This window comes from Gobio gobio (assembly GCF_949357685.1).
Source record: "Gobio gobio genome assembly, chromosome: 24".
NCBI lineage: Eukaryota > Metazoa > Chordata > Actinopteri > Cypriniformes > Gobionidae > Gobio > Gobio gobio.
The window spans coordinates 31075441-31219619 of record NC_137120.1 but is presented as its reverse complement, the minus strand read 5'-3'; the positions used below and the strand labels follow the sequence as shown (position 1 = coordinate 31219619).

The window sequence follows — 144179 nt, the reverse complement described above, 5'->3', positions numbered from 1 at the left end:
CCAACCTCCCGAATGCACACAGCCATGACTCTTACATGACAGCACATCGTTCATGACCAGAAGGGAAAGTGGGTGGGTGCAAGAGGGGGTGTGTGTGGACATAAAAAGGTCCGTCAGCTGATAAGCTTCACCACCCGTCTCAAAGTGCAAGCGTGTGGAGTGTGCTCCACCTGGGTGTTGGGTTTGTTTCTGGCAAATATTTTCATTTTGTTTTGAACGGATATCACAACACTATGTTCTACCCAGTCTAGCATGGCCTCTCTAAATTTAGCTTCCAGGCAGGGGACAGTCTTGCACCAGAGTTCATTGGAGCTCAGAAGTTTCCATGTAAAGGAACCCACACACACACTACAAGATAAACGGGCTGATTTTGGGCCCAATTCTCCCCTTCTGACAATCCTAGGTAAAGTCATCATTATCTTGATGGTTCTACAGATTATCTTGTCAGATTTTCCTGTAGTGTAATGTGTGTTAAGAGTGATTGAATCTGCTTGTGTGAATGAATGTCTGCGCCACATCGATCTCAAATCATAAATATCCAACATGTTGAATGGGAACCCAGAGGACAAACGTGCACGCACTCTGTAGATTGTCACATGGAATGAAATGATACCCAATCGTAAAGCAAGCTGATGGAAGCATTACACGACTTCATCCAACAGCCAACCCCCCTTCCCAGAACCTTCTCTAAAAAGCAGTCCAAACACTATGGCCCTGTCCCAAATGGCACATTTCATGTGCACTTTCGGTCTTGTGGACTTACAATGGCCGCTGCGCGCGTGTGTCCGTTAAGTCCATGAGACCGCAGGGTGTCCCATTTGTCATTTTAGGTCTCAGAAGGGTTCTCGCGAGTGCCCCCCTTTGAGGTCGATATGCGCCCTCGATGCGCATTTCTGCCGAGCCCGCACTGGTGCGAGCTATGCAGCGGACTTCTTCCCTGCAGTCAAACCGGCATTTCGTCGTAAAAGTGCGGACTCAGAGGAAGATCATGAGGGTTTAGGGTGCCATTTGGTACAGGGCCTATCACCATTTCTTCTTGCCCGTCGTCTGCCATGTTTGTTTACTCTAAAGTCACGTTTGACCACGAGAGATTTTGCGAGGTTTCCCATGTTCACAGTCAGGACTCTGGTTGTTTTTGAATGGAATCTGTTAGTGTGTGGTGTGCTGTCTTGGTCACATCACTTCACACACACAATAGGAACAAATCAGGTTTTTATAGACAAGTTTGTGGTCCAACATTTTGAAAATCTGACAATATTTTGTACAACTACTAAAAAAGGACAAAACATTCAAGCAATATTGCAATAGAAATGTGTCAAGTGGTATAGAAATAAGTATATTGTCGTAGTTATGCAAAACACTGACTAATGGCTGAGAATGAATACTAAATTTTTGCATAAGGGTGTATACGGTGCATAACATAAACCTACTATCGAAGTACCATCTTCTTGTTTTGAGAATATATCAAATATTGAGATGTGATCCATTTAAATTACCCTATAATTGAATTATATAAAACCATATAATAACCATAAAATCAAGCATTCCATTGTACATGGAAAGAGCCCTTAAACTACTAAATAAATGTACAAACACACCAGGAGTGTAGGAGTGTGAGTAAACAAAATTAAAATAAACTTTAAAATAAAAATTGCTTCAAGAAAAACTCGAAAGATGAAAAACGAAAGATGCGGACATGAAAGTCAATGAAGCTTACCGTACAAGAATTCTCTTCAGAATCTGTTGGTCCACCTCAGTGTAACCAGGCCAGTCCTTCTGAACTTCCTTAAACAAACAATCCTTCAATGTGAAGGTGTTGTCCTTACTATTCAGGTTAGCCACCTACACCCAACCAGGGGGAAAAAAACACAGCAAAATGAAACAAGAGGCTTAAGTCTTGGCTTTCTAAAAATAAGAGTACAAGAGCTGTATTTCAACACCAGTGCAGAAAAACAAACACTACAATAGCGTGCTGACAGCCTCTGTGTATTATATGCTTTGGCTTTACGCAGGCCTGAGTGTCTGTCTATGTATTGACAAATGTGTCTAGGTTGAGTCATTATGTCTAAGTAGAGGTCAAGAACATGATTTAGAATGGGCCATACAAACTAAACTAGTCAAACCCAAACCATAACTTTGACAGATGTTCCATACCTGCATACTACTTGTACTATTTTTACAGCATGCAGTATGTATATCGTGTTTTAGTATTTATGTAACTGAAAGTTATCAGTTAGTATCTCTAGTGCTGGTTACGAACCTGTTGCAGGAGGCTGTCCAGTGTCTCCTTGTCCTGAGGAGACAGGCCTTCTTTCGTGAGCCGCACCAGCAGTTCGGGTTTGCGGTAGGGCTTGAGGGCCAGTAAATGCACTAGTCTTTCCCTCAGCGGCCGCGGCGGGCTCTTTTTCTGACTGCTGGAGATGATAACCGGCCGCGAGATCCGCCGCGACGGAGCCACATCGGACACACCCGTTATCGGCTTCCGGATTTGTACACGCTTACCTGAATAGCGAAGGGAAGAAAGTTGGTCAAAATGGACGTTAATCTCTTGAATGAGTATTTATTTCTCATGTGTCAACATTCTTAAATAGCTTATTTTTTTTCCAGAATATTTCAACATTTCGCTAAATATTACGGCCTAATATTAGATACAAAGTATAAGGGTGATGTGTGATGTCTGATTTCTTTTAAGCTTTGATGATAACTACATTTCACAATACAAACACTGCAAATTACTTTTAAACCATCAACAGGCTCTATCAGTTTCTGTATTTTTTTTTTAATTTTTATTAAAACTTATCATTTATAATTAAAATAATTTATATGATTAGAAATGTATTTTTGAAAAAATATATATAATTAATACAATTTATTAGGATTAAGAAAACAATATATTGTCCACATTCAGAAGTAGTTTTAAATACAAATATTTAAAATACATAAATTACTACATTTATATATTTGAAATAAAATCTGAATAAATTAATTGTTTTTTTCCCCAAATATAATAAAACATTTGTAATTCATGGTATCTGCAGGTTTATTAAATTGTAAGTTAAGTATTTTAAAAGACTTTTAAGACCTGCACAAATAAAAGTAATCCCATATAGGCAGGGTAGGGCAAACTGAGGATCAGTAGGAAAGATCTTTGTCATTAAACATCTTTGGTGAAAGCTAGTGTTTGGTAATGATAGTTTTGTGCAAGTTACTAGAGTACCCTGTATAATATTTTTTTAGTGAGCACTGGAACAGACAGCTTCATAAATTATGTAGCACGCTGCAGTTTCAGACTTGTGGCGACGAACTGGCTCTAAATCCCACCCCTTCGCTTCAATCTGTCTGTGCACCATGTGTAAACAGATCGGTTCTTCCGCTCAAGCCTTACAGGAACAGTTGCATGCATCCAAATGTGGCGGCCCAAACCTACCCACGTATCTCCCGCCAGGCTTGATGACGATGGCTCCACGGCTGCGGGTCTCCTCCTCGGCCTGAGCCATGCTTTGCCTGGCTTTCTGGTAGGAGTCGTCTGTGGCGCATACCGTGATTTTGTCCTGGATCCCTCCCAGGCAGTCCAGCTGTATGCTCCCTTCACTGGACAGAAACCAAGCCCGTCAGACACTCCAAATGGCACCGACTACGCCACCTTCTCACCAGTTATCCATATTTCAAATGCGTTGCAATGGCTCATTTACAGCACAGGTGGTTGGATGGGCGTTCTCTAAAAGGGCAACACCTGTAGAGAGGTTCCTTACGAGCGGGCTCATCCACCCTGAAACCCTGCGAACTGCCTTTGATCTGCTTGGCAATATTAAGTCTCAAAACTCGGGATCACAGTTAAGCCACACTATGCCGGAGCAAAACAAGAAATTGTGTTTTCTGAAGCAGTCAAAAGGAAGCCCTGTATAATTTAGCCGTTTTGGGGTAATGTCCACCAGACATATTTTCGGGGCTACATAAGGATATATTTGAGTGAACAAAAAAAAAAACACTGAATATGCATTTGGTCTTGAAATGTTTTGTGTAAGCTAGTAAATTTGTTGCGATGCTTTGATGGCTAGGGCTACAGATACATTTAGAGAACTTCATGGAGAAGGTTTATAGTGTACTGACAATGTTAGTGGGGTTGACTAGATTAGGGCTAGTTTATCTAATTTTTCTGACTTTGTAGGGTTTTCACAAAAGTTTTATTTCAGTTAAAATATCGAATGTGCATAAATATAATTGTAAGTATCAAATTATGGAAACATTAAAGCTAAAATATATATATACTTATACACTCAAATTAAATTAAACTACTGATTGTGGTCAGTAAATTTCTCTTTTTTTTTTGAAAAAAAAATACTTATTCTGAAAGGATGTAATAGATCAAAAGAGAGAGTGTAAAGTTTAATGTTCCAGAAAATTACTATTTTAAATAAATGCGGACCTTTCTATTCAAAGAGGCTTCCTCAAAAATATTAAGCAGCAAAGCAATTTTTTAACATTCATAACAAGAAATGATCACCACATCAGCATATTAAAATGATTAGTAATAAGTAATGATGATGAAAATACAGCTCTGCCATCACAGGAATAAATTACATTTAATATATTACTAGTTTTAATATTTTACGTTTTTTAATTATAAATTATTGGTTACACTATTTTACGGTGTCACTGTTACAGTGTAATTATATATTTAAGTACTAAGTAATATTAATTAATTATGTGTACTTACTATAGGGTTAGGTTAGGGTTTGGTTGAGAGTTAGTTGCATGTAATTATGCATAATTTACTGTTATTACTATGGTAAGTACATGTAACATCTAACAAAGACACTGTAAAATAAAGGGTTACCTAATTATTTCACACCATTACTTGTTTTTTATTGTTTTTACTGTATTTTTGACTAAATGCAGCCTTGGTGCTTCTTTGGCCTTCTTTCAATAAAAATCTTAATGGCCCCAAACTTTGGAACAGTAGTGTATATTTTTCAGGGTCTCTGCAGGTTTTATGAAGGTAAATGTCAGACCTTTTTAAGACCAATTATAGAAAATACAAGGAATAAATTAAAGAGAGCATGACAGTCTCTAAATGTAAATGTCTAAGTGCAAAATGAGTTGTATTAGTGACACTTCACAGTTTGAAAATACAAATTTCCAACAGATCTCCATAACGTTAATTAGGGCTGGGTGATTTTTCAGATTTTTTTTTGATTAGTTCAAATGTAATGTTTTGCCGCAATTTTATTATTTAAAAAAAAAGAAAAAAGAAAAAATGGGAGTTGAACTTTCTTACTTAAGCGCCGCATTTTTAGAATGCCGTTTTATGGGTTAGACGCTGCTAAAGACACGAGACACGAGTGTAACAGACACGTACAAACATCTTGGGAAAATCTTGTGAAAGTGATTTTATGATTAAAACAAGAACAAATATCTGCCAATGTGCTCAAAAATCAACTCAATTCAAATGCAAGTAATGTTTATACCCAATAACAGATATTTGTTCTTTTTTATGCATAAATTGACTTAATTTTGTAAAATTTCTCAGAAAACAAGACTTCATTTCTTCATTTTGCATTTCAAATAAATGTATCTTCATTCAAGGTCATTTTGAATTTGTACTGGAAAACAAAATTCCTGAGGAAGAACAGTTTTTGCAGTGCATGGAATTTAATTTAAGGCCTCATGAAATCTGTTGTATTCATTTAAAATTTCTGGACTGTTTAAATTGTATTTAATCATTATTACCGACTTTCATCTTTGGAACACAAATGAAGATATTTTTAATGAAATCGAAAAGATCGTCTCTCCATTGATTAAAGAGATCCTAAAACTATTCTACGAATCAAGCAGTATTTAAAGCTACACTGTGTAACTTTTTTAGTCTATTCTTAGCTAAAAACACTTAGTTCTTTCAAAAATATATGTGCTCATTAATGTATATTTACTTCTTTCAAGTAATAAAGTATTCTCGTAAGTTTATAATATGCCATTGAAAATACATAAGGTAATGGGATCTAACGGTGGTCGCCATGTTGCCCCTCCATCTTGAAAGTACATTAGCCAAAGAGGGACATACCCGTAAATTCAAGCTTCGCCTTTCGCGTTTTAACCGGTTTTAACACTGTGCGCGTCAACTTGTTCAGACTTGTCTGGTGCATGCGCAGAGAGTTTTCATCTCAGCAGCTCCAGTAACAGAGTTATACGGAGTTTTCCTGGCTTGTTTATTCCTCAAAAGTCTGTTTTTCCTTGTGTGGTATTTCTGTGCGTTAATAACTCCGTAAGTAATAATAGTTATTGTCATTGTGGATGTGTTTTAGAGTGTGTCATCATGTAATTCAGTTGATGTCACATCAGAAGTATTTTTGTGTCAACATACAATAGCGTAATGCTCACCTATTTGAATAGTCATTCAGTTATTAACAATGTTTATTCGTTTATAGAAAATATTTGCTTGTAATGTATGTTGATGGAAATATGTATCAGGTCTGATCGGCATATTAACACTTGTTATACAGAGCTAAACCTGCGCACACACTTTTGTAATCCGACACCGCTTGTTAGCAGCAGCGGCGGCAGCTCCGCTCCTTTTAATGCAGCTGCATTTAGCGCCTATATATGGTACAATAAGCTCTGGTTTACGGTTACATTATACAAATGTAACTTATAAGTAGAGTTATACAGTTCTTAACTGTGTATATTCTGTCATGTCATTATCATGTATATTTACCATCCTAATTTGTTCTCTCACAGAAACCACATTTATGTACATATCCATGCAAACCTGTTTATGCCTTGCAATTGGATGACTGAATAAACATTACTATCATCAAAGTTCACTCTGGATTAGCTGCAGTTCTTTCTAGCCGAATAATTAGGCCAGTTGAGTTCCAACCATCCCACTGCGCACAGAATATCCCACAGGCACCGTGTCGAATGTGGACGAGGTCGAACTGGAAGCCATATTAATCTTGGACTAAATCGGCCACCGTAGGAGTTAAAACGAAATCGGAATTGAACAGAACAGAAACTAAAATTCACTGGATGGTCATATACAAGTTCACCACTAGATGGGGGAAAATATCACACAGTGTAGCTTTAAAAAAGGATAACAGAATTGTCTTTTTTTCAACAGAATTTAAGACCCATGGAAACCCTTATTTATACAATAAAAATTTGTTTTAAAGGTCAACTGGTGAGTATAATTTTTTTTATTTAAATAATTAACTAACAAAGCAAACTAAACTGGCATCTCACACAGGAGTCATGTGATCTAATGGTTAAAGATATAGGCTGGGACTATCCGCTACGTCACCCATCACTGCTTCCTGGTCCAAACGCTCTACCAGATCCACAGAGAAAAGACAAACAGTGCTAATAGACTCATGATGTAATGTAATACTACCGAAAAATTATAATCCTAACCTTTATCTTCATATCGAAATCCCAGATGGCCAGACAGTGATTCATCTTTTATAAATCATTAAAATATTCGAGTCTGGGATGCTGTGAACATGGAGACTATAGTGTACACCAAACGTTTTTTTAAAGGCTTAGCTTAGATGTGTAATATGAATAAATAGTGCTCATAAACGGCTTTTGCGATAATATTCTCAAGTGAAGCGTGTAGAGGCTTGGACCCGGAATGGGCATTCCTTGCATCATGACTTTACAAGTGGATAAGCTCAAACCCCAAAGGGGTGATCCACAATTCAAGGTCTTTGTAATCATTGTACAACGATCTCCAATGCACCTTTGAGCGAGCACTTAACCCCAGGCTGATCCTGGGAGGCCTGTCCTTGTAAAAAAAAGTGCACTTTCATTGGACGAAAGCTACAGCTAAAATGACAAATTACCTAATTATGTGGTGCAACTGGCTGAAGATAGTGAAAAGTTGGACTAATTAGTGGTGCTTGCCTGTAAAGGCGAAGCACACTATTACTATTCTGTGGGCTTATTATAGATTTATATAGTATCTTATTCTTCCGTAGAAATTTCGGCACGCTACTCCTCCCGCACCGTTTGTCACACACCCATGAATGAGGTGTCAAATCGACCGGCTTATTCGGGAATAGTGTGCCATGACTTTTCTAAGGGATCGGGGGTACGATGTTCGCCCCAGGGGCCAAAAAGTAGCCCAAAAAATCCCATGCGCTTTGCATTGGGACGAAATTTGACCCCTCGTAGCTCCAAGCGAGGATTTCGTAGAAACTCATGTGTCACCACATTTGAAGAGGCTGACAGGCCCTGTAAGATGACACATCTCAAAGGGGTGTGAGTTGTACCCCTGGGGCGCTAGAGCTCTCCAAAATTCCTCAAATTTTCCCATTGACTTATAATGGGGAGGGACGTCCCATAAAACTCATGCGTTTCTCTTACTATGGGAAATTGCATAGGGATTTTGTATTGAACATAGCTCTGGCTCACAGTGTCTCAGAGACAAGGGGTTGGGCTCAATTTACTTAGACAGCCAATCACTATCTCAGGATCATTGTGACCCTATGAAGCCACACCCTAGCAACCATTTAGAGCTCCCTAGCAACTGATCCCATAGACTTCCATTGAACAACATCAAAGGGATATCTTTGGATAGAAGTGTCATAGAAACATGAGGGTGGGTTTGTTTGACTCGGGGCATCAACAGCCAATCACAAATCACCTTCAAAAGTTCCTAGCCGTGCCCTAGCAACCATTTTCAAGCACCCTAGCAACCCAAATCCACAGAGGGATATCTTCACATCTGAATGTCATAGAGGCACGGGGGTTGGTTTATATCGTTCATACTGACAAGCAGCCTTTGGATTATTGTCATTGGATGATGCCAAGCTACTCCATAGCAACCAAACAAAGCACCCTAGCAACGGTTTACCAAGACCTATATCTCTGCCTCAGAAAATCATAGAGACATGGGGGTTGGTTTATATCATTCATACTGACAAGCAGCCTTTGGATTATTGTCATTGGATGATGCCAAGCTACTCCATAGCAACCAAAAAGAGTACCCTAGCAACCGTTTACCAAGACCTATATCTCAGCCCCAGAACATCCTACAGACATGTGGCTTGGTTTTTTTGCATTATCCGGGTGGCGAGTTTTGCCACGGCAAGCACCACTCACATTTTCTTCAGGAAATGTACATTCTAGTTATATGAGAAATCCAGTCACAAATCTACAACAAATGGTTTTGAATTGGCCTTCTGTTCTAGATTTGTTGTAGAAAGAGCACTATAATTGTTCAGCTACAACTTAAGATAAAAAAAGACTACTATCAACTGACTGTGATGTCACAATGCTTTAATAAAGCTTGTGGAATGAGAAAGAGAATCAGATAGTTCACAAGAGCATGTAACATCTGAACTTCAGCTGACCCTTTGATCTTATTGGGAACATGGGAGGACATTAACTGCAAGTATGCATTCCCAGTTTCTTCCTCATTTGGTTGGACAATTGGCCAAATTCAATTTATTCTCTCTGTTCTGGTGTTCGTCCAGAGCTGAACAGTAGCGGGAACAGAGAAAGGAACAGATGGCGCTTGTAATGATGCGATCACAGAGTTTTTAACGTTGCCTGACAAACTCAGATGACATCAAATAAACTGTTTTCATGGCAACATTTCCTTTCCAAAGACAAATTAAATTGTTACACTACTTTGAGATGGCAGGAATCTGTCTGAATAAAAGATGTGGTTTATTTTCTTTCTTACCTTGTAATGTACTGCTGAATGCAGTCAAAGCTGCCCTGGGGGTTGTCCTTCCCCACATTGGACAGGTAGAACGTAAACGTTCGCAGCTCATTTGGATTCTCTGACTGCGGTATTGAGATTTTCTGTTGACAGAGGAGAAGAGCAGCCAACATAAGCATTGAGACAGACAAGAGAGAAAACCCTGTTTAAAGCAGCTGGATAGTACAAAATGGATTACACAGATTTACTTCTATAAAAGTAAAGTACTATTTTTACAAATGAAATAAATTAATAAAATACATATACATCATATATATATATATATATATATATACACATATACATACATACATACATACATACATACATACACACACACACACACACACACACACCTAAAGAATTATTAGGAACACCATACTAATACTGTGTTTGACCCCCTTTCGCCTTCAGAACTGCCTTAATTCTACATGGCATTGATTCAACAAGGTGCTGAAAGCATTCTTTAGAAATGTTTGCCCATATTGATAGGATAGCATCTTGCAGTTGATGGAGATTAGTGGGATGCACATCCAGGGCACGAAGCTCCCGTTCCACCACATCCCAAAGATGCTCTATTGGGTTGAGATCTGGTGACTGTGGGGGCCAGTGAACTCATTGTCATGTTCAAGAAACCAATTTGAAATGATTGGAGCTTTGTGACATGGTGCATTATCCTGCTGGAAGTAGCCATCAGAGGATGGGTACATGGTGGTCATAAAGGGATGATCATGGTCAGAAACAATGCTCAGGTAGGCTGTGGCATTTAAACTATGCCCAATTGGCACTAAGGGGCCTAAAGTGTGCCAAGAAAACATCCCCCACACCATTACACCACCACCACCAGCCTGCACAGTGGTAACAAGACATGATGGATCCATGTTCTCATTCTGTTTACGCCAAATTCTGACTCTACCATCTGAATGTCTCAACAGAAATCGAGACATTCAGACCAGGCAACATTTTTCCAGTCTTCAACTGTCCAATTTTGGTGAGCTCGTGCAAATTGTAGCCTCTTTTTCCTATTTGTAGTGGAGATGACCCCACCGGGTACCACTCTTCTGCTGTTGTAGCCCATCCGCCTCAAGGTTGTGCGTGTTGTGGCTTCACAAATGCTTTGCTGCATACCTCGGTTGTAACGAGTGGTTATTTCAGTCAAAGTTGCTCTTCTATGAGCTTGAATCAGTCGGCCCATTCTCCTCTGACCTCTAGCATCAACAAGGCATTTTCACACCATTCTTTGTAAACCCTAGAAATGGTTGTGCGTGAAAATTCCAGTAACTGAGCAGATTGTGAAATACTCAGAACGGCCTGTCTGGCACCAACAACCATGCCACGCTCAAAATTGCTTAAAATCACCTTTCTTTCCCATTCTGACAGAGATTGTCTTGACCAGGACCACACCCCTAAATGCATTGAAGCAACGGCCATGTGATTGGTTGATTAGATAATTGCATTAATGAGAAATTGAACAGATGTTCCTAATAATCCTTTAGGTGAGCATTATATATATATATATATATAATGCTCACCTAAAGGATTATTAGGAACACCTATATGAGAGATCAAACCTGTGTCACCCATGAGTTTCACTTTAGTCAAATTAGTTTTTCTAACTGCAAATGTACTTTGATTCCAAGAGTTGCGCTTAACCTCTTAAAACAATTGAGGTTTGGGGCCCTCGGGGCCTTCTATAATATCCTTAATGTGCAACCATACTGAGCAACCTCCGGCTCCAGCAGCCTTGACACAGGTGTTTGAGCAGAACACCTGAGAAGTGTCTCCTGCTCTTCTGCTGAGAGCCAAATTACACCCATCAACTGAGCAGCAGCAGCTGTCAAACACAGATGCAGTGATGAAAAGCAGGGACAGTAATTTTACAGCAATTTCCAGAGACTTGTTTTGTGTGAGTGGCAACTATGCCTGTCTTGTATTTTATTTTTTAATTTCTTATTTAACAATAGAACTGTATCTCATCCTAAGAGATGCGCAAGAACTTGGACATTTGACATTATGCAATTAATAGGAAATCTCCTTAAACTCTCTAAACAGCTAAATCATAGCTTTAATATGGGGGATGGAGACAAAATGTTTAAATGTATATATTTACACATTTTTATTATTTGTAGAAGTCATTTAAACTGTGGAATTGTATAAATGTAATTTAAAATAAATGAAACGTATTCATTACTTCAATTTAATTTATTAACCTTATTTTGTATAATAACAATAACCAATTTTATATCATTAAAATATTTAAGTATATTATAAGTATTAGTATACTTATTTATTAGTTTTATCAAAATAACTTTAATAGTAGGTTATATAATTTAAATAATTTAAATTGACACTATTTTCATAATTGATTAATCTTAATTTCTTCTATTAAAAATCGATAAAAATACAAAAATTACATTAAAAAAAATGTTTCAGTTAATTTGTTTTAATCCATTAAGTAAATTAGGTATTGATTGTTTTTATAGTTATTAATTAGTTGTCGATTATCGATTAGTATATTCAGCATTATACAATTATCAGTTTTAAATAAAGAGACTTTAAAAAAAATATATATATTTGTATTAAGTATTAACTACATAAAACTAAATTATTAATAAATATTTTAGTTAGATTATATTTTATTTACATTGTGTCTAAATAGAAGTCATTATATATATATATATATATATATATATATATATATATATATATATATATATATATATATATATATATATATATATATATATATATATATATATATATATATATATATATATATATATATATATATATATATATATATATATATATATATATATATATATATATATATATATATATATATATATATATATATATATATATATATATATATATATATGTATATGTATATATATATATATTTTTTTTTTTTTTTTTATATGTGGCGGGTAATTTCAAGCAATAATACATAGCGCCTGATGAAGGATCTGATGGTCGAAATGTTGCATATGTTTATTAATAAATATTTTGAGCAGTAAATTCATGCGTGTACTCAGACGGCAATGGTGGTTGATTACCATAGAAGTCAAAGTGACCTGGCATTAGAGGTAAAGGTGCAGATGGAGCGAGTGGCCATGATTCACATAACGTTTAAGGGGCCCAGGCTAAGAAATGGAGGATCCCTGCAGAGGCTCAGTGAACAATAACGTGACAACGTACGCTGAGCACTGGCTCTGTTTACCCAGGGTTCCTTACACGTGTGTGGCCTGCAGGTGGCCGACTATAAATAACAGCCAGTGTCCGAGGCTCACACAGCCAGCCCGAGGGCTCCCTCGGCTCAACGCTTCACTTCGCTGGCTCACACGCCATTTTTCACACTCCAACATGAGATATTCAACAAGCAAAGACGGCGGGTCCATAAGCTCTGCCACTTACAATCACTCAGTGGTGTCGCTATAAAAGCTGTTGATTTATATTAGCACAGTTGCGGCTTTTATTTTGTTGCGTTCTATTATTGTCTTGGCTGAGACATTGCAGTTTAAGAAATACAAATTGCAATTCATAGCTTCCTCATTCAGAAAACATGACACAGCTGCTAACCTCACTAGACGCGCTGCTCCGTCAATGATAGAGAGGAAAAAACCCACAGAAAAGAGAGGAAATGCTCTCGAAGGAAGAGCTTGCGTCACAAGGCTAAAACATGACGCACTTTAAAGTACAAAATCCAACATGATTAACAGTCAGTGCAAGTAACTTTTTAGTGTAGGGTGGATTACAGAGAAAAGATAGAACACATAGAACAACTACAGCCCGAATCCACTGGAGAAACCATCTGAAATGGTTTGTTTTTCCCAGGATTCAGTTGTTCTGGCCCTTAATGATGAACTGATCTTTCCATCTTAAAAGGTATATAACCCATAATGGGTTGTTGATATTAAAATTAAACAACTTTGTCTTTGTTTAAGTCTTTTAAGCTCACCAAGGCTGCATTTATTTGGTTAATAATACAGTAAAAACAGTTATATTGTGAAATATTAAAATAAAGAAATTTTAAAAACATTTAAAAATGTAATTTAATCCTGTTATGGCAGTCACATGATCCTTCAGAAAGCATTCTAATATGATGATTTGCTGCCTGCAACATGTATTATTAACAATGTTGTAAACTAGGGCTGGGTATTGACACAAATTTCGGGATTCGATTTTGGTTATTTATATCAGGTACAGTACATGACAATTTTTTCAAAGAAAAAAAAAAAATCTCTCAACTAATACTGTAAACTATACATGGAAGTCAGTTGCTATAATATTAACGGATTTGTATACAAACACTTAAATTACACTCTGAAGTTTATATAAGTTATAATACTAACTTTACAATTAAATACTTCTACTTTTTTAAAAATATAAACATTTAAATGGTGGATGTCATAAAAACAATGAAATTAAATATTGTTCTTAAATATTGAAGAATATTAAAATAATGAATATGGTGCACGTATTTAGCAAAACACATTTTTTCTAGATATCTTTCTAACGAGTTTATGATCACTGAATAAAGGTTTTCTGAGGTAAATGTGACGTTATGTGACTTTGTTGACATTCACACACTGTTTTATTGATGCCTTTCATCGGTTGAAACCCTGATTGAGCGATTACGAGTCATGATACTCATTTCGGTAAGTTGTACTGTATCTTAACATTCTTCATGTTTATTTCGTGCTGTAACTGATATTAAAGCGGAGGAGATGATCAGTTGACGCAAGCTTCTGTTGAACTGAGCGATCGGTCAAGCCACATAAAACAGCGCCAAAGCGCTTAATTTTTTTGTAATAAATGGACATAATTTGAAATCTGAGAGTTTCATATAAAAAGTAACAAAGCTTATTGCAATTTATTGAATGGGAGGGGCTCTACAATGTTCTGTTCATTCATCAACTGAAAACAGGATGACTAATCAATATTGGTTCGTAAAAATGAGAATCAATTAAAATTGGGAAATCAATATTTTTTTACCCAGCCCTATTGTAAAGAGTGGTACTGCTTAATATTTGTGTGAAAACCTTGATTTTCTAACCTTTGATTAATAAAATTCAAAAGATCAGCATTTATTCAAAACAATCTTTTGTAACATTATAAATGTCTTGTAATATATTATAATGTCCAATTCTCACTATTAAAGCAGCACTAGGTAACTTTTCAACCTTCATAATATATTTCCAAACCTCTTGTGATAATACGTCGACTTACAATAGGTTGAATGACACGTCTGCCATAGCCTGACGGGGTCTGTATCGTTTTTAATCGTACTTTTAAACTTCGGGCTTCGGGTAGTAACCCGAGAAAAAAAAAAGAACTACAAAATTTGACGGCTTTACGGCATATACGTCACTTCCACCACCACCCCCACTTCCTTAAATTCGGACGTGCGAGCCCGAGCCCAACTATCATTTGTTTGCCGGATGTTAGTCATGGCCGAAGCAGCAAAGAAAAAAAAGAAAGCAAAGGTTTTGTCGGAGGAAAGCAAAAAGAGGAAACGAGAAAGTGATCGGATTAAAGGCAGGACGAGGATCAACATTGGGCCAGCGTTTGCTCGTTGGCGTGATCTGAAGGAGGGGCTGCTACATTCTTGCAAGTAAATACATAAGATGTACAAAATCCTATTTTAGGATACCCAACATGTCTGTGATATTTGTTTATTTGTCTTGCCTCAAGCTATAATGCAAATCGATTTTTCAAATTTGCAGATTCATCTATGGTAGCTTGATATTGTAATACTGACGATGTATGGTTATTACCTCACTCAAGCATTAAATTGAAGTATCATATAGATTCTGTAAAACGATAACCAATAGACTAGGCTACTATAATGACGCTGGCTTGTAAACGTGAGCATCGCGATCATTTGGCGTTTGAAAAAAATAAAACCCATGAAATTATATTCATATGACATGCTGAAACATATGCCACTGTACCTGGGATGAAGACATTTCACACGCGACACAAGCAGAACACCTGCATGTGAACTCCATAGACAGGTGAACTCCTCCTGCAGTGTTATCATGGTTGTCATGTCAACAAATGCACGTGCGATGCATCCACTGATGTAAGATGACAAAAGTTTACGAGAGTAGTAGAGGACAATACTGTTTCCCAACTGTAGGGGGACCCCGACAGCAAAAACTACCTAGTGCTGCTTTAACTAGTTACTTATTATCATGCATATTACTAGGATATTGGCCATTTATTAGTACTCATAAAAGCACATTATTGATATGACCGTATTCTACATCCCTTAAAGCTACACTGTGTAACATTTTTAGTTTATTCTTAGCGAAAAACACTTAGTTCTTTCAAAAATGTGCTCATTAATGTATATTTACTTCTTTCAAGTAATAAAGTATTCTCGTAAGTTTATAATATGCCATTGAAAATACATACGGTAATGGGTTCGAATGCGGGTCGCCATGTTGCCCCTCCATCTTGAAAGTACATCAGCCAAAGAGGGACATACCCGTGAATTCAAGCTTTGCCTTTCGCGTTTTAACACTCGATGGCACCGTGTCGAATGTGGACGAGGTCGAACTGGAAGCCATATTAATCTTGTACTAAATCGGCCACCGTAGGAGTTAAAACGAAATCGGAATTGAGAGGAAGAGAAACTAATATTCACTGGATGGTCATATACCTTTTAACCGCTAGATGGGGGAAAATATCACAGTGTAGCTTTAAATCCTACCCAATACCTACCTAAACTTAGCTATCTTACAAACTATTAATAAGCAGTGAATTTGGAGTTTGAGGCAAAAGTCGTAGATAATAGTGAATACGTGTTCCCCATAATGTGTTACCAAATATCTTCACTTTGGATCAATTTAATGCATCCTTGCTGAATAAAAGTATTCATTTCTTTAACTCTGGACTTGTGGTCACTGAACCATTGCAAAACACTGAACAAACCACTGTCTTTTGGAAAAATCTGCCAAAAGGTTATGAATCAACTCCTCACAAGCAGTGAAAGAGAGTGACGTTACTGGAGTTTCCCCCAGCCTCAACTAAGGTCCACACTAGGAACAAAAAACTTATTTTGGCCATGTGGCGGGCCCTCTGCTCCTCTGAGAGGATGCTGCTCATTCCTGGTCAAGAACTTTGCCTTGCTTTTTCAGAAAGATCAGGCCGTCCACGTAAAGCTCATGGATGCACCTGCCCTTTGAACAAAGGTCAAAATCTGCAGCTGTGCAAATTTCAACCCAGGCAATTAAACATTACCAATGCGAGGCTGATGGGCCTGCAAGACAAACGCATGTTGTGTTGAACATGTGCGACCGCCTCTCCATCCGTTCTGGTGAGCTGCAGCCAAAAAGCATTTAAAGGTTTCTCAAGCTGTCGGTCTGCTCATAATATGCCACAAAAGCTCTGATACAGCTATAAAGCAATACAGCTTTAATCCGGCAAGCAAACAGGCAGTCTTACTCTCATCTCACATGTGTGACGCTGTGAACCGTGGTGGAGTGTGAACGTGCAGTTCCTGATGAGTCAGAGTAAATACACCATGAAGTGAAATCCTATTGATGAAACACTTCTCATGATTTATAGACAAAGACGTCTTGGTTGAACCACTATATATCCACCCTTCAGAATAGCAAGCATCTTTGACATGGGTTTCCGTGGCTGAGCAGCTGCATTCAAGCCTTACATCAAGTGCAATGCAAAGCGTCGGATGCAGTGGTGTTAAGCACGCCGTCACGGGACTCTAGAGCAGTGGAGACGTGTTCTCTGGAGTGACCAATCACGCTTCAGTCTGGGTTTGGCGGTTGCCAGGAGAACGGTACTTGCCTGACTGCATTGTGCTAAGTGTAAAGTTTGGTGGAGATGGGATTATGGTGTGGGGGTTGTTTTTCGGGGGTTGGGCTAGGCCCCTTAGTTCCAGTGAAAGGAACTCTTAATGCTTCAGCAGACCAAGACATTTTGGACAATTTCATGCTCCCAACTTTGTGGGAACAGTTTGGGGACGGCCCCTTTCTGTTCCAACATGACAACACACCAGTAGGGCTGGGCGATATGGCAAAAAAAAAAATGAAATCTTGATTTTTTTTTTCAGAACTATTGACCGATTACCGATTTCGATTTTTTTTTTTATTCTTAACTAGTCGACTTAAACGTAACTACAATATGATTAAAGTTCTATTCTAATTGCACACATCTGAAGTGATCATCATAGTGTAAATGTAAAACACAAATTACTTGCAATTTGTGCATTTTGTGGTATTTTTTTGGTGCGTTTCTTGTAAGAGTAGAGAGTCATGATGCAACAAAATTCTGGGCAGTAAGACATAAGTAAATTTCATAATTTCAATTCACAGAACTAAATACATATTTTATTTTTTATTTTAGAATACATTCTTATTACACATTAAATTGTTGTTGTTATTATTATTAGTATTATTATTTGTAGTAGTAGGTCTGATAACCAATACATTACAGATAAATCATCTGTCACTACTTTTCTGGAATTTTTTCCCCCCAGTTTTTGTATATTATTTTTAGTGCTTTATTTATAATTGTAAAAAAAATAAAGACCAAATTTATACTTGGCGTATTGGTATTGGCCAGAATTATGTAAACGAGCACCCTGTAGATTCTACTAAACTTCTTTTGTGTTCCACTGAAGAAAGTCATATCAGTTTCGAAAGACACAAGGTTGAGTAAATGACAGATTTGTCAGTTTATTGGCTAAAAGTTTGGGAAACATACGGCAATTTAAAGTCACCATAAACTGGAAGTTGTGACTAACTTCACTTCAGTATTGACGTATTTTCCAAATGAAGCGGAATATTCAATGAGAAAATTGGAGGGGTAGCTTGTTTTTCCCTGCTGGGAATTGATTGGACCTAGAAAAGTGGGCGTTCCATTCAGCTTGCTGTCAAAGCTCACAGCAGACTGACGGTTGGAGGGGATGTTCTACCCGAGCCGTCAAACTAACATCAAAGAAGGAAGGCCATTCGAGAGGGGAAGTATGTTTTCAGATTTTAGTCAAAGATTACACAGACAAAAAAAATTGTGAGTCAACTTGCACAGATGATTTGTTCACCACAAGACTAGTATTGGGCATAAAAGTAAATAGGGGTCAATTTTGATTTCATGTCGTCTGAAATCAGTGCGAGGCAGACAAACCACATTCTTCAGCATCAGGGCTCTACGCTAACATTTTTCTTGAGGAGCACTTGTGCTCCTAATTTAAAAAAATTAGGAGCACAGTCCAAAATATAGGAGCACTTTCTGATCAATAACACGCATTCCATTTATAACTTTCCCATTACAGGATAATCTTTGTTCCTTTAAATTAATGTCCAGGGGCATTTTTACCATTATAAGAGCAATGTTTTCTAATCTTATTAAATGTATGCATCATCTTTTGGCAATTTCTTCAATTAAAATAGAAATTTTGTTTTTAAAATGTTAATTTAAACAATAAATTCAGTTAGAGCAATAAGACACAACCAGACTGTTACCAATCAAATTAAATCAGCATCAAAAGATCAATCTTTGCACTGTAGAAGTGCCACAGCAGCTCTATCTGAAGTGCTGTTTAGACACATTTACATAGATTTAATGCAGCTCATGGGTGAATAATGTTGTATGAATGTTTTAAATATAACTTTTTGAATTTAGAAATAGGCTATGTACAAGTTAAACTGAAACTTAGTTAAAAGCTTTATATTTTAAATAAAAAGTCCATGCAAAGTATAAATGAAAATAAAACCGCCAGTAGGTGGCGTCAAGTCTTATGTGCCAGTCGTTCATTCAATCGTTCAAACGCAGATTCATTCGAATCAAACCGCTTGGAGATGCGCAACGTTCTGGTGTAGTTTCCCGAAATAGACAGTATTGTGCCTAAAACGTTGTTAATTAATATCAACTTGTCTATTGGACTTTTGTACAAGATCACGTCAATACTCGGAGCAATAGCTGTCCGTAACTTTATGCGCTCTGGCGCTTAATAAACAGAACTGCACGCGTCTCGCGGAAGAACACTGCAGCCGGATCTACTTCTCTCTGTTTGTGTCTATGGCGAGTCACACAGGGACTGTGCTCCTCCGCAGCGCTGCGACCCAAACTGGAATTGAATAGTCAGAATATAAACACTTATTATATGTGTATCGTAGTGATTCAGGGTAAGATAAAAACACGGTTTGGTAAATGGATTCATGATGTACTCACTCATATGCATCTTGTTGATTGCAGCACGAAACGCAACAGTTGCTCAGTCAGTCAGTGTTGATGCACTTTGGCAGTTGTAGTTTTTATTCCGATTGTATTATACATCTATTCATGAGAATTGATCGGGTCACTCGCACCGGTGCGCCTAAATAAAACCGCCAGTAGGTGGCGTCAAGTCTTATGTGCCAGTCGTTCATTCAATCGTTCAAACGCAGATTCATTCGAATCAAACCGCTTGGAGATGCGCAACGTTCTGGTGTAGTTTCCCGAAATAGACAGTATTGTGCCTAAAACGTTGTTAATTAATATCAACTTGTCTATTGGACTTTTGTACAAGATCACGTCAATACTCGGAGCAATAGCTGTCCGTAACTTTATGCGCTCTGGCGCTTAATAAACAGAACTGCACGCGTCTCGCGGAAGAACACTGCAGCCGGATCTACTTCTCTCTGTTTGTGTCTATGGCGAGTCACACAGGGACTGTGCTCCTCCGCAGCGCTGCGACCCAAACTGGAATTGAATAGTCAGAATATAAACACTTATTATATGTGTATCGTAGTGATTCAGGGTAAGATAAAAACACGGTTTGGTAAATGGATTCATGATGTACTCACTCATATGCATCTAGTCATTTGTATGGACTGCAGCTGATACAGATTAAATCAAGCACTCATACGGGGGCGTTTTAAAATTATTTTTTATTAATGCATTTTTGCCCCAAGCCCCTGTTCATTTCCGACCTGGTTTATGATAATCCAAATGTAGTATTTCTAGTTAATTTTGGTTGCAAAGAAACATCAGCGCGAGGCGTCTGGTAAGCGCGCATGGCTGCGTCACACACGTTTCACCTGGTAAACAATCTGTGAAGTGTAGTCCGTCGCACACGTTTTTTGCTCATGCTCTGCTGACAAAAGGGATGAAAAGCAGTTGATTGCAGCACGAAACGCAACAGTTGCTCAGTCAGTCAGTGTTGATGCACTTTGGCAGTTGTAGTTTTTATTCCGATTGTATTATACATCTATTCATGAGAATTGATCGGGTCACTCGCACCGGTGCGCCTAAATATTTTTTCACAGTCGCACGCAGTCATTTTCAGGCACAAATGCGCCCAAAATGGGCGCTATGTAGAGCCCTGAGCATGAGATGTAGATAACAGCAACATGAACATTTATTGGGCCAGGTCTGGGTTGAGCTAGAGAGCATGAAAAACCAAAACTAGGTGTACAAAATCCACATAGTGGGTTTTGATAACTGCAGAGGAGGATCCATTTGCCAACCACTTCCTGTCGAAGTTTCGGCGATCCACACCAATGGCCAGTCTATGACTTAGCATGGATTCACTGTTGATTTTGCAACAGTGAGCAGAGGATATTGTGGTTACTGTGATCTGATGGCTTCCTGCGACAGAGTCATGAAACTGCTTTCGTATTACCTACACAACCAGGATACTTCCCAGTAACTGGGGAGTCCCAGGTTCACACAAGGTCTGTGGCTCCATGATGGAACATGACAATCAATGTTTCAAGTGGTTTCAATGCCCCAAACGGTTTTTAAAAAATTGCATACTCACCCCTTGGTTTCCTGTGAATCCTATTAGTGGTTTAGCAGTCAGGCCCTGCAAAACAAACAAGATAAATTAAATCATGTGAGAAATCCAAGTCAAATATATAAATGTGTTCATTTAATATACACAGCACTAAAATAATATACATGCATTTTGTGGAGTTAAAAAAAAAAATTAATCTAAAAAGGTGCATGGTTTTGAAGCAAAAATGCATTAAGCTGACAAACACTGGTATTTCCATTAGTCAAAGCACAGTTTAAATTTACAAGATGCCTTCAGATACTTCCAGAAGGAATTAAACACCAATAAACACAAAGACTGTTTAAATCAACACTAGAAAAGCTCTACAAGTGCTGCATAATACACTCCCAAAACCACGTCTGGTATTTCAGATTTCAAATACAGGACATGTACGTGCAATAAGAGGATGCTTTACAAGTAATTCCTCGCTTGAGCCATGTGGTCTGTTTCCCAATATAAAGAGCTTTAGCTCGGGCAAGAGCAGTTTCAGCAGGCATTCAAAAGACTGGAGCATGTGCCAAGAAAGAACAAAAAAAACCCGAAGTTGACAGATCAGACCCATGGCACTGAGTAAAGGCTAGATGTCTATGACACTCATACAGTGTTCTGGAGTAATTATGTACGGGAGTGAACTACATCGGCTACATGCCCTTGAGTAGCGCAAACTACTTGAATATGAAGGGCTCAGCTCCGGCCATCATTGTCTAAAGCAATCACGCCACCTACAACCCACTTCATACTAAATAACGCATCTTTCATAGACATCAAAGCAATTTTAGTAATCATTTGGGGCTGATGGATCAATCCGAGCATGAGCCACTTATTACATTAATGTCGGGACGGAAAAGGCTGATTGTTCTGGTCCACTCAATCAGCCAATCAAACTGTCTGAATCTCAAACAAGGTGCTTTGGTGCCAATTAGCGAGGTAGATGCCTGGCTGGGTGATTCAGAGTGAATTTCGAAAAACGCACAACACAGGAGTGTCTGAGAAGATCTCGTCTGGTTAGCTGCACCAGTCACTGAGGGCTTGCTTCTTGGAAGGAAGCGTTTCTCAAACCACTGAGGGTAAACAAAAAGATGTCACTTCCTTCCTCAGATAATGTTGAGGAGAGAAAAAAAAAAAAAAGGGAAACTGTTAAAGAAAAGTAGAACATTATACCAGCAAAAAGAACTAGAGGCGTTTTGGAGTAATCGGGCAGCCAATCAGATTCAACCCGTTTTTCACATTTAGTAAGACTAGCATCACTACTACTGATAATCAAGGTTAAACGGTTGCTCAAAAGGTTTCGTTTTATTTAGTCCATGACAGTAGTTGACCTGAAAGAGTCCATTGGACCATTGAGCAGCAGTTCATGGTAGGGCCGGACAATTAATCATAATTAGGGGCCTATGAAATCGGTTTTATTTTTCGATTCCTTGTTTTTTCAGTAAATCTTTTTGAACTGGTAATTTTAGTAATCAAAAAGTGTAATGCCATTTCATGCATACTGAGTTTTTTACACTGTTAAAGACTTGGATTCCCTTGCTAAACATGGCCAAAGGTAAAACTTTCAGTGCCAAAAATACTCCTTCCAGTTTCGAAAGGTTTTTCTTCTGAGTATGGGCCTAAGTGACGTCAACAAGGGTGGAATTTCCTTCTAAGGGCACTTCTCCCGGAAGGGCGCACGCAAACGTCGACCAGAGCGAGAGAGCAAAAGCATGCCCATCAGCGCGCTTTGCTCTGCTTTAGGGAAGTCGCCGGCTGCGCTACACAGGTCACATGACTTCACAAAATCTTTTTGGTGGTCAGGGCAAGACAACCTTGTTCCGCCTCCCAAAGAACCCAGCGTTAAGGGGACAGTGGATGGAGTTTGTTTTTCTGGAGCAGCAACGGAGTTGCACAAGTGTTTTTGTTTGTTCCCTGCATTTCGACGATGACCGTTTTATAAACAAGGCCCAGTTCAACTCCGGATTTGCAGATCGCCCTAATGCTGAAAGATGGAGCGGTCCCAACGATAAAGGTTCGCAGTCATGCGTTGTAACCGCAGTCGGTGAGTAAAACTGCTTCAAATGTCTGTTGTTGGCTATCGGCACGCAAGTGGACATCAAGTAAACATGAACGTATAGTTACTTTATCAATGGAGCATGCGATGTATGGTCTGTGTTTAAATACATTTGTTTAGCTGACCACTATAGGTGTCTGTTTGTTTATTGTAAAACCACTCCAAACAACAATACAAAGAGTGGGAAAATATGTTGAACTAAATTAATTATTTCATATTAAACCTCACACAGTGCGCTTCTTCATTCAAATGAGCTACCATTCCATTGTTTTTCTACGTAAACACGCACTAGTCTGATGTGCAAAACCGTTCCACTTGCTACTGCTAAGTCACATACAATAGTCCATAAACCATGAGTAAACGCACTCCCCACGTTTTCTAAGTATTTCACAGCTTTCAGACATTATCATTAAAAAGCTCAAGGTATAGAGATGTGTTTTTTTTTTTTTACTTGAATACGTTTTTTAGAACACGGTCATGCCAGAGACACCGCAAAAGACGTTAATGGTTAAAGATGTCCGCCTAGAGCATGTTTACTTTGAAAAACAAAATGAAAAGTAGCACAGTGAAATGGAAAAATGAACAGCCCTTAAAAGGTGCACTGTGAAAAATTCTCAGTAAAATATACAAAAATCACTAGGCCAGTGTTATATTTTGTTCAGTTGAGTACTTACAATATCCCAAATGTTTCCAACTATTTGTAAATCGTGAGAAATTGCTATTTTAACCAAGGAACCGGGACGTGTGAGGGAGTCGCCTGACGATTGCGTCATATCTGCGTTACCCTCGGTTTCCGTTTTTATTTTGCAGAAATGCTTCACTCTTACTGCAGTGTGAAACAAGTGTCATAGCAGCAGCCGAGCGAACTTCATAAATTTCGTTTCAACACAATCAGATGTATCGAATATGATAAACAGAGCTGCTTTACCTCATACTCATAACCGGAAAAGCGGAAGTGGCGCCAGCGACTATGCCATAATAACAGTTCCGCTCTTATCATTTCAAAAAACGTCTAAAGACACATCTTTTCCAGCAACACCTGACCGATCGAGAAGAACACTTATCATTCTATTCATTGTCTGTCGGTCTAATTTATTTAAAAAAAAAAAAAAAAAATTCTGTTCTGTGCTAGACTAACTGAGACTTGTTACAGCACTTGCATATTGCTGATATTGTTGCCCTTCGACTGCTCTAGCTGCTTCTATTGCCCTCTTTTGTAAGTCGCTTTGGATAAAAGTGTCTGCTAAATGACTAAATGTAAATGTAATTAACAATCGCTCCAGCGGCCTTGCTCAGCTCCCACAACACTCGGTCCTGCTCTGCTTCTCACTACAGTTACATTAATAATCACATCCATGAACATGGTTTCTGCCCGAGTCCCATCCAGATTATTTTCCACCGGCTGTGAGGTGAAGACCACATGTCCCAAGATTCTGCACTCAAACGTAGTGTCATCAAGCTACGCCTTTGTTTTGAACAGGAGACCTCTAGCGGACAGAAAGGTTACATAGTGCAGCTTTAATCCTGCAGTTTTCCACTAAAATGAAAGCTCAAGGGCTTAATGTTTGAAATGAAGAACCAACTATGTCACCTTAAAAACGCATAACACACACTGAATATATAAAATCATTGTTGTTACAATTTAGCTTACGCTTTTCACCTTTTTATCCCTGCAAAAATATTCAAGAATCAACATGATGACTTGAGTAACTGAAGTTACAAAGCAGGTAATGCAAACTTATCCAAATCTGGCTATCTACAAAAAAAAAGAAAGATGATGAACAGATGCAAAACTGGTCACGATTCTCAACCTATCCAAGCTGAAATCGTGAGACTGCAGTAGCATGTTATCATGGCTCATTTCATCCAGTTCGGCAAATTGTACAAATGCATTGAAGCACTGTGCTCGGTCTGTGGGGTTCTGGCTCACATCAGGAAATGAATAAATCATCCTTTTGATTCCATCTGTGACTGAGATGCACGTTTAATGAAGACATTACACTGCAGGCACAGGCTGTGTATGGCAAAATCCAATGCCATAGTAATTACCGGCATCTATAGAAGTCAGGACACAGGAAAAAAAATTTGCTTAATGTATATTCTATATGGACAAAGTCCAGTTGCATGCATGTAATACGTCAAATCAGATTCATATGAACTGCAACAGAGGATAATTAGACTTGGTTGTGAAAGCTGAAGGATTTATTACTTTAGGGCTCAACAATAACGATGATCCGACGGCCTGGGGCCAGTGTGAGAGTATTTCAGGTTAGTTGATGGCAGGCCAAAAATGAAATATGGCATCTACCCTGAATAAGATGCATTATAAACAGATCAGTAATGATTCTCAGCAAGCATTTATGAAGTGTAGAACTGGCATAGAGTTAGACTGTAGCAGTAAAAATGTAAGTTTGAACAAATTATTTGCAGTTTAATTATTAAATTATAATCAGAAAACCTCTGTTAAAATCTCATTTTCAGGGAAAAGGCTAAAAATGTTGGCAGGACATGTGAACTACAGAAGAAAAAAAAAATCCTTATTGTTCAGGCCTGTTCCTTGTTCAATTGAAATGTAAGAAATAAACATGACGATCAGATCTCAAAAGCGTTATAAATACAGGCATCAACCCGAGTCGGTCTCTCTCCACAGACCTAAAAAGAGTGCAACCCTCAGCCTGTTCATTTGAATGGGCTGCTGACATGTCACTATTCACTGGGACACAAGCCCAGAACGTTCCACAGAGCTAACCTTGGGACAGAGGGTGGCTCCGGACCAAAACTCACAGTCGGAACCCCAGCGGATCACACAACACAGATCTAGGCGGCGCACTGGCACTAATTTTGGACAACGCTAGATATGCACAGATATGGACATTTTTTATAATATGGAAACTAGTATACATTGTGGAAGTGGTTCAGGAAGGACACCAGGCCTCATAACAGCAAAATCAATGAAAAACTTGTTTGTAATGAGCTCCATTTTCAGATTTGATATATGACCTTTAATCCGCAATATGCAAATTACATCATAGTGAGGAGCGAAATGGTTTACAGCTATTTTAGTTTTACCATTTAAAAAAAAAGGGTCAAAATGAACCTTAACACAAAGTGCAGTGGTCTCATGACAGCCTGACATTTCAGAGTCATATTTGGCACCAATTCTGGTTTACCAGGCCCTAGTTTCAGCATTGAAAAATGTAGAATCAGCATTCCTTAAAGTGGCTGACCTCCACGTGAATCCAGTCACAATCTAGTCCATCTACTGCAGTCAAGTTGAGCAACAAGGGTTGCGATCAATGCTGTGAAGAATGTCTCATGAAATGGACAAAAAAAAAAAATACTTAACTTGTTTGGTCTGAATTGATGTTATTGGAATGCCATGTGTCATCATAAACACATTATAAGTTAAGTCAGGCTCTTAAAGGGTTAGTTCACCCAAAGATGAAAATTCTGTCATTACTCTCATGTCGTTCCAAACCTGTAAGACCTTCATCTTCAGAAGAAATGCGAGAGCTCTCTGACCCCTCCATAGACAGCAATTGAATTAACACTTTCAAGGCCAAGAACGATAGTAAATACATAGAGAAAATAGTCCATGTGTCTCCAGTGGTTCAATCTTAATTTAATGAAGCGACGAGAAAACTATACAAAAACAACTTTATTCAACAATTTCTTCTCGTCTGTGTGTCTCCTACGCTGTTGACAAAGTAAACACTGAAGCACGCTCAGGTTCTACGTCAATGCCGGCTCTGTATTGGCCAACAGATTCACGTGAGCACCACAACGCATGCGTGATGCTGACGCAGAAGCTAGCCAATACAAAGCCTGCGTTCTGACGTAGAACCCGTAAATGCTGGGCCTTGAAAGTGTTACTTAAATTGCTGTCTATGGAGGGGCCAGAGAGCTCTCGGATTTCATAAAAAAAAAAAAAATCTTCATTTGTGTTCCGAAGATGTGTGAACTAACCCTTTTAAAGCAGTGTTGGGGAAGCTCCTGTGAAAATGTACCTTGCACCAAGCTACTAAAAAAAAAAAAAGTACTTGTAAATACTGAAATACTCATTTCGCTAGGAAAAGTAGCAAAATTACACAAAAGGAACTTGCTCAGTAAATCTGTGTTTTAGGATTGCAAGATTTACTACTACTACTACTACCAAAAACTTTGAACCGAAAATATGAATAAACAGCATTATTTTAATTAATAAATGACGTGATCAGGGTTTTTCCTGGGTCAAAAATGGTCTTCGGTGGTGGCTGACCGACATGGTCATCCACACATACACAGTAAAAAGTACCCTACCCACGTGATCTGCAAGCGCAATACTGACAATACATTTAAAATAAATTCAAAGAAACCGTTTGTAATTTTTGCTTATCTTATTTCGATACCTTGATTTTTGTTTCTTTTGTTCCTCATTTTTACACTATTTACAAATAATTGTTTTGGTATATAACCATATCAATATTAAAAAATAGTATTAAAAAAAATAACAAATAGCCTAATTTTCAGCCATATACAATTTCATAAAATTATCAGCTAGCTAATAACAACTTTGTTCTGGTTTCACCTCACTCCAGTCTAAACTAAATGATTTTAGGCTATTTATTTACTACACATTGTCAACAGAAATAAGCTGAAAGACTGTGGATAATTCAAACTAATTCTTACAATCCACTCTTGCTAAATTGGGTGAGCACACTTGTGTTCTCATTTCAGATGTTCAGAGTAAATTATTAAACTGATTCGTGAGTTCAGTGTTGGACAGTTCAGTTGTTCTAACCAGTCGTTAAAATGATTCGATTCAAAGGAGTCATTAGGTCGCGAATCGGACACTAGCAGACGCGTTGTGTGTGAATCCCGTCTGTTAGAACATCGCGAAAGATTTGTCAACACACAGAAAACACTTAATAACTGGATAGGATTTGTTTCCCGTTTATTGAAAGTATGGTTTATGTCAGCTGGTCGGTGAAGAGTTAGCGTTTTTTGAGCGCAATTCACATCCAGCGGTAGTTCAAGGAAAAAAATGTCCGAATCCACCACGTGCAACATGGATTCGGTCTTCTGACCTTTTGATTAACGTGATATGTGAAATATTAGAATGCTAAAACGGTGCTTATTTTGAAGACCGAGAGAGTGCGCGCGGGATAGGGCTCTCCGCTCGTTCTCTCTGTCATCAGTTAACATGCGCCGATCACAAGCGCAGTAGATCTACATCACTCATAAATCACAATAACTGATCAAATAAGGCTTTGGCGGGGCAAAAATTTGTTTTGGCGGCCGCCAAAAAATGTTCAATGTAGGAAAAACCCTGGTGATGAAGAAAGTAAAATGACACAGACTTTAGTGAACTCTACTGAGCAATGAATCAGCGAAACTATGTTTGGACTACCCAATTAAAATGAAGTTATCTGAGCAAAGTGATTCACTAAAACTGATTAAATGTAATGATTCAGATTTCCATCTGTCAGAAATTCTCATTAATGGAAAAGCTACATTAATAAAGTTTTTTTTTTTTAATTACACTACTGAAAAGTTAGTTATGAGTTAGGTTGCTGCTTCATTACTAGCAATACTGCGTAAAATAAGTTCCCCCACCTGTCATCTTTACTTATCCTCATGTCTTTCGAACACTAGAAAACTAAAGAAGCCATTTATAACGAAGTCTAAGCTGCTCTTCTCCATAAAGAAAAGTTGAATGATGGCTACAGCAACTGTCAAGACAGGCCATCAAACCATGTCAATTTTGCGATGTTCCAATCCTAACAAAGTTATTGTTTGGTTTCAGAATATAGTGTGCAACAGTGTAAGACCACTTTCATTTTATGGTGCTTTTTGGTTATCCTTTCTGGAGCATTTCCTTGATAGTCACAATTGACCTTGTATGGAAAAAAAAAAAGAGCTCATATTTTGACAAACTTCATTTGTTTAACAAAAGAAAAAGTCATCACATGAGGGCGAGTAAATTTCATTGGAGGAAAACTATTCCTTCAAACTTGTTTAAGCACCAGACCTGGAATCAGCCAGATAAGGCTATCATTAGAGCGACAACAATTGATGGCAGTCACCTGTGGAACTGCAAAAAAGTGCAAACTAAGAGGAAAGTAAGACGCTGCTGTTTGTGCTTCCCCTCCAGTGTCACTCAAGCCATTACGTTGGTCGATAACACCGGACACCAAACGCAGAGGCAAAACACCCGCATGTGATGTAGTTTATCCATGAAGGAGTAGATAAACATTCTCTGAAGATCATTATGTCCCTTTAATGACCGTTTCCGCAGCCTGCTGACCGAAGCCATCTGTACAGGCTACTCTCCAGAGGACTGCCGTGGGCTCAGAGGAACAACGTAGAAATTCACACGGCCAACCCGTGATCCATGAACAACCTCTGAATTACTTCACCTATTGACACCTTAAGACTCAAACTTCCTTTCGATGGCAAATCGAGTCCAATTTGATTCTCTCATCACCATCAACATCATGTCAGTTTGATAGCAAAGGGGCTAATCTGAATGCCGTGTAAATAAAACCACTGTTGCTTAGGGCTGGGTATTGACACAAATTGATTCGATTTCAATTCGACTTGGATTCCAATTCGAATCGATTCAATATCGATTATTTTGGATCTATATCAGGTACAATACACCCATTACTCAGACCTGCAGCTATCCTTGTCTCGTTCCACAAGCGCCTCCTACTGACAGAGAGTGAATTTGCATTTTCATTCAGTCCATCTGCTGGTTTTGTGCTGGTGTCTTATGGAGCATAATTTCACAAATCTAAAGTCAGACTGTTCTGTTTTTGCTTTAAATCTTGAAATTAGGGCTGCAGTCGACCAAGATTTTCTTTGGTTGATTAAAGTCCTGAAATTTTCGACTACAAATTGACTAAAAATGACGTTAGGAAAAAAAAACGTTAAATTAATTAGCTGCGCACTGTGCGCAGTACCTACTAGCCTTGTTGTCTGCCTAAATGAATTAGAAATAAACAAAAACTAGTAGGCTATTTGCAGTATATTAAATAGTTTTTGACCTAATTATTTTGCACTAAAATGAGTCTGACACACAAGTCTGTCGGCTCTGACAGCGTTGCATCAAGTGCACCTGCGCAATATCATAGCCTATGATTTCTGAAAATATAGTACCATATTGTCAACTAGTGCTATCATCACAAGAACTTTTGAGGAATATGCAACAATTTAGACAATTGTTTTTGTCATATGTAGGCTATTATAATAACTGACAGACAATAATTTCAGCCGCTCTGTGCAGCTCGAACATATGGGAGCTCAGCTCAGCGGCTGAGACACGAATAAACTATTAACGTAAAGCTTTTACTCTTAAACACAAAAAGACACGTCCACTTTATTAAAAAAAGGAATATTTATTAAACAAGCAAGATCAAGAGCAGAAACTAAATAAAGTGCATAAATGAAAAATAAAGCATAGCTCAAAACTAATAACTAATGTTAACGAATAAATAATACTAGTATAAATAATACTAGAAATAAATGTGCAGTTTGCACAATAATAAAAGGGACGGAGCAACTTAAAACAGATGGGGCAACCTAACGCAGACAAGTTAGCTTACCGTTTTTAGGTGATATGCAAACTGTTACTTACAAAATTTGCACTCGACTTTTCCCATTTTCTATTTTAAAAATTTCCATTTCTATTTTTCTATTTTCTATGCTGCCACACTGCCGATGTCTTTGTTGACATGGTAGAAGAGGACTGACTAGGAAAACGCTCACAATTAAATAAATAATAGGCCTATACAGCAAAGTAGCTTACTTCAATCTGTCTCTTCTCCAGTGGGTTGGGCTAATCCAAAATAAGTAAAAACAAGGGGGGTGTTCTGAAGACAGAATGTTAATGCTCTGAAAACACCCCCATTAGCAATTAGTGCTTTCCACCTGATGAAATGAACGCGGTCAAACTGATGAAAAGAACGCGGCAAAACTGATGAAAAGAACGGGGCAAAAAAAAAAACCAGAAAACGCACAATTTGTCGAGCCAGAACGTATCGACTAAAAATCGACTAGGACATTACAGCCCTAATTGAAATTATAATCGAATTCTTAAAAAAACAACTACTGCTCATGCTACATGTGTGTGGCAATAGTGATTAAAATGCAGTGGTTGCCACTAATTTGTTTGCCTCTGTTATAGAGCAAACAAACAACAAATACATTTGTTTAAAGAAAAATCTTTTTGCTTGTAAAATTGGCCATGAAAAATCATCATTAACATTAACAAAAAGTGACAGTTCACACACACAAAAAAAGCTCCGTCTCGTGTCATTCCAAACCCATCTGAGTTCCTTATTTTCATGTGAATTATCGTTTTAAACAGACTCTAGAAAACATTTTTGGCTTTCTGTGTGATAACTCTTTGTTGGATAAGACCAAACCTTTGGACTCAAAGTTACAACAACAACAGAAAAAGCAAACGTGTGATGAAATTAACCAAGATACCACAACACATTTCCCTATTGACATACAAACAACAGGCCAAGGCGGCCCAGTAAAATGGCTGACACATTTATTTGCAGAGCCAAATCATTCTGATTATCACTGTTTTTATCTCCATCAAGCATCAAGAACCAAAGAGAAAAAGCCCAGCTCTCATCCTAATACAGTATTCAAAAGATGACCAAGCGACAGACACAATCTATTTTCCCCAGGAAACTATGTAGACATGATGCAATCTGGCCATCACTGACAGGTGCAAAGAAAAATAGTTATTTTATGGTTATCAGGTTACTTAACCACTTCCTTAACCAACACAAAATAGGTGTCATTTTAAAGCTTAGATGCTATAAAGTGAATATATGACCGGACAAGTAGCCTGATTAAAACGTCAATAACAAAAAATAATAACTAGGGAATCACCAAAATGCAAGAACGATTTTGCATTCATTACGATCGATAGTGGATAATATATTTATATTATATTATATATACAGTGAGGAAAATAAGTATTTGAACACCCTGCTATTTTGCAAGTTCTCCCACTTAGAAATCATGGAGGGGTCTGAAATTGTCATCGTAGGTGCATGTCCACTGTGAGAGACAATCTAAAAAAAAAAAAATCCAGAAGTCACAATGTATGCTTTTTTAACTATTTATTTGTATGATACAGCTGCAAATAAGTATTTGAACACCTGTCTATCAGCTAGAATTCTGACCCTCAAAAGCCTGTTAGTCTGCCTTTAAAATGTCCACCTCCACTCCATTTATTATCCTAAATTAGATGCACCTGTTTGAGGTCGTTAGCTGCACCTGTCCATCCCATACAATCAGTAAGAATCCAACTACTAACATGGCCAAGACCAAAGAGCTGTCCAAAGACACTAGAGACAAAATTGTACACCTCCACAAGGCTGGAAAGGGCTACGGGGAAATTGCCAAGCAGCTTGGTGAAAAAAGCTCCACTGTTGGAGCAATCATTAGAAAACGGAAGAAGCTAAACATGACTGTCAATCTCCCTCGGACTGGGGCTCCATGCAAGATCTCACCTCGTGGGGTCTCAATGATCCTAAGAAAGGTGAGAAATCAGCCCAGAACTACATGGCAGGAGCTGGTCAATGACCTGAAAAGAGCTGGGACCACCGTTTCCAAGGTTACTGTTGGTAATACACTAAGACGTCATGGTTTGAAATCATGCATGGCATGGATGGTTCCCCTGCTTAAACTAGCACATGTCCAGGCTCGTCTTAAGTTTATCAACGGCCATTTGGATGATCCAGAGGAGTCATAGGAGAAAGTCATGTGGTCAGATGAGACCAAAATAGAACTTTTTGGTCATAATTCCACTAAACGTGTTTGGAGGAAGAAGAATGATGAGTACCATCCCAAGAACACCATCCCTACTGTGAAGCATGGGGGTGGTAGCATCATGCTTTGGGGGTGTTTTTCTGCACATGGGACAGGGCAACTGCACTGTATTAAGGAGAGGATGACCGGGGCCATGTATTGCGAGATTTTGGGGAACAACCTCCTTCCCTCAGTTAGAGCATTGAAGATGGGTCGAGGCTGGGTCTTCCAACATGACAATGACCCGAAGCACACAGCCAGGAGAAACAAGGAGTGGCTCTGTAAGAAGCATATCAAGGTTCTGGCGTGGCCTAGCCAGTCTCCAGACCTAAACCCAATAGAGAATCTTTGGAGGGAGCTCAAACTCTGTGTTTTTCAGCGACAAGCCAGAAACCTGACTGATCGAGAGAAGATCTGTGTGGAGGAGTGGGCCAAAATCCCTCCTGCAGTGTGTGCAAACCTGGTGAAAAACTACAGGAAACGTTTGACCTCTGTAATTGCAAACAAAGGCTATTGTACCAAATATTAACATTGATTTTCTCATGGTTCAAATACTTATTTGCAGCTGTATCAAATAAATAGTTAAAAAAAATCATACATTGTGATTTCTGGATTTTTTTTTTTTTTAGATTATGTCTCACAGTGGACATGCACCTATGATGACAATTTCAGACCCATCCATGATTTCTAAGTGGGATAACTTGCAAAATAGCAGGGTGTTCAAATACTTGTTTTCCTCACTGTATATATATATATAAATAAATAATGTAATGTATAATGAACTGACGGTAACAAGGTTGCGCTGTTGACGCTTGCGCTGCCTCTCGAGGAGAAATTGAAAACAAATGAGCACCTCTCACACAAAGAAACTCAGTTAACATGCACGGTTAAAATGACAAATTGTGGAGTTTATATTTATAACATATGATCTAGTTAAGCAACATCACAACCAAGAGTGCCGTTTTCCTGAATACCATCACGACTGAAAAATGACACGGATTTCATATGACAGTTCCATAAACAACAGCAGAAGCGCAACGCATCTCACAGCAACAGCGTGTTACTGAATGATTCAGCGTTTTGAATGAATCAGTTGAATCAAAGATTCAATGACCTATTCGTAAACGACTGCCTCATTCTTGAACGAATCAGCAGTTTCAACGAATCGACTCAATGACTCGGTCACCTGCTAGTGGTTTAGTTTCGTGCTTAAACTTTTTATTTGTATATTCAAAAATATTTTAAACATTCGTAATTTTTCACGGCAAATTATTTAATTTGATTGGTAACAGCCCTATAGTGTCTTATACTAATTTAATTTATAGATCAAATTTAAGAATATAATATGAAAGCTGAAGCATAGACTATATTTAATAAGATTATGGAAAAAATTCCCTTTATAAAAAGGTAAAAAATAATCACAAATATGCAGATTTAAATATGGCAACGCTGATTGAACACTGGTGAGAATATTCTGAGAAAGATACATTTTATACTGTGTTAAAAGATACAGGACAACTTACCGAAATCCGTATCATGTCACATAGAATAGCTCAATCAGTGTTTCAACCGCAGAAAGATGTAAGTAAAATGGCTTGTAAACAATGTCATGTAACGTCACATTTACCTCAGAAAAACCATATCCAGTGTCCATAAACTCATTAGTCAGCAAGAAAAATTAACTCTAGAGAGGAGCATATTCCTTATTATATGCACCACATTACATAGGCTATTCATTGTCATTTTTAATGTTCTTCAATATTTAATGCATGTATTAGGGATGCCACAATTCTCAATATAATATTGATCCTTTCGGTACGGCATTCATGGTTCAATACGTGCCTGTGAATTGCGTTTTTTCGGGTTTGCATTGAATTAATTATTTTTCTACAAATTCCATAATTTGCCTCCATCCCAATACTGAACAAAAAACGCGACATACATTCACATCACACGTTAGTGGTAGAGTTATACTCACGGAACACTATAGATATTCACAATCAAGAAAGTTCATTACTTGCCGGCTCATTCGCGTGCACGGTTTTAACATTCGCTTTTCAGAGCGCACGCACTAAACGCTTGTCAAACACGTGAATACTGGACTAAGTAGTCGTCTTACTGCGCTAATACTGTCAAATACACACAAGGTTAACAAACACAGTCGGTTATGTCTAAAGGTAAAGTAAAATCGCGTGTGTCTGTATATTAGATGCTTTTAAGGTCTTAAATTGACAGCAGCGCAGTAGTGAACACGCTGTCCTTAAAGGGACAGTTCACCTCTAAAATGTCATTATTTACTCACTCTAATATTGTTCCAACCCTGTATTCATTTCTCGGTGACAGAATTGTCATTTTTGAGTGAACGGTCCCTTTAATGTTAATACAACAACAAAAGACAAAGAGAAAATCACTCATTGCTCTTGACTGAAAAACTAATACAGTAGGCTATAGCTTTAAAAAGAATCAATGTATATTTTATAGTGAAGTCTATGTTGTGTTTTATTTTTACATTTATTCATTCAATTTCATACTTAAATGCTGCTGTACAGCGCAGAGCTGCCAGTGTAAATCTTTATATACATTTATTTTATATTTTACAATACACTAGGAATGTGTACAAGGTTTTTTTTTTAAGTAAAGTAAAGTTTAAGTAAGGTTTTTCAATTATTTTAAGTAAAATAAAGAAACAGTATTGCAATAAAAAGTCTTTTTTCTCCTCAACCTTGCTGTTCCTGTCGCCTAAGAATAGAATAACAAAAAACTGATGTGACAAGCCATCAGAAACGAACACCGTGGTTAAAAACCGAGGTATGTATTGAACCGTGGACTAACTGTATTGTTGCATCCCTAGCATGTATGTATGAATAAATTATGACCATTTAAAAAAAAAAACTAATTGGAGAAGAATTATGATTATGTAATTGTAAAGTTAATATTATAACTTTTTTTTTAAATAGTGTTTTAAAATTTAAGTGTTTGTATCCTACAAATCAGTTAATTTTTACCTTCAATATTAGTAGGCTAAAGTAGTATCAACTGACTCCCATAGTTTAAAATAGTTCAGAGATTTGTTTTCCTTGAGAAAATTTGCCATGTATTGTACCTGATATACATCCAAAATAATCTATTGAATTGAATCAAATCGAAAAGCGAATCGAAATCGAATCGAATTGTGAAATTTGTGTCAATACCCAGCCCTAATGTTTAATAAGTAACATGGCCCTAACGTTTAATAATTTTTTCCCCCGGCAAGCAACTTTTTCACTGACAAGTGAACGACCGATTTACTAAGCACATGACAAGGCCTCGAAGGACTCGACATTAAGCCTTGAAAACTTGAATTATTATTTAAGGCTACATATTTAGAGGTTCACATTAACTTAATTTTTTTTTAAATGTATTATTCATAATGGTCCATTTGGATAAAAAGGTTATGCTGTCGATTAGCAGATAGGATTCGTAGGGTTTGTGAAATCCAATAAGTACATATGCAACGTCAAAGTATGTGCACGTTACACGACACCTGTCACGCGAGTAGCCAACATGCTTCAAAACACGAGAAGAAGGATATACCAATTTAATTTAAACTACTTTAAAAGAATGTTGTAACATTTCAAAATCAACAAGCTCTTCAGAAGACAGGGAGTCAAACACAAAGGGTGATAGCTATTTAAAAAAAAATGAATAAAATAAAAATAATGAAGACCAATTTCTCATAAGCAACCAAACTGCCCTAGGCAATAAAAGCAAATGTACATTGGCCTATGCAAATATACCAAACCAAGACTATCCTACTCTAAACTTACAAGTAGCATTTATGCACTCTGCCTGAAAGCTAAAAATACTCAAGCAAAGCTTCAGCCTCCCTCACAGTGTCACATGTAGCCAGTCGACTTGAGTTTCACATATCACATCTAAAGAATATGCCATACTAATCACTGCATAAGAGAGCAACACTTAGATAAGCTGACATTCAGCGTTTTATCCAATTGTTGCAACCAGCTAGGGTGTAGACCGAAAGTTGTAATTTTATTCCCATCATCCAATTTTCTGACATCACCAGAAGTGTGACTCAACTTCCACTCTGGTTTGAATACGAAGAGTCGTGGCCTTTATTGAATCTCAGATCGAGTTGCATTGGCTCTATTATGCCAAACCTGAACCATGCAAGGGTCTCAGATCTGAAACGGCGCAGACAAATCAAGGCATGTTATTAACAGATATCATCCAACCTGTTGTGTCTGCAACGGTTCACGATCCTTTAATCCAAAAGTCATTCAACTCAAAACACACCATAAAATATGTGGACACTCGACTGGGCTTTTTGAAGATGTGGCAACCATGTTTACTCTCATTCATGATAGATTCCAATGGCATTAACAACTTACAAATCTCAAAGACTCATATTCACTGCTTTGCTATGTGGAAAACAGCGTCCACCTTAAACTGGGGAGATCAAATTACACTTAAAAACTGGTGAATACAAATTAGTAGCAGGGCTGGGTTAAAATAGAAACAATTGGTTCAGGTTCACAGGCTGGAAGCAGCGTTTTTCATATCATATCCAAACTTGGACTAGGACTTCTATATTCAACAAACAAACGTTATCAATGCAACGTCATAGATTCGGTAAAAACCCTGACTAGCTTGCATTACTTTGTCTTTTTTTCCCTCTAGTAGATAAGCTTGTTGGCTTGTAAAACTGGACAACAGACGTATTTAAAAGAAAAAAATAAATAAAACATGAATGATAAATTATGAGTTTAATTTCACTGTGACAAATGTGTGAAAAGGCACTATTTTATTACATTTACTAATGAAATATAAAGCGTATTTTTTGTTCAGACCGATTTAATATGTATATATTGTTTTTAACATTGATAATCAGCATATTAGAATGATTTCTGAAGGATTGTGTGACACTAAAGACTGGATGGCTGATAAATTCAGCTTCGCATGACAGAAATATATTATATTTTAAAGTACATTAAAATAGAAATCAATCATTTTAAATGGTAATAATATTTCACAATTTTGATGTTTTTACTGTGTTTTTGATCCAATATATTCAGGATTGATGAGCATAAGAGACTTCGTTCAAAAAAATTCTTAAAAATAGTAATTTTCCTAAAAATTAAAATTAACTTTTGACCGGTGCGCGCACACACACACACACACACGTAAAATCAGTCTGAAAAAAGTAAATGTCATACTATATTAAAAGTTACATTTAATTTGTCATTATTGAAACATTAAAAAGGGCCAAATTATAATACATTTAAAAAGTTTAAATCAGTGGTTCTCAACCTTTTGGATTCCTTTTTCATCATCTTTAACTTAGCAATTAAGTCATCTTGTGGTCCCTTGCTGGGCCCCTGGTTGAGAGACAACATAACTAGAAAAATGTCTACTCATTATTGGAATTTCCATGACTTTCCCAGACCTGTAAATCGCAATTCTCAGAGTCAGACATTTCCAGGTTTTCCCAGATCCTGGGAACCCAGTTACTTTAAACCAAACTAGACTGTCTGCCACCAAACCAACACACATGTAACAAGTTATTTTGTTTTAATACCTGCTGTGGGTTTAATTAATGGCTTCATTAGTGTATGAAGTGCCTAATAAGGAAGGCAACGATAGCAAATGACAGGGATAGTTTCGATACACCGAAGTTCCTGGTCGCTTTGAGGGGAATTTCTTCAGCTGAGTGGGTGATTTGCTGTCAGGCAGGGAAATAACTGTCGCCTGCTGCTCTCTGCTAGCCTGTTAGCAATGTTTATCCAGCCTCGCGTTGCGCTCGACGCGCGTCTTACCTTGTTGCTCTGGTAGTCTTCAAATGCTCGCAGCGCGCTGTCAGTCAGCTTGACGTGATAGACGGAGATGTTGCTGCCATTGCTCACTCTTCCACAGGACAGTCCGTAGCACTGCTCCTCCTTCAACGCCGCCATCTTGCTCGCATTTCCCACCACGCTCACGCGCCTCTGCCGTGAACGCAACAAGCAACTCGACTGAGCGAAGGGTATGATTATTCATGAGGCGTGAATTACGTGCAGGCGGAGGGGGCGTGGCTTCGGGGTAATCATAAGAGGGATGGCCAGTGATGGGAAGTCTGGCTCATTTCCGCGAATCGGTTCTTTCGAGCAGCTCCTTACAAACGAACCGGTTCGAAAACGGATCCGCTGTTTTGTTACGTCATCGCTGATATATTACATGCCTATCTGTTGGAAAAAAAAGTGTGGATGCTTCCACATCTCTTTTTTTAACCAATAAAGTAAAAAAATATTTATTTTAAAATTATTCATAAGTGCTACCCTGCAAGTCACTACCTAAAACGTTCAGGATATTCCCTCCAGTTGCTCTTTTTGTAACAACTCTGATGAAACTGTAGCTCATCTTTTTTGTTTTGTTGGCATTGTCCCTTTACTAAAATGTTTTGGCAAGATGTATTAGGCTTTATTAGGAATGAAATGTATAAAGAATGAGTATTGTATCGGAAGGATACGTTATCTGATCTTGTTACTCGCTAAATTCCACATTCATAAATCTAAATATCTAAATGCAAAACCTCTCTTTCTTATATTTGTGAAAGAACTTCAAAATTACCTCTTTTCACTTATGAGAATGAAAAAGCCATAAAAAACATGATCTGTTTGCAATTCTTTCCCTTTTTTCAGTGTCATGTAATTCTCATATTTTATCAATGTTTAATTTATATTATTCCCCCCAGTTGCTTTTTATTTTTGTTTTGTTTCTTTGCTGCTTTGTTTGTATTCTGTTATTATTTGTCATTAGCCTACTTGTGTATTGTTTTTAGCATCAATAAATAAATAAAAACATATACAGGGCAAAAAAGACTTTAGACTGCTGTAAAGCCTAGACATATTATAATTTTTAAGGATCTTTGTATTTATTTTGTATAATTAGAGATTTGGATTTGATACCCCTGTGTATATATTTATTCATCCTTGTAATTTTGTTGCTTATTTTATTTATTTTCTTTGTATTATTAATACTATTTGTATTTTTCCCCCCAATGATATTTACTGTTTATTATTAATGTTATTTTGAACTTAATTGTTGTGTGATTTGTTAATAAAATAGAGCTTGAAAACATATACAGGAAAATACTGCTGTTTATAATAATTGCAGTTTATTATTAAGGGTGTAATTATATATATATATATATATATATATATATATATATATATATATATATATATATATATATATATATATATATATATATATATATATATATATATATATATATATATATATATGTATATATAATATATATATATATGTGTATATATAATATATATATATATATATATATATATATATATATATATATATATATATGTGTGTATATATAATATATATATATATATATATATATATATGTGTGTGTGTATATATATATATATATATATATATATATATATATATATATATATATATATATATATATATTCTTTTTTTTTTTTTGCCATTTAGCTATTTTAGTACTTTGAGTGAGGGGATCTGAGTAAGAATTATTGACTCGATTCAATATCCAAGTCAAGATCCAGACCGATTCAGTCCAATTAATGAACGAATCGTTCATTCCATATCACGGAAAAGATCCGACTCGAAAGAACAATTCTTTCACGAACTGGACGTCGCTAGAAATAACAGATGAATGAATGGCCATTGAATGTCATTAAAGCACTATATTGTTCTTTTTTCCGAATTTATTTTAACAATAAAACAAACGTATATGTTTATCAATTTTGATTTGACCATGTTTGGTAGTGTTTTTATACACTGAAAACTCTTGGCTGGGGGTGGGGGAAGGTTTTGGATTGATCGCTTCTCACTCAGAATTGCGTCAGAAAAACGTCAATGTCTGGAAAAAAAAAACTTGACTAGGGAATGCCCCACAAAACTACAATGAAAGGGATGAGGATTCGTCATGTTATGCACTTCAAATACATTCTCAATTTCATTTGAACGCATGTGTTTAATAGAATGTTCGTTAACGTTTACATCGACTCCATACCTCACAAATGTTAAAGCAGTTAATAATAGGCTACAGCACGTGCAAAGAACCATTCTATTGTTATTCTATTAACACTTCACTTTTTTTTTACCTTTCAACCAAAAAATATATTCAGTAGATTTAATTCAGAAGAATTAATAAGAGAGGCTTTAAAAATGTTCAAGAAATCACTTTATTTTCAACTATATGAACAGAAAGTGTAAAAGTATATTTTAGGATATACAAAACAACTTTAAAGGGAATGCTGAAAGTTACCAAACCTACAAAAACAATTGGAATGGAGAACTGAGACAATCAACCAGAGGATCAATGACAAAAATTACGACGACACACATCTGTTCATCTTAAATAAATAATTCAAAGTAAATGCACATAATTATTGTAGGAGCTGCAAATATATAAACCGTAAAGGTCAGTATGACCCTCCTTGCAGTGTTTGGTCATGAAAATGTGAAAATCTGGGAACATTATTGACAATCAGACGGCTGATTTTACTTCTTTAACACATTGGTCCAGAGATATTTTGAAGCCTTTGAAAACGTACCACATCAGTGTAAGGACTTTTGAAATAGTGTTGTCTTTCTTTAGCATCAGAAGCTAAAGTTGCCTGTAGATACTGCAAAAGAAAAAGCATACAATCATATTCTTGAGTGCCCAAGACTGTTCACAAGCAAGTTTCAGTTCACCAAAATAAGATCACGGAACTTCACAAATGTTGTTTGCAGTCGGAGAGTTCAGTCGGAGAGTTCCACCTGAAGAGCATCATTCTGTACATCAATAAATTTCTTCATTACAACTAGGAATCTTTCTGTACATAAATAGGAATAATATAATATTTCTCACATCTATTTCTTCCCAGCTGATCTTTCATGCATTGAAAGTAAAAAGTGAACACTATTTAAAACCTCTATAGCATGATGGCGGGCAACAGAACTTACAACCAGTTCACTTTCAATTACATTTGTTTTTAAATATAAAGGTCAGTAAGGTGTTTTGAGGGCTTGGCATGCTCAAAGTCTTGAGCACCACGTCGTCCATTTTGTCACTGTGAATTTTGGTTAATTTCTAGCTGCGATGACAACTGACAAAGCTACACCTCCAATGGCGACGGCTGTAGCCCCAAAAAGCCACTTCCAGCTGAGACTCTGTAAAAAGATAAATACCTGATTAGAAGAAATATTTCATACAAAATAAAAATTGGCATTTTTTAACCACCCTGTGGGTTTAAAGTTATTTGTCAATTGAAAACGTTGTGTGATGAACAAATCAAAATGTTATATATTATTGGTTTTCCGCTCCAGTGAAATTTGAGCCATTGAGGTAAACTCGAGAATTAGATTAGTTCGATTCGTCAATAAAACATTCAGGCCAATTTGTGAACCGTATTAGCAAGTACAGAAAGTACGGAAAAGTACAGAAAAATTATTTGTATGGAGCCCCCAAGACGACATAGTGATTGGTGAAAAATTAGATGGGAGAAAAAATTATATTTTAATGCTTTTGCATTCTCTCGAAAATATTGTGCGTTCGCCCACTAAACTGTGATGGAAAGGTGGTTTTGCAAGAGAATGCAAAGTTTCTCTGTGGAACGCAACACTTTTGCAAGAGAACCAAAGTTTCTCTGTGGAACGCAACACTTTTGCAAGAGAACCAAAGTTTCTCTGTGGAACGCAACACTTTTGCAAGAGAACAAAAGTTTCTCTGTGGAACGCAACACTTTTGTTAGAGAACCAAAGTTTCTCTGTGGAACGCAACACTTTTACAAGAGAACCAAAGTTTCTCTGCGAACGCAACACTTCTGCAAGAGAAAGCAAAGTTTCTCTGTGGAACGCAACACTTTTGCAAGAGAACCAAAGTTTCTCTATGGAACGCAACACTTTTGCTGGAGAACCAAAGTTTCTCTGTGGAACGCAACACTTTAGCTAGCGAACCAAAGTTTCTCTGTGGAATGCAACACTTTTGCAAGAGAACCAAAGTTTCTCTGTGGAACGCAACACTTTTGCAAGAGAACCAAAGTTTCTCTGGGGAACGGCAAACTTTTGCAAGAGAACCAAAGTTTCTCTGTGGAACGCAACACTTTTGTTAGAGAACCAAAGTTTCTCTATGGAACGCAACACTTTTACAAGAGAACCAAAGTTTCTCTGGGGAACGGCAACACTTTTGCAAGAGAACCAAAGTTTCTCTGTGGAACGCAACACTTTTGTTAGAGAACCAAAGTTTCTCTGTGGAACGCAACACTTTTACAAGAGAACCAAAGTTTCTCTGCGAACGCAACACTTCTGCAAGAGAAAGCAAAGTTTCTCTGTGGAACGCAACACTTTTGCAAGAGAACCAAAGTTTCTCTATGGAACGCAACACTTTTGCTGGAGAACCAAAGTTTCTCTGTGGAACGCAACACTTTAGCTAGCGAACCAAAGTTTCTCTGTGGAATGCAACACTTTTGCAAGAGAACCAAAGTTTCTCTGTGGAACGCAACACTTTTGCAAGAGAACCAAAGTTTCTCTGGGGAACGGCAAACTTTTGCAAGAGAACCAAAGTTTCTCTGTGGAACGCAACACTTTTGTTAGAGAACCAAAGTTTCTCTATGGAACGCAACACTTTTACAAGAGAACCAAAGTTTCTCTGGGGAACGGCAACACTTTTGCAAGAGAACCAAAGTTTCTCTGTGGAACGCAACACTTTTGCAAGAGAACCAAAGTTTCTCTGGGGAACGGCAAACTTTTGCAAGAGAACCAAAGTTTCTCTGTGGAACGCAACACTTTTGTTAGAGAACCAAAGTTTCTCTATGGAACGCAACACTTTTGCAAGAGAACCAAAGTTTCTCTGGGGAACGGCAAACTTTTGCAAGAGAACCAAAGTTTCTCTGTGGAACGCAACACTTTTGCAAGAGAACCAAAGTTTCTCTGGGGAACGGCAAACTTTTGCAAGAGAACCAAAGTTTCTCTGTGGAACGCAACACTTTTGTTAGAGAACCAAAGTTTCTCTATGGAACGCAACACTTTTACAAGAGAACCAAAGTTTCTCTATGGAACGCAACACTTTTGCTGGAGAACCAAAGTTTCTCTGTGGAAAGCAACACTTTTGCAAGAGAACCAAAGTTTCTCTGTGGAACACAACACTTTTGCTAGCGAACCAAAGTTTCTCTGTGGAAAGCAACACTTTTGTTAGAGAACCAAAGTTTCTCTATGGAACGCAACACTTTTACAAGAGAACCAAAGTTTCTCTGTGGAACGCAACACTTTTGCTAGCGAACCAAAGTTTCTCTGTGGAACGCAACACTTTTGCTAGCGAACCAAAGTTTCTCTGTGGAACGCAACACTTTTGCTAGAGAACCAAAGTTTCTCTGTGGAACGCAACACTTTTGCTAGCGAACCAAAGTTTCTCTGTGGAACGCAACACTTTTGCAAGAGAACCAAAGTTTCTCTGTGGAACGCAACACTTTTGCTAGCGAACCAAAGTTTCTCTGTGGAACGCAACACTTTTGCTAGAGAACCAAAGTTTCTCTGTGGAACGCAACACTTTTGCTAGCGAACCAAAGTTTCTCTGTGGAACGCAACACTTTTGCTAGAGAACCAAAGTTTCTCTGTGGAACGCAACACTTTTGCAAGAGAACCAAAGTTTCTCTGTGGAACGCAACACTTTTGCAAGAGAACCAAAGTTTCTCTGTAGAACGCAACACTTTTGCAAGAGAACCAAAGTTTCTCTGTGAAACGCAACACTTTTGCAAGAGAACCAAAGTTTCTCTGTGGAACGCAACACTTTTGCTAGAGAACCAAAGTTTCTCTGTGGAACGCAACACTTTTGCTAGCGAACCAAAGTTTCTCTGTGGAACGCAACACTTTTGCTAGCGAACCAAAGTTTCTCTGTGGAACGCAACACTTTTGCTAGAGAACCAAAGTTTCTCTATGGAACGCAACACTTTTGCTAGCGAACCAAAGTTTCTCTGTGGAACGCAACACTTTTGCTAGAGAACCAAAGTTTCTCTGTGGAACGCAACACTTTTGCTAGCGAACCAAAGTTTCTCTGTGGAACGCAACACTTTTGCAAGAGAACCAAAGTTTCTCTGTGGAACGCAACACTTTTGCTAGCGAACCAAAGTTTCTCTGGGGAACGCAACACTTTTGCAAGAGAACCAAAGTTTCTCTGTGGAACGCAACACTTTTGCTAGCGAACCAAAGTTTCTCTGGGGAACGCAACACTTTTGCTAGCGAACCAAAGTTTCTCTGGGGAACGCAACACTTTTGCTGGAGAATGCAGTTTCTTGGGGGAACATAACACTTTTGCAAGAGAACGCTAAGTTATTTGGGAAATGCAATACTTTTGCGAGAACACAAAAGTTCTGTGAGCAAACGCAAAAGCATTCAAACATAATTTTTTTCTCCCATCTCATAAATATTTCCATCACCATGTCCCCTTAGGGGCTGGTAAATTCATTCATGAATCTGACTGATCCGGTTTAACTCACTCAAACTCAATGATCCATTTGCAGCATGAAGTTTATCAAATTTCCCTTACATGTGCAATGTTAAAAATAGTCACGTACAAGTTTGGAACAACATGAAGGTGATTAAATACATATATATATATATTTTTTTTTTAATGAACTATCCCTTTAACAGTTTAAGGCATAAATGTGCCCTTTGTAATTTGTAAACCCCACTTCCTGTTGAGAGTAAACATAGATATGCAACCTCATAACCAAATAAACAAACAGTGCATAGTGTTAAATAGTTTAAATAGGGGGAGATCATGCTCTCACCCATGAGGACTTGGCACGGTGTTTCTGCACACTGGCGTTTGACGGATTACCCAGCATCTTTTTATACATGGCCTGTTCGGCTCCTTTCTGCTCAGAGTGTTTCTTCACAAGCTTCGACAGCTCAGCGTGGATGGTCTGCCGGAAAAAGGGCACAGAGAATGAAAAGTGTGTGTATGTGTGTGGGTGGGTGGGGGGGGGGTATCGTCAGGCTGATGAAACTGTTGCTCACTGCAGTGCACCAACACATTTGGGCGGCACGAAAATGATTAAACATGACAATGCTGTCGGAGATTGAGTGAAAGCCTACACAAAAGACAAGATATAAACCAATTCAAGATTAAAACCGCATTCACATGTTTCCCAACATCAGCTGCAATGCCACAAAAGACAAAAGCAGAAGTGAAAGCATCTTGTACTGAAGAAACAAGTCTTTGTATGGGTCACACACAATTGCATGATCAGTTTTTGCTTATATGACCTTAAAATCAACACCACTAAGCTTCATTCATTCCATACCCGAGTAAAGAGGTTTAGATCTACTCTGGTTTTAGCCAATGCTTGTGCAGGCGATATATGCGAAAGCAATTTTTTCAAGTTGTGTAAATTCTTCAAGTGAATAGAAATCGATCAGATTTATGACTGGTTTTAAAAAAAAGTTTACCAGTTTGTTTTTAAGAATGATTAATTTGCAAACTTAATCGTTCAATTCTCTGATCCACACTTAAAAAGGGCCATTATGATAAAGAAACACTGCTAAATCAAAGCAGTAACCTACAAACATCAAAATTACAGTTTAAAACATGACTTTAAACAATATATTGCTAATTACACAGTCTGTCATTATGGTAAATTAGCAAGGAGTGTGAATGGCGCTTTAAATGTAGACTTTCAGGAGCCGCCCGAGTCAAAATATATCATGACAACCTGCCAATTAGTTTAATTAGTGCTAAAGTTGAATAACTGGCTAATGACTAAAACAAGAAGGGTAAAGGCAAACTGACGAGATGGGTTCAGAGTGGATTAAGGAATTCTGTACTGGAGCCTCTCTAAAGGCCAGACACATGAGAAGAGAGGGGTGTAAATGTGCAGACGTAGGTGGCTTGGCTGGTCATACAGCAGAAAGCCATGGCAGTCAGGAGCTGTCAGATGGTGGGACACAGGGAACCTCATCCGTCCGCCTGTGTAAGCAGAGCCAACGCTGCTTTAGATATGGCAAGTGTGCAGAGGGACCCGGTTATTTATAGACACGGAAAGAAATGTGATCCTAGGAGTTTGAACACTCTGTTCTGTCTGCAGACAAGCTGTATTTGGGGGCCTGTGGCTCCATCTGCAGGTTATAATGAGAAACGCACGTTTCTGGACCTGTTATACAAGTAGTTCTCAACAGATTCCAATTTTCAATAGAATTGAATTTACCATAATATTTTTATTGAAAAACAAAATGAAATAAAAATAAAATAGCAGTAAAATAACAATAGATAATTTTCAGTAATTTCAAAACAAAATAAGATTAAATAAAACTGATAAAATAAGATGTAAACTTTGTTTTATGTCTTAAGTAAGATAAATAAGATGAAATAAAATCAAGATAACATAAGATATAAAAAAAATCTTAAATTTTTTTCAGGTTAAACGGACACTAATTTTCAATAAAACAATCTAATATATTTAATATAAAATAAAATATAAAATAAAGACAAAAATAAAATAAACATAAGATATAAAAATACAATAAAATAAGATATAAAATAGTAGTTCTCCAAAAATATTTTATCTTTATTTATTTTATATTTAATTAAAATTAATTGTATTAATGAAAATCAAAAAATACTAATTAATTACAATTAATTTTAATTAAATATAAAATAAATAAAGATAAAATAAGATATAAAATGTTATATATATATATATATATATATATATATATATATATATATATATATATATATATATATATATATATATATATATATATATATATAATTATAGCTTATTTGATCTTTATTTTAAATGTTATTAAAATGAATTATATTAATGCAATTTTGTATTTTTTGAAAACTACTATTTTGTGTGTGTGTGTGTGTGTGTGTGTGTGTGTGTGTGTGTGTGTGTGTGTGTGTGTGTGTGTGTGTGTGTGTGTGTTTTTTTTTTACTTTTATTAACTGTGATAGATTACGGAAATCAGTTCTGTTAAATTGTCACTTGGGTTACCTTGTTACTTGGCTCCAACTTCAAGGCCCCTTTCAGAGTTTTAATGGCTTCAGCATACTCGCCCTGCAGAGCCAGTACCTGCAGACACACAAACACACACGTCACGTCAGCACTTTTTAATCTCAACACATCTCAAGCTGTTCTTCCCCCCCCCCTCTGCCGTGGCCAGAAAACAGAATGGAACCAAATGACCGAACAACTCTCTTTCGCTGCGTCCAAAACCAGGAGAGCATTACTATTTAATGAGAGCGAGTGAAAATGATATGCATCTGAACCCAGGAAACCAACCTTGCCTTTCCGGAACACAGCTTTGACATTGTCCGGCTGGTGCGCCAGGACGGAGACGCAGGAGCGCAGTGCGGCTTCATAGTGGTCTAGCTTGAGTTGAGCAGCGGCCATATTGTTGAGACATCTCACTTTCATGTCCAAAAGATCTTCCTCTTCTTGTTGACTGATATCAACTGAAAGATACCAAATGATTACAGACATGACCATAAAATGATTTATTTAGAAATAAACAGAATGAATCATGAATGAAGCAGCATCACCTTTGGAACAGGCTTCGGTTATCTGTAGTGCGATTCCATACGAGTTGACGGCAAAGGCGTAGTCGGCGCGCTGGTAGTGGACATTACCTCGCTCTCGCTTTCTGTTGGCCAAACTGATTCTCTCCGGGGGTGGCATGAGCTCCAGGTCTGGGGCGTCTTCTGCCGACAACAGCTGCACCTCCAGGATGAGATCAGCATCAGGAGGCACAGCAGGAGTAGAGCTGACAGAACAGAGTTTAACATGAAAAATATTGCTGCAATCTCACATGCATTAAAGTCGCTTTCAAGGAAAGTCTGTTCACTTGGCGACCAAAGAGGCAGCTATTTCGGCTAAATAAGACCAAGTCCTATTTATTTGAATGGGGAAATCCTGAAATCTCAAGAACTGCTAGCCGAACTCACAATTAAATAACATATTTCAAATAAGCAACAAAATCTGACACGAACTGTCCCATAAATGTTGTTTCTTATGCTTAAATAGTGTGAAGCTTATTTTTCAGGCTAGTCCAGCCAATGTGCATGTGCAGTCCTAAGAGCGAGTCTCAGGTTTTTATGGGAAGCGGAGCTTCTAACTAGGGCTGCAGCTATCGATTCTTTTTGTAATCGATTAATCTAGCACTTAATCGATCGATTAATCGATTAATCGGATACATTTTTTCCGTGTTTTTAAACAACCAAAACAAATAATGCATAACGAAAATAATGCATTAAACGAATTAAACGAAGAGGAAAAGTAATTTAATGTATTAATATGCACAACAGGTTTCATGCTGTAATCTAGCCCTGACATCAAAGTAAATATCTTTTATGTAGATTTCTACACCTGCAGCATTTACCATTAGGCTACTAACAAATAATATATCATATGTGGTGAGCCTATTTGCTATGGTAACCTAGCAACCTGTGTGTGTGTGTGTGTGTGTGTGTGTGTGTGTGTGTGTGTGTGTGTGTGTGTGTGTGTGTGTGTGTGTGTGTGTGTGTGTGTGTGTGTGTGTGTGTGTGTGTGTGTGCGTGCGTACGTGAGGCTTCATTGCAGTTTGGTACAGCAGAAATACATACATTCATTTTCAATAGAGCGCTGCATTTGGCTTGCATTACTTGCATAGCGGTGAATTTTAGGTGAAGTATCCATTCGAAAAATCGCGTCACAACATCACGTCCCGGTGTATAAAGTGAATGCTGAAATTATTACTGATTTTCTACTATCAGTTCTGCGCTGCTCTCCGCGCGCGATCTTCACACGAAAAGAGGTCATGCCTTCAGGGCGCGTGCTCGTTGTCAAAGACGCGACACGGCTCGGCTCTGTGTCACAGAAAAAAGCTGAGCACTAAACGGATAAGTTTTCCGTATTGTTGTTTTTGAATAGTGCACAACCGCTTCAATGTTCAAACTGGCAAGGCTTTAAAAGCATTTACTTGACACACTTTATGAGGATGAAAGTGAAAGCGATCTGGCTTCGGGGCTTGCGCGCCCCGCGCGTGTGTGTGTGTGTGTGTGTATGTGTGTGTGTGTGTGTGTGTGGCAGCTATAAGAACGGTAATCAACTTACATAAACTGTGTAAAACATGCAGTTACTATAGTGATTCTGGGCATCTAGAATCTAAACTAAATTCAAAATGTATCACGCGCTATGGTGTGCTTCCTGAACACTGAACAGCAGTCCGTGTGAATCAGATCCTGCGCGTATAACGCGCGTCATAGGAATTTAACGAGGCTTCGAGGCAGAATTTTTGCCTCGAGGAATTTTTGTAATCGAGTTAATCGAGTAACTCGATGAATCGTTTCAGCCCTACTTCTAACAGCAGCTGAAGTGATGCAATGACTTTACTAATCAGCGATTGGCTCTTTTATTGAGAAGGCGGGACTGATTCCGCCATATTGCACATTTCAGTTTCTCCCATTCACAAGTAATAGGAGTGAACCACCTTTCCATACCTATAGTCTTTGCATGTATATACACTACTGTTACTGTTTCTGAAAGAAGTTACCAATAAAAAAATACGGTAAAATACGTTGTAGAAATATTGTGAAATATTACTACACCTGTTCTCCATTTGAATATATTTGAAAATGTAATTTATTCCTGTGATGATTACTCCCGTCTTCAGTGTCACATAATCCTTCAGAAATCATTCTAATATGCTGATTTGATGCTCAAGAAACATTTATGATTATTATCAATGTTGGAGTTCTGCTTAAAGGGTTAGTTCACCCTAAAATGAAAATTCTGTCATTAATTACTTACCGTCATGTCGTTCGACACCCGTAAGACCTCCGTTCATCTTCGGAACACAAATGAAGATATTTTAGTTGTAATCTGATGGCTCAGAAAGGCCTCCATTGGCACAATGCACGGTACACTCTCAAGACCCATAAAAGGTACTAAAGGCGTCGTTACAAAGTTCTACAATAACTTTATGAATCAACGAGAATAGTTTTTGTGCGCAAAAAAAACCTAAATAACGACTTGCATAGTGATGACCGATTTCAAAACAATGCATCATGAAGCTTCGAAGCGTTATGAATCAGCGAGTCGAATCATAATGCGGATCGTCTGTCAAACCGCCAAACTGCTGAAATCACGTGACTTTGGCGATTCAAACCGCTGAATCAACTCACTGATTCATAACGCTTCGAAGCTTCATGATGCATTGTTTTGAAATCGGTCATCACAATATAAGTCGTTATTTAGGGTTTTTTTGTGCACAAAAACTATTCTCGCCAATTCATAAAGTTATTGTAGAACCACTGTAGTGAGATGGACTTTGTAACAACGTCTTTAGTACCTTTTAAGGGTCTTGAGAGTGTAAAGTGCATTGTGCCAATGGAGGCCTTTCTGAGCCCTCGGATTTGAACTAAAATATCTTCATTTGTGTTCTGAAGATGAACGGAGGTCTTACGGGTGTCGAACGACATGAGGGTAAGTAATTAATGACAGAATTTTCATTTTTGGGTGAACTAACCCTTTAATATATTTGTGGAAACCGAGATACATTTTTTTGTCAGGATTCTTTGATGAAGTTCAAAAGAACAGCATTTATTTGAAATGCAAATCTTAGTAACATTACAATTGTAGAATTGAATGCATCCTTGCTGAATATAAGTATTAATTTCTTTTAAAAAATTATAAATATTATTTAATTACATTGACATTAACTTTTTTGCTAACCAGCCACTGTGGCTAGTGGTTTTCTAAAGTTACTAGCCATTCAGCATTTTCACATGCCACAATTTTGACATCAATACCATGGTGATATATATATATATATATATAAAAAAAATTATATCTCATAATTTGTTAGCAGGTATATAAGGCTGCTGTCACTTTAAGGCCTGATGCACGGATCCATTATACTGTTACGCATGCGCTTTCTCAACTGTTTACGTTCACTTAAATATAACTGTTATGACTGGTTACGTTAATACTCTGCAAGACCGTCATTTTGACCTTATTTTGTGTGTATTTGACAGTTTAAGCTCGAAAACTAACTCAATTTAGTGCAGAGAGGCGGCTTTATATGCACTTTGGGTGTGAGCACAAAATCTGCAGGAAAGAGGAAATTATGCACAATACGTTCAATCCCAGGCCGAAAATCAAGAACTGTTAAAACACACATTATTTATCTGGAGCAAATGAAACGAGTGAGTGAGGCGAATTGGTTTGTGTCAACTCGCTGTCAGAGAGATGAGAGCGCGAGAAAGCACAGCTGGTATCGTGAGTCTATTCGATATCTATCGAAAAAAACTCGATATATAAATGTAAACATTGCACTTAGTTTATTATGTCAGATGCCTTTTTAAAAGACTACAATTGAAAAATCTATTATATATCAAATTCAACCCGCACAAGGGCTTATATATATATTAGGGCTGGGCAAATTAACGCGTTAACGCAGGCGATTAATTTTTTCAGCGTAACGCCTTAAAAATATTTAACGCAAATAACGCAGCCTCCGTTTTTATATCCATTGTTGCCTAGCGTTACATTATATACTCATGCTCTTATTCATGTAAATGCTTCCAAGCGCGACAAGACACAAGAGAACGCGCTGTATGTCAATGTCCTGTCTCTCTCTGTGTGTGTTTGTGTGTGTGTGTGTGTGTTAATGTCCTGTCTGTGTGGCTGCGTCTTATGTCAGCTAATCGAGGAACACTCTGACACACACAAACACACACACACACACAAACTCGAGTTCTCTTTTGCTCTTGAACAAGCAATAACAACAACACAGAGAATTTTGAGTATTCTCATATCAGGAGTCTTAAATTTTTCAAATAACGTCTTAAATAAACTTAAAGAGTTGTGAGGAAATGAGATGCGTGGGACAGTGCGTGAGATCCGTGTCATGTTCCTCAGCGGCTGTTCTTAAAGTGACAGGAGCACTGATGATGCCTGTCATTAATGTTCATCAAAGAACAACGGGAACAGAGATAATGGTAGCTTTAATAATGATTAATCTATATTTCATTTATTATTTATGCAGTTAAGAAAGGTGTTTGATAACTATTACATTTCTGTATATGTATAAGAGGGAAGGCCATGGGTAAATATAACATTTATTATTTTGGGTTTATGTAAAGATTGTTTTAAGTTAATTTAAATTAAAAGTTTTTTTTTAAAGCCTAATAAATGTTGAAATTGGGAGCTTTCAGTTATACTGTAATGCAACGTCATTAATGTTTCATAGAGACATTAGTATCAGTGATACTGGCCTTCATTCATAAAAAGATGACATTGCAACACATTTAAAATATGCTGTCTTTAAATTGGTTATACATTATTTTGGAGAGTAACTGAAATTATTACAATATCAAAATATTAAAAACTTAAAATATTAAAAACTTGCGATTAATCGAGATTAATTACAGAAAAAAATGTGATTAGTTACTTTTTTTAATCGATTCCCAGCACTAATATATAATATATAATATATATATATATATATATATATATATATATATATATATATATATATATATAAAATATATATATATATATATATATATATATATATATATATATATATATATATATATATATATATTGAATATAATATAAATATATTGAATCTAACCTGCCAAGGGCACCATACATGTATTTAGCACCTGCTTCAATCAAAGCCTTTTCGCCCATTTCCATCAGCTGTACAGTGAGATCCAGCCCCTATTCAAACAAGAACAACAAAACATGCTTTTAATCATTTATTTTTAGACAACAACTGAGGGCCCTAAAAATATAAGAAAATGTATAATATAAATCCAGGTAATATTTAAAAAAAGAATATAATATAATTGTAATCGTGATTAATCGCATCCAAAATAAAAGTGTATAATTATGTATATATAAATACACACACATGCATGTATTTATTTAAGAAAAATATGTTATGGATATATGTATATATAAGATAAATTATATATATATATATAATTGTATATATATATATTATATATATAATTGTATATATATATATATATATATATATATATATATATATATATATATATATATATATATATATATATATATATATATATATATATATATATATATATATATATATATATATACACACACACATGCAAATATTTCTTAAATACATACATACATGAAGGAGTGTGTATTTATATATACATAATAATTATACACAGTACACACACATATATTATGTAAACACAAACTTTTATTTTGTGATTAATTGCAATTAATTGATTGCCCAGCACTAAAAAAAAAATTATATTATATATATATATATATATATATATATATATATATATATATATATATATATATATATATATATATATATATATATATATTAATTATATATAATATAATATAACATAACATAATATAATACCTGAAGGACATCCCCATCACCCAGAGTAAAAGATAAGTCTGGCAGCTCTTCTACCACAGTTCCATTAGTAAGACTGGTTTTAAGATGAATTGTGACATTTTGGCCTCTCTGGGGTCTGCTGTCTGGACCAGCTCCGGGTTCCAGAACTTTCTTTCTAAGCTGCCCATTTCCTGTGCATTGAAACAAGAAATCTATTAAAACAAGCTCAAAATCCTCATCATATTTCATTCCGCCACTGCAATATCCAGATGCTGTGAAAAATGTGCTTAACTACGCCATCAGTCTTGATATTTGCTTTATGATATATTCGTCTCCATTAACTAATGAATTACTGCTGCCAAAAAAACATACCTAAAACATCCAGCCACTCTTCCGGTTCTGCAGAAGGGGCAACTGCGTCTAGTTTTATAGCCTCTTTAGCCGGATTGTTTTTCTTCTTTCCTCCACCTGCGTCTTCTAAAGGCGGGAGGTCGTCATCCACATCCTCTTCCACATCTTCCAACATTTCAAAGTCTTCACCACTATCGAGCAGCGAGGCACGTCCAGATTTCTTACCCGATGGCGCCACCTCCTGGTTATCAGCAGAGCCATTAACAACCTCACCGTCGGCCATCTGGAGAAAAATAACAAGTTCCCTTAATGTCGTTCCAAACCCCGTAGAACACAAAAGCAGATGTTTAGCAGAATGTCCAAGCTGCTCTTTTCCATATAATGAAAGTGAATGGTCAAGTCATCTTTATTTATATAGCGCTTTATGCAATACAAATGGTTTCTTTACAGTGATAACATGCATTTCAGCTATTGTTCAGCTGAAGTCAGTTGAAAATTGGTTAATTTAATCTATAAAGCAGTTCTGGAAAAAATTATGTAATTGTCCAGCTCAGTTCAGTTCTAACACAACAGCGTCCGTACAGTCAGATCAATAATATTGTTGAATGGTGACCAAAACAATCAAGCTCCAAAAAAAGAAAAGAGAAAAACCGCAGTTTCAATTTACTTTCATTGTATGGAAAAGCTTAGACATTCTACTATTTTTTTTTTGTTTCACAGTTAAACACGTTTCCTCCCACCTATTGTTTAATGTACACAATAAACACATTTATGCACTACTTTACATTTATGTTTCAAGGACGTTTTTATGAAAAGAAAATCTTCAGAGAAAAGGTCAACCTGGGACATTTCACATTAAGCGAAAATCTAGAAGAATCACACACATTCTCCGGCAACAATCTCTGTAAATAATAAACCAACAGTGGTTGAGCTTTAACTATCAATTTCACAATCATTTCTGCTTGTGCACAATACCATATAAGCCTGTTTATTTCTTTGTTTATCATAATTCCATTGGCATTCAACTCCCAAACGCATTCAGCAAGATATTGTTGTAGAAACTGCCTACCTAGATTGACAAAAAAAGAATTAACAAATATTGTTTATTCCAATTCCATCAAAGCAACTCCAGAATCTCCTTTCAAATTAATATATGATAATATATAATACAATTACAATCAAATGTAAAACTACATAACAGGATCAATTGAACCCTTATAATACTGTGGAATGATTGGAGTATTGACATTTCATTGTATTTACACGATACTCCAAATATTCGCCATATGAAACAAACACAGGGTTTACCATGGTACTTTTTGGAAAAGAAACCTTAGTTATCATAGAATACGAATAATATAACCCAATAAACCTTGGTTTGAATGAAATTATATATTAATGCGCAAATTGAAAGTGTGAATAGACTAATTAAACCCTTACAAGGACTATGATACAGAATATTTATATGATATTTCATGTACTCATCATATTACTACGGTATACACGTGCAAAAAAAACAACAACACGGTATTACCATGGTCATTTTTGGAGAAGAAATCGTAATTGTAAAAGCTAAAACTTTCTTATTAAAAAAATTATTTTGTAATTATCTTGTAAAGTGTGAATATCCTGTAGTAAATAGAGTGCAATTTAACCCTGCAATTTAAGACAGCAATAAAACGTTTATTTAATACGGTCATGGAGGTTTTGTATTTAATTATGAGTGGGCGAGCATGCATTCATAAAATAGTTTTTAAAAAAAACAGCAGTTATTTGCAGAAATGACAGCTTTTCCAGAACATTCCAGCAACTTTGATAACGAGCTCGCGCTCTGCACGCGCCGCAACTCACTGCGTTGCGTACAGTGTGAAGACAACACTTTCGTTTGAAGGTTTATGTGCGGTAAAATGTTTTTAAAGTGCTGTAAACATGAAAATAGATAAGCATACTTACCGCAATCTGCTTGGAGCTGCGCAGCAACAACTTTGACAACAAAACAAGATCAATCTGTGCAACTTCCGGGTAAAGGTCAACGGTCAATCCCGAAGAATACAAAATAAAAGTCATATAGTCAATGACTGCAGGGGACTTTTATATATTAAAAAAAATATATATATATATATGTATGCATGTATAATTTTAATGTTTACAATTATTGTGTCATATTAATATAATTAAACATTTTTATATATACATATAAAATTATATCAATGCATATCTCATTTAATATATTTATTTAAAATATTATTTCATTTAAATAACAAAACTGAAACGCATAAAAATATCAAATTACATTTATTATTGATGCAATCATTTCTTTTTGATAAGCAAATTTTCAGTTTTTTTTTCTCAGTCTAAAGAAACTTTACAATATAAAGAAACATACAAAGGACATATTTACCTACACAAGACACCTAAGGCCCTAGGACAAAGATCTGAGCTACCCTACTATAAAATACAAAGCAAACCCAAAGGGACAGACTGCTTCATATTAAATACTGTCATGTCGCAAGAAAGGACAATGAAAATTACAGGAGAAATTTCTGTCATTCCCTCCCATGACCCTTCCTGCTCCAAAATACACATTTTCCTCTCAAACGTCTTTCTAATGTTACAATATTATACATCACAACAGAAGTGCAGAGATGGCCAACGATTGGACATTGAAGAACTGAAAGCGGATCAGTGAGCAACTAAACAATTCCAGCCTTCAGAACCCTTAAAATTGGATGTAAACCGACTCAATATTCTGTTGAGTATCAAAAGCCTTTTTCGTCACACAAACTAAACGTTTGAGGAATTGAAGCTTTGATTGTTATTTACGAAGAAATAAATGCATAAACCTGTTGCAGACTTGATTTACAATAGGGGTGAGCGTCGACCTGCAGTTTTTTACAGCAAAAAGCATCTCTTTAAAATACAAAAACACAAACAGATTCTTTATAACTTATTTTCAGCTGTACTCATTGGTTGTGACTGACATATCAAAACATGTCAATGATATCAAAATGCATTTTACAGTATTTACAGTAAACCAAAGGTCAGGGGTGAGGGTCAAGAAAAGGTTGTGGGCTGCGTACCAGACAAACCAAAGACAAGCATGGAAATCCCTTCAAAACTTACCAGGAGGCTGAGCCTGGTTCTCTCAGTTGGCCAAAAAACAAAACAAAAAATGTCCTTAATACAGTCACTGGACAAAAGCATTTTAAACTGGGCTTACAAGGTCGACCTAACCATCAAGAAATGTGTGATTTTGAATGTCCCACGATGGTCGACTCATATATCCTGTGATGAAGCACTGATTCAATAATTGTTTGCATGAAATGGCTGGTTTCATGATCTGTCAATGGGAATTAGTGTCAATTATATACAAAGGAGAATCTCACCAAACCTGTCCAAGTCATATTTCACCCCAAATTCAGAATAAATTGAAGAAAATTATTATTATTGCTAATAATACTGTTTATATATAGTTATTTTTTAGCAAAATTTGATATAGTAATTTATAATATTTGAACAAAAAAACATACATTTTATTACTATATTAAATAATTTAAAATATTTAAATCTACTTTTTTTAACTATTATTTTTCGTTATTATTTAAATAAATGTTTATTTATTTCATTAAAATTATTTGAATAATTTCATTGATCCCTCCCTTTTTTTAAATCAAAAAGTCAGAGTGGTCCAAGACCTCAGGACTTTTGGTCGCACTTGAAGCACAAATACACAAAAAAAATGACTTTATGTGGTTGTAATAATAAAAAAGTAACAAATCCTTCCCCCACGGGTCAATTTCACCCCCTTAGAAATGAATGGAATGCGAGGAATGCTTCAATATACACAAAAAAACCTAAATTATGCTCAAATCTAATGAAAAATGCTACAACTTTACAACAACAAAAAAAATTGAAAAAAAAAAAATTGGCAAAAATGTCTATGAATGCATTCTGAAGAGATAAACTCGAGAACTGACTTTAGGACCCAGCGGAACAGCTCATTTGCTCCATATTGAGCTGTAAGGCCATCTAATGGCAAGAGTCATGAAATATGTTATTTTTTTCGGCAGAGATATTTTGAGCTGGTTATTGCATGTTGAATTTAGAATGTGCTTAAAGTAAATCATTTATTGACCAAATCTAGTAATTTAAAGGCAAATAAAATAAAATCTCCAAAAAATAGCATTAAAAAAATGAAATGATATAAGCTTTCTGGATATATATAAAATTATAATATATAATTTTAGGGCTTTGGGTCATTATGACCTGTGAGGGAAGGATTTGTGACAGGACGCGAGGGAGGGATGAAGGTTATGCACATTCCATTCCAGGTACATACTGTAAAGAAATGAAAGCTTTTTATTATGCAAAAAATAACAATCGCCAAATATTCACAGAACATAATTTTGTTGTACTCCCTATATTTACATTTATATATATAAAAAAAAAAAAAAAAAAGCATAACTAATGCGAATTTTGGGGAAAATGGTATAAAATAATCAATTAAATTAAATGTTTTATTATTATTATTATTGAGGGGTAAAATGTGACCCAGACATCTTTTCATGCGATTTTCCCTCTTTTGCCATGATTAAATTCCTCATACTGTACCACAAAAATGTTGAGCGTAAACTCTGCGTTTGAAGAACCTCATTTGAAGAAAGAGATGGGACCACACATGAGCTTCACAGACAAGTAGTGTATTGAAAATATCAATAAGGTCCATGACCCACAAAAAAAAAAAAAAACAAAAAAAAAAGTTATATTTACAGACATGGGACTATAGAGCACAAGGAAACTCGTGCTTGTAAGAGCAGCCTGCGTCCAACTACTTTTACAAACACGTGGGTAATATTTCTAAAAAAGACTTGCAAAACAACGTGGCAAACACGCAGTGGCAAAATTACAATGATCGGCGGGAAATCATCAAGAATAGATGGTCAAATGTATTCGTTATTGGCCGCTCGTGACCAAGCCAAGGATGGAGCAACACGCAATGGCAGTGAATATGAAAATGTCACCCTTTTAGACTTCGAAACGTACTCCAATCTTTAAATACAGTGCCGACGGGTGCATTAAACCAGTGATTGTAGCCACTTCGTTGACAGACACAAAACTGAGGGTGTACATCTCTGGTCGTGATGACATCAGTTCGATGAAGAACACAGGAAGAGGTATATGCGAAGACAAATTCAAACAAAAGAGACAAACAAATACCTAAAATCATGTAAACAGAAGTGTCATTGTGCATTTGAATGTGTGCTTATTCTGTCATTGATGTTGTTGAGATACAAATGTGCCCTTTACAGGAAAATCCATAAAATTATGAGTACATCATCATCATAGCAATTATGAAAATTATAACAATAATATTATCAATAATATACAAATATATTGTAATGAGACCATTCCTGCCCCTAGCGTCACCAGTTTAGCTTTTTCCATTTTAAAATGTACACAGCAATCAAACAACCGCTAGTTTCAGTGTTTCATTGCCGAAAAAAGAAGAAAAAAAAAAAGATCAAACGGGGCTGAAATAAAGCCACCAGCCTCAATGCTGATGAGCAGCTAGTTATGAAGTGTCTTCCTGGCACAGTCCCACACACACACGCACATGTACAAACACACACACGGTGGTTCAATCGAGGGCCCGATCCAGATACGAAGCCCGGCAGGCAGGTTGAGTCCGTCAGAAGGCTCTTCCTGTGACCTGAGGCCTGCTTCCTTTCGGCTTTGCACTGGGCGTCCTTCGCTCCGTGGCCGCACCGACCGGCTGAAGGGCGCCAACCCAGAGTGTTTGAGGGAGTTGTGGGGAGTTGAAGATCGAGCAAATAAAATAAAATAAAAAAAACAACATGCCGAACGCAGCAGAGACGAGGAGAACAGGATGTGGGATGGGGTGCGGGGTAAAAAAAAAATTAAAATCAAATAAAAACAAAATAAAAAAGAAGAATCACACACTCATCGTCATGTTGGGTGAATACTGCAACGAGAAGAGAGGAAGGGGAAAGTGGAGGGACAAAATGAGTCACTGAAGTTGCAGTTGCCACAAAAACTGAAATAAAGACAAACTACTGCGTAAAGGGAATTTAAGCATACCCATGTGAAACAGGTAGTGGTGCAACGGATCACAAATCTCACGGTTCGGATCATATTACGGTTTTTGAATCGGATCAGATCATTTTTCAGATCAGCAAAAATGAAAAAATGGGGCATATGTAACAGCAAAAACTACTAGCCTAACTAATAAAGTTCAAACATTAAAAGACAAAGAACAAACATACTAATTACAAGCATAGATAAATACAATATAAAAAAAGTTACAAATAAAGTAAGGTCTAACAGTAGTATTCTGGTACAAAAATGTAATAAGTGTACAAAAAAAACGATTATAATAGAATATAGATTAATATTTGTTAAAGCTTTTGTTGTTTGTTTAACATAAATGACAGGCAGTAGCAGGTAATAATAGGCGGCTGTCACTTTAAGCCCGAATGCACAGATCCAATATAATGATGCACATCCGATTTCTTTCTCAACTGTTTATGTTCACTTTAAGGGGTCCTATTATGCCCTTTTACGAAGTCTTGATTTTGTTTTTGGGGTGAATTAGAATATGCTTTCATGCTTGATTGTTCAAAAACACATTATTCTTCACATATTTTACTTTATAACAGCACCTCTCTCCCCAGTCTGGTTTGAATGTGCCATTTAGTTCCAGTTTCTATGAAACCCCTCCTTCAGAATAACAAAATGTGCTGTGATTGGTTAGCTGGACCAGTGTGTTGTGATTGGCACAATTTTCCTAAGGGGCGGTGAACTGTCTTACAAAAGCTACATTAAACACTATATCAACGCTAATGTTGGCTAGCAGGCGAGCGGAGGCAAAGCTTTGCCCTTTGTTTACATCGTAGCAACAACATAAAACGTATAATTGCAACTGTTAATAGAAAACACAACTTAAGAAATAAAAAAACATCAAACTTAGGAAGGTCAAACAAATGAGTTTTGGAAAACGGGGTGAAAAAAAAGTGTCTCTTTGACATAGCGACAACACTGACTACGTTTACATGGACAGCAGTAATCTAATTATTGACCTTATTCTGGATAAGACAATATTCTGATTAAGGTGTTTACATGAGTTGCTTTTAGAATATTCCGTTCATGTTCCCGTTTTACATGTTACAGAACATAGCTCGATTAATGGCACGTCATTACGTCCCCATGCCACGCTACACTGTCCCACGTCCAATCATAGCGCGACTTTGGCAGGTCTATTACTTCAATGGGCTCAGGCAACCCGCTGTAACTTTACCTGCGGGTGTCGCTGTTGGACAGTGTTCCTTTAAAAAACAGTGTTTTTACTTTTTAATGTAATTTTTTTTATATATATTATACATTTACGTTGTTTTATTTTTGTAATATTATTGTCTCTTTCAGTTTTTTTGAAGAGACATTGCCCCTCTTGCCTCCTTCTTGACAGCCTACATTTCGAATAACAGCTTTGATTAATGATGAAAAAGGTTTCAAAATCGTGATTGTTTGGATTGTTTTTTCCTGCCGTCGAGCCACAGGCGTTCACTAAATGACCCATACGGCTCGCGAGCCTAGAGGTTCCCGACCGCAGTTGTAAGCAGACAGTTTGGTCACAATTATGAATATGGGATTACAGATACAAACTTATTGTATTTTACTTTTACAATGAGCAGAATAACTACAACAAAAATAAAAAAAGTGCCAGTGCCAGAATGAGCAGTCAAGAAAGACACGTTCACACTGACAGATACGTAAAAGATAAATGTAACTTTCCGACATTTGAGCGCTTTGTTTTTGTTTTGTACGCGCTGTTATATGAACTATAATTCAAATGTATAATTTTGTTTTATTGGCCACTATTGATGATTGTTGAGGGGCACTTTTGATACATTTTTAGGGGCTCGGGCCCCCAAAGCACTCCCCTCTGCACTTGCCTGGTGTGTATGTGTCCTGTCACATAATTCGGTGATAACTCCTCGACGATGTTAATAGTTAGATTAAGGTGTGTACATGTCTGTAATGCTCTCCGATAATGCGACTAAAATAGGCATACTCCACATGTCTTAATTCGATTTGCGTTACTTCCGAGTATGACTTTAACCGGATTAAGGTCATTCGAAATTGCTGCTTACATTGTAGCTTCTTAATCAGAGTATTGTCTTAATCGGGTTAATATCGGAGTATTGCTGTCCATGTAAACGTACTGACAGTCTTCACTAATGCAGCTCAACCAGGCCTCATCCCTTTTTTGTGCATTCCATGGGCGGAGATTATTTAAATGAGTAACATTATGACTTCACAAAGCCCGGAAACAAATGTTTTGTAGTCCAAACGAGTCTTTCGTTGTAGTTCTTGGAAAGTGAATTCTGTTCAATAACTCTCTTTTGAGTGGACTTTGAGCTTTGTAACCTTGCAGATCTTTTTTATGTCCAAACAGCAACATTACACTCTAACTAAAGTTGGAAAAAGCATAATAGGAGCCCTTTAAGACATAACCGACAACGTTTACTAGAATACTTGCCGAAATGGGTATTTTGACAATTTTGTGCGTGTCCACTCTTTCGCCTCTTCTTGCGCTTGATTGAAAAATTGCCTGAATGTGTGAACTTTAATTCTGTGATGCTTAAACTATGCAATTAATCTGCGAATCATGTGCATGGGGCCTGGTCCGTACGGATCACAAATCAACTACGATCCGTTGCACCCCTAGAAACAGGAAAGCGGGGAAGGAGAAATATAGAGCGGGCCGGTGTGACGTGAACTTACACTTTCACTTTGGAATGGGTTTAAGAAGTTGCCTGCCATCTCCCCGTCGTCCCGCGGAGTCCCTGGGGGATTGTTCATACCTGCCATGTTGTTCGGAGAGTTCTAGAAATCCAGACGAATGATGATTATTGACACAAAAATATTCACAAAATGGAGTAAATGACGTTCAACAAGAAACGTCCGATAACAATTAGCCAATAATAATCTTCATGTATTGGACAATAACTGGAAAAAGGCCAATATTACAGTTCTAAACTATTTCTAATACATATATCCAGGCATTAAGTTCTCACCTTTGGCAACCCATCCATATCACCCGAGCCTGTAAGCAGATAAAAGCGAAAACCATGAGAAATGTCAAAAAGGTTCGCCATTTTGTAAGTATTAGCCGTTTGTATTGTAAGTCTCACCTAAAGACCCGTTCATATGGTGCGGTTCCATCGATCCCATTCCACCCATTGGACCGTCAGGCCCCGGCCCCATTGGGAACTGCAGGAACACAGATACCATTAGCCTCATCCAGCAAATCAACAATGATACTAAAAGGACAAAAGCCTTTTTTCATACTGCACTAAGACATCATCTTACGTTCGGTCTGTTGCCACCAGGGCCGATTGGATTCATCATTGTGTAAATGTTTTCACTGGAATTCGTTGAGTCTATGAGAAAACAGATGATATTCACTGGGGAATTCTCCTCAACAAGCTGATGCATTTACATGACGTTTCCCAAAGCAAGAGCTTTCAATTTGAAGATATTTTCCAGTCACTGAGGTAATTTCTCAACTATTGTTATGAACTTTCAATAAAAAAGACTGATATGAAATTCCACATAAAATCCTATGGATTAGATGAAAGCAAACTGACCTCCTGGGCTTGGCATGATGGGAGTTCCTGGAGGTCCGCCACCTCCTGGAGGCCCCTGAGAGATGAGCACAGAAAACGATTACTCACAAAGAACATTTCGGACAAACAGAGAGAGAGAGAGAGAGAGAGAGAGAGAGAGAGAGAGAGAGAGAGAGAGAGAGAGAGAGAGACACACTCGGACAAAACCTTGTGCGTGCGACTCACCACATAGTTTCCTGGTGATGAAGACGAGTATGCTATCTGTGGGAAGAAGAGATTGTTATGAAGCGGTTTCTCTGAGTAATTGCGATATTGAAATGTTTGGAAGTGGCACTTACTGAGTTTGCGTTAGGGTTAGGCCACGGCCCTCGACCTCCCGGACCCCTGAAAACACAAGAGGAAATGTTAGTGAGTGTATAAGAGCAGCAGAGACAGTGTAAGCGTGCCATACTGTGGCGTAGACTCACATGTTCATGCCAGGCATTCCAGGACCGCCGAGAGAGTTCGGAGGAGGCCTCATTCCACCGCCATAGTTCTACAAATGCAGAGATGGCAAAGGTTAACCTACATATGAAACATGTTATGGCATTGTAACAATGTGCTTTTCTTTCATTCAACTATATATATTATATTATATATATTATATATTTACAATAAACAACACATATTAACTTATTTACTATAACAATTTCAATGGCTTCTTTTATTTACTTATTTATTGCTTATTTACATTATAGTATTTAATAAACCACACATTTTCTATAAAAATTCCTATGCACTAAAATTCTACATAATAATATATTTAAAAATATATGAACTATAACAATATGCAATGGTCTCATTTATTTTCAAATAGATTATTTTATTTATACTTGTATAATACAATACAACAAATAATAAACAAACTATATTTTATTTATTTTTATATAATATTATATAACAAATATAGTTTCTAATAAAATGTCCATGATTTGTATACAATGTTGTATAATATTTATATCTAATAAGTAAATCAAAAAACTATTTCCATAGGTTGTTTTTTATTACATTTCTTTATTTATATTTATATGAAATAAATAAAATAAAATATTTACTTTCTATAATATATACATTTCTATTTCCATGGATTTAAATTAGACTCTTAGATTATTTATATATTACAACAAATGTTTAATTTCCTAATATTTCCAGGTATGCCAATCTAAAGGCCTGTACACATCAGGACGAATATCGCGAGCGCTTATCGCCAGCGTTTTTCGTGACGTTTTTCGGCGCGTCTTGAGTGTTCACACCCAAGCGATTTTCAATGGCGATGCGCCAAGTGAACGTGCAAATTCAGTAGATGCGCTCCCGGTACACAAGGTGGTGCTGCGGCACTTTACGCTTCTGAAACTCGCTTGTCACGCAGAAGAAGAAGAGAGACAGTATTTACGTGCTTGCCAAAACCCATAAGACATATTATGTCTATGGCCAAAACCATTCACACACTTTTTGCTAACTGGCAAGCAGCATTAGCAGCTCATCTTCTTTGTCTACTTACTACTTCTTCGTCGTATCAATGTGTGCTCGGCAAGACCGATTTGTGCTTGAGCGCCACCAAGTCGTGTTTTACTGTCCCTTCAGCAGCTCCAGGCACGTGAACAAAAGTGCGTGCAAAAAACGTGCGCGAAAATAGTCCCGTTGTAAACAGGCCTTAAGTATGACTCTTTTATTGAAAGGAACGTCAGCCAACCTGTGGGCCCATGCCTCCCATTCCTCTGGGTGGGTTCATCCTCATTGGGCCACCCATGTTTGGATGTCCTGATGGGGAAGAGGAACCACAAACATTTTACAAATGTCATAGCAAAACACAGTTGGTTTTAAAAGTCTATGGTGCAGTGTGGTACCTTGCGGTCTGGTGGGGTCCAAACTGTTTGGCAGGAGCGGCTGTGACCCGGGGACTCCAACGGGAGGCTGTAACCAAGAAAGCGAGTATGAAACCGGAACCAAGCAGAGAAAACCGCATAGTAAAATGCAAAAATGAGGGGTTGTGGATGGGGTCAGTACCTGATTTGGCATGCGGAGTGATGGGCGGGGTCCACCTGGGTACCGTGGAGACATGAAAGGCTATGGGGAGAGAGCATATGGTCTATCAATCAAAAGACAGGATGTGATACACCACATGTCAATAGGATATAAGCACTACTTTAGGGCTTTCCACACTTGAAATAGTTAACCTTGGGTTATTATAAACCCTGGCTAAATAGAATACTGGGTTATAATTCACATTTTACAATTTTCACAATTTATCCAGGGTTAACAAATAATCCTGGATATTGATATGCTGACATTTCCACTGTACATCCCTGGGATAAAATTCTTATTTGCATATTTACAGTGTCAGTGTCGAATATAATCCAGGGTAAAGTGCAGGGTAAAAAGCCCTTTTGTTTGAAATACAGTATTCCAATGTGAATTCGCTGAAAATATTCCTAAACTCTGGCTGTACTTGATAGAAATCATTTGCTCTAGATCTCTGATGATTATACTTAACTGTCCAAAAGCAATTTATAGAATAAACATTTTATGGATTTATAATTGAATAAAATCTTATGGATTTATAACTTAAAATAAAGGAAATGTGGTGACACAGTTTAGTGTCAGTTACATGTTATATGTCTGTTACTATAGTAATAACTATAAATTATGCATAATTGCATGCATCTAACCCTAAACCCAACCCTAATCCTAACCCAATAGTAAGTGCATGTAGTTATTATTACTCTGCACTTAAATGTATAATTATGTTGTAACACGGACGCCTTCAAATAAAGTGTAACTGTTTATATAGTATGTTGTATTTGATATGCACAGTACAATGGTTACCAGCAGGGGGCGCAATCACACTACCTAAAAGACGTGCATTTGAGCCTAAAGTGAAGACCTCATATACATTGGTTCTCTCTACACTGACAAGGTGAGGCTGCTGCTATCAGATTGTTTAACAGAGGAAACCTATGGTATTTTAAACAAGACTTAACAGCAAGAACAACGATAGAAAGAGGTTTCACCAAAGAGCAGAAAGAGAGAATGATCCCTTGCATGCAAAGATATCCTAAACACCATATCCTAATCAGGCAGGAAGCGACAAGTTACAGCAACAAGTAAATGGTCTATCCGGACTAGAAGCAGAAATACGGCCTGATGCAACACACATTTTTGAGGTTTCATATACAGCGATATATTTAACCAATGAGATTTCACTGTGGGTGAAGTCACCCAGCATAATGTCACAGAAACGGAGCAACCGATAAAATTATCTATTGATCAAAACTTTATTATTACATCACAGAGTAATAATTCATTTCACTGGGTTTGATCCAACAAACATAAGGATTGATCTACTTGTACAAACTTGGTTCCAGCTCCGTCTGCCTGTGTTCGCTCCAAGTTGCAGCAAGTTTGTGTACTCGGAAGGGTGTGTTGCTGTTTGCGTATTTGTGTTTGAGTGCCTGTGTTTATGCTTGCATGTGTAAACGCAAGAGCATGTTTGTGTGTGCGTACGGGCGTGCGTGCGTGTGTGCATGCTGCATTATTAATAGGATATTGATGGACTATGAAGAACTGAGTGCAGGGTGTAGGGAGGGACCCGGTCTGCAGAGTCCCAGGCTAGATGAACTTCCACTCCTGATGGGCCGGGCCGCAGACTGCATTATTTATCTGGCAACATCGTCACTGTCAGCGAGGAATATGTGTGTGTGTGTGTTTGTTTTTTCAGCGAGAACAGAGAATGAGGTAATGTACTGATTTGTGCTCTATCTAGGGAATGGTCACGATGGCGACCAGTCCTCCAAAAACTGGACTAGATTCGATTCTTATTTTATTCTTTATAATAATATAATATAATAGATAATAATAATAATTTAATATAATACTTTAGTGTGGAAAGTAGCGCAAGTCTAATAGTATATTTATGTTCTAAAAATCCTGTAGCTCATACAGAAGAGCATGGCGCTAGCAACACCAAGGTCATGGGTTCAATTCCCAGGGAATGCGTAAACTGATAAACTGTATACTCTAAAAGCAAGTCACTTCGGATAAAAGCATCTGCCAAATGTGTAAAATGAAAATAAAGGGTTTACAGTTAAGGTTAGTCGACTCGTCATTTAGGAAGCCCATCAACTAGTTGACTTTAGTAGTGTGCAAAACTTCAGACTTTCAGATATAGCTAGTAAGGAAATGAAAAGAGGAAAAAAAAGAAGAATGGAGGGGTGTAGACGGAAAGGGTGAATTGAAAATTGTGCCACAGGTGCTCTTGAAATCTTAAACTACACCCAACATGTGTCTATTCCTCAAGTTATGTGCGAGAAAACGTGGAAGAGTGTCTTACCTGGCCGTGCGGCCCCATCATGGGGTTGTTGGGGTTGTGTGGAGGGGGCTGTGCGTGAGGTGATGGTTGTGACCCAGGTGGGCCCTGAGAAAGAGAAGAAGAAAAAATTTAGATATGCACTCGAAAAACTATGCACAAACCATTAAATTTGTCTTTGCTAAGGTAGGTTGACCAACAAAGTCTTGCAGGTTAAGATTAGGGTAAGAAGAAAGAGTTGATGATTCCGATGGTCTCTAATAACAGTGCAGCCCCTAGTTTGGTAATAAATCCACCATTTATTTTGCCAGCAAAGGGCATCTCCAACAGGGTTGGGCAGCTGCTGAACCCCATAACAGAGCTTCACCACAAGGCCTCCTCCATGTCTCTCAATGGAGTACATTATTGGTAACAGAGAGAGGCATATGGCCTTTACCGAGACGCCTGTTCCTGCACCACATCCCTGTAGAGAGTGACTGAGGAATAACTTGGGCTGGATTGCTTGTGTGTCTTGGGTGAGGAGGGGGGTATGTGTGTTAAATGAAGCAATTAATAAAATCATTTTCTACCCAGCTAAGGAGATAACGGCTTGGCACCAAACTACAAACCCATCAAGAGTAGCCCCTCCCGCCGAGAAAGGGAAAGGCACATAGTATTCCTAGCGGGACAGTGGCATAGAGGACAGCAGCAACCACAGAGTCCAAGTGTTTCAGAGATTCAATGCGGCTTCCCAACCAAAAGGGGGCAGTGTGTAGCCACTTGCAGAGTGACTGTCGGGACACAAAGTACCAAGCAAAACAAAGCATGGAACAGCAACACAATGCATATTTCATTGTTGTATCTGTGTACATTACAAAAAAAATTACGACCACTTTTTTAGCAAACGGCATGGGATTGAGCAATTTGTGTGGTCAAGGGTGCTTCAGAAGGACGGTTTTCAATGGTCTTGGAAATAATTATTCTGATAAGCGCAGCTGTCACAGAATCTGTCACAAACAGAGATGATAAATGCAATGTGATGTACCATACAGTCATACATAGTTGTCGAAAATGTCAAGAAACCTCACCAGAGAGGTACTTTGACTTAAAGTCACCCTAAATGAAGCAAACGATTAATTATTTCAGTTTTTGTGCACAACGTGCAACTGTCAGAGACAAATATATTCTGTACCAAACAGAATATAGATGTTGAAAATGTCAAGAAATCTCACAAACCTGTGTACTTTGACCTTAAAGGTAACTGAAAATGATGCAAACAAGGAATTCATCCAAGGAACTCAATCAAACCATCCATAAGGCTACATCCTAGGAAGGTAGAAAAACGCAACAGAAAGTATATTGAGATTTTCTTGTGTATTGGGACGTGTCTACATCAACAGGACTACAACACTGTACAGTGCTGGGCTTATTTCAATGTCCCAAGACTCCTGCACCTCGCAGCAAGTCAGAACAAGATCCTCCAGTCCTTTTAACCTTGATGGAACTCTCCCTCTCTAGAGTCTGCCAGTCTTTCACTTTTCTCAGTGTTCTGTTGGATTTCATGAGGTTTTTTTGTGGGAGAAGGGCTGATGAAATTCTCCCACCACCTTCCCTCAAAACAAACTCATCCATTTCAGATGTTTCCAGCCAAAGTTGAAACTATTTCTCTCTTTGCTTGCTCCCTCCCTGCCTCCCTCTTGCTAGTCTGTCCTCCCAAGAAGAGCTGGTGCAGTGGAGTTTCGACGTGAAGATTATTGAAGAGGCCGACCCATGCAATGGGGGGAATAAAAAAAGGAAAAATCGTACAAAATTTCCAAGATCCGGGCCAGACGCCAGCATGCAAGCTTTGTGTTTCTCTCCCTAAACTCTCTTCCTTCGCTCTCAGTCTCTCTGCAGGAGGTTACTGGGAGTCTGGGCCTGAGAGGTACAGATTAGAAGAGTCTGGAGAGGGTGTACAGGAGGGTTTAGCCCTCTCCACCTTCGTCCCCGTCTCGCAGGACCAAGCTGATCACACGGCAGCTACTGTGTTAATTATCGCTGCCGCATCTGGAGCTGAGCTGGAGACACAAACAGAGGCTCAAGCGTGCATGTTTTGGCTGCACTACCAAAATGCTTTTTCAACTTAATTGAAACCGCGTACTGCTCACTAGAGTACCAGTATTTCTTAAAGGATTTTGTCCCCCAATTTTTGTTGGACGTGACTGAATACACGGAATACACGGTTAGTCAAATGTTTATTCAATAACCGCTTTTGACATTCAGTGAGTTATTCATTAGAATGCTTCAAACTGATAACTCGGACGTTTGTGAGACCTTTGACTAAATCCCTAAAAGAAATGGTTCATGAATCAGACTACAAGACCAACAAAAGAAACGATGAATTCGAGAAATAATAAGACGACCAACAAACCGAAAGACATGCAAAAGGAGGCGACAGAGCACAACTGTCCACTTTTTGAAACAAGCAAAGTTTTATTATGATTGCAGAATCAGCATGGATCACAACCTGTACAAATCACAATTCTATTAAAAACAGCTAGAAAAAGAGCAGCTCCAATTATTAGCACAACTGTGTCCAGCAGCCGTGGCCGACAAGAGTGGGAGGGAGCATTAGTTAGCTCTTGAGAGGTGTGAAAGAGTGATATACTGGCCACTAGGATATATGCCAAGATATAATTTGTGTCACCAGATCACAGCAACTGGTCGCGTGGACTGGGGGAAGCATACAAGGAACGCACGTGGGCCTGGAGGAGCCTGTCTTTTTTGCAATTGTTGCCTCATTGCCATCTCTCTCTTCCTTCTTTCAGTCTTTCATTTTCTGTCTTCACTCTCTCCATGCCTCTCTTTTGCCATGCCCTGGGCTGCTACCAAGAGGGAATTACTGCAGTGGAGCACAAAGTCCTCCCTCTTCTTCCCTTTCTTAGTTCTCTCTCTCTTTCGCTCTTATGCACACAGGCGCTATTTATAGAATGCAATGTCACTCACGCAACAGTCAGATCGCTCCCTGCTCTGAACACGGCTCATACAACATTAACACTCTCCTCCTCAATACAAAGACCATGTCCATGTTATATCTTCTAATCCATGTGATGCTCTACCTGATGCTCATCTCAGCATCTGCTGCTTTATGGGATGCTCTCAGCTATTCTACCAGGCAATCTGCAACATTGTGAATGTGTTATTGTCTCTGCCAGTCCACCTGAAGTTATACTTGATGTTATCTATTCTATTGGATGATCAGACGATGCATCTGCCACTCTATCTTATCTTGTCATTCTATCAACTCTATTGGATGCTCTATCTAACCTAATCTGATGTTCTACTAGATGTTCAATTTGCTGTACCGGTCTTCTATCTCTCTTTGAGTCTTGATTTATAGCTCTACCTGATCTTCTATTTTCTCCATTGGATGTTTTATCTAACCTATCTGATGTTCGACAAGATGTTAAATACACAGTTCAGATTGAAGATCAGATCGAGCATCCCATAAAATGTTTACATATAACACAAGATTCATTAGATAGAAATCCACTACATGTACCGTGTATTTAACATCTTGTCGAACATCAGATAGGTTAAATAAAACATCCAATGGAGTAAATAGAAGATCAGGTAGAGCTACAAAACAAGACTCCAAGAGAGATCGAAGACCGGTACAGCAAATTGGACATCTAGTAGGACATCATGAAGTTTAGATAGTTCAAATTGAAGATCAGATAGAGCATCCCATAAAATGTGTATATATAACACAATATTCATTAGACAGAAATCTGATACAATCTAAACTACATGATGTTCTACTAGATGTTCAATTTGCTGTATCGTCTCTTCTATATCATTGACTCCATTGGATCCTCCATCTGCTGCTCAATCTGATCTCCTATCTACTCTTCCGGATGCTTTATCTGATGTTCGACAAGATGTTAAATCCACTGTATCAGACTTTCTATCCAATGAATCTTATGTTATGTATACTCTATGGGACGCTCTATCTGCCACTCCATCTGATCTTCTACCTGATGTTATCTTGCATTATCTTATCTTCCATTGATTCTATTGGATCCTCTATCTGCTGCTCTATCAGGTGATCTATCTGATCAATCGAATGCTTTATCTGATGTTCGACAAGATGTTAAATCCACTGTATCAGAATACTCTATGGGACGCTCTATCTGCCACTCCATCTGGATCTTCTACCTGATGTTATCTTGCATTATCTTCTCTTCCATTGATTCTATTGGATCCTCTATCTGCTGCTCTATCAGGTGATCTATCTGATCTTCTATCTACTCCATCGAATGCTTTATCTGATGTTCAACAATGTTGTTAATCCACTGTGTCAGATTTGTATCTAATGAATGTTTTATATACTAAATGGGATGCTATATCTGACCTTCTAGCTACTCTTCCTGATGCTCTAAGCTATCTGATGTTCTACTAGATGTTAAATCTACTGATTCAGATCCCCTATCTGATGTATTGTTTGTTGTATCCATAGATGATCTGATGTTCTACTAGATGTCTTATCAGTTACTTTGTCGGCTCCTCAATCTGATCTCTATTTGATGAGAACTAGGTATATCTGCCATATACATAGAGTAGATACAACATAAGATACATCAAATAGAAAATGTGATACAATTAATAGCGATTAATTCCATCTAACATAAAAGTTTGTTTATTAATATATATGTGTGTACATATACTGTATGTGAATGTGCTTGTACTTGTGTTAGTGTCCAACACAAGTTGGACCCAGAGATACAATGAAAATCATTCTTGACTAAGAGAATTTAACTAAGGTAGTGTGTGTGTGTTTGTTTAGGAAGATGACTAGCTTGTGTCTGCCTATAAATAGCTCAATAAAGATCACTATGGCAAAGGAACTCCCACAGGCACCTTGACTTTGGGAACTATGCCCCTAAGCATTCCCCCAAATCCCAGCCCTGAATTTAAAATACACAGATATGCTGTTAGATAAGTGTTGCCAAAGAGCTACAACCAAGCACGCATGTTTTTACCCATTTTGGCCTTAGGGATTAAACTGTCGAGGCATTCACACTGATCACAGATCAGGGGCTGCAACTCTCTGTTTGTGTCAGTGTGAGTTGCTACCGTACTGAACAACTCATTTAGACGCAAAATAAAAATGAATGGAAATTCGGAGAGGGAGAGATAGCGGGAAAGAAACATCTGGACGGGGATTAGAAGAACTAAAGGGGGCTAGAAAGAGGAGGGGTGGGGTGAGGGACAGAAAAATGGTAAAAGCGTAACGCACAGGGTTAAAGGAGGAGGTTGAACAGGAAGGTGGGGGAAGGAAAGAGCAGCTCTTACTTGAAAGAAGCCGGGAGGCATGGGTCCACCTGGCATGCCATCGTTGGGCGGCATGTTACCCATCACAGGACTGGGAGCTGCTGCCGCACTCTGAAACAGAGAAACACGCAAAGCCTGGTCAAAAAATTGATTCCAAAAAATAATAATAATAATAAATTCTAAATAAAATTCCACCTTTTAGCCATTCAAACTATTCTTTTAAAGTTTGTAAATGATTCCATGTCTTCCAATAATAATTCCATTATTCCAAATCGACAGGATTTGGGTTTAAATACAACAACATACAAATTGAATCTCTTGTCAAATATGTGAGCAGTTCTTTAGGTTGAAGCCGGGGCCCCCCACACCCCAGACAAAGCCAAACTCAGCAGTGTCTTTCCCATGATGGTAAAGAAGGGGTAGACAGGGATTACACACGACCCAGCGCCCCCTCCTCCACCCTGTAATCAGATCCCTCACTCTCTGGGTGGAGGAGGGTAAATCGCCTCAGTGCCGCTGACCTTAATAGTCCAGACACTCACCGCTGACCCTAAGAGGGCAAAGAGCACCGTTCCATACACCAACATACAGAGTCATAGGTACACCATTATCTGCCTTTTGCTCTAACACATATGTAGTAGCAAATCACCCCATAAAGCCAAATGTAAACATACAAGTATATATTCAAGATCACACAGTCACACACACCAACAGTACAGGCAGGTCGAATTGACTAAAATTCCTATGGGCTTCCTCCCACCAGCACCTAAGCATGAGAAGGACTGGGGCCGTATTCACAAAACATTCTTAAGAATAAAATTCTTCTTAACTGCCAAATTCTATTGCAGAGTGATTAACTCCCGTCAATCCAGTCACAACGACAATAGTCTGCACACTTATTATGATATCTACGGTAATCTGCAGGCAGCGCAAAAAGATGGACTTTTGTGTTTTTCAGCAATTCCCACCTTTCATTAAAATAACACCAAATAACAACTTTAATTTTCTTCTGAAGTAAAAAATTAAGATGTTCTTAAGAAAATATTTGGGAATTCTTCCGAACTTCTTAGAATTTATCTAGAAGATTTTCGCAAATCCGGCCCCTGGTTCCATGTTTTTCATGACCTTCAGTTCCGGTAACGATTCTCAAATGTCTCAAACCTTTTCAGAGAATAAAGGCCCGTTCACACCAAGAACGGTAACTATATTAGCATCTACACCAATGGACAACAATGTTCTGTTTATTTTAAGCATGCTGCAATTATGTTGTAAGCTGCTTTAAATGCTCAAGCTCTTTAAAGTTTGATGCTCTCAATGTTTTTATCGTTCATCAGTTGGAAAATAATTCAATGATATAGCTTCAGAAGACTTGGAAGTAGTAAACAGGGGTGTGAATCTTCACTGGTCTCACGATTCAATTCAATTTAATTCAATTCAATTCAATTCAATTACGATTATGTCAACGATTTGTTGCATGATGTGTTGCATCCTCAATTTTCGGACCCACTTTACATTAGGTGGCCTAAACTACTATGTACTAACATTTTAATTAATAATTTGATACAATGCACTTATTGTGTACATAAATGTTTTTACATTGTACTTACATTTTAAAAAATACCTGCATGTAATTACATCTGTAATTAATTTCTGTAGTTACATTTCTAATTACACAGTTGACACTTCCCTTTCACCTAACCCTACCCTTAAACTTACCCATACCACCACACCTGTCCCTAACTTTACACATATTCCACCTCAATATCAGCAAAGGTGTTTTGCAATACAATTTGAACACAGTAAGTACATTGTACTTATTTTTATGTAAGTACACAGTAGTTAAGGCCACCTAATATAAAGTGGGACCCAATTTTTAATATTACTGCACATGGCAACATTTTCGTCAATTAATACAAGCAGTCAGATATATGAACTCCCTTTTTATTTGATCTGCTTGCTCCAAGAAAGAACACTTCACGTATGTAGCAAACAAACAAAACTTGAGTCTGAACACAGCAGACAACAGGAGCATTTAGAACTAAAAAACACTAATAAATACTAAAAGTGCATGAAACTGTCAAGTAGTGTACTTAAGCACTTATACAGCTTATATCACAGCTCCAGTGTCTTCAACAGGTGGCGAAAAGGTTTTCAACCACAGAATAAGGCTGTATATCCTTCGCAATGAATGCTGCCACAGATCTGGTTATTCTCTTCCCTTTCTCCGAGTTGGGCGGCAAAGTTGATATCATTTGATCCATTTTTGGGTGGGCTGGGTCCGCCTTGGCACTGGCAAGTCTTAGCATCTCAAGGTAAAAACGGATAACGTGGTTTCTTAAGTTAGTTGTATGTGACAGGCTTTACACACAGCGTGTCTTGTCCAGTTTGTGCTTACCAGTTTGTTCATAAAAGCCGAAATTTTTAAATAGTGGGTACATTTTTTTATTACTCGCTTTTGTGTTTCGACAAATGACAGGCAGGCTATAATCGATAATGGTCTATTACTGCACCAATGCAGAATCGTCCACGTCCACATCGCAATGCATCATAGAAATAATTATTTTCAACACCTTAGTAGTAAGGTCTACTTTTATTGTACTTTTATGAAGCCTTTTAGAGCTTGAAAGCCTTTGCTTAGCAAGAACATGGTTCTAAATGTTCCTCGATTTCTGTTTCATGGAACTAAATGAAGTTGAGTGATTGACAGAATTTTCATTTTTAGATGAACTATCCCTTTGTTCATCATTGACCAATCAAAAGTGCCAGCCACAACTACACAGCTCCACATATTTACATATCATTTATATACAAGCATGCTCTTTCTCATAAACGAGGGAAGAAAAAGGGTCCGGAGGCTGGTGCTGGGCAGATAACAGGTGAGGTACAGCCTGGCGCAGTGTTTGCATGCAGTGGAGGGATTGGCGAGTGTGTTTGGTTAAGGAAAGGGAGGGGCTGAGTGACAGATCGGGCCGGAGAGATTTTGTTTACACAGTGGCTGGTGTAGGTTTAACCAGCACATTGGCTCCGACTCTATTGCCACAGCATATGAATGAGTGGTTAAATACTTTCATTAACACACAGAGATTAACTAAAGGAAAAATCACTGGCCAGAATGACCAGCAGCCCATCAGCAGTAGCAGGAGTCGTTGGTAGCTCACACACACACACGCAACTCCACTGCACTCAGGTAGAGCGGCAGAGGGCCCAATCGGCTTGTTGCCATGACAACTTAGACCTTGGCTCTCCCGCTCTCTGGTGCCCATTAAAACCCTCAGGCCGTCAATCACTCGCCCGGCCAGGGAGCGAAAGAGAGGGAGCGCGAGAGAAACCGAGAGAAGAGAATGAAGATAGAGTTTAAAGGAGCCTGTGGCTTTTGATAGGCCTGGCTGTTTGCTACTGCTATCTCTCTCCCTCTCCACCACATAAACAGACACATTCCAGTTCCTGTTAACACTTCTCGTGCCGTGCTTTGCATGTTTGTCCAGCTCTCATCCCTTAAAGCGAGAACATTACACATGAACTGATTTTCCAAAGGTTTTACCCCTTAAGGTGCGGCCTCATTTAGCATTGTTGGAGAATTTCCACTGTCATTTCAACAGGAATCCACGCAAGTGGGAATATCGCATTAGGGTGAAAGATTTTCCCACGCAACTTTGGCAACGGGTTCAAATTAGTCACACAAGTTTGCCATGCAGACAAACAGAAAACTGCTTGGTTTGAAAGTGACAATGCAGCTTTTTTTTGGCACCGGACATAATTCCAATTTGAACAAAAAAGCTGTATCAAACAATCATTTTAGCTTTGATATACATTTTCCAGGCAATTTAAACAAAATGGTGTCCTTTGTCATCAGATCACAGTTTTGCTTTGAAATTTGAACTTTCATAAAATGATTTATTATATGGCTCTGTGGAATACTTGATTCTGATTGGTCAATCGCGCCATCCAGCGATATGTTATTCCCTGATAACAACCGGTAAAAACTGATAACACAGGCTCATCCGGGTAACTGAAGTCAGCGCTATACGCTTGCTAGGAATGGTTTTTCTTCATGAAAGTCTTGCGTTTGGTGAGCTAATAATATATTAAAACTCAAATCAATATTGTGTATAGTTATTTAATTATGTCATCCGGGTCTCAAAGACTCGCTCTCATTTCATACAAATGCAGCAGCTGCCATTTTGCGACGATTATTTAATGGATTATAAGACAACAAACAAGATTTTAAAACAGTTTAATCTCAAATCAATATCTTTTATCCTCAAATTTTTTATGTGGCGAAATGACGCTTGCAAGCAACTGCTTTCTCCACAAGAATAAGGGGTTTATTCTATGATAACAACCGGCTGGATGTACATTATCCCTTATATAAAATATGCGTGAATGTTGTCTAAATCATCCAACATAAATTTTTAATGATAATTTTTCACTGCCAACAACATGTACCTGCTTTTGTGCATATTTCACTTTGGGTACGTTATTGATTGTATTACAGCAGAAAGAAAGCTCATCATAGACTCAATAAATGTACCTAATTAATTATTAATACACCATGAATAATATTGGTGACCTATTCGTTCACCTAGCATCCACACACATATACACAGTCCAAAGCCTCTGAAGTAATTAGCCAATGCTGTTTTAATTATCAGTATCAATCGTAGGGCTCGGCAGCAGACAGCGGGGGAAAGGCTTAATCTGGGCATCGATCTGGAGCAGGGATCCAGGATGAGGCATGGATCCTACCTTATCTGTGTTCAGACGAGCAGGGTAACCCAGATCACTGCCCGACAAACACATGCACATGTACTCTGGTAACAAGCGGTCACTGGCAATTCAGCATATGCTGAATGAGCGATACAGTGGCTCAGAAATGGACATGCAAGCACGGAAGTCATCTTGATGGGTTAACACCATTGGCTAGTAACAACTTCAGAAGAACCCTAGTATGAGCAATAATAATCTCATGACTATGAGATTATTATTGCTCATACTAGGGTTTTTCTGAACTCTCAAAAAGGTATTAAACCTAGGTGTGCATGAATGTTGATGAGGAACAATCCAGAACACCCTAGAAACCACCAAGCAATAGCCTAGCGAGTAGTCAGAGCAGCTTAGCAACCACACAGTCCTGGCAACACCATAAAATAATAAAAAACTTGGTTGGAATATTAATTATTATATTCCAATAAATTGTATATATATATTTACACAGTTGAGCTTTTAGAAATGAAAATTTAAACCCTTATTATATTAATTTAAATACAGTCAAACCAAAAATTATTCAGACACCAAATATATTTTTTTACTAGCAGATGCAGGACACTATAGTTCATTAATGTAAGTGAGGATAGCAAAATAAAGTAAACTGACATATTATACCACAAAATTCTTCATACAGTGGACTACCAGTAAAATTGATTAAAAAAAAACATTTGTGACCAAAATTATTCAGACACTTTGACCTGATTATGTTTTGCGTAAGTGTTTTTTTCTTTAATTGCTAATGCGGCCTTTTACACCACAGACTGAACAAAATGAAGCATTGCTTGGTGATTGGCTGACCTAAATTGGTATTATCTAATTGTTTACTTAAAGGGTTACTTCAGCGATTTAGTATCAAGCTTTCCGTAGAAACCCGGTAGTATATTCAAATTATGGTACTTTCCCCCCTCATATCCCCCTGAGACAAAAGAATTAGGAGTTTTATTTCTGGAAAAAATCCTCCGATGACGCAAATATCATCATTATTTTTTAGCCAGAGGCTAAAAACTACAGCCAGTAGAAGTATCTAGTTATCAATGCTATCAAAGCTAGTTCCGCATGTATTCAACCTACCCAAAGGGGAGAGATCTCACACACAAAATGTAAATGCGCACGGCCGCTCAGATCGGGCGTTTATAGAAAAGTAAGTGTTTCAACTTTTCAATGAATTCCTATGAAAGTTTAGCTTCCATATGCGATCTGAAAACGCGCCACGGATGATTGCCGCGCTTACCTCAGCTCTGCTTAGCTCTTACATCGCTCTCGTGATGAATGAAATCTGACTCCTGCTGCGTTTGTCCCGTGACTTTCGTTCGGCTCACTCACATTGTATTGAAAAGACACGTTCAGTTTTTAATTGTGGTGTTTATTCGCTAACTGAACAGTATTATTGTATTATTATGAAGATCAAAATGGTGTAAGGAGTGGCCTCGTAGGGCAGCGAAGCAAGTGCATTCTGGGAGTTGTTGTCTTTCATCCACATGAGATAAAAATACATTTTCTGTCTTTTCTCAGTCTAGAAGGCACCAAATTCAAAAATAATTTCACATTTCTACTACATAAATGAACCAGTTTAAATACACATTCATCTTCCCAGCGCTGAAGTACCCCTTTAAATTTAACAGCTGAAGGCTGATTGGCTGATTGTAATCGATTATATACCTTTCTATCAAAGTTATGACGTTATCAAGATTAATTTGTTCTGACACAGTTTAACAAAGTTCTTGTCATATTTTATTACCATTTTTTTAACTATAGTGAATAAACCGTGATTATGTGAGAAAATGTTGAAGGTGTCTGAATAAATTTTGGTTTGACTGTATAAATAAATTCAATACATTTTTATTTATTTTTTCCAAATAAAAGTATGGTGTTTAGCATATCTGTTTTGTAGGGATGGGCAGTTTTTACAAGTATTGTATAAAAAACTTTGGGCTCAAAACAAATATTGACGACTAAATTAAGTTATTTAAAAAGTTATAAAAGTTTAGTTATAAAAAAGACGTTATTTGAGTATTTGTTGTCACCATATCCGAACAAGCTTATGATTATAAGCAATATACACACAACAAGCTTACATTTTATCTCAAGAACTTTTAGTGGGTAAACAGAAATATACAGAACAAAAGCATTTAAGCTCAAGCAGAGGGAACGAAAAAAAAAACGCTAATAAAGCAGACTGGCCCAATTATCGTACAGAACATACATATACACTCGAGTCGAAATATGGTTATTGTGTTTATATTGTTTCACATTCATGAACAAGAATACCCACATGCTAAGGTGAAAGTTGGCTCCTCAGTCTGATAACAGTAAGTCCGCCTGCAGAGAAAGCGAGCTCTGCCGACACATACATTGCAAAGATAATGGTATGCTAAATTTCATACAGCGCTTTGTGTTTTCTGTTCTTAAATCCATCTCCCTCGACGACACTTAAAGGAAGCATGTCTCGACAACATTTTGCTATCAGATAAGTTATCTTCTTGGCTCGCTCGGGGGTGCAGCTGCGCTTAACTGTCATGAATGCAGTGATGGACAGCTGTCTTTCCTCATTCAACGGGTCAATAACAATGGTTCGGTGGTTGGATGTGTGATTTCTCATTGTGGTGGTGATATTATGAGAATTCGCATGACATGATAATTCATTTGATCAAAAGTAATTCCATTTTGTAAGATCATTTTGATCAAAATAATTCCAAACTTCGCTGTACCTAGAGGCAAGCAACGACATCAATTTTCTCTTTGTCTTTTGATTATTAATGATAGACAGCAGCAGTTTTATTAGGTTGCTGTCACTTTAAGACTTGAATGCACGGATCCGATACTGATTCTCAACTGTTTTACGCTCACTTAGGATATAACTGGTATGGTTTACGAGGATACTATTGGGCATTGCGACATAATTTGAGTCTATTTGACGGTTTAAACACATAAGCTGGAGAAAAGTACTCAATTAGGTAGTTTAAATTGACAAGACTTAAAGGGACAGTTCACTCAAAAATGAAAATTAGACCATAATTTACTCACCCTCACACCATCCTAGGTGTATATGACATTCTTCTTTCAGACGACTACAATCACAGTTATATTAAAAAATATCCTGGATCTTCCAAGCATTATAATGGCAGTGAATGGCAGGCCAAAATTTGAAGACCAAAAATAGTATATCAAATCCATTGGATATCCGCCAGTTACACTTTCTTCGTAAGTTGAATATGGAAGGCGGTCCACCCGAAGCTAGATATTTTACTTTATAACGTGTTAAATATGGATATTTTTCTTACAAAAACCCATCGCTTTGCTTCAGAAGGCCTTTATTAACCCCTTGTGTGGAGTACTTTTATAATGGATGGATGCACTTTTTTGGGCTTCAAATTTTGGAGTGCCATTCACTGCCATTAAAAAGCTTAGCCATGACATATTTTAATATAACTCCGATTGCATTCGTTTGAAATAAGAATGTCATATATACCTAGGATGGCTTGAGGGTGAGTAAATCATGGGGTAATTTTCATTTTGGGGTGAATTATCCCTTTAAAACGCAAATTAAAACTTTTTTGGCGATGCAACACTATCCTAATTGGGCATGTGACAATCCTGTCCCAAAACACGATAAAAAATCTTGAAATCACAGCGTGCAGCTCGCTTGTAGTGCAGCCGCAATGTGCTGATGTGAAGCCATTTGCGTGTCATGATAAGAATGAGAGGGGGGGGGGGTGGACGCGGTACAGCTGAATCACTCGGTTTTCAAATGATTGATTTGATCTGATATTCTGACTGTGTGGATTCATTTGCAAAGCAACATGTAGCAAAATTATTTATTTTTCGAGTAATTACAGATCGAATATTTGACTATTCGAGCACACCCTTATTGTCTTGCTATGCTACTGATTTTATTTGACAGAAATATTATTATTGTGATGCGTTTTTTTTTTAATGTCCCAAATAAAACATCCAAGATACCAGCATTCTTCCAACTTGCATTTCAACACACTCACTGCCTCCTCTGCTCTTTCTCCCAACATCCCCCATTTCCAATAACTCTGTCAGTGAAGTTGACTCCATAAAGATTAGCCAGTGAGGACCGGCAGTCATAATCAGCCATGCTGGCTGACAGATGTGCCTTTTAATCAATGGGGCGCTGGGACGGCATTCTACACTGTGTAACATAGGGAAGCCACTATGACGAGGGGTCCTTCTCTCTCCATTGCTCTCTCTTTCCCTCCCATGGCGTCAACAGCTGTTGTATCAATCAGGTGAATTAATTACCAGTAAACAAATCTGCTGAGGAAACCCCTCATGTACACCCTCACCCCGCAAACACACACATACTGTATTCCCAGAACCCCCTAGCTTTCTCAATCTCAGTGGCCCACAATTATGCTTGCTCAAGGGCCTAATCATAAGCCATGTACGGAGACAAGTGTGTTAATGTGTGTGTGGACAGGTGGAGAGAAAGTTTCCAGTCCAGAACCCCTTCTGAAATGCTGAAGCAGCAGTATAACTTTGAAACATGAAAAAACAGACAAATAGACACAACAGCTATGTGCAGACCCACTCCACCTGTTATTTACATTAGTTGTTACACTGCCACAAATGTTGCTACTGCCTGAACAACACTGAGCCAAAAAGCTAAATGTGGCTTTGAAATTTTACTAGGAAGTTTGAACATTGTAACTATGAAGGGATTTGCTTGGACAAGTATTAGTACAATCAAGGGTGTAGATTTGGTTTGAACATTGGGGGGGTTGAATGTTGGTATGCTGCCTGTTATTTATTTCTTTATTATTATTATTATTATTATTATTATTATTATTATTATTATTTTTATGTGTATTGTTATTGGATAATTTATTTATTCCTATCTATCTATCTATTTAAGATTTTTACATTTCACCTTAATGCATTTAAATTTTTTAATAAATTTTTTTTTTAAAGGGAAACATCGGCTCTTGAACAACTGTAAATCATTGATAATTACAGACACTGTTAAAAAAATGAACTAGCAAAACAAGACGGCTGCTTTGGTAACTTGTTATACTGATAGTTATAGCTAAATACATTGCAATGGATTAGCTAGCTAAAATATATGTTGTGTGTACTTAGCTATTACACAATATTCTCATACCTCATTCTCAGTACATGCTTTTTTTTTTTTTTTTTGCATCCCTCTCTGACCAGCAGTTAAATATTAGTCCGCTGTGCAGCGCTTCTCTTATTTTTTGGCGCTAACGTTACCCGTGTGCCCTCCCATTCAAACACCACTCGCGTTGTTTTGGTGAAAGTGCGACTCATTGGTTGGGCGTTACCAATCGGTTCAATGTAGGGGGAGTATTGTTTGTCAGATTTATTATGACAAACTCATATTTTATTAGGAACAAAATTATTATTACAAAATAAACAAATTCTACATATTTTTCATTTGATCTACTGTGATTTTCATGTTGAAATATTGAAGGGGTTGTAACTGATGGATATGAATATTGGTGGGGGGTGGGGGTTACCTCCCCCCACCCCATCCCATAAACTACGCCCCTGAGTACAATAAACAAGCTATATGCTATGTTGTTCATTAACAGTACCTAAACTCTGTAGATTAAACTGTACAATCAGAATTCACAAACAAACCTTAAAAAGGCACAATATGTAAGATCTTTGGATTAAAATATACAAAAAACACTAGAACAGTGTTACATATTTTGTTGACTTGTGTACTTACATTATCCCAAATGTTTCCAACAAGGTTTAAATCCAGAGAAATAGGCAATTTTAACCAGGACAGAGTGTGTCCATGCGTTGCCTATTAATGACATCATACACACCCCTTCTTTCTTTAGATCTTGTATTATGACCAAAAAAAAGTATAAAGTATATCGAGGGACCGAAGACTTAATGGACCAACGAGGAACGTAAACAGCTTTTGAGAAATTAGCTTCATTGAGGAGTGTTAAACACATCATTGCACTTCATGGTAAAAGATCTCCAAAAACAAAAAAGGGCCTAAGCGGTTTATTAAAGCCTAGTAATTTAACGCCATTTTACACAACAACATTTAATTTTTTTTAATGAGATGGAGGGAAGATGGAACATTGAGATGTACACAGGACACAAACATTATACAATGAAAATTTAGGTGTATAACTGTATATTGCAAAATTAATCAAGAAACGTCAGTTTACTCGACTCCTCTTTGTAACACCTTCAGGAAGCTACTTTCTATAGGTAACATCTTCAACATGTCGGTTATTTTCATGTCATCTTGAACCCAATGCACAGTGCTAAACATCCAGAGATAAGAAACGGCTCATTCTAAGTGCCGACACATTTGTAAATGTCTAAAAGCAAGAGACTGATAAAGGTAAGGGGGGCAGGAGGGTTGGATATGACGTAGAAATGTTTTAATGTAAGTGTTGCCATCCTATAGCTAATGTGAAACATGTAAGGCAGTCATATTACAATCCATACATTGCAAGAATGGTTGGCGGGAAGGGCGTTCCCATTGGGACCATTGATGCCTGCTGAAAAGGGGAGTTTCCTATCTCTCCCTCTCTTTCTTTCTCTCTCTTTCTCTCTCTCTCTGCTTTTCTTTCTCTTAAGTACGCCCTCTAAGCAGGCAGAAATCATTTCTCTTTGGAAAGAGTCTCTGGAGTTCCTGCTACGGGGTTAAGGAGCTTAGCGTACTATAGTTAACATTCACAGAGTCTGAACGCTGGGAAAGTGTAGGAGACCTAGCAGGCTGTGGGTACCCAAGAGGAGCTGGAAGCACAAGGAAAAAGAGAGGGCCTTGTTCCTGCCAGACAGGGGCTTGGAGAAGGGAAAACACAAACGGCATTCCTTAGACAATGAAGGGTCTGTAGCGCTGGACCTTTACGCTTGAGGCGCCAACAAAAAAAGAAACACAATGAAGGAGAAAAACTATGGGCAGGTTGAATTCCTAGATGAAAAATGATAAGAAGAAACTGAGAAGAATTAAGTTGTGTTGGCAGAAATAACCTAGTTAACAAGAACAAGAACCAAGTCCAGGCAAAAAAAAAGTAGACACAACACATCAAGATTTCAAACAAGTTGCCCTGTTCTTCAAGCTTCAGCCTGGTTAAAGTGGCTTTGGGTTCCCTCAGATGTTCAAATCCACAATCCCTTTATGCAGATTGTGAGTGAAACCACTGAAACGGAGTCAGCCAACTCGTAACCAGCTGTGGCAATCAGTGGTCAGCCCACCCAGTGGTCAAATCCATTTTCCATCTACAACAACTCAAGTTCTTTACTTCCACAGAAAGTTATAAAACTATCAATAGATGCAGTAGCATTAGTGGCAACCCAACTTCAAGAGCAGACAAAAAACTGTCGTCTAAAGGAATCGAAAGCACCTGAAGACTCACAATCACAGTTGCTGAAGAATAAGAGGCATCCAGGAGCTCAAAAGAGCACAAAGCTTTTCTCCAAAGAGCAGCATATGCATGTCATGCTAACCTGTGCTAGCATTCCCATCAATAACTAAACAGCCTGACAGAAATATCTCTCCCCAGTCTCATGCCCCAGCACATGCAAGGCTAGTCTCCATCTTTTTCTATTGAGAACAAAACAATGTTATGATAAAAGGTCTTGTAGCTCAGGAAAACAAAACACCTCAATTTGAGTGGAAGATAACATGCACACATTGCACAGATAACATGCATTCAATTATTTCATTATCATGTCTAACATTATACACTAATGTGCATCTAAAGCTTGATCATCCCCATATATGTAGATAATTTCCACCTGGAAAGCACTTTTGTTTCCACTCTACAGAATCCAGGCCGGCATCCAGGCTCCAGCTGACCATAATGCATTTCAAATCACCACGTTTATAGAAAGTGTACACAAAAGCCATGACACTGCACCGAGTCAACAGTTCTACTTGATTGTGATTGTTTATGTCAGAAGAACTACAATACTAGTGTAAGATCAGCCAAATTAACAATCCATTCAGTTGGAACTCAGCTTAATTGCATTAGCCATGTAGGAAGATGGAATGCAACTTTGCTTGTGTTGTAATGTGATTAGAGTGACACTTGAAACCAAATATTTGGTGTCAAAGTTAGGGATGCTCGGATCAGGATGTTTGCAGCCGATACAAACTACTATGCACTTCAAGTATTTATGACAGGTCATAAAAATCACATTCACAATCAATTTAACTGCATCTGGGGACAATTTTGTGTTGATATCTCAAACCAATCAAAAGTTATGTCATTTGAAACCATGGTAGCCTTTTTATCAAAAAGTCCAAAAAACCTCTCCAAACAAGTGATGAGTGTTTTACTGAACATTTTACATGTGTAAATGGTACAAAGGATACAAATATTTATAATTAGATTGAATAAGTAACAAGTAATAACCAAGATCCTGGTTGATGATCTTCAAGCGTTTCAGTTGTGCGCCCCTATTCTATGGCGCACGGTAAATCAAGACCTGTCAATCTGAGAGATCAGCCCAATTTGAGCATGCTCCAGCGGTAAAACAGAGTACGATTGGTCTCTACAAACATCCCTACCCACCATACAAGAGATCCAGTTTCCATTGGTTGGAAAACACTGCGTTATGATCGAGACGCGACTGGATCCAGGAAGTCCAATTGCTTTAAACAAGAAGCATGACTTGTTAGTCTATGAGGATTTTCTCACAATCTACATATCATGTTATGTTCTGTGTGGGCTCGTTTCAATGTGATTATTGGCCAATACCAATCTGTGGAAAATCGATCGGAGCATCCCTAGTCAAAGTGTTCAGCACTGGAAGGTTAAAAAATGATGTGGGTTTGACCCGATCTCAAACAGTGAAGGGGCACTTGGACCCTGGGGACACCATGAGGACACGTGTCCAGCAAACTTCCAGAACACAGTGTCTGTCTCTTGCTCTAATCTCGGTCTTGATATAGCGTTCTGTCTCTCTCACATTCTCTGTCTTTATGCTAATTCTACATGTGAACACGAGCAAACCGCAAAGTCCCAGGGGGTAAAAATGGGGTTGTCTGATTCCACACCCTCCCTTCTCTCTTCTCTCTCTCTCTCGCCACCCCCTCCCACAATAGAGTCTGGGTGTCAGGCAGCTCACAGAAGCCGTTGTCATGGTGACAGGTCCTGTCTGTGTTCCGTCCCTCAGGCATCTCAGATCCAGAGAATGCTGTATTTTTGAGAGGTAGAACGCGAGTCAAAGAGTGATGGAGAGAGGAGAAGAAACCAATATACATAGACACTGGCAAAATTAGTCTACACAAACACATTTTTGAAAATTTTGTAAGGAAAGATGGAGCACGTAAAGGAAAGGGACAAGAGCGGGACACAAGGATAAAGGGAGAAAAGAACCATTGCCTTTTCTTTAACCCGCCATTGTTCATCTGATAAGACACAGAGAGGTCAAGGGTGGCATTGACTGGCCTATCAACAGAACGCCTTCCCAGAGCCAGCAAATAGAGTAGGCATCTCACACCCTATTCCTGGCACCCTACGCCCTCCACCTGACCTTTCAGACACCCTCCACCGGTCCACTCCAACCCATCTGACCCTGCATCCTGCCCTATTTCAATGAGACTGCACGCAGATCCCCTCTGCATTCGCTCCGTATCATGTAACAAGCCTAAAACATGGTGCACCTGGTGCTGGCTAAAATAAGGTCTCCTGTAGGGAGCTTGTCAAGAAGGCCATGGGCCTCTTTAAAAAGATGTCAACAAGGTAGAAAACATGAAGTGAAAGCAAGTAATGCCAAACCAAGATGTAAGACAAAGCAAACACTGAATATTGCACCTTGTCATACCGTTTTTCCTACATCCGATTGCAAACTACTACCAAGAGTCCCTGGGACCTTGGCTTCAAATTGCTTTGCTCAAAACATGCCGACTTCTTTCTCCACGCTGCACGTTCTTGAAAAGTGAGATGTTACCACTGGTCGTGTCATCTGGCTTCTTGTCCACAGCTCCAGATGATCACAAAACATCCACATTCAAAGGACTAAAGAGTCAGCATTGCTCTGCAAGTGACACTTGGGAATGCTAATAGTAGTAAACCTATAATTTAAAAATGGCGCACAAACGATTCATGAATAAGAAGCCTCTTATGTTAAAGAAAAGCTAAGCAGGACATCCCTTCATTTACTCAAGATGCTGTCTACTGCAGCTAAATGCATTCAGAGGTGCAGTTGCATAAAGTCTTGTTTCTTACTTATTACAGCTCTTGACTTCCCCCTTTAGGGCAATCCAGCATGTTAATTGCAAGGCAAACAATCCGAGAGCCCACATTAACCTCTAGAAGTCTCCCATGAGTGGAGGTTAGTTAAGCCTTTTTCAAAAACCTTAGCGTCACTGGACAAGTACCAGTTTGAAGCTAATCCCACTGGAGGAGGGACCCCTTCCCTCTAAATTTGCACAGCAGGGGAGAGCTGATGAAAGTACCAGCGATATGAGCCACATCAAAGAAGGTGCGGAGTGAGACAAGCGCTACCGCTTTGTTTGGCCACTATTCTGTTAGTGACAGTTAGCAAGCTGGATAGATTTGTCAGCGGAACAATATGGCTTCACTCATTAAATTGAAATGGCCCTTGTATTTAATTCCCATGGTGTGCTTTGAGTATTTGTATGCGGTAACGCTATAGAACTAGTGTTTTATGGCAGTTGAAATTTTATGAGACAAATTAGAATGGTAATAGTTTAAGGCCCAATCCCATTTCTACCCCTTAGGCCTTCACTTTCCCCAAGCCCTTCGTTTTGCACGTTCACGTGAAGGGGTAGGGGTGTCTCGGTTCTCTTTTGCCTGGAGTGGTAGGGGTAAGGGGAAGGGCCAGAAAGCCCTTCAAATGAAGATTTTTCAGGATCAGACTTCGAACGAAGGGGTATGAGGAATTTCCCTGCATAAACAGACTACCGTGCTGCTAGAATGTGTGTAGTGATGTTGCCACTCGGGATCGATCACTTATGTGTCGCCTGGCTGGCAGTTTCTCTGTAGCTTGCTAAATGTGCTATTTGAGTGATGTGGACACAAATAAATAATACAGTTCAAAGAAATATCTGATCATCCTTCATAACGCAGTCACTATTTACATCACTTATCGTCAGTAAAGTCTTGCGATACCCGCCGGCTTGGAACAGCACGGAATGAAACAGTTAATAAACAAAAAAAATAGTTTGGCCCGAGCGGTTCCACCAGTCTTATATGTTCTGTATCATTCTGTATCGTCTTAGGAAACTTGAATGCTCATACGTTTTCAAACTGAAAACGAGCGCCGTTTTCTTAAGTCCAAATAAAGCGCAAAACAACGTTGGGAGTGAGTAATCTGTTAAACGTGCTCACGCTTGATTTCTGTTAGATATGTGCACTTTATTGCTGTTCATACTGGTTAAATGTTACAGGACATTAATAAAAGAAATGGGTATGAAGTATGATGACATGCAATGGCTAACTAGTGGTGTCCCATTTCTAAGGGGAATATTTTCACCCCTACGTCTTGCCACTCTGTTTCAAGGGGCAAGGGGTAGGCATAGGGGTAGGTGAAGGGGTATAACATAGAATTGGGATTGGGCCTAAATTGGTGTCAAGATTCATTATTAAAAGGGTCAGTTTGGGCCTTCATTAGTCACATTAGCGTGTAACTAGTAAAGTACATATTTATTGAATAACAATTGCATTGAATAATTAGGTTGAGTTGACCTGATCAGATGTATTTCATAGGAATGTGTTCATAAAGGACATATTCTTGAGTTCGAAAAATGGTTGGACATAGTAAAAAAAAAAATAAAAAATGGAAAAGCAAGGTCAAGATGCAAAGTCAAGATTTTAAAAAGTTGAGGTCTAGGTTGAGCCAACAATTTGACCAAGATCCAATGATTCTTCTTGTTGGTACTTTGGGAATGCACAGCCACAGATGCAATATGTCTGGACAGATGGAAACAAATTAGTAACAAAACAGTATTAGCATCCCTTGCTTGCTCACCAACAGTCTACTGTCAACCCCCACCCCTACCGTCGTCATCTGGCATAGATCTAGGTTTGGACTGACACAGGCTCCTAGACCAACTATGTTCATTTCCACACTCTTCGGACCCTTGTGCCCCCCCACCCATCGGCCACATAAGCTTGCAGGAAAGTGCAAAAAAAAAAAATCCTTTGGTAGGTCGGCCAGATTAAACTGCCACTGTAATCCGCTTGGCTTTCACCTCCTTGTCCTCAAACGAGAAATGAAGAGAGAGAGAGAGAGAGAGAGAGAGAGAGGGGGGGGGGGGGGGTTGCAAGGTAAAAAAACACAGGGGCAAAGAGAGCATTAGGAAAACAAAGGCCACAAGTAAAGAAAAGAAAGGGAAGTAAATAAACAAAAAGACAAAGAAAGCAAACATAAAAAGCTAATGGGAAAATGTACAGAAGGGAATAAGGAAAAAAACGAGGAACCAAGGAAGGTATACTCAACATCGCTACAGCCTTCCAGAGGTACATCACCTCAACTGACCAAAACTATCAACCAAGGGGCTATAAACAACTCAAACACACAGTAAAGATATCATGGGTGAAAACCGGCGTGGGTGTTTGGAAGTGTATTTAAGTGTGACTGGAGAAATAGAGTGTGGAGAAACCACGGTCACAGTCAGGTACTCGCACACACAAAAAATCTTGGAGAACCCTGCAGGAAGTGGGAGGACATCCAGTGAGTAAGGGCGGTGATATACGACAGGAGCACTTCAAACAGCGAGAGCGGTGATGGACAACTCCTAAGACCAATAAAACCCAGCAGGGGAGGAGGGTGCGAGGGAGCGGGGCAAAGGGAAGAGGAAGTAACTTTATCTTTCAGACAAAACAGGAGGGGGAAGAACAAGGGTAGTAGATTGAAGGACCACTTCCTAAAGATGTTAACAGCTTTTCCATTTCCAAAGAAAACATATCAGACACTGTTGTAGCTCAGTGTTGAAAACCAGCAGCTTTAGAGGTGCAAGCTTGATGTAAAGAGTGTAATTTGGAGGTCTTAGGATCTATTGTAAAGCGCAACCTCTACTGACCATTTCCAGACAATGAAACACTTAAGCACAGTCATCTAAATAAAAATGCTGTCCATCATTGTGGAAGTTAATGGAATCCATAAAGTGCTTTCCTTCTCAGGTTGTCCGCTAGCATTCATTGAGGAAAAATGACATAATGGGTTGGCAGAGGACAATATCATTTAATGCAAACTCAGATAGTTTCTGCTTCACTAGTACTGAAGTTTAGTCAAACAAAATTTTAAGCAGGGGGTTTCAAACTTTAAATGACGCGAATGACCCCCAAATATCATAATGTCCTGTGTGAAGGAAACCCTCTAAATTTTTTTAAATATAAAAAACATCAAAGCCAACAAGATGTTTTACACAGATCCCCTTAGAATACCCTTGCGTCCTCACGGAGGTCCCCGGACCCCAGTTTGAAAACCTCTTGTTTAGAGAACTCGGGCACATGCACTGATAGACCCCAAGAGTGCTCAAGCACCTGCCCTTTTGCTCTCTGACTAAAGACATTCTTTTATTTTATATTTTAGTTTTTATTTAAATTTGGCGAACATCATAAATTCTCAACCAAGTGCCCTCCATTAAGCTCAACAACAAGCAAGCAAGTCTGGCGTTAGCGTAAAATTGCGTTGTGCAAGGCCGGAAATGCCACTAAAATGAATAAAAATACAGGAAAATTTAAGATATGGATTGTCCCTGTACTAGATTTTGCCTTTTATATCATATGATATAGTTAAGCAATATCACACAAGCAAAAGTGCCATTTTCCCAAATATCAGCCTGATTGCAAAGGTGATATTCATTTTAATACAACAGTTCATACATTTTCTTAAACACAGTAGTGTCAACTGTTTTTACTCTATTTCACCAATGACAAGAGTTCTTAAAGTAGAAGAGTGGAGTTGAAATCCGTGAATTAATTATTTTTTGACTGACTTATTAAGACATGACACTACCTAGAGGCGGTTTTAGTTTCATTGTATAATATAGAAAAGTATCATTCCAATTTTTCTAACATTTCAAATATATTTATATATATCAAAACTCTACATTTAAAATAATAATCTCTTAACATTATTCATGCAACTGTAATTGCAGTGTAAATGCATCTAAATAATAATGGTATAACAATAAATGGTAATTTCTTTTAGTTATGCCCAGCATTGATTTTGCTTGTTTACCCATTCCAGCATAATGCCAACAAAGGACATATTTATTTATTTAAATATGCAAGCAATTTAAAGATGTTCTATTATCATTCTGAGATCACCGCTAAAAGAAAACGGAGAACTGATACAAAAAATTATGGAAAACCAGTAGAGTAGCATGCATCCATCAAGAATGATGAATGTGAATGCCTCATAATCTCGGACACTTCATGTTCGTGGTCCTTTCAGCTAGGTGTGTTAACCTTTTCCTTCTGATGAAGCCCATTACAGAGAATAATCGCATGCCAAATGAAGACAAATGATGTGACCGCACTGTGCATGGAGTAGGAAATCCCTGATCACTGAGGCCCCCATTCAACAGCATTGATTAGCTTCCCAACCAAAGTAGCCAGCCAGAGGAACTAAACGCTCCGAATCAATGCTACTTAGCAGATTATTGACCAATCGCTGCCTCTCTCTCTCTGACATTAAAGCAAAATTCAAATTTGAAGGAAGCGATGGACAACATGGTTTTCAAACATATATCTATAACGTGCTGGAAACTGTATTATGCTAATACGGACCGCATTTTAATTCAAAACATTGATTGCAGCGTAAAAACAAGCTAATGAATTGAAGGCGCTAATACCACAGCTCAACAATAACATCTAGGTACAGCGTCTGTGTGTTGGGGGTGGGCAGGGGGAGGGTGATTTAACACCCTCCAACGGTCCCAAAGCACTGTAGTATTTTGCATACACTGCACAATGTTACCATGGTGACAAGACCCGATTCTAGGCCCTGACCCACGAGGCACATCCAGCCAGTTCGTGTACCCTTGTGTTAATCGAAGCCGTGCCAATTAGAATTTATATTGACTAGTGTCTATGTGAAAATCCCACAACTAGCTCTCTTTCAAAATGGTTATTTTTGTCATATTCATTAGCAATGTGTTTCCATATACATCCAAAAAAATCATCTTATACAAAGACGATAATAAAAGGAAAAATACATTACATGGCACAGAAAATCAGTTTTTTTTTATCTGTTTAAGGCATTGTTGGCTTATTATGCAAAAATGGTTTAAGACTGTACATATAAACGCACTCAATTCGGTTTCAAACGTGCAAGTTTCCAGTTTTTCCAATACGAGATAAATGTTTGCTTCGGTTGTATACATATCTGAAATTGTATACATATCTGCCGACGGTATGTAATGTTGATACTGACAAAGTATGCAACCGCCAGTGTGTATTTGTGCAGGAACCTGTGATGGAGGGGAGGGGGGGGGGTTTAGGGGTGGAGAGAAAGAGAGATTTTGGTTCAGCTGAACCTCATTAATTCAGAAATGGAAATCATTTCTGCATGGAGCACAGGAGAAACGAGAGATGGAAAGAGAGAAAGCAATGGAGAAGGAAAAGTCTGAGAGAACAAACAGGAGAGAGAGGGGAGGGACAGTCGGGGAAAGTCGATATTTTTCCGTTTTCCTCTTATCAAGAGTGTCAACCCTCACAGTTTGCCAAAATATCTGATATTAGAGCTTATTTTTGTTTGCTGCAAGTTTTTTATATTTAAATTAATATTAGGGGTGGGTGGTGTGTCCAAAAACTTCATGGTGTGACAGTCTTACATCGTCATTCCATCCGAGCCCTAATAAATATAAACATTTTCATCCATGCATAATCATTCAACGAAATATTTGTGGGGTTATAACACTCAAAGAAATAGATTAGACACATATAATTTAGTGCTTTTGCAATATCACATGGGTCATTATGATATATCAGATCTGTCATGCACATCACAGCATGTTTTTAAAACCATTATAACATCATAAACTGTGAACAGCAACAGATGTCAAAACTATTAATTTGTATAACAACCAAGCCAAGAAATAATTATAAACCGGAGTCATTTCAGTCAACCATAATAATGCCACAGCCAAATAATTACATTTGCGAAGTAAAAGCCACAACAGAAAACATAGTATTAATATCAGAATTACATTAATGTTTTGACGGCGAGCCTAGCGCATATCGTTGGTGAAAAATCAGATTTGGCAGTCACAGGCTCAAATTAATTAGTGCAATTAAACACTATTTGCAGCAGTGTCAAACCCTTTATTTTGGGTGGGCATTTACGACACATTGGGACGCTTATTACCAACAACCATTTACTTTGCAGCATGCACTAATAACCTTTTGTGATAAATCAGCGAACAAATTAAAGAGACAAGGAGTTGAAAATGTGCCATACAATAGGAAAATGTATATTTTGCATAGGAAGAAGATACGCAACTAGTTTATGAATGAAATAATGTAAATACTAAAGCTGTACAGGTGGAAAACATTCAATGTTTCTAAAATAATAAAATATATATGTTTTCAGAGCTGGGAGTACTATATCTTATTGACAGCTGAAAACATTACCAGATAAATTCAAATATATAATAAATGAATATACAAGCAGCATAAGTTGTGTATAACTTTTTGAATGACGGGCAAGCAAATTCTTGGAAGATCCTTTCTCTGGAAAAATAAATGTATAATAATAAAATAAATAATATAGTAGTGCTGTCAAAATGATTAATCGTGATTAATCGCATCAAACATAAAAGTTTGTGTTTACAGAATACATGTATGTGTGTTTGTAATATATTATTACATTTATATATATATTGTATATGTCTGTGTGTTGTATATACACATGCATATATACAGTATACACACAGACATATACATACAAACATACATACATGCATACACACACACACACGCGCACGCACACATATATAATCTGTAAACAAACTTTTATGTTAGATGTGATTAATCTATTTGACAGCACTACAATATAGTAATTATATAAAAATATATGCTTTTAAAATACTTAAATTGTAACATTTAGTGGTCAATCGATTACAAAAAATTAACTAATCACGATTAAATCGCACCTAACATTAAAGTTTGTAATATATTTTTATACTGTAATAATTTCACATTTAATTTCCAAATTAATGTAGAAACAACAAAAACAGTAGGCTATATTTTACATATTTGATCAAACAGGTAGGAAATATACAGAAATTGAATAAAGTCATCAAGCACTTCACAATCTTCACTGCATCCATTATAAATTAAATGTATATTAATCCGTAATAAAGCTACAAAAGTTCGGACAAGAGCAGTGAGTGATTTTTTTCTGTCTTTTGTTCTTTGTTTGAAATTAATGTCAGACATCACAGCAGTGAGTTTATTAGGCTGCTGTTACTTTAAGACCGGACACACGACACGCATCCGATGTCCTCACAACTCTTTACATTCATTGAAGACTTAATTTAACTCCTTTAAGACTGTGCTTGCGAGGATACTCGACAAAGCGGGCATTTTGGCATACTTGTGTGTGTTTTGTCCATTCAAGCGTGAAAGAGTCTGAAGCGGCATTCTGTGCACGTGAGTCCTGTGTGTGCGTCACAGAGGAGATTCACAGAACACATTTAAGTTCTTATTTTTGCGTCTTATCACGCTTGAATGGTTTAATAGCAGTTAAATGAATGATAGTATGAACATATGTAACGCTAGCTAAAGGATGACAAAAAAAAACATGCTGTATTAATTACATTAAATATTTTTAAAGGAAAATTAAATTTAAAATAAATCACATGCGTAAACACGCTAATTTTGACAGCCCTAGAAAAGTATAAATTCATATATTATTTAAAATATATATTAACATAACAGAGATCTAATAAAAATGAACATGCTAATAAATAATAGCAGGAGAGGTATAAATAAGTGAAAAGCTATCCTTCCCAGCGGTTGATCTGTCCTGAGCCTTTTAGTGACTTTCCCGCCCTCCCCTCTCTCGGCTCTTGTAATATGGGGCAGCCTCTAATCTGACCGTGCATCCCTTGGATTACAAACCCTCCGACAACAACACTATCACAGCCTTCGCAGCCCCCAAAATCAGGTCAACTGCCCCTCCCCCGTCCTCTTCCTCACCCTCCTCTTCCTCAGTGGCATGCATCATGAAAAACATGACAAACCCTCATTCCATGCAAATGTCAGATATCAAAATTAAAGGTGTAACACTCAAGTTAATAGCGTAATGTTTAAAAAAAATAGCGAATGCAATTCAGGTGGCAAAAATCAGATCGGATTTTTCTCAAATGGACATTAACAGAGTAAATTATTATTTATCACTACAAACCGGACTGTGGGAAAACCAATGCAGCTTGTTTGGTAAACAACTCAAGGTCAGATTTTAGGGGCAAGGTGTGATTTAACATTTCAGACAGCAGCCGTTCAAGATTTCTGATTGGCAGCCGAAGAGCTGGTGACCTTTGTTTGAACCGTAGCCTTTATAAACTGCAGCAGTTATTAAACCCTCGATCTTGCGCGGAGAGTCTGACAAAGTAGGTAGCAGAGGTATGAGAACAAAAAAAGAAAAGAGTGAGAAGATGAGACAAAATACTGAAAACAAAGCAGCATAAACAGTTTCATAAAAGCCACCTTTACGCAAAAAACTAAGATCTATGCAAGGTTTCCCCATCTAGAACAATATGCTAATAAGCATAATGCATGAGGTTAAAATAACAATCCAGTAATCAAACCTGAATGAAAGTAAAGATAAAGAAGCCGTATTGAGTGTTAACAAAGAAAAGAAAAACACAGAGGAGAGCGTAATATCTCGACAATGCAGCTGGGGCTGGAACATGCAAACACACACACACACACACATCATGGGCGAAAACAGAAAGCTTTAGCACACCTGATCAGCTCAGAGACAGATGCATCTTTAGCTCTGGGAACAGATCCGTCACAGCTGGTCTCTCATAGGATTAAAGTTCATTTTTTCAGATTCTGAATTTGAGAATTTAAATCAATCAGAAAAATAAACAGTATTGAATGATTACAATAGTCATACACCATGGTATTAACATTGTACACATATACGTCAATGAACACCATGGTATTATGTGTATTACATGGTACATATCAAAAAAGCATGGTAATACAGTAACATAATACTGGCATTTGATAGTAAATAAAGGTAAGCAAGAGAGCAAGAATGAAAGATAAAAAGCAAGACTTGTTACGTTCCTCTACCCGTCTAGGGGTCGGGAGGGGAGGTAACAAGGTACCATGGTACTCATGGTGTCAGATGGTAACACTGCGGTACGTTTGATTATATTTACTGGCAAAAGCTAAAAGCAGGCAAGCAAACAAGAAAAATAACTAAGTAGAAGAACTGTTTTAGTAACAGGGTACAACAAGTAATGCCAAGGAAAGGAAGAAACGGAAAGAGGATAAGGAAGGGGAAAGGAAAGGAAGGTGGAAGGGGAAAAGAAAAGAAAGGGGAAGAGGGAAAGTAAAGGGGAAGAGGAAGGGGAAAAGAAAAGAAAAGAAAGGGGAAGGTGAAGGGGTTGGGGAAGAGGGAAAGGAAAGAGGAAGGCGAAGAGGAATAGGAAGCGGGAAAGGAAACGAGGAAGAAGAAGGTAAAGAGGAAGGGGAAGAGGGAATGGGAAGAGGGAAAGGAAAGGGGAAGAGGAAGGGGAAAAGAAAAGAAAATAAAGGGGAAGGTGAAGGTGAAGGTGAAGGAGTTGGAGAAGAGGGAAAGGAAAGAGGAAGGCGAAGAGGAATAGGAAGCGGGAAAGGAAACGAGGAAGGTGTAGGGGAAGAGGGAAAGTAAAGGGGAAGGGGAAGAGGAAGAGGAAGAGGAAGGTGAAGGTGAAGGAAAGGAACAGTACAGGTATTACCTTGGTTCTGTGCCCACATATCCATAGTAGTACCATGGTCATTTTAGTTAGTGTAACTTATGTTAGACCAGAAAACAAGCAGGCATACAAAAAAGAAAAAAGGTGCAATGGTAAATTTTTATATCAGATAGTAATACTGTGACACTAGGATATAGGTCTCCGAAGTATTTCAAAGAATATCATGGCATTACCATGGTACATTTGTGTGCAAGCAAGCAGGCAAGAAAGAAAGGCTCTTGTGAAATGTTGAGACAGTGAAAGCAGTGAAAGCACGTGGCAATTTAAGACATGTATAGAACCATCCCAGTTAAGCCCCGTCATTCTGTCGCTGGGGCAGCGGGGTACAGCTCTGCCAAGGTACGACTGAAGGCAGGTGTGGGCATGGCCTCAGAGGTAATCAGACGGTCAGTAGGGAGCCATTTTGACTTCTAGTGAAAGCCTCAGGAAGCACTGGGTATAAAAATAATAATTACTCTGCATTACGCTCACTGTCTGAGAATAGACCCATGGCAGCCGTTACAGCAACACAAGACAGAGATGATACGAGCCGTAGCATCTTTTGCCACACTGCCATAGTAGGTGTGTGCAGAGGTGAAAAGTGGAAAAATAAACACTCCACCCAAATCAAACAACGTAATCTCCAGTTATAAATGCGGTCTGCGTGAGTAAATCCAATCTAGAGGAACCCAAAGACAGAGTCTGTTTTGAGGGATTCATGCTAGTTTTGTGGGGTTTTTCCCTCACAATCTCTGCAAGCCTGTTGTAACTTGATCCCGAAAACACCATCGCATTACAAATTGACGGTTTTACTTTATTGCACCAAGCCGACACTTGAGAGCAGAGTGGACGGTATGCCAACGGTGCCAGATGTGGTAAATGCCAGCTGTGGGACCTGCTAACCTCGTAGCCACCAGCACTTCCCACCACTAGCGCAACAAAGAGGGATGAAATGAAATCGAGAGACTTGGAATAACTGTGGTATCCCTTGATTCACACCCCCTTGCAAGGTTATGAGAAAAACACACCACTGAGGTCCCTGTATTGACACTCGCAGAAGAACCAGATGGTTTATTCGGACAAAACTCACAGCAGTGCAAACAGGAATCTGAAGTGTGGTGCAGAAAGCAAGCAAACACCTCCTGCTTCTGAAGAACAGATCAGGACGGAAGGACGAGTCGGTCAATGGAGAATTGCTTCATTTTATTGTTTGCGACTCCTTAGTTCGCTGTGATAACCTTTAACATGAAGGCCACTAAGAAAGAATTGGCCACGGATGTTTTCATAAATCAAAAAACGTAATATGGAGGTTAGAAGATTATTGGAAATAAGCCGCCTTTTCACGGTCTCTAACTAATGACAAACCAGAACTCATGAAAGTTCCGATTTCAGATCCGATTGAAGCTTTGGTTGCGTTGAAATATTGTAATTTGATTCCTTTGCAAATTTTGATTTTGATTAGCCCTAGAAAACCTACTATGCTTTTTCTTTCAAACATATTGGCAGTCATTTTTGTGTGAATATTCATACATTCATTTTTCGTTCATATTACCATAGTGCAGTGGTTCCCAAACTTTTTAGAGTGAAGTACACTCTGTGTACCCCTCTCTTCCACTATAGTCTCACCTTTTTAATTTAGGGACAATATTTGCCCCCTTAAATTGATTTTCCATCTAGTCATTCATTCAGTAATGAAGCAAGTGGCTGTATTTATGAATGGGTCATTGACTCTCACGATTTGTTCAAAGCCGTAGATTCGTTCTCGAATAATTGCTGTTTGTTGCAGTTCTGCAGTTGATTTCATTGGAATTATTATCGGTGTCATGAGAAATCGATCACCCACCTCCCCGGAATTGGTTCAGGTGGTAATGCCTGATCAAAAGTTGTTATCATGTTGTCTTGACTAATTAGAACCTATTTAACTATTGTATGTTTATTACATTAAGTGAACAAACAACATGCATGGAATATAAAATGAATACAATGATATAATAAAAAACAATAATAAAATAATAAAACACAATGCCTAACAATGCATTTGTCATAAGGATGGTTGCAACATACTATTTTCTGTAAAAGTAATTTAATATTAATTTTACACAATAATAGTAATGTGGTACAGTATAGGCTATAATAAAAAAATTTAATACATTAATTGGCATGCTAAGTACACACAAACATCAGTAATTTGAAACATGTAATAGATAACTATATTGGAAGCAAAAAACATCTAATATAATATAAGCTAGCAGGTAATTGGGTAGATTCTATGCTTGTACGTAAGCTAACAAAAAAACCTATAGCTTCAGTTATATACTAGTATATAAACCATGTAAAGCCCTGCTTCCACCGAAATTACCCGGTCTAAAGTACCGTGAAGATTTGGCAAATTAGTCTGGTGATGTAGGACTGTGCGCGACTGCTCCTCCCAGTCACCGACGGACAGTAATCACTTTTGCGCAATACTGTCTGCAACAATAACAAGTATGGAGGAGATTTAAGCAGCCCTGCTTTTGCTGGTTATGTATTGGTTTAATAAATAGGGTCATTAACAAAACGGCGGAAAAGAGACGAGCGCTGATACTAAAGCGTATTCTGAAAGCTCGTAAAGCTAGATTTAAAATAAGACAACGTATGTTGTTATCAGCTATTGCGGACATTGACCGTGAGATGGCTGAGACGAACGCGCGCCATCAGACAGAAAGAGCAAGACTGATATTTACTGAACGTAGAACGAACCTCGCAAGACTTTTAAAAAATGCCGGTTGAAATAAAATGCTGCGTGAGCTTAACCAATCAGCATGTTCAGCGCCCAAGTCCCACCCCTGAAAGTTCCTGTACTTTGAAAAAGTACTACCTCGCGAGCAGGGACTCTCGGAGGGGGACATATTCACTTAATATTCATTTAATGTTATTTTAAGGTGGGGTAGAATTAAATGAACTGCAAAACTCAGTTCGCATACCCCCTTTGTCACCTCACGCCCCTCCCCAGGGGTATTACCGCCAAAGTGAATAGGCAGTTTCATGAATAACACTCCATGCGACTGGCACTAGTGGGTGAAATGCGACAAATCGCACACGAATATCAGCGATAGTGAAGAGGCGGCTTAACAAAATTTCAGACCGTAATTTATGCCAGTAGTGATCACTTTTATTGGTTGTAAGCCAAAATCTGATTTATCAATGGGGCTTTCCACTGAATTAATAACCATTTTAAAAAAAAACGTAACATTGACGTAACATTAACCAGAAAGCCAAATCGCGCAACAGCGGTGATGCAGCAACAAAATCTGCAACCTGTGGAGTCACCGGTGTTCACTTCATTTATTGCCTGAAATGTATTACATTTTCTGTGGGAAGAGAATATCTCTGAACCTAATTCAGGGTTGGCCGGCCATCTTTAAAGTAACGGCGGAGTTTAGATGAAAACAGCTCTAGGGAGGGAGACTTGCAATTGTGGGAATTCAGACGGAGTTCAGGTCACACCTCCTCCAGACAGATGACATTTAAATTCCATTTCTTTTCTTGGCAAATGGCGCCTCACCAGAGCAACTTGCAAGAAAGTGCATGTTCTGTATTGTGATGACTGCTTCAACACAGAAAAAAAACAAAGTGGTACCAACAAGCCAAGGGACAATAAGAATGCTGTGCTAATAAGACAAGTAACCGTGGTATAAGAGGGATAACGTACAGGATCCAGGTAGAAGATCCTTCCGATTCCATTACTTAGTCCTCAGACATCAGTCAATTTAGAGCAAGTCGTGGTAGAAGTTCAAAATAAATAAATGACCCTTGGACACACCTGCCCTCTACATCCAGATGCTGATGTCTCTTATGGCTAGACAAAACAGCCTGGAGCCCCATTTCACACTCACGTTTAAACACAACATGCTCAGGAAAGTCATTAAAGCTTGATTTTGAGGATAGAAAGGGGTGTCAAAAGAGTAAAAAAAAACATTTTGACATTTGGTGAAACTGCATAACCATGCAAAAAATAACCAAGAAAGTCTTGTTAAGAAGCTAGTTGAGAAGCTTGGAGGGGACACTAGCATACTAGCATCTCATGCATCCAAAATACAACACATGCTTATCTCCTGGTGTTTTTCAACCGGGAAATCTACAGAAAGGTAGATGAAGGCGAACAACAGCAAATCCCTTTGAGTGAGTCACTGATCGTTGCTTTAAGGTTTATTCCTGTTTGTCATCTTCCAAAAAGCTGGTAAATCTCTCTGAGAGAAAGAAAATGGGAACGAGACAAACATTTTTGAGAGGTTTCAAATTAAAAAGGGCAGAAACGGAGCACACAAAAGTAAAAAAAAAAAGACAGGTGAACGGCAGGGCAGATGATGCAGTGAGAACAGCTCAGATTGAGAAGAGAAAAGCAGCACGTAGCTCACATTCAAAATCACAGCCACACATTAGTCATCGGGACCACCTGGAAGCTCATGAAACAAGAAAGACGAAGACAATGACCAATGCTTATTCACTTTCCGCTTTTGAAACGCTCTGATATTTTAAACCACCTGTTCCTCCAATCGTCTTTTCAATGACGCAAAATGCTGCCAAAAGATGCGGCAATGTTCGTCTGTCGCCCTCCTGTCCTCTCCAAGTTTGCCACCTCGTAAGTGTGTCATTGAGGTACGCTTATGTCTGCCGTGTAGGCATATGTGACGGCTGAAATTGGTGTTAGTTATGTTCCAATTTTAAACGGTGTAACAGAGCAACTCAACAGTGCTGGGGGTCGAGAAAAGGGCCTTCATTATGTACTGACAATGTTTCTGTCAGTACGTGATGGGATGGGGAAAGCCATCTTCTAGAGCGTGACGCTTGATGTAGCAAGTGAGTGACATTAGGGACGTCCAAAATGATGTATTTTCAAAATGGACTAGTCGGTGGGTTGCCTGGACTACTAATCAGTCTTAATTTACCAAAGGGCTAGTTCACTCAAAAAGGTCACACCAAACTTGCAAGACTTTTTCTTTTGTGGATGAAAAAGAATATTTTAGCCCCGTTTCCACCGAAATAACACCGAAAACAATTGGTCCCAGGAACTTTTTTTCCCCCAAACCTGTTGCTGTCTGCATTTCGATCGCGGTCTAAAGTACCGTGAAGATTAGTCCGGTGACGTAGGACTGCGCTCGACTTTCCAGTTCCCGCTGGATTTCGTCCTAGGCATATACGCTTAAAGCCTCGCCATCGGTCCATCAGTCTTATTTTTTCAACTTCATTGTTGATTCGAATAGCAAACTTACTGCACACACTGCAACAGACTTTTAAAAATGGTGGCTGAAATAAAATGCTGCGTCGAGTCAACCAATCAAAATGCTGCGTGAACTCAACCATTTAGCATGTTTAGCAACCAAGTCCCACCCCCGAAAGTTCCTAAATTTCGACAAAGTACTACCTCGCAAGCAGGAACTTTTTGTCCCCGGAACTTCATTTAGACCCTGGTCCCTGAGGTCGGAACAAACAGAGTACCCCAAAGTCCCTAGCTCCTGGGGAAAGTTCCTGCGGTGGAAACGTGCCTTTTGATAAATATTCGGGGTTTTTTTTTTTACATACAATAAAAGTCACTAGTGTTTTTAGGACCACAATGACTATTATTATGGGGTAGGGCTGCGCAATATTTAGAAATTATCAAAATATCACATATGTGCATATCGCAAGGGCACGCAATATCTGAGTGATTTTAATAGGCTATTTCAACATTGTGAAAAGTGTACGTTTTAGGTTGATGCATATAGCAGAGAATAGACTGAGCACACGAATGTTACTTATGTGATTTGCTTGACGTTAAAAAGAGTTATTAAATATAATATCATGCGGAAAACAACTGCAGTCTCCTGCTGTCTGACACACACACCGAAACGTGCGCACAAGCCGTTCTTTTTTTCGTGTCTTGTTACACACTCGAACTGTCAAATACACACACAGTTATGTCAAAATGGCTTGATGAGTATTCATGTAAACACAGTCGTTTATTCTTTAAGTGAAATATATCAGTTGGGAAAAGAAATAGATTTTACACACTTAAAGCAATATCGTATATCGCATTATTTAACAAGGATATCGCATATCGCATTTTTCTTCAATATCGCACAGCCCTATTATGGGGGAAAAATAGATTAATTTTTTTTTAATATAAGACAGAAACTCACACAAATTTGGAAAGACACAAGACACAAATATTAAATAAAAATAAAAAGATCTATTTAAGGAGGGCTTTTTGGTTTTGAGTTCACCTGGCCCATTTCTTTTAGGAATTTACATTTGATTGTACCATTTTGATACAGCTAAATTTATATTAGTATTAAATGTGGCTTGTGAGCATAACTAGACTTTTCGCAGAACCAAAGTTACCATTCAGAAGAAACTGGAAAAGTTTCTCATCTGTTACAGTATACGCCAACTACTAGGCCACAGCTTGGACTGCAAAAAGATCCTGAAAATAAGGGATACAATCTTGCAAATCACTGATCAGAACTCTGTGTTTTGAAGTCAACAGTTTACAAGGAACTCCACATGCAAAAATGACATGACATGACATGACAAATATGCAAATCTTTCTGCTGGTGTAACTATATCCAGAGGTTTAGACAAAGGCTCTGAGAGGAGACCGGCTTCTGAGGGAGTTTTAGGAAGTGCGCAGCAAGCAGGTACACATCATTACGACAAAACCTGCATACCCCTAAACGCTGCTTTCTCTTTTACCTTGATTCTATTAAGTAAGTGACCATCATATTGGACTAAATTAAGATTTCAGATCTATAACTGGGAGTAGCAATCAATAGCTTGTCTATAAGTGCACTGAAGTACTTCCAGATGACCCTTCCTGTTTAAAAGGGGGATGGTCAAAATGTGGTATTGAGAGTTTCTTGGTGGCACTAGGGGCTGCCTGGTTTTGGGGAACTGGCTTTCGGCTTCTGGGAGCTCAGCCAGAGTCACAATCCTATAGCAATCCTCGGATTAGTTATGAACCAGATTCCACAGATCTCAAGATTTGCATGTTATATCCCATTATCTTTCCGCCCAACTGGAGGACCAACTCGCACAACCTCCATCACTGGCCACTTGAGGAAAAAAAAAAGAGGGTAGAAAAAGAGGAGGAAGACTCTCAGCCTCCCCAAATTCCACCACCAGAAAGTTTACAAACAAATAAAAAGGTTTAATTTTACAACTGCAAAAACCTAGTCACTGACTTGGAGAAGCCAATATAACTGCAGCGCTGACAGTGAGGAGGATTTGACTCATGGGAACCTGCTTGTTTTTCTGCCCCTGATCCACTGACACGCTAGGGAATGGGCACTGTTATCAGCCTTGCCTGAGATAGCAGGCTTGATGGGGCGGCCGGTCCATAGGGATCCCAGAGCTGAAGTTAATCAGACGGAGACAGGTCTGGAGCAACCCATGGGACTGACGCCGCCGCCTCCTCCTCGTCCTCGATCTCCACCACCCCCATCACCAGCAAAACTCGTCACGACCTCCACCGTAAGACTCTTCACACAACATTAGCCTGGTGTCTACAAAAGTCTCAAAAATAGACTCACGTCTTCTAGGAAGCGGCCAGCCAGTGGCTCGAGAGTTGACGGCCAAGGGAAATCTCTCAGGAAGATCAACGCCGCGGAGAAACCCTCGAGGAACGAACTTGATGTGTTCACTTCATCCAAGCCCAATTAATAAAAACTCTCAGCTGGACACAACATTCTAAAGCCAAAAGGGGATAAATAGCCTGATGAAAATTTTCTTGGTAAACATTCGAAACGGGACACAACACAGGCCGGATACGCTCTGACCTCCTGAACTTTACAGAGGGTTAAAGATCAGGGGAAACCGGTCATTAATCCTCAGACTAGAACTCGGGGGCAGGACATCTGAGCTTTTCAACCTCGCCTTGAGTCCCCGAGGTCCAGTAGCAAAGCTTGGAGACTGAGCCCGAGTTTACTTCGAAAAGGCCACCGAGCATTTCAAACAGTCAATCTGAGCAGACAGCCTGTTTCACAACAGCCACGTCAACTTCGAGCACGGGTGGTCAGCCGTGCGGAGGAGGGGGGTCATCAGAACACTCATTTCAACAATCCCAGGTGTCCATTGGGTGTTAGAAATGATTAGGCGTATAGATTAATTGAACACACGTCAGACTTAATTAAGCATGGCGTTTAATTAACCATGTAATTAATCTTATAGAGGCCGTACACACGCGCACATATTCCAATTGGTTGTAACTTCGGCAGGCAGCTGACATGGACTTGTAACAGTTCTCTGCTAGTAAGTCCAGCAAATTAAATGTCTGAAGCAAGAATAGACGCATAATCCCTTTCATGACTCAAGGCCCGAGATTTGGCCTAGGTGAAACTCTGGTGCTAGCAGTTAGCAGTAAATTATAGCTACTTTCATATAATCTTTGACATATTATCCTCCTCTGGAGTGTATTCACAAGGTTTTAAAACTGCTAATGTGGCGGGTAAAAGATATTTGCACAATTTATATTTGATGCTAAGTTTCTGCCAAAGAAAACATGCAGAGTGGGAAATAGGTCCCCGTGTACTCGGTCGAGTTGTAGATGCGGGCGCTAAGACTCAAACTCTTTAAGATCGAGTCCAAGGGTTGAGCAAGGGTCAGTGTTTGTGGTCACATTAACATAGTCATTTGCAGTTGGAAAGCGGCATCAACAAAGAACTACCCTTTTTTGGTGGAGCTCAGGGGTTCTTCACACATGCTACTCCGGTTCTCCGTTACTAACATAAAGGTCTTCTACAGATCAAGGGGTCAAAAGGGTCGGCCTGCAAACCTTCAAGAGTGACCCACAATAGCCCAGCAAACTCCAAATCTCACAGCTTTAAAGGGATAGTTCACCCAAAAATCCCTCGCCTTCTTGTTCCAGACCTATGACTGACTTACTTCTGCAGTACACAAAAGAAGAAATTTTGACATTGCGGTCCAGGCTAAATTGGACCCCACTGACTTTCACTCTATTGACTGAAAAGACATACAGGTTTGGAACAGAACAGCTCTATCAGAAATAACAAATGTAATAACGATACAAAGCTTAAGATCAACAGCACTGCTAACTGTAAACTTCAGGTTTATCCCAACTCCAAGGTGGATAAAAAAGGAACTCACATAGTCGTGGAAAGCCTTGGCCTCGCTGGAATGTTCACATGTCTCCCGTCGATCCGGAGCTGCGCAGTACAGATCCCAGAATACACTGCAAAATAAGGCAGAATAAACAAAGCTGAGTATCAAATACATGGGTGAACTTTACCAAACGAAACAGCTGCCGAACTAAACACCAACAGGCTGTGGTACACTTTACAACATCAAGGCCATGTGAAAATGGTACTGAATGGCATAGTTTGTTCTAGGCCCAGTTGTCCTAATTTTTCCAATTATCCTAATCTTAACTGAAAACGAGTTTCTGCCTAAATGCTTGTGCTCAACTGTGATGCATCTGACCTACTCACAAATATAAACACCACATTGCAGTTGTCATTTACAAACCTTAAGGGTTTATTTTAACACGCAAAGCTATTTAAATCAGTTCCTTTTTGCCATTATGATGGACCGCAGGGACGGACTGGGACACAATATCAGGCTGTGATATCGAACACTCATCTAGGCTATCCCATACACCCACAGCAAATTTTGAAACCACGTACAACCCTATTATTTGTATGGCCATCACATAAAAAAGGTCTAAATCCTTAGGCTGGGGCCGTGCAAAATAATTAAAGGTTCTCTCTTGAACTGCACCTTCACTTCCCTTTTTTCATTTTCCCTAACATCACTCCTTCTCTCCTTTGTGTTTGGAAGAACTTTTTTGCTGCTATTTTTCTGGTACCCGTCACTTCTTCACCGGTCCAGCAGGTCTACTGTTATGAACAAAACGGTCTCCACCTTGTTGCAAAAAACACCTCAATGTAATGTGTTTGCAAAGAATCTAAACTTCCATAGTTTGAAAAAACAAAATGCTATGGAAGTCAATGGTACCCCACTACTGTTTGGTTACAAACATTTGTCAAAATATCTTATGTTCTACATAAGAGAAATTCATACAGGTTTGGAACACTTTAAGATAATATATTTTTAGAAAAATCCTAATACTGAACATGTTATTGCATTATTATGATGACTAATATTTAATAATGATGTCCTTTTGCATAAAGTATTTTGAGTAACATTAGTAATGGGGTGCTACTGCTAACATTTACTAATAGTTTAACTTTTTCCCCGCCAGCGTTTTTGATCATTTTCACAAAAGTTTCAGCCCCCAGAATATTTTGTTATATTAATATATACACCAATCACGCATAACATTATGACTAATATTGTGTTGACCCATCGAGGTATGGACTCCACTAGACCCCTGAATGTGTGCTGTGGTCTCTGGCACCAAGATGTTAGCAGCAGATCCTTTAAGTCCTGTAAGTTGCAAGGTCGGGCCTCCATGGATCGGATGGATTGTTCAGCACATCCCAAAGATGCTCAATTGGATTGAGAAACTTGTTGTGCTCCTCAAACCATTCCTGAACCATTTTTGCTTTGTGGCACGGCGCATTATCCTGCTTAAAGAGCCACCAGGGAATACCGTTTCCATGAAAGGGTGTACATGGTCTGCAACAATGCTTAGGTAGGTGGTATGTGTCAAAGTAACATCCACATGGATGGCAGGACCCAAGGTTTCCCAGCAGAACATTGCCCAAAGCATCAAACTGCCTCCACCGGCTTGCCTTCTTCCCATAGTGCATCCTGGTGCTATGTGTTCCCTAGGTAAGCAACGCACACGCACACGCACCAGGCCATCCATGTGATGTAAAAGAAAACGTGATTCATCAGACCAGGCAACTTTCTTCCATTGCTCCGTGGTTCAATTCCGATGCTCACGTGCCCACTGTTGGTGCTTTCGGCAATGGACGGGTCAGCATGGGCTATGCAGCCCCAATCGCAACAAACTGTTATGAACTGTGTATTCTGACACCTTTCCATCAGAACCAGCCTTAACTTCTTAAGCAATTGGAGCTTCAGTAGTTTGTCTGTTTGATCGGACCACACAGGCCAGCCTTCACTCCCCTCATGCATCAATGAGCCATGGCCACCCATGACCCTCTCGCCGGTCACCACTATTCCTATCCCACCCACTAACAGGTGCCGTGATGAAGAGATAATCAGTGTTATTCACTTCACCTGTCATAACTTGTCATAATGTTATGCCTGATCGGTGAATATATGCAATATGTCAAAAGAAAGAACAGACCCTCTGCTTTTAAACAAAAATCAACACTTGAATGTGGCTAAGCATCATAAAAAGCAACATTCTGAGCAAAAAGCATTTCATGTATGTTTGCATTATTTTACATATACATCTGCTCACATATGATATTGCTTGTTTCTGCTTCTTCACGTGTCTTTTGATCAGGAGATTCAGTACACTTTCAGAAGATGCCTAACTGCGCCCCCTACCGTATAACAGTAAAAAAAAAGCACGGAAAGACGGACAATTCAGTCAATAGCGGGGGAAAGAGTTTATATTATTTTGCAAACTAAGACAAAACGGTAACCCATTTACAGATGAAACTGACCTGCACTTGAAGCCCTGAAAAGGTCAGTAATTTAGTTGCTTCTTAGTGGAGACCTTCTCTCCTCCACCTGACCGCTTTTTCTCCATCCTCGAGTCCCTCACATCAATTACTCAGTTCAAAAACAGTTTGATTGGCAGAGGCCTGGATCGACGTGAACCGAATCGTTGCAAGTCAAGACAGATTCATGATTTATTATCAATTTATTATTGAACGCCAAATTGGGGTTTGGAATTCAGCAGGGTTTAGGGGGCGACGGAGTGTCGATTTTTGTGTTTTGGAAATGGTTCCAGATCAGGCTCCGGCTCCAGGACACTATCGGTGTAAAAGCAACATCAGAGGAATAACAGAAAACTGATCTTCTTCACTATCACACCCAGTAGAACTTGACAGCTTCTATCAAAGCTGGGTCACTGCAATCATAACCCCCTGGATAGCTTCCCACTTTATGAGGTGCGACCTGCAAGTGGCTAATCAATTAGGCTTGATATTTGTTAATTAAGGAAATAAAGTCCTTAAGGGCTGCTAGGGGGGAGCAGGTTGCACTCCAAATGGTCCCTTAATTACTTCATTGAAAATAAGTACCTGTTAAACAGGTCGGCATTAAACCGCTCTCACTCTTTAGATATTGATTTAATGGACGCTTCATAAAAGCTGCTGAAGCAGGGCTTAAGAAAACGAACGCAAGTTGTTCCATCTTCCGAGGCAGCACTTTTTACCGCTGTGCATTATTTCTGCTGATGTAACAAAATTAGACTTCTGTTCTGAATGTGGGGAAAAAGCTAACGTTTGATGTGACAGATTGCAAAAAGGACAAAATAGGCCGCTCACAGCACAGCGACAGGTCAATGGGGCTAATCAGTTTCCACCCATTTCATATATCTTGCCGTGGCGTGGAAACCATTGGACGGATTTGTGTTCGTGACCATAACGCAAAGGATGGCTTATGACAGCTTTCATAAATCACTCACTGTTTATGGGTGGAATAAGAGAGCGAGGTTAAACAACGTTCAGCTCATCAGACTACAAAAGTAGAGGAACTGCAATAAAAAATTTTTAGATTTATATACAGATTGAGCTTATACCTCTTAAAAGAGATAGGTCACCTAAAATGTTTAATTCTCGTTCCAAAATCATATGACTATCTTCCATTGATCACAAAAATTGTAGGGATGCACAGATATGAACATTTTGGCCAATACCAATAATTGATCATTCTTTACACTTGAAAGCCGATAACCGATATATTGTCAGACATATTTGAATCCAAATTTTAATCTGCAAAATTATTTAATCAGCCAAAAAAATGCCCGCAGACATGCCACCGATATGAACGCGCGGCCACACGTCTCACAGCGCGTGAAAATTGACACAAAATTATGTTAAAATGCCTGTCTTGTCGAGTTTCATCATAAACATAGTCGGTTATGTCTAAAGTGAACGTAAACATGAAATTTGCCAGTCACCGCCAGTGTTTTTGGTCAAGTTTCATGGACCACAGAATATCTTCTTGTATGAATATCTGAACATGCAATATAGCAAAAGAAATAAAAAAGCCTCTGTTTTATTCTAGCTTCATGCATTCTTTTTTATCAACACTTGAATGTGGGTACGTTTCATGAATCCATTTTGAGGGAAAAAAGCTGAGAAAAATCACGTTTTTAACAAAGACTAACTTGCATACAGATGGGATTCAGATCGGTGATCAAAACACAGATGGAGTAACAGATCGAGTCCATCAATGTAATTGAAGGAAATGTCAACCCAGGACTGTGAAGCTTTGGGGGTCAAAGCTTCACAGTCCTGGGTCGACATCTCCTTCAATTACATTAGTTTTGATTTATATGACGTTTAATGTTGATGACCACGTTATTTTATTTACATATGCATCTGCTTATATGAGATCACTCGTTTCTGCTTCTTTTTCGCCTGTGTTTTGATAAGGAGATTCTGTACTCGTTTGGGAGATGTGTAATAGCGCCCCCCCTACTGTATAACAGTGAAAACATGGAAAGCCGGAAAATCTAGTCAATGACAGGGAAGCGTTTTCTCATTAAAAAAAACGAGATAACAAAAGACAGAAAAAAAGAATTAAATAAAATCGCTCACTCTTCTTGATTGAATAACTTTAACAAGGGTTAATCTATATTTATACAGTGAAGACTATGAAGTGATATTTTACATGTGATTACTATTTCTGTAGCCTACCTGAAAATTTTGTTTAGACTTGCATGAAAAACCTGAAAAGAACTATTTTTCATTTGTATGTTTGTTCTGTTGTATTTATGTACAAATGTATGTATATACTGTATTATATACAGTACCAGCCAAAAGTTTGGACACCAATGGGAAAGTGTGTCCAAACTTTTGACTGGTAATGTACTATAATATACACATAAATAATATCGCCCGATATATCGATATCAGACCATATTGGTCGGGCTCTAGAAGAGATTAAACTCAAAAGAACAATTCATTCAAGAAAATCAGAGTTCTCTCATGAACTACGGAGATGTCAGGATTTTCTTTGAGTAGATTTCGGTCTGATCATCACGCAAGGACATTATACAGCTTTAAAAAAAAACTTCAATAGTATTCTGTGGACCACATTTATGTTGCTTTGTCAATTTTGAGCTTGATAGCCCCAGCTCTCTTTCACTGTGGGATATTCTTCAAAAATTACAGTCCTACAACTCCTTTTTGAAAAAAATGAGAAAAAAGCTGAGACACAAAAGACAAAAAAAGGAAGTAGATGACAAAAGACGACATGATGCCATACAAGATCCATAGATAAGCGAGAAAATGAGTTCTCAGTAGGAGGCACTATACATTAACACCTCACATCCTATAGAAGCCATAAACCAGGAAACAAATAAAACAGGTGAAAGGAAGGGAAAATAAAAAGCAAGAAAGGCACTTTGACAGGGGAACGTCATGCCTGTTCTGTGCCCTTCAGTCAGTTCACAAAGCCGGGCGGCATTATCATATCTATCAGCCGCCGTTAAAGAGATTGCAGCTTTGTCGGAAAGCTGCTGGAGGGAGACAGCAGGACCATCTCAAATCCAATCAGGGTGCAGGGGAAATGAAATAAGACGCCAGTTACACTTTGTTACTGAAAAGCGCTTTCTGAAAAAAAGTGTTTGATTACCCCGATTTCAGCAAGAAAACTTGCTTAATGCTTGTGTACTTTGCAGAAACACACAGGAAATGTTAGAAAGTTTGTGGCGTGATGACACACATGACACACCTAAGTGGCTTTTAAGACATGAGGAAGTGTGACAGATCAAAATGTTAGAGCGCTATTACAGGTGTGAAATTATCCAAAATGAAAATGATCCATGTGAAAAATAAAACTATACAAAAAACTAAATAAACACTACACATTGTAACTTTAAAAAACAACAACAAAAAAAACTATAAAAATTACTATACTTGCTATAAATAGGTATAGGAAACGATTAGGAGAAAAGGAGGGGATGGGATGGGGAAATGACACAAAACGAAGGATTCAAACTTGCCCGCACATAAGTGCCACAATGCAACAGGTCTGTACACGTAGACTTCCTGCCATACCATGTCTCCAACATTTTGTTCATTTTGATTATAGAAAACATCATACACATCAAAATCTCTTCCAATAATCCATTGTGACGTATGTTCGAGTAAAACAGGATATTCAGCGAGAAACAAAAAAGTAGGAAGAAGTGATTAGATGGCGTGGGAGTTTACATATCAAACTACAAAGAGTTTGATAAAACAATGCCTAAAAAGCTATTTGACTTTTTTACTTCTTGGAATAACATACACAGATTAATTATTCACTAGAAGACCAGAAACATGAATCCATTCAGGGGCAGTTTTGATTTTGTCTTGACTCTAAACACATGATGCAATCCATCTTCATAGAAAACACTAGTTAGAAAATGATATAAATGTTCTCAGCATCTAATGCAATATTGTACAACATGACCTGACCTAAGGTTTATCAGTATAACATGTTAATCAGCTGCCTTTTCATTTGCATCAAGTCTTTTTAGACTGCGTTGTCAGAGAAGAAAATAGTTTAAAAAAAAAGATGCAGTAAGATTGATTATTTAAAGACATCTTGTTTTCAACTTGTTTTAATGTATACCCAGGTCAACTTTAAGGCATACACAACCACAACATAATTTCTTTTATACACAGTTGCGTTTAAATGAAAGTGTATTGGCGGTAAACACTTCTGTGTGGCTTCTCAATCATTTCTACCATTCACAAAGAAGGATGTCAGCCATAGGCCACCTGAAAGTAAATCCATGTAACATTTCTATGGCTCGACTTTATCCTTTCTTACCAGAAATCGATTAAACACATCTATGCGTACGATTAATCACAAACGGCCAACCTTTTTTGCAATCCACACCTGCACCCCAACTAAAACCACCACCCCCAACCCCTTGCTCGCCTTACAACAGATGTGGATGACTGCCCCTCTCACCAAACTTTGCCTCCACCCCCTTCTGCCCCACCTCAGAGCCTGGTGCTACCATTCAAACCCTTACAACAGGAAACTGCCTTAGACAGAAGGGAAGAAAATGCAGAAAGGGGGTAGTGGAGAAAGAGATTTGGCTGTTTAACACAAAGAAGACTGGAATGCAAGGAGTTAATCCGTTTGAGGGTTCTTCCGCAAACAAAGGACAGGCCTCCAGACAAAGGTTGGTGGGGGTACGCACAGGGGGGAGGGGTTGGCTTTCCCTTACCATCTGGCCCTTTTGTTTGGGGGAGGGGGGTTGGTGAAGAGGGCGGTACTCCATGGCCCATCCGAGTCCCTAAAAAATCCTGACACGACCCCCCTCCTCTATGTGCTATAGCTCCAGACAGACGCCCCCTCCAATAGTGTCAACAGCAAACAGGGACCCTCCAAAACCTACTAGACTCCCAATAATCTCACAGAGGGGAGCCAGTAATCCAAGATGGAGAATAAGTTGAGTGTGATAAATGAACACACTGCTCTGTGTGAACCTGATCTACACGCATTGATCTTATTTTTGAGTAAGCTTAGAACATAACGTGAATTCCAGACCAACATAAGAGTCTCTAATGGACCCAAGTCAAGATGAATGCCATATTTAATTTGGTTCCAATAAAATAAGGCTGTTAAGGAAAGATGTACAGACTGTTCAATAGGTTTTACTGTTGCATACCTTGGGCTCGATAGTTCAGCAGACAAAACATTGAAAATGTGTCTTTCCGAAAAATTACCAGAGAACATCATCACTCCAGGAAACAATGGTTCCCTGTTGAAAAGACACAGGCCCTGATTACACCTGGTCTTAAGATGCGCTTTGGTTGATCGGATCACCAGTTGACGGCGCTAAATACAGGTGTAAACGGGGTCTAAAATGTTTTGAGCTTGCCCACTTTCGACCACTTCCAGAGGTAATCGAAAACGCATTCGGCTGGATTGCGTTCCTGTAAATATTGCAACCCTCCCCTCAAAGAAATCAGGACAGAAGTGGTTGAAAGTGGACAAAAGAGATGGATTAAAACACCAGGTATAAAAGGGTAGTGTTCTCCCTCATCTACTTGTGATCTGATTGACCAAAATGCATCTTAATACCAGGTGTGAACTAGTATCACTAGCAAAAACATGCTTGGTTCTCTCCTGGTTGACCAAGGGAGGCGTGCTGGTTAATCAAGCTAAGAAGCCTTTATAGGCACAAGAGTTGTGGATATAAGACCTTATAGAATGGACTGTACATCTATCCCTCACAGCCTCATTTTAATTTGAGTAATAAATTCAAATTAAATATGGCCTCTACCCTGGCTAAGGTTCACAGAGTGAAGGCCAACAAAGAGGAATACAAGAACCTGTCTTTAAATCCGCCAACAGTCATCCTCTGTTGAGATCTTCAAATCCATCCACAGCAACCAATCACAGATCACCTCAGCTGGTCATTTTCCTCTAACATCTGCACGAAAAACAGGCCTAATGCTGTATGGCAACATACAAATATATATATGTAATAAGGAGACACCTACTTCCAAGAATAATGGACTGTCGTTTATTAAGGCTCCTCTACTGCTGCTAATGGCTAGCATGGGCATACGTCAGAGAATGTTAGGGGTTTTGAGTTACAAGATCGATACATACCACCACCATGAGTGCAGGAATCCAGGAGGCTCTCCTAATGTGATATTCTTCTCCCATCGGATCTAAAAAGGTAGAAACAGACAGAGAGAGACAGAGAAAAAGAGGTCAAGTTTGAATAGAGCAGATTCAGAAAGCATGAACTACTGTTAAAAAGCTAAATTATAATAGCAAAACAATGTAAAACAAATTAAACATGTACTTTTGGTTCGGCAGACCAATGGCAAGCTGGTTCCGGTCTAGGGATGTACAAAAATACTTACAAAACAGACAAAAAAGAAATATTCAACCCTAATGTATAACATATCTGATATATGTCCCCATAACACACCATTTCAAGTATTAGCTAATGGTGATTTTATGCAACAAATCGAGTCATGTTCACTCTATCTTTACAGATTACATCTACTCAGCCTGCCGCTGTAACAGATGCTGCTTTTCCAAACAGACGTATTGATTTTAGAACATGCCCTGTCCATAACTATGCACCCAAAAAGCTGATGTGCATTATTTTGCGTCTCCCTGATGTAAGGGACTGATTAACAATGTTTTAAAGTGTGTGTGTGTGTGTGTGTGTGTGTGTGTGTTTGTGCTGATCTGTGCAGAGTTGTGTAGCCCCTTGAGGTCCAAGGTGTAAGTAGAGGGAGTTTCAGCAGTAATTGTGAGGTGGCAAAGGGAACAAGCAGGTGACTGCTCCCTCATTAAGCTTCAATGCACAGGTGCGTCCTCCTGCTGTGTACCTGCCCGGGCCGAAAGACCTCCCCTGTGGTGTACGAGTGTGCCTGAGCTAAGGTCTTGAGATCTGACGAGCATTCGGCTAATTGAATAGCAACGGCGGTAATGACGACTGTCGACGGCACACATGTTGACGCCCTACTGCCGTTACAAAAACACTGAAACGTTGGTAAACACAGCCATCTGTTTACTTGTTGACTCTTTAATATTTATTTACAGAACACAGCCTAATTTTGCATGCATAAGTTGTAGAATTCGCCTTTCTAAGACTATGCTACTGATGGTATCAATACCTGAGGAAACAAACCAACAGCCTTAGGCAACTAAAGCAATTAAACTATGACAGATAATCGATTTGACCAATAACAGTTACTAGGTCGGACCAGATAACTGATAAATCAACCAATAGTTTTTTTAGAATGGATACTGAACGAAAACAAACATAACACATAAAATAGAGCTGAACTTTATTACAAAAATCAAAAAACAGTACTGAACCATGAAAACATACTGTACTTTTTAAATAAAAATAAATATTAATATAACTTGATCATCCACGTTAGAATAGATCAAAGTGAATTAACTTATTTTAATAGATACAACTTTAAAATGTAAAAATGTATTAGTAAATGTTGAAATTAACAAATGAACAATACTTTTATTAACCTTAGTTAAAGGAACACGCCGACTTTTTGGGACTAGCTTATTCACCGTATCCCCCAGAGTTAGAAAAGTCCATACATACCATTCTCATCTCCGTGTGTGCCATAACACTGTCTGACGCACACACCGCTAGCCTAGCTTAGCACAAAGACTGGAGGTAAATGGCTCCAGCTAGCCTACTGCTCAATAAGTTACAAAATAACGGCAACACTAAGACTGAGAGAAAATGAAAAGTTGTGATTTTCTAGGCTGATATGGCTAGGAACTATACTCTCATTCCCGTGTAATAATCAAGGAACTTTGCTGCCGTACCATGAGTGCAGCGGCTCATTGATATTACACAGCGCCTGAAAATAAGCTAACTAGCTTCAACATAACCAACGTGACAACCTGCTTACACAGGGAGCGCTGGGGACTATTTTCAGGAGCTGCGTAATATTGCGCCTCTGCAGTCATGGTACGGCACAAAGTTTGTTGATTATCACGCAGGAATGAGAGTATAGTTCCTAGCCATATCGGCCTAGAAAATCGCAACTTTTCATTTTCCGTCGGTCTTAGTACACTATGTAACTATTCGCATCACAACATGTAAATAGGAAAATGTTGGCGTTATTTTGTCACTTATTGAGCAGTAGGCTAGCTGGAGCTGTTTACCACCAGTCTTTGTGCTAAGCTAGGCTAGCGGTGAGTGCGTCAGACAGAGTTATGGCACGCACGGAGATGAGAATGGTATGTATGGACTTATCTAACTCTGGGGGATACGGTGAATAAGCTGAAGTCCCAAAAATTTGGCGTGTTCCTTTAATATTACAAATGGTATCTTATTGTAAAGTGTAATTTCATATAAATACAAACAGTTATGCTTAAAGATGGCCATCTTTAAATATCTACACAAAGGCCATAACATTAGCCTGGTTTCCATTACAGATTTTGCGCAGAACTTTTATTTTCTAAATATGCGAAACGCGAAATGACTTCGTTTCCAGTAACCGATGTTATGCGACTCAAGGTCCTTTCACACTGGACGCGATTTTGACGCACGGATAATAACCTGCTCCGGATCAGTTGGTCCCTGAAGTGTGTGTTTGTCTCGTCAGATGCGGTGCTACTGTCTCTCTCTCGAGCTCCACAAATTGTCCCACGGACATTTGAAGTAAGTGCGGAACCGGCCATGATAAAGTTTTAGCTCCTGTACAAGATTATCATGATACTCTCCTTCAGACTCTGTTCTTTAAGACTGGGTGCACCCAAAACCTTCATCTCTGTCTTTTAAATAAAATGAAAAGCTCATCTTCACTGAATGGTGAAGTGTCCGTGTTTTCTCGGCTGTCGCCGCAAATTTTTTGGAATGTTGGAATTCTGAAACGGCACAGACGTCGCAAAATCGCGTCGCATCTGATGTGAATGGTTTTGACGCGAACTATTCGCACACGAAATATTTGTTTTTCCACTTCGCTTCTTTTTTTTTTGTCCGGTGTGAAAGGGCCTTTAAACGCATTTTTTTTCCCCCTAACAATAAGTAATTCCAAAAATCATGGCAATGGATGTTGGTAGGCAGTACCGTTGCAAGGGCTGTGCCAAGTGTGCGACCGCACAGGGCCTTGCGCAAAGTAAAGTGACAGCTGCCTTAATGTAAACGCAAATAATTAAAGTCACATTTTTGTCTTTCAAAATACTATTAAAAGACAGCTAAAAATGTGTATCGTGATGCTGTATTATTCTGCTTGTTAAAAATGTAACTTACAATATTTCTCTGTGTGTGACAATGATTCAAGCGCATGCATGTCAGTCAGCGTGGCATCGCACGTCAAGTTCATAGAGAGATTTATTCACAGGTCATTCAAATTCTGATTTAAGCCGCCTCTGAAATGGGTCAGACCACATAGATATTACCAAAGAAATTCAAGTAAATACGCTAGAAATCCATGCTCATTGAAGGAAGTACATTTATTGCATGGATGGAGAAAGCATGAACGCCTGCAGGATTTCATCTGACGGTACGCACAAAAAGGTTTTTTATTTAACACTATTAAAGTTAAATAAGCTTATATAGCCAAACTATTACGCACCCTTCGGAGCATCAGAGAGAGCAGCGGTGCCGCAGAGCGAGTGTAACTACTCTCATCTCCAGACATTTTAAACGTTTTTAAATCTGAAAACTGCAAAAAGCAATGAAATTGTCAGACATTAATTTAGCGCATGCTCACAGAGGAAAACAACTGGAAAACAGCGCTGGTCCTCTCAATAGCCTATTGTCTGTTTATTTTACTAAATCGCTTCAGATGATTCAGTGAGAGAGCAGTCCAAATAATTCAAGTTGATTCAGGCCGTTTTGCAAACGCGTTTGACTCATTCATAATTTAGAACATAATTTAAGCTTCAAAATGTGCGCACTGCGCAGTTACACAGTTTAACTTCTTGAACCTGAATATACAATTATTTTTCTTATATATCCACATAAACAACAAATTGTTCGTCACTATAGCAACAGGGGGGCCTCGCACCTCAAGTTCGCACAGGGCCTCGCACCCCCCTTGCGACGGGCCTGTTGGTAGGTTTACGTATATCCCAGCCACCACACTATCCATTACTTATGGATCTAAGTAGGTATGTTATCCAAGCATTAATGGCAAGGAAAACCCCTTATACTTGGGAGCGGCCATGTATGAGGTGTTTCTCGCTCTTATGCGTTTCGTGGTCTTAATAGATTGAGGCATTTATTTGTTGTTTAGAATCCAGTATTGTCTTTTATAAGTTTCATAAAGAATTCTGTCTTGTCTTCTGTCCAAACATACAGCATCAACTTTAAAGAATGATCGATTTTTACATACAGACTACTTGTAAATGCGGAAAAACTGTTTCCATTGCAGGGAGCGAAATGTATGCGTTTCAATTTTCAAATACGCAATTTAGAGCAAATGTATATTTTATGTACACTCTCCCACTTTATTTGTTTCTATTTTAGAACACTTGATTATCTAATCAAACAGATCAGAATATGTATCGGAATATGTATTACAGTGATAAATCAGAAACGCATCTGATTTCAGTTCTTTTTTTGTTTATATGCTTCTGTCGGCTGCATGAACATATCACTTTGCTTTCTCATGTCTCTAGCTTAAAATATACAACTTCACTGCATAATGAATGCATAAAAGCGACCAGCTGGATATTAAGTATTGAAAATAAATTAGGGATGCACCGAAATTTTGTCCGATACGATAACTGATAATTCTTTATATTTGAAAGCAGATAACTGATATATTGGCAGATAAATCTAAATACTCATTTTTATATAAAGTTTTAGAGCCTGACACAAAATCAAGTCTCACCAAGCACACAATTATTATAAAGTCATTATAATTTGATGTAGCCTATATGACGGACTTGCGCTGCACATTTTCCTTTTTGAAGTGATTCCAATCATATTTCAAGCAATTCAAAATCCTCATGGCGAACAGTGCGCATCTGAAGTGTCTCAGCTGAAAGAAATAATCCATTATTTATCTGCTTATCGGCAAAATATTCTTATCAGGCTGATATCGATATGGTGGCCGATATATCATGCATCCCTAAAATAAGTTGTAACAATCATGACATTAAACATTTGGGTCGGGCTTGCGTGCATTATGTCACGTTGTTTGTCTTCTCAGCCTTAGTGGCAAACATATTGCTGTTCTCCACTAATGCAGCATCTAGTCAACAAATTAATTACTTATAATGATATGAAAAAACGTACGGTAGTGTACTGTATACCATTGCATTGTCTATGTTTTAAAGCCGCATCTGAAGTGTCCCACTCTGTGCAGTGTGCAGTCTCACGTGTCAAAACAAACTCCACGAGGTGTCAGTGATTTGGCCTCTAGAGGACGATCTTGTACTGTATAATGACAGTGGACTCTTCTCAGCCACTCCAGCAATGGACGCAACCCGGTATGGATTTCTTGCCGATAACCAATTGTTCCAGCAATCAGTTATCGGCGCCAATGATTTGGCAAAACCGATCGGTCGACTTCAATAGGGTTCGACAACTCATTAGGATAATGCACAATTTAGCACTAAGTGGAATAAATTAAAAAACATCATGCTCACAATATATTCTCTCATTTCAACACAACATACAATAATTGCAGCTAAAAACAATAAAAAAAATAAAAATAAAAAAAAAAACATCTTCAATGTTTTTGCAACTGAACACTGATTATTTAGGATGCACAATATATCGGCCACCATATTGGGCGATAAATGTTCATTTTTAATGTTATTATCGGTCTGATAAGAAAATGTGTCCGATATCTTAAAGCCAATAAATAATGGATTATTTCCTTCAGCTTAGATGCGTACTGTTCGCCATGATGGTTTTAAATTGCTTGAAATATGATTGGAATCACTTCAAAAAGGAAAATCATTTTAGCACTGGTTCAAACTAGGTTACTGTATTTTACAGGTTTGATTTATGTTGAAGTGCTTGGGTGAGACATTTGTTTTTGTAATCAGCCTCTCAAACATCATATAAAAATTTGGATTTAGATTTAACGGCCAATATATCGGTTATCGGTATCGGCAAAAATGTTCATATCGGTGCTGATTATGATCAAATTTCACCATAAAATGAGGGAAATGACTTAAGTTGTATTAAACATCTCATCTGTATTCGATTTACAGATACATCATTGAATGAAATAATATTCTGGAAATGCATTAAAAGCCCTTTTTAAAGAACCTTACTCGTACTGAGTTGTCCAGGAATTGAAATGTAAAATCATGATATCGCACTGTGGTACATTTTTAAATATCTGTGTATCATGCCACCCAACACTGCCTAAAATTCAGAGACAACACCTCACCAGTCTGACCAAGGTCCCAGGAGGTTACAAGCACGAGGCCAGACTTTGGCATAGTGCTTCATCTTTGTCAAACTTTGTCTGAGCAAAACATTTAAAAACACTGGGAGCTTTTGGAAGTGCACTTAATGATATCCACACAAACAAACGCAGCAGGTACCAGAGGGCCGGGGCAAATGCAATAAGATGGATGATAACATTTGAAAAGTTCACAATCTGTAAAGGTCCTGAAGCACTAAAGAAGAGTTACACAATCTTGTTAATGTCTTATAATGTCAAACAATTAACATTTACACATCTTTATAACTACAAAAACATATCTTGTCAAAAACAGCTTCCATATTCATTCAAATTACCGATTGAAAAGCTGAACGGACATCACCTGCCTCCAACAAAGCACAATAAAACACATTGTGTAACAAATTTCAGCAAAATCTTCAAAAATGGTCCTAAATTAAGTTCCACACGAACTGGCTTATTGATTCAATTAAAGGATAGGCCATCAAAGCCCATATAACTTTTTAAAGAAACGAAAAACCAATAAAAGTCTTTGATCGGCCTTAAAAGAGAGCATTACAGCAGATCAGGAGATCGAGAGTGTATTACAAACCAATTGCACCTTTTCCCACAAAGGCCAACATTAAATCAGACATTTAACATGCAGTCGTGTTTAAGAGCGGTTCTGAACAGAAGTGGTGGCATCACCTCCACTCCAGACATGTAGTGTACTCAAGCTCCATATAATGTTCATATAGTGAGAACGGCACTGACACCATCTACAGCAGAAGCTCCACCGCTCCATAAAAACCATACCGACAATCCACTTTACTATGCCAGCAGTAGCCGCACGAATGTTAATGTTCTGATCGCGCCCCCTCAGTGGCGCTCAAACGGATTTTTAGAAACACAATCGCTGGTGACATGTTGCATAATATCATAGCAACGACACTTCCATTTATTGATCAAGACCTTTCAATGTTTTAGCAGGTAAATGGAGGTCGCTTTGGAGGAAAAAATCCTGCTAAATAAGAAGTTTCCAGCAGGGCACAAATGCTGATGTATGTTACGTAAAAAATATACAGTCTACAACCTTTTAGAGTGATGACCTATGATGTTTACAGACAAAACAACTGTAAATATCTCTGTATATTACAAAAAAATAGCTAACCGCTCACACTTGCTGAAACGAAGCAATTGGAATTGATTGATTAATTGACCAATTCATCAATAAGACAGTATCAGAGTATTATTCAATTCATATTTCTAGACTACTCCATAACAAGTGTTTGCTTGGAAAAGCTGAATGTGCGAGAACACTTACCTCTGACAGGAAGGTCTGTGCCGATTTCTGTGCGCCAACATGCAGCAAGTACTCATACACATATAAAGCTAACCTGCAAGACAAAAGAGGAAATAGGCATTGTAAGTCTCAGGCGACTTGAGGTTTTTTTTTTAAATCGTCAATTTTGGGTTGGTCCCAAACCAAGTTGGAAAAATGCAGTTCCACTGGCTTTCCCATTCTAGATGGACAAGCAAACACATTACAGCAATTCACTTCAGCGCATGTTGAAACCTCACAGGTGTTCAGTTGCAAAAGGTTTTTTGAAAATTGTTTGAAATCTGAGATTTGAGGTGAAGGCCACTCATTTCTGACACTAAAGAGTGACCAAGTCAATGACAACACAAGTGAAATTTCATAATTCTTGCTTTATACCAACGGACACCACAGCAAAAAGTATCAGCACTACTTTTAAAAGGTTAAATTCGGGTCAGTAAGATTTTTTTTTTAAAGAAAATCGTAAATCGATGCGTACAGCCATCTGTCGGAGGCTGGTTATTTTAGTTATTTTGTTTTAAATATGGGTATTTTTCTTCCAAAAACCCATCACTTTGCTTCAAAAGGCCTTTATTAACCCTTTGGAGATTTGTGGAGTACTTTTATGATGGATGGATGTACTTTTTTGAACTTCAAAATAGGGCTGGTCCGAATATTATTTCTTGAGCTTCGAAGCTTCTGTAGTAATCAACATTGAATATTTGAAGCTTCGGGAGGGAGGAGGCTGAACATATTTTTTCTCTCTAATAAATGCATGAATCTCGAGAAGCTGCGCGTCTCACGCGGCCAGGGCTGATAGGCTCCGAGAACGGACACTGCACTAATGATACAAAACACACAGGTCTGTTACTTCCCAGTTTTGATATATTATAGTAGTAAAAATCATTTTGCACTGAACGTGCCGCGTGAGCCAAGCGGGAGTCGTAGCACAAACGCAGCAGGAGTCAGATCACATTCATCACGAGAGTGAGGAGCTGAATGACAAGATGATCGCAGAAGATTTGGTTTCAAAGCGAAATGTAAAAGCGCCTAATTGAGTTTGTCATTGTTAGGGCTGGGCGATAAAACGATAATGATATGTATCGCGATAGACACGTCATCGATATCAATAAAAAATGTGTTCGATAAAACGTTCAATAATTTTTTGTTTCTTCCTCGGAAGAAACCAGAGGTTGCAAAGCAAGTTTGGTTGCATGAACAAAGGCACTCGCTCTCTGGTAACCAAGCAACGTAGGGAGTGACAGGCTAACAGCCAATCATGTAACTGTATCTAGTTTGGTTGCGCCATATCGTTGTCTCGTGTTGGATTCATTCTTCGGTAACAGAACCGCCGTGGAGTGACCAGTAGCCGCAGCGAGCGTGGAAATTGTTGATAAATCAGGAAAACAAGTCAGCTTGCCAGTATGGCAGTTTTTTGGATTTTGTAAGTCTGACCGTAGTCAGACCAATGTCGTCTGCAAATTATGCAAGACTGTCATCCCCACCAAGACTGGTAATACCACAAACTTGTTTTACCAGCCAATACTTTCTTCTGGCTCCGCAGCGCGAGCCTTCGCTGACAGCGCGCGCGCCTCGTTCGTTTGGGGACGTGTTTATACTCAACGCGCTCGCCATTGTGCTATTCTTGACTTTGGCTGAATCCAAAATCGCCCCCTAAACCCTCAATCACTATTCCCTACTTGAATCCACTAATACAGTTCACTCGAAGGAGTGAATGAAAACAAGTGAGCGCTGTGTGTACATCGGCTGTACACTCGTTATTGCGGTGCAAAGTGGAATAGAATGAGTGCACTCAATAACGTCCACTATGGTTTCGGACACCACTACAAATGGCTGTCCCCTCAAATAGTGCCCTATTTAAGGGTATAGGGGGCGATTTCGGATTCAGCCTTTGAAACTACATGGAGAGGTAATGTTACTCTGCATCAGTGCCTTATGACAAAGCATCTAAACGGTAACAGTTACAAAGAAATAACGGAGGCACTGCACCTTAATGGTAAGAGATAATTGTTAAGTGTTCATTGTGATTTTAGACTTGTTTTTATATTTTAATTATTTGAGTGTTTTCCATGGTTGTGTTGACATTTCTGCCATTATAACTGAGGGGATTATAATCAGACGAAGTTTAAAATAAAAATGTTTAAATGTAAACTATTTTTTTCCTGGTCCTTACTTTAAATATGTCATAAACATATCAATAATTATCGATATCGACCGATATGAAACACTTATATCGTGATACAGTTTTCAGCCATATCGCCCAACCCTTGTCATTGTACTGTTTTGCTGTTGTGGTTTTCATTAAGAATAGGCTAATGAACCCACAATTCAAGCAACCCACCCCCGAATTGGCGAATCGAAAGTAAACTGTGCACGGCTACAACATTTTCTCACCGTCACATCCCTAACGGGAAAAAAGGCTAATACATTTTGATTCTATTATTCTATTTTCCACAATGTCAAACCAACGCAGCTTAACCCAAAATGCAAGCTCAGGCATAAGCTCATGCAGCGGTTGCAGGGAACACTAAGAAGAAGCAAATATATTTATTAAGAATAATGAGGTTGGGTTCCTATTCAACTGTCCATCCTATTAAAAACTGCTGGGCTATAAAATAATTGTAAAAAATAAAATAATAAAAAGAGTATTGCATCTCGCATATGCAAGCGCGAATGAGAACCGTTTCGAGGGGGATGCTGGGTGTTCGCGAACGTGTAGATTTTGGATGAACTATCCCTTTAAGTGATCAAAAATGACAGAACACATTAATAATGTTACAAAAATAGACAATATGTCTATTCCAAATAAAGGCTGATCTTCTATTCATCAAAAATCCTGAGAAAATGCAACACAGTTTCCACAAAAATATCACAACACAACTACTATCAACATTGATAAATGATAATAATCATAAATGTTTCTTGAGCAGCAATTCATCATATTAGAATGATTTGTGAAGGATCATGTGACACTGAAGACTGGAGTAATGATGCTGAAAATTCAGCTTTGCATCACAGGAATAAATTACACCTTTTGAAAGAAGACTGGCATTTATTTGATAAAATACATCTAAACAGTAATGTTGTGAATATACATTTAATATATTTTAAACAGTAGAAAATAAATACCACAAACGTTTGAAGCCATGCAAGTTTCATTGGCATATTACTAATTAAAAAAGTTAAATATGAGCAAAAATAATACAAACGCAACCTTCAGTTATATTTCTGAATAAGATAAATTGCTTCAAGTTTTTCCAACAAATTACTAAAGTAAATACCAGTTAAAGGGGCTATATGCGTTTTTCTGAAATTTAAACTCGCAACTGACACCTGTGGCCAAAAAACAGAACTGCTCTCATTTTCTGCTCGCTCTCGCAGCGGTGGTGACGTCACATCCGCAGACAGCGCGGGAAAAGACGACCCGCCAGAAAATAGGAAAAATAGGATACAGGCTTATAGGTGCACCCACTGTGAGCGGACAAGGTGTCAGTATGCTCATCAGGAGATGTTTGAGTCATAAATGGTAAAATAAAAAGGCTATTGTTACGTTTATTTTGGGGAAAAAGTTGCATATAGCCCCTTTAAGGACATGAATTAAATTAGAGCATGAGCTCCTTATAGTGCATTTTGAAATTTAGCTGTTAAATTAAAAGTAGCCTTCATTTAAAAAAAAAAAGTGTGTTTTCAATTGAGACTAAATGTAGTAATTTGGTGCATTCATTACATTTTTTTTTATTATTATTATTAAATTACATTAAAAACATGCAATTACTCTTAAGTTTTCTTAGCATCACAGCAATTCAATCCATTTTTGAGAGCCACTTTGTAATATATATTAAACTAATCTAATTCTAAAGCTAATGAAATGTTGAATTATCTTCATTTGTGGCATTTTTTAGGAAATATTAATATATTCAATGAATTGCATGTAACTAATTTGATTCAAAATGGTAAAAAATTGACAGGCCTAATAAAAATGCATTATCGGTCCACAAAATACACTCCCCATTACTATTTAAAGAGCATCTCCAGAAGAACAGCTTCAAGGATCAAATACCAAGGACTCATTATCCCCTCAAACGTCTGAATTATTTCTTGGGGTTTCATCAGACGTACTCATTTTAGGAGCTACCCTCAAGTATACATACAGCTGTCAACAAAGTTCTACTTTTGTGTAATGCGAGGAGAAGATTTCAGAGTTTTGCTTCTAATTTAATTACAGTCATTTTAACATTTAGGAAAATGGAAATTCATCATCTTAAGTATTTCACGGAACTCATGTCACGCTTCATTTTCTCAAAAGCACAGCACATCTGCACAGGTTCTTTCAGCAATGTGATGAGTTCACAAACGCCCACGTCCATCAACTGACTGACACACTGACCTCAGAAGAGCATTAATTCCCACCCTTTCACTTCATTCTGCAAAATCTTTATTCGTTTTAACAACTGTGAATAACCATTTAGACAAAAATGGTAGGCTGCAAAATTTAGATGCCATTTTTGTCCTGCGAAAAAAGCATTTTAAAGACAACATCCCACATCTGAAAATGCCATTTTTGCATCATAGTGTGGACACTGAAAACTGAGGTATTTGAAAACGATGACGCATATTTAGCCACGTGACGCATATTGTACAGATAAGATGGTTATACCAGTATGTGCCAGCTATGTGCTATTGACTTTCACAGTATTGCTAAAGATAAATGTTATTTTGTTCAATTACATTCCTGCAAAGATGACAGAAAAATGTACCTGCAATTGCTGCCCTGTGCAAAACATGAGGCCAATTGCGTTTCGGACATGGAACAGTGACTGAGTGGACACAACAGTAAGTGGTGAGATATTTTGCTAAAATGATTATGCCAGAAGAACAGCTTGAGATCTTTATTATAACGGGTCTCTCCGTCTCATTTCAGTGAACTCTTATTACAATTTACGCAGTGTCGTAAGAGGACTTAAGCATTTTCCGACGTTTCGGTGTGGATGAGAAACCAAACAAAAAAACTAGTGTGGACAGAGAGTGTTTTGAAACGAAAATGGCATTTTCAAATGTTTCGAAATTAATGTAAACGTAGCCTTAGAAAACAGCGGTTTAAACTTGTCAACTACACTGTAAACCCTAACGCTCAAAATAATTCGAGTAGAGCCAACTCAAATTAAACATTAACTTTTATTAACTAGTATTTAGAGCTTTTTCTTTTGAGTTCTCAAAACTGACACATTTTGGGTAACCGTTTCATTGTTTTGAGTTTTATGAACTAGTTTCTTTTAATTTAGGCTAACTTAAATTTAACCGAAACTGGGATGGGACTTCTATTTCCCAGCATTCTTTGCCATGACACTCAAAAAGGACAGTAAATGCCAAAATTAAGTGTTATATTATGTTTTTTTTGTGCAAGATTAACGTTAAGTGGGAGATTTAGTAGTGTTTAATGTTTTGTTATGCTAGTTTAGAAGAGTTGCTGTTATGTCTGTTTTTTTTTTTGAAGGGTTACAATCATGGTAGTCTCAAGCCTCAGACGTCACGCCCACTGACCGTTGGCTGAACGTCTGATGCATATGGCACACTGATCTGGAAACACTTCAGGAGTTTCGAAGTCGTCATCTGATTGTTTGAATTCTACAGGATGTTCGCGAGACGTGAGTGTTGCGTTCTTTAACGGTCCGCCTGGAAACAACTGCCATGGCGCCAAACTCCCTTGTGGAAGAAGAACGCCGTCGTGTTTACAACTGTGACAATGAGCGCTTATCAGGAACAACTAAAGGCTGGATTTTCAAAACTATGTGAAGTTCGTGGCTCTATTGTTGCAGTAAATGAACAATTCTTGAATTAATAATTTACACGCTGGTCTGTTATTGCAGGGACATCGACTTTACATTTTTACGCCACTAAACATGACACGGATCAAAACGAACTGTGACTGATTGTGTTACATGTCAGTCAAACGTCTTCTTGGGCGGTCCTTGGCCAATGAAAGCTGCGATAGAGTTCAGACCTTCTGCCGTCAGTCTGAAGGTCCGGCTACGCGAGACTACCATCATGGTGACGAGTGGAGTATGAGCTTAGTTTGAGAACAGATTTATGTCCAATGTATTACACTGCTGTCCTCATTCAGCAATCCAGTGTTAATTTCGTTGACGAATAATTTGTCATAATTTTCGTCAACCTTTTTTCACTGACGAAAATGAGACTATAATTAAATAAAAACTAGTGTTGGATGACAAAAACTATGACGAAAATCAACTGTCATTTTCATCACCAAATAAAAACGAGACGAAAATGTTAGGGAGGGACGATTAGGGAAGAGATCCAGTCAGAACTGATGTCCTGTGTAACAGATGCACACATTTGAGTTGAACTGATATAACCGCTGGAGAACACGGCCTCACGCATCCCCAATCCAGCGCTCCAGAGCGGCTCAATCAATCAATAACACACATTTATGCCAGGCAATTGTTTATGAACTAATGCTGATGAATAATGACAATGTTTACTTTACTATGTTTATAGTAATACGTTTTAGATGGTTGTAACAATGCATATTTATCTCCTGAACTTGAATGAGCTCCTGCAACTAAAATAGTAAGATGCAGACTAAGATAAATAAAAAGATAAAATAAGAGTCAATGTGTATTTCCAGCTTGTTTATAATTAAAAGTCACGCATTATATATTCGTTTTTGGTTACACAATAAACTGTATTTAATTTAATTCTCATTTATTTCATAGTCAGGAGGAAAGACCAGTATTTGACACATATTCAATAAAGTATTAGGGTTTAATAGTTCACTAAAAATCTTCCTTACTTGAAATTAAATAAATGTTAAAGCTACACTATGTAACTTTTCCGTCCACTAGAGGTCGCCTGTTCAAAACAAAGGCGTAGTTTGATGACGCCACGTTTGAGCGCAGAATCTCGGGACATGTGGTCTTCACCTCACAGCCGGTGGGAAACAGTCAGGATAGGACTCGGGCAGAAATCATGTTCATGGATGCGATTATTAACATTACTGTAGTCTGAAGCAGAGCAGGAGCGAGTGTTGTGGAGCTGAGCAAGGCCGCAGGAGCGATTGAAGAGCGGGACTGTTATTATGGCATAGTCGCTGGCGGGACTTTTATTATGACACGGTTGCCGGCGGCACTTCCTCTTCTCCAGTGCTGAGTGTGAGGTAACGCAGCTCTGTTTATCGTATTAGATATATCTGAGTGTGTTGAAAAGGAAGTTATGACGTTCGCTCGGCGGCTGCTATGACACTTGTTCACAATGCAGTGAGAGTAAAGCGTTTCACTGAATAAAACCGGAGACCGAGGGTGACGCAGATATGACGCAATCGACAGGCGACTCCCTCACACGCATGGCTCACACGTCCCGGCTCCTTGGTTAAAATAGCAATTTTCTCACGATTTACAAATAGTTGAAAACATTTGGGATATTCTAAGTACTCAACTGAACAAAATATATAACACTGGCCTAGTGGTTTCTGGATGTTTTACTGCAATAATCCTACATAGTTCACCTTTAACTGAAATTAAAAAAAATAAACTTATTTGAAGCTTTAGCTTAACCTGATATGGCCTACTAACTAAAACAGAAATACAAAGTTATAAAAACTATAGATGTTTTTATAAAACAAACAAAAAAGTGAATTGAGCTCTTTCGTGTATTTTTAATATCAAAAACAAAATGTCAGTTCAAGTGACAGTCGGTTATGTAATGCTTAAATGCTTAATGTATTACAATTTAACTCATTAGATTTTAGTCGACTAAAACTAAAAACAATTCAGGTGACTAAAATATGACTAAAACTAAATGGCATTTTAGTCAAAAGACTATGACTAAAACTAAATCAAAATATGCTGACAAAATTAACACTGGTGCTATCCTATGCTAATGCTACTAAAGCGTTGTGTAACCTATTAGCAAGGTGGCATTTATTTAATTAGCTTTAGTTAAAGCTAGTCAAGTTTCCACTATTCAAAATTTGAAACTACATGATATTTTAAAGTTAAATGTATGAATTAGCTTACTCAGATATTTCAAGTTCAGAGGAAGTAAATGTTTTAATTGCTTTGAACTAGTATGTATGATTACAAAATAAAAAATCTGCAAGTTCTGCTTACTTAAACTTTACATTTCTTAACTTAAACAATTTGAGGAAACTGCCTCAATTTTTTTGAGTTTTGCCAACTTATTCGGGTTTACAGTGTGCTTGTCAATTAGGAATCCCGATTTCAAAGATGTCTGGCTGGTTTCTCGTTATCATTTCAGTGAGCTTTTATTTACGGGTGCTCCACTGATCGGCTATCAATTGCTATCGGCCAATAATTGCTTTGGGCAGATTGATCAGCGGTCTCTATAAAGGCCGTTCGCATGCCGCGACAGGTACGGCATGACATGAGGCACTGTCCTAATCTATGTCTGGTGTGGGTAAAATAATTACAATGCTGAAGGTGAGGTACAATTCATATTTCTTTATTGATTAACTTACAAAGTAATTTGAAAACTTTCTGTGAGACGTAATTTCACAAACAGAAATGCGCAAATGGCTTCACACAGTTGACACAGGAATTGTCACTTGCACAATCGAGGCAGTCGAGCACTCGCATACTCTCTGAGAGCTCATACACAGTCAAAGCGCACACACATAGGCCGAGTCACAAACAGCTTGCGAGTACCAAATTTCACTTAAAGGGATAGTTCACCCAATAATGAAAATTTTATCATTTACTCACCCTCAAGTTGTACCAAACCTGTATTTCTTTCTTTCTGCTGAACACAAAGGAAGATATTTGGAAAAAAGGAAGATATTTGGAAGAATGTTTGTAACCAAGCAGATCTCGGCAGCCATTGACTACCATAGTATCCCCCCCCCCCCCATTATGGTAGTCAACGGCTGCCGAAATCTGCTCTGTGAGTAACTGATGACAGAATTTTCATTTTTGGGTGAAATCCCTTTAATCCCAACTAACCTTTTAAATGGTCAAATACACAAATGTGTGTAAAATTACAGCCTTGGCAAGTATACACGTCTTAAGAGAATGTAAACAGTTGAGAAAGTTGTGTAACAGTGTATTGGATCCGTGCAGCTCTTGAAAGGTGACAGCAGCCTAAAACTCCATATAATTCTTGTCGATGGGGTCTAATTCTATTAGAGTAAAAAAAAACATGGACAGACAACTTCAAATTAAACCCTGCGGCTCGTGACGACACATTGATGTCTTAAGACACAAAACGATCGGTTTCTGAGAGAAATATATACATAGATACCTCATTAGTGCCTGCGTGGATCGCTCGAATGAGGAATCTACGTATACATATCTATGACCCGGCCGGAATTTTGACCTCACTCACGGGAAGTGATGGCAGTCTGCAGAGCTGAAGAGTTCGTCTGATATGAGGTGATATAATTGCATAAATACCGTTGGGTTTCTCTCAGAAACCGATCGTTTTGTGTCTTAAGACATCAATGTGTCGTCACGAGCCGCGGGGTTTAATTTGAAGTTGTCTGTCCATGTTTTTTTTACTCTAATAGAATTAGACCCCATCGACAAGCATTACATGAGTGACACAGCAACGGTTGGAGTTAAAAATCTTCATTTGTGTTCTGCTGAAGAAACGAAGACACCTACATCTTGGATGCCTTGGGGGTGAGCAGATCAACATCAAATTTTCGTTTTTGGGTGAACTATCTTTATTCTGTTTTATGTATTTGTGCTACTGCATTTAATTTTACTACCGACTCCTGCGAATACTTGACTTTTTTGTGAATTGAATCCAGAGTTTGAAATCAGGCTTGTGCTGTGTGTAAGCTATTGTGCAACAATTGCTCCATTTTAAAAACAAAAAGGTACTGCGTGATCAAACATTTAGGTGACTTTTTTTTTTTTTTTTTTTTAATATCTGTAAAAATCCTGACTGGAGCATCCCCATTAATAAATAAAAAGAAAGCTTCAATAGATTGGAATCAGTGATTGTATCGATAGATACTGCTTCCTGTGATCGACTTCAAAAATCCTGATTGGAGCACCCTTACTTTTATTACATTTTATGCATATGCAATAAGATGATTTGAGGTTTTTCCAAAGTTTCACTGTGGATGAGCAACTTTTAGAAACGCTTTAAAACGCTAGTGTGGACGCCATTTTCAGATTTAGCCATTTCAAATCTGGATTAAATGTAGAAATCATTCCCGGTTAAAACTAGTCAACTAGTCGTTTAGGCATCCCGCTGGCTTGAAGGTAGTTTTGCTTCCAGAGCTCTATGGTAATTAGTTTGTTGAAAACCTGACCTCCAGACGAATCATGTACCCAACAGCATAAATCGGCTCGATTGAACCCGGCTGGCATTGAGATGGATCAAATGGAGATTCCCACGAGTGGCCGGATAAATTTTCACCATAAGCTCTAGATGATCTGAGGATCTTCTGCAGGCTGAAGATGGGTTCCTGCTCTTGGCCTGAGGCATTACTGGGAAGGACTTCATGGGCTTTAGGAAGCGCTTTTTGTCATACTGTCAGAGGAACATATCGGTATTTCGACTAATAGCGAGACCGCAGGTGGAGGATCAACAGGCTGAGACGCTCAGTGTGCGTTCGACTAATCCTCATGCAATACAACTGCTCGGGGTGCAATAGGAAGGCGGACCTATTGACTTAATATTTAGATTAATGACTCTGTAAGACCGGTCGAGAGCTATCGTTTTCACACGCCTGCTTCTGAGAGCCACGCAGCAGGGATAATTTAGACCTTGACAGCGGAGTACGGACGTCTGCATGGATGCCGATACGGCGATGATGGACAGGAATATCTGACGAGGTTCTGCTTTTGCTCTGCCATTCAGGCATGGCGGCTCGCTGTGTGTCCGGTCTCATCATGATGAGCTCTCCTGACTTAACCTGAGAACACATCTTGACATCTCGCCCGAGGCTCCCAGTCAAGACTCCGTTTATACATAAAAGAGGCAGAGCCAAGTTTAGCTAGCTTAAGCGCAGACAGTTAACAAATGAACTTTGCTGTCTCCATTTCAATAATTCAGCTGCAGGGTCTCGTGTGAAGACGGAGAGCATGTGAGGAGAGCTAGAAAGTTGGCTGAAGTTTATAAGTGAAGTTAAGGGATATTTTTTTTAAAGGTGTAAATAAAGCTAAGATTATTGGACTAAGGTTTACTACAAAATGTCATGTTTAATTGAATGTGTTACTTGCAGTCTCTGTTATTAAAGCTGAAATTTACTAGCAATTTCTGAGTGGAAATTGTTTCTACACCAATTTTTTTTTCAGTGCATGTCAAACAACTCTATCCATGTTGGCATTTGCATGAATTTGCCCAATTTCTGTTTTATAAGGATGTACCTATTTTAAAGTTCTGGCCGATGTGATAAGGTGATAATTAATTATTGGTTGATAAATGGCCAATATTAAAATTCTATACAATTTTGTACAAATAAATGAAAAATAAACACTAAAACTAGCGTAAATTTTGTCATCTATTTTTTTATTTAGACTTTTTACGTTTTAATTATCATATTTAGTCAACCTTGTTGATGTTTTTGTTTAATCAAGTTTAGTCGAATAAATGTCTTAACATTTTAGTCTAGTTTTAGTCAATGAAAACCTACTTACATTTTCGTCATGCTGCAATGGTTAAATTGATAATCATGATTATTTTGCTCAATTATAATCGCAACAATTGTTGTCATTAGAGAAATGTATTTTTACATTTCATCAGAATTATTGCACTTCCACCTACAAGCAGATATCATATGCATGGTTTGTTTTACCTCATCTAGTTTCCCGGTTTACTATAGCCTATTTATCATTAAAAATTTAACAAAAATGAAAACAGTGAAATTCACAATAGTATATATTCCAAATGACATTTTTTTTATTAAAACAACAGCATAAAAGACTTCGTATTGTCGCACAGAAGTTGCGTAAGTCACAATAGCAAATATAGTCGAGATCCATGTTTGGATTTATTACAGTTCATCACTGAGTTGGTTTGATCGCAGATGTAGTCACAGCAAAAAGCGCAAGTGGCTCGTGACCGACTCCAACTTGTTTAACTTGTTTGTCTGTGTTTTCAAATCATCTGCGCTTCTTCCACAGTGGAGAGACAGCGCATGCTCATGGTTGCCAGATTGCAAAGATTACGTAAAACACTGGGCAGAAAATGAATCCTTTTAAGGAACCCAGACACTACAAGATAATCGGGCAGATTTAAGGCCCGATCCTCCCCTTCCAACAATTGGGGCTTTCATACCCGGTAGTTCTTGGAACTTAGTTATAGGAAATAGCCATCAGGGTGGATCCCGAGAACTAAATGTTCCCCTAGAGTTGTTGTCCTGGAAGTGACGCAAGCCACGCTCGTAACCTTTGCTTGTTGTTGTGACTTTTATTTTGACGCCGTGGCGGACATATATTTTGACGCCGATGAGAACGCCAGAGCCTGAGCACACAGCGCTCCCATTCTCCGTATTCATTAGTTTACGATCTGTTTAACGGTCCTGTCTAAAGGCCTGTACACACCGGGACGAATATCGCACACGCTTATCGCCAGCGTTTTTCGGCGCGTCTTGAGTGTTCACACCCAAGCGATTTTCACTGGCGATGCGCCGAGTGAACGGGCACATTCAGTAGATAGCGCTCCCGGTACACAAGGTGGTGCTGCGGCACTTTACGCTTCTGACCCTCGTTTGTCATACAGAAGAAGAGAGACAGTATTTACGTGCTTGCCAAAACCACAAATATTATGTCTATGGCCAAAACCATTCACACACTTTTTGCTAACTGGCAAGCAGCATTAGCAGCTCATTTTCTTCTTTGTTTACTTACTATTTCTTCTTCGTATCAATGTGTGCTCGGCAAGACCGTTCTGTCCTTGAGCGCCACCAAGTCGTGTTTTACTGTCACTTCAGCAGCTCCAGGCACGTGAACAAAAGCGTACTCATACGTCACTGGTAGTTCCTGCTGTGCTGGGTTATACCCTACTCTGAAGTAGGAGCTAAATTGGTTCCCCCAAAAGAAGTTCCTTGAACTGAAATCGCTCCAAGTTCCTGCGGTGCGAACGCGGCAAAAAGCAGGTACTTCCGCCATTAGTTCTAGGAACTATGAAAATGTTCCTCCAGAGCAAAAACCCCTAATCTTAGGTAAAGTCATGATTATCTTGATGGTTCTACAGATTATCTTATCAGATTTTCCTGTAGTGTAATGTATGTTAAAGGGGGGGTGAAATGCTGTTTCATGCATACTGATCTTTTTGCACTGTTAAAGACTTGGATTCCCATGCTAAACATGGACACAGTTTCAAAAGCTAAGGTGGACGTTTGATGGGAGTATTTCTTTGCCAAAATTAGTACTTCCTGTTAGTCATAAGTTTCGGAAAGTTTTTTTCGATCATGGGTCCGCTTGACGTCAACAGGGCGGAATTTCCTTGTATGGGCCGTACGGACAATTCTACCGGAAGAGCGCGCGCGCGCGAGAGAGAGAGCGCGTGAAAGCAATAGGCTACGCCCATCAAAGCGCTGGCTCGTAGCCAAATAACCCCGCGTTAAGGCAAAAGTGGATGGAATTTGCTTTTCCGGATTTTCAAATCGCCTAATACTGAAGGATGGAGCGGTCCCAACGATAAAGGTCCCAACGTTGGAACCGCAGGCAGTGAGTAAGACTGCTTTAAATGTCTGTTTTTGCCTATGCCCATCAAGTACACGTTAGCCCAAACATGACCACGTATTGATCAATGGAGCATGCGATGTATAGTGTGTACATTCGTTTAGCTGGCCACTATATGTGTATGTTTGTGTATTGTAAAAGCACTCCAAACAACAATACACAAAGAGTGGGGAAATATGTTGAACTAAATAAGCGCGCTTCTTCATTCAAATGCGCTACTATTCCATGTCTTTCTATGTAAACACTAGCCTGACGCGCAAAACCAGTCCGCTTACTACAAATCATGTCTACACAAACCACGCGTAAACACACACACACACACACACACGATATAATTAAAGTATAAATGTGTAAATAACACAAGCCGCTAAGCATATTATATAGTTAGTGTAACTTATACCACATAGAGATGTCCTGCTCTAGCCGTTTTTGCTGCTGCTCCTGTTCAACTTCAGCCTCTGGGTCTGATTCCGGATCATAGATGTATGGCTGTATCTGATTAAAAGCCATTTTTTATGTTGAATAAAGTTTTTTCACGCTTTTAGGGATGACGCAGCTTTCAGATGCACTCAACACAGTAACAGCGGCGCGCGCTCGACATTCTTTAGCTCCGCCCACACGATACGCCCCCAGCCGCACGGCTTTTTTCGGAAAGACTCGGAACAGCGCATCTTCCTTTTATAATTATAATAAAAATAAAGACTTTTCGGAGATATGCAGGATGCAATGCTACTCTATAGGTACTCAAGATTGACATGAGACTGACTGAAACTGAGTGTTTCCCCACCCCTTTAAGAGTGATTGAACCTGCTTGGAAGAATGTCAGAGCCCCACCGATCTCAAATCTAAATATCCAACATGTTGAATGTTTATGATCCGAAATTGTGCAGGGGACAAACGCGTCATGTGGAACGAAACGATACCCAATCAGAAAGCGAGCTGATGGAAGACAGAAGCATAATTCATCCAAACCTTTTTTCCGTGAAATGTCTGTAAAAAGCAGTCCAAACACTATCACCATTTCTTCTTGCCCGTCGCCCGCCATGTTTGTTTACTCTAAAGTCACTTTTGACCCGAGAGATTTTGCGAGATTTCCCGTGTTCACAGTCGGGACTTGTTGTTTTTGAATGGAATATGTTAGTGTGTGGTGTGCTGTCTTGGTCACATTGCAGCACTTCACACACTATAGGAACAAATATGATTTTTTTTCCCCATCATGTTTGTGGTCTTTCACATTTTAAAATTCCAATACGATTTAAAAAAGTATTTTAGTGTGGGCCAGCCTTTAACTAAAAAGCTCTGATCGGGGGGGGTTTAAGATTGTGACATCTGGCAACCACAAACATCAACTCTCGTAGTAGAGGCTTGTACATAAGTCTAAAATATTTTGTCTCCTTTTTTTTAAATCAAGAATAAAGAGAGATTTTGGTAAAATGTTTATTTTTTTAAATACATTTTAGTCTCGTCTTGTTGTCAACGATATTGCAAGTTAATATAGTCACAGTTATCGTTTAATGACCTTGGTGTCGTCTCGTCATCGTCTCATTTTAAGCCCCCGATATACTTCAAGTGAAATCGAAAAACAAACTGATGTGATGTCATTTCGAACAAAATTAGGCCGAAACAAAGTTAGTTTGGAGTTTGGGAGTTCGAAATAGCTTGACAAAGCAAACGTTCCGGAAAAGTACTACTTCTTTGTACTACCATTGGCCCGTGGCGATTATATCAGGGCCTTTAGTCATGGAAAAAGGTTGTTGGCAACCATTTTGTGTCACGGTTTTCGTTAACGAAATTAACACTAAAACAATGATTTTAAACTCTACAAGTGACTTTAGGCATCACAACATTATGATGTACATTTTGAAAATTAGAAAATCATTTTAAGATTTGTTAAGGATTAGAATTAGAATTGTTAAATTTGTGTTTTTAAAGATTAACTTATGTTAAATGAACATGTACAACTAAATATACAATCTGCAGATACCAATAAATAATACTGTTTTGATTCCGTCAAAAGTAAACATTTAACTAGGGTTGCACAGATATGAACATTTTGGCCGATACAATAACTGATAATTCTTTATTTTTGAAAGCCCATAACCGATATATATGGCCGATAAATCTAAATCAAAATTTTTGTATGCATTTTGAGAGCCTGATTACAAAAACAAAGGTCTCACCATTAACATGTCCCAAGCACACAATTATGATGTTTTCATTATAATTTTGTGTAGCCTATATGACAGACTTGCGCTGCACATGTTGCACTTAAGGGGTTAGTTCAGCCAAAAATGAAAATTCTTCGAAGCTTCATGATGCAGTGTTTTGAAATCAGTCATCACTATATAAGTCGTTATTTAGGGGGTTTTTTTGCGCACAAAAACTATTCTCGTCGCTTTATTAGTTATTGTAGAACCACTGTAGTGAGATGGACTTTGTAACGACGTCTTTAGTACCTTTTATGGGTCTTGAGAGTGTAAAGTGCATTGTGCCAATGGAGGCCTTTCTGAGCCAATCGGATTTCAACTAAAATATCTTCATTTGTGTTCCGAAGATGAACGGAGGTCTTACGGGTGTCGGACGACATGAGGGTAAGTAATTAATGACAGAATTTTCATTTTTGGGTGAACTAACCCTTTAAGTGTATTTTCTTTTTTTTAAGTGATTCCAATCATATTTCAAGCAGTTCAAACCATCATGGCGAACAGTTTAATTAATCCATTATTTATCAGCTTTAATAAATCTGGAAAAAAAATATTCTTATCAGGCCAATGACAATAACATAACATTTTTTACATATTTCGCCCAATACCGATATTGTTGCCGATATATCGGCCATTCCTATATTTAACCAGAAATTTATCAGAAATAAAAAACTAAGCACCTGACGGTGGAATAAGGAACATACTAAGTGCACTCACAATACAACATGCTACCTTAGATACCACTTATAGGTAAACTGAAAACTCAATTTTAGAACAAATGGTTTGCAAATTGATCACAAGTGGCCTGACTGTTCCATGGACATCATGAAAAGTGCCGTCATTATATTGTTGGTTTGGCCTGGTTCCACATCCTTGTACTTTGTGACACAACTTGGCTGATCTTTCATTCATAATAACCAAAGATTGACAGAAAAATTCATGAATGCAATAGGGCTAAATAAAAAATGTTGATAAACTTTCATGAGGCAATCCATCTCAATTATTCTGATGAAAGCGGACCAAACGCTCTTTTAGAAAAGATTTCCAAACACGCACGCACAAAACAGACATTTCCGCGTTACAACTGAGAGCGATCATTAAATATGCCCCGAAATAATTACAGAGAACATCTCTCTTCAAAGTAAACTTGAAAAGCCATACATCCAGCTATCCAAGATGGGAAATTAATTGATTCTCATCTATGTCTGAGAGCGACGTTTATCCAAAACAGAGCAAATCAGACGCTCTTCATAAGAACAACGTCCTGTTTCTGTGTGCATGCCTGATTCCCTTTATATGTAGCTGAAAACACCTCTATGGAGGAGGCTGAACCATCTGGATGAAATCAAAACCATGCATTCAGACCTACTCGCTGCCTCTTAGACACACCAATAAACTCAGGGAATCCAGAGAAGTGCTCAAGATGTTGGGGGGAAAATAGGAGATGGAGACCCAGACCAGAATTTGTTTTCATTAATTTCCACTCCAAAAAACACAATGCGCAATTTCATGTAGCATTCCAGCTCATTTGTGGAATCTGATCGAATCTTCCAAACCTGTGGACACTAAACTTTGATGAACCGGAGCTTTTTAAAACCCATTAGAGTCAAGAATGACGCAATAAACTTGACATTACTGATTCATAGAGTCCTCATAGTTCACTTTTTCATGCGGTTTCTCCATGCAAACTTGGCAAGGATGCCAATGAATGAGGTTTAAACTTCATTAGCGCATCCTAAAGACCTAAGCTGACTATGAACTCAGTTCCTTGAGGATAACAGCACCTTTGCTTGACCAGTGCCGACAAATTTGACGAAACAAAGCATGTGGGGTCACTACACCACATCTTTGAATACAACATGAGAAACGGTAGCCTGCAGTGTTAATGCGGTGCCCGTGGCACCAACACTTGAGGGGACGTCTACATCCTTTCACAAAACCTGAATGACGGACCCACACAACTTCACATTATTATTATTATTAGAGACAAAGTGAAAGTTTCTTGGAAAGATAACATAAGGACTCTGTAAGGTACAACGCAAACTTTTAGGAAGCTTTTCACACACAAACTACAACACAACATATCCTCAAAGTGACAAACAACCTCTGAATGATGAAATGACTCCAAACAGGTTTGAAAAACCTCACCAGTTACACTTTCTTCCAGAATTTCCATTCAAAAATGCTCTTGTTAGTAACTTCTCTCGCCTTGACGAAAGATGCTGCTCTCCTATACATAATATTCACAGTATATGAGTTTAACCTTATAATCTTCCCTTCTAAGTGTGTTATATGTCCACAACAGCTGAAAATCATCTCAGACTCCTCACATTGCCTACTAAAGGTCCTATCGCAGTCTCCAAGTCTGACACAGTAGCCTATGACCCCCATATGACAGATTTATGAATATTATAGGTCACTTTATAGCTTTTAAGGTTCGTAAGGTTGTTTCTATGGCAACAGAATGTACACAACAGTGGAAAGATCACATGGTGATGTAGTGCCATAAAATATTACAATATGCAGTGTGGAAAAGTCACCAACCAAACTTGAAGCAACACGAGTTTTCACAAACACTTTAACGCTTCAATAAAACATTACAAATAATCATATGCACGCGTAGAACAAACAAATGTTAGAATTGCTAAAAAAATAACTTGGATTTAAAAAGCAAATACAAACGTGATAAGATAGGGGGGAAAATACCATTGAGTTCAACCAAACACGACCGCGTAGGCTACTAAACATCTCCAAAACTTTAATACATGCCCAAAACCCAGGAGAAAAAGACTCGGGTATATTTATCCACCAATTTAACTCAGAAACAACATGTGCACGGCTAATGTTGATGCAAAAGATGCACTCAAAATGAGCGATACAAGCATGCAACATCACTCAGATTGGATGCATTGGACAGTTCAAGTGTTCACGTGCGCACCCAAACTTAAATAAAATCGGAATGCATGGACAACCAAAAGCATTAAAGTGCTACAACCGGCTATAAAGTTAGAAAGATCCAGGGACCATCACTCCAGAGCGCGAATTCACACTAAATACACCTTCAAACAATAGCACGCACAGTTTTAGAAAGTTCCGAGTCCGCAATAAGCAAAGCGAGACTCTTTAAAGCGCGCGCAATTCACTTACTTTTCTCTCGCTTGACTATCAGAAGGGACGACAGCTCCTTTACCTTTGGCGTACATGCTGGATTCTGTTTTAAGACTTTTACCCCACTCAACACCTGTCAAAGAAAGCAGCCAGGAAAACGTTCTATCTCCATAGCTACCCCCTTTAGTGTTTTCCCTCTCCCCCACCTCCTCCTCCTCCTCCTCCTCCTCCTCCTCCTCTCTCCGGTTTTTTTTTTTTTTTTTTTTTACATCTCCAACATTGGCCACAAATCAGGCACAGTTTCTATTGGGGGGACTTGAAACAGGTCGCTGGTGATTTTTTTTCTCTCTCGCGCGCTGTTCCAGGAATGTGCTCTGCCTCCCGCCGCGCCGGGAGAGGTGGGGGCATCTTAAAGGGGAACGCACACTCTTCCCGTGTTTACTTGGCACAGGGACTGATATGGAAAAGACGCTAACATTGCCTCGGGCCTTCGTGTATGACTTTTGAGGGTTTGAAAGTAAGAATTTACGCTTGTGTTCCAAGATTGGGAATCTGAGGCGTTTTATTGCCACATTATTTGAATATCCAGTATTTTAGTTGAAGGCTTGTTTGTGATACAATGCTGTTTGAAATATTGAAGATGACTAGCATTCCTCATCCATTTTGTTTTTGATTTTGGATTGTGTTTGTAGGTGTGATCTACAAATAACAAACAATATTTAAAGGGATAGTTCAACCAAAAAATAAAATTACCCCATGATTTACTCACCCTCAAACCATCCTAGGTGTATATGACATTCTTCTTTCAGACGATTACAATCGGAGCTATATTAAAAAAATTCCTGGCCCTTCCAAGCATTATAATGG

At 38.3% G+C, this 144179-nt stretch overlaps 3 protein-coding genes across 4 annotated transcripts in view; all 3 read right to left on the bottom strand.

The window, feature by feature from the left end:
• Nucleotides 1-39353, bottom strand: part of ell (elongation factor RNA polymerase II) — a 48791-nt gene extending 9438 nt beyond the window's left edge. Inside the window, exons 1-6 of the mRNA XM_079808569.1 lie at nucleotides 39162-39353; nucleotides 21477-21521; nucleotides 9686-9807; nucleotides 3428-3591; nucleotides 2261-2502; nucleotides 1718-1842 (exon numbers count right to left, since the gene is read on the bottom strand). Of these exons, the coding sequence (XP_079664695.1) occupies nucleotides 1718-1842; nucleotides 2261-2502; nucleotides 3428-3591; nucleotides 9686-9807; nucleotides 21477-21521; nucleotides 39162-39296 (833 nt within the window). The 5' untranslated portion in view covers nucleotides 39297-39353. The remainder of the gene's footprint in view (nucleotides 1-1717; nucleotides 1843-2260; nucleotides 2503-3427; nucleotides 3592-9685; nucleotides 9808-21476; nucleotides 21522-39161) is intronic.
• A 1722-nt stretch (nucleotides 39354-41075) lies between these two features.
• fkbp8 (FKBP prolyl isomerase 8) lies at nucleotides 41076-57136 on the bottom strand. Of its 2 annotated transcripts, none has more exons than XM_079808254.1 (9): nucleotides 57052-57136; nucleotides 55120-55381; nucleotides 54769-54938; nucleotides 53983-54071; nucleotides 48908-49128; nucleotides 48648-48820; nucleotides 48360-48437; nucleotides 46149-46283; nucleotides 41076-42534 (listed from the first exon to the last, which is right to left on the bottom strand). In XM_079808254.1, the coding sequence occupies exons 2-9, from the start codon at nucleotides 55379-55381 to the stop codon at nucleotides 42448-42450; spliced, it is 1215 nt and encodes a 404-aa protein (XP_079664380.1). In that variant the 5' UTR covers nucleotides 57052-57136; the 3' UTR covers nucleotides 41076-42447. The 2 variants fall into 2 exon arrangements, 1 of the variants encoding a protein (XP_079664380.1); XR_013815900.1 differs by having other exon boundaries at nucleotides 41544-42534; nucleotides 46149-47475; nucleotides 57052-57134.
• Nucleotides 57137-59777: 2641 nt separating this feature from the next.
• On the bottom strand, nucleotides 59778-143533 carry ssbp4 (single stranded DNA binding protein 4). Its single transcript, XM_079807892.1, has 18 exons — nucleotides 143352-143533; nucleotides 124313-124385; nucleotides 116753-116814; nucleotides 108167-108251; nucleotides 74404-74493; nucleotides 69115-69198; nucleotides 66792-66851; nucleotides 66632-66698; nucleotides 66478-66545; nucleotides 65213-65280; nucleotides 65084-65129; nucleotides 64971-65006; nucleotides 64767-64821; nucleotides 64489-64559; nucleotides 64311-64389; nucleotides 64194-64222; nucleotides 63901-64002; nucleotides 59778-61081 (listed from the first exon to the last, which is right to left on the bottom strand). Exons 1-18 carry the CDS (start codon nucleotides 143405-143407, stop codon nucleotides 61052-61054), a joined length of 1161 nt encoding a protein of 386 aa, XP_079664018.1. The 5' UTR covers nucleotides 143408-143533; the 3' UTR covers nucleotides 59778-61051.
• Nucleotides 143534-144179: the final 646 nt, after the last annotated feature.

Excerpts from the sequence above, each read along its gene's own strand:
- fkbp8 (XM_079808254.1), bottom strand. The coding sequence starts at position 55,381 with ATGGCCGACGGTGAGGTTGTTAATGGCTCTGCTGATAACCAGGAGGTG. Across the intron at positions 48,821-48,907 it reads AACCGAAGCCTGTTCCAAAG|TTGATATCAGTCAACAAGAA; the intron begins GTGATGCTGCTT and ends GGTATCTTTCAG. Across the intron at positions 42,535-46,148 it reads ACCGTGCCAAGTCCTCATGG|AGTCTCAGCTGGAAGTGGCT; the intron begins GTGAGAGCATGA and ends ATCTTTTTACAG.
- ssbp4 (XM_079807892.1), bottom strand. The coding sequence starts at position 143,407 with ATGTACGCCAAAGGTAAAGGAGCTGTCGTCCCTTCTGATAGTCAAGCG. Across the intron at positions 65,130-65,212 it reads GGAATGCCTGGCATGAACAT|GGGTCCGGGAGGTCGAGGGC; the intron begins GTGAGTCTACGC and ends TTGTGTTTTCAG. Across the intron at positions 64,822-64,970 it reads CATCACCAGGAAACTATGTG|GGGCCTCCAGGAGGTGGCGG; the intron begins GTGAGTCGCACG and ends CTCATCTCTCAG.